At 40.6% G+C, this 121,896-nt stretch overlaps 5 protein-coding genes and 1 long non-coding RNA gene across 10 annotated transcripts; 4 read left to right on the forward strand and 2 right to left on the reverse strand.

The window, feature by feature from the left end:
* The first annotated feature begins 4,310 nt into the window (after positions 1-4,310).
* sp8b (sp8 transcription factor b) lies at positions 4,311-7,370 on the forward strand. The gene is made up of 2 exons (XM_040118097.1): positions 4,311-4,448; positions 4,951-7,370. The coding sequence occupies exons 1-2, from the start codon at positions 4,428-4,430 to the stop codon at positions 6,286-6,288; spliced, it is 1,359 nt and encodes a 452-aa protein (XP_039974031.1). The 5' UTR covers positions 4,311-4,427; the 3' UTR covers positions 6,289-7,370.
* Positions 7,371-8,613: 1,243 nt separating this feature from the next.
* Positions 8,614-14,539, reverse strand: LOC120784523. Its single transcript, XR_005706455.1, has 4 exons — positions 14,462-14,539; positions 10,497-10,589; positions 9,571-9,664; positions 8,614-9,453 (listed from the first exon to the last, which is right to left on the reverse strand). It is a non-coding gene; the product is annotated as an uncharacterized LOC120784523 (long non-coding RNA).
* A 210-nt stretch (positions 14,540-14,749) lies between these two features.
* macc1 (MET transcriptional regulator MACC1) lies at positions 14,750-20,813 on the forward strand. Its single transcript, XM_040116704.1, has 5 exons — positions 14,750-14,866; positions 16,066-16,188; positions 16,273-18,323; positions 18,574-18,762; positions 18,900-20,813. Exons 2-5 carry the CDS (start codon positions 16,074-16,076, stop codon positions 19,101-19,103), a joined length of 2,559 nt encoding a protein of 852 aa, XP_039972638.1. The 5' UTR covers positions 14,750-14,866; positions 16,066-16,073; the 3' UTR covers positions 19,104-20,813.
* A 14,524-nt stretch (positions 20,814-35,337) lies between these two features.
* Positions 35,338-36,809, forward strand: twist1b (twist family bHLH transcription factor 1b). Its single transcript, XM_040118096.1, has 2 exons — positions 35,338-36,000; positions 36,219-36,809. The coding sequence occupies exon 1, from the start codon at positions 35,468-35,470 to the stop codon at positions 35,972-35,974; it is 507 nt and encodes a 168-aa protein (XP_039974030.1). The 5' UTR covers positions 35,338-35,467; the 3' UTR covers positions 35,975-36,000; positions 36,219-36,809.
* A 23,453-nt stretch (positions 36,810-60,262) lies between these two features.
* hdac9b (histone deacetylase 9b) lies at positions 60,263-103,012 on the reverse strand. 5 transcript variants are annotated; one of them, XM_040118908.1, is made up of 13 exons: positions 102,997-103,012; positions 102,656-102,716; positions 99,717-99,773; positions 75,470-75,711; positions 74,935-75,103; positions 73,375-73,507; positions 73,133-73,254; positions 67,883-68,014; positions 67,433-67,548; positions 65,816-65,938; positions 65,056-65,233; positions 64,710-64,924; positions 60,263-62,151 (listed from the first exon to the last, which is right to left on the reverse strand). In XM_040118908.1, the coding sequence occupies exons 3-13, from the start codon at positions 99,757-99,759 to the stop codon at positions 61,819-61,821; spliced, it is 1,806 nt and encodes a 601-aa protein (XP_039974842.1). In that variant the 5' UTR covers positions 99,760-99,773; positions 102,656-102,716; positions 102,997-103,012; the 3' UTR covers positions 60,263-61,818. The 5 variants fall into 5 exon arrangements, with proteins under 5 accessions (XP_039974842.1, XP_039974839.1, XP_039974838.1 ...); XM_040118905.1 differs by lacking the exon at positions 102,997-103,012 and having other exon boundaries at positions 73,375-73,498; positions 102,656-102,863; XM_040118904.1 differs by lacking the exon at positions 102,997-103,012 and having other exon boundaries at positions 102,656-102,863.
* Positions 102,755-121,408, forward strand: ankrd28b (ankyrin repeat domain 28b). The gene is made up of 28 exons (XM_040118903.1): positions 102,755-103,354; positions 109,287-109,370; positions 109,917-109,995; positions 110,560-110,630; positions 110,740-110,940; positions 112,453-112,540; positions 112,990-113,132; positions 113,336-113,548; positions 113,886-113,964; positions 114,080-114,194; positions 114,402-114,484; positions 114,710-114,773; positions 114,909-114,977; positions 115,077-115,217; positions 115,390-115,501; positions 115,617-115,643; positions 115,763-115,837; positions 115,929-116,130; positions 116,237-116,324; positions 116,404-116,521; positions 117,043-117,262; positions 117,582-117,669; positions 117,761-117,844; positions 117,964-118,109; positions 118,260-118,342; positions 118,511-118,593; positions 118,763-118,854; positions 119,833-121,408. Exons 1-28 carry the CDS (start codon positions 103,328-103,330, stop codon positions 120,114-120,116), a joined length of 3,159 nt encoding a protein of 1,052 aa, XP_039974837.1. The 5' UTR covers positions 102,755-103,327; the 3' UTR covers positions 120,117-121,408.
* The last annotated feature ends 488 nt before the right edge of the window (positions 121,409-121,896 follow it).

Below are 121,896 nucleotides of genomic sequence, written 5' to 3' on the forward strand. Positions count from 1 at the left end.
GCCATGCAGCACACCTGTGCTTGGAACACTTTCAGGGCCTCCTCACCCACTTTTCATGACCTCATGGGCAAAGGAAAAAAATGACACCATTTCTCCGAGTTAGACGAAACACTAAGATAGCTAGATAGATAGGTAGATAGATAGATATTTTTCTGCTATATTGACTTCATAAAGATTCATGCTATCACATTTTACATCATTGTCAGCAGCCCATTTGAAACACAAAAGGGACCCTGAAAGTAGCTTTTAGGTTTTAGGTTAGGTTTTACAAAAAGCATTTATGTGTGTATGTTTTACAGTGAGTGCAATGTGCAGGTGTGAGTGTGCACTGGCGGCAGTGGAGGATGGGATGGGCCTGTATCTGAGCATTCCTGCATATGCATGTGTATTTATGTTTGTGTGAATATCAGTATGTTGGTGTACCATGCATCCCAGCCGTTAACACATGGCTCTGCTGCCGCCACTCTGGCTCGTGTTGTGAGTGTCCCTGCAGGCTGGCAGAGAGGGGAGACCCTCTCTGTGGCTCACCCAGGCGGAGAGGGGCTTCCTGCACATCTTTTGTCACACCATTTGGGCCCTTGTGTCTGTGGCTGCCCTGCTCCGGACCCACTTGGCAGCTCACCGTGCAGACGGACATCTGCTCTTTCCAACCTCCTGGTGAATAGAGAAAACAACAACCAACAGACCCTGCTGTCTTACTCTTTGCTCTGCATACGTTACTGCATACAGTTACACAGTGCCTGCTATGACAGTTACAATATGTTGATGATTGTAGCAACAATAGAAGTCACATCTATCTATCTATCCAATTCCTCTTTATAATATAATAACAGTGCACTAAATTTACTCGAGGATAATCTTTAATAATCTGTAATACAATAAATGAATAGGCTACCGGCGGTTTAATAATGTACTGTATATCTTTCTATTTTAAAAATAACTGTGCAGAAAAATAGAGTAATTATGACTATATGCTGTCTGAGCCACAGTGGTCTTCTAATTGCGGTGGAAAGCCACAAGTGATTACTTTCGGCTTTCCTCCAGGAAAATCTCTGATAGGAAGGTCTTCAGATTATCGAGTTGCTATGTAAATCTCCACATTAAAGTATAGTTCTGCATCTCCGGCTTGACTCCTTTCTCCTCGGTTCTCTAAGCGGAGTGATTCTGGAGCACGCAATATTGAACACACTTTGTTCGTGCTCAGCGGCCCAGAATAACTCGGTCATTATGGTGGCGAAAGGGACAGGTTTTGAGTTTGATTTCATGATGGTAATATAGCCCATGTGTGTAGGAGAAGAAAGCCTTCAATGGGGACATCTGTTCAACGCGGCTTACTGTTACAGCCGTGCCATAAGAACAACCTGTGCACACCATATGAACTGGGACCGACCCTCTAGCTGCTGAACGCAACAGGCAACAAAACAGTTTTTTTTTTTGCTTTTGGTTTTTTTTTTTTTTTTGGGGGGGGAGATGTAATGCGGTCTAAGAATAGGCTGGACAATCCGATTCCGAAGTACACATGGATGAATAAATATCTAATGCACCTCCGCGGCTTCGGCAGCAGGACGTTTCCTGTCGCGGAGCTATCACACTGACCCCTGACACCAGTCTTGCTGGCACGATCACTTGGTCGTTTGTCACCAGAGGCCAGCATGTCCCCCGTAGCTGCAAGCCCATACCTTGCTCTCCAAATGCGTAAAATCACTATCACTAAAACCATGAATGGCCATCCCCTCTGAGAGGTGAGGGGAAAAGCGGTGTCACCACCGATGTATGCCTGATTTATGCTGAAATATGAACTTCAATTGCCAATAATATGTGTATACGCGAGTGTGTGTGTGTGTGTGTGCGTGTGCGTGTAGAGGAAACAGGGCTCGGCGGAAATTTCCAAAGTTAATCCTAACTGAATCGCCAGTGTAAACATTTATCTGGCACCGTCCACCGTCGCACCGGCTGCAGGAGATGTCGTGTTCTACTCTGCCGGGAGCAGACGTCGCGGGTCAATCGCTGCACCGCGGAGCGGAGCAAGCACGGTATGTGGGTTTTATTCCCTCCATTACTTTGTCACATTTTATTCGCCTTTAAACGGGCTTACATAACGTCCGCAGGTTGTCGGGGTTCGCGATGGCCCGGGTGATTGGTTAGTTTGACGGAAATAAAATAATGAATGAGCGACGAACAGATCGATACAGTTTCTTTCTTATCTGCAACGCCAATAAGACAAGTGAATGTGTGTGTGTGTGTGTGTGTGTGTGTGTGTGTGTGTGTGTGTGTGTGTGTGTGTGTGTGTGTTAGTCGGGGTTTTTTTTTTCTCCCCCTCCCGGATTATCTAAAATCTGTCCTTGCTTTTATATAAATTTATGCCTTATCGTGATTTCTCATTTTTCCTAAAATAATTAAATCGACACTTGATGCGTCACCTTAAGAGCAAGCACGGAATAACTTAAAATAAGGAGAGGTATTGAATTAACCGTTTAGCACATGTCAGTAAAATTGTTTTAAAAAAATGTCTCTATGCTGGTAACTACTGGCAACTGATTAACACACGTATAAGGATAATAATGAGGATAACTGCATGTACAGTGTTGCTGCACCTGTTCCGGAGTTTGTGTTTTAACTCTGCAACATTTCGAATCATTTTGGCTGTTTTAGTTGTTTTTTTTGTTTGTTTTTTTTTGTACTCCTTCATTTTTTTTTTTTTTTTAACAGCTGAAGGTAAAGCGGTGTAAATTAATCCAAAAAGCTGTTGTCCAATCCTAGAAACACAAGAATTAATCAGATAGTCCATCGATCACGCTGTGTAATAAAGGAAGCGACATGGGTTAGGCAGATGATGTGATGAATAATCCCCGGTCGTTTTAATTAACTTTTCCCTGTCCTGTAATGACCAAGCTGGTCAACAGACCCGGTCAATAAGCATGTTAATATCAAACAAATAAAACTGCGGATGATTAAAAACCTCCTGCGTTATTAAATTTGAAATTCAAATGAAATTTATGCTTCCAGTGCACACTGCATGCTAATAGCGCCCACAGAGAGTCCCGGGGTTCAACACACGTTTTGCCTACAAGTTCTTATTATGTAACAGGAGCTTCCACTGTAGGTTTAACAGATGTCACCGGGCAAAGTGATGAACCTCTTCAGTATAACTAGCTTATCACCTTTATTTTCAGTCTGACGCAGAGCGCAGTCACTTACTTTAATAAACACCCTCAGTTACCGTGCGGCGCCGACATTATCTATATTGCCAATAACCCCTAAAAAAAAAAAAAAAAAAAAAATTAAAATTCTCCATTTTTGAGTTTTGTAATTCTGAAATTTTTCCAAGGTCAACTGCATCAGCCCCTCGTCCTCTTCATCATCTTCTGTTTTAGACGAACATGGCCCACGACAAAATGACCGGTCCTCCTCCGGAATGCACCGTCCACCAGTTTTAATCAAAACTGTCAGGATAATTGAACGCAATTACTGTAATGTGAAAGTTTGAGCCGGTGCAATATAGGCCCGCGACCAGAACAATGCAGCCTTTATATCTCGTGTAATAGTTTGTGTATATTAACTCTTAAGAGGTTAAAAACATACAAAGTCCCGCTGGGTAAATTATAGCAGAGCCAGGAGAAGTTTCTGATATGAGCAAGATGCAAAAAAAAAAAAAAAAAAAAAAAAAAAGAGAGCACGGAGAGATTCTTGTAAAATCAAACACCTGAGCGGATTAAAAAGGTCAAATGCTGCTCTGAAATCTGTCAACACACATGCAAAGGGACGAGGTGGCGCTTGAACCACTTAAACTTCACTCACGTCTATATTTTGTGGAAACGCTCTGGGTTGAGTGATTTGAAAATGGAAAAAGCAACTTTTGAGTTTGAGTTTAGTTTTCATTTATTTACGTTTTCCTCCTGGTGGTTGTTTTGCCTTTTTGGTGGTGGTGCAGTCATAGTTTAGCAGCCTTTTGTTGTCGTTGTTGTTGTTGTTGTTGTTTTTCTACCACCAACTACATCCCCGGACACAGGTCGTCGTCCCCCCCCCCCCTCCCTTTAATTTATGGTATGCGGTGTTCTGTAAAATCTCAATAAGTGGCCCCCTAATTCCTCCTTCCTAATTCACTCTCATTTAACTTTACCTTCCTTCCGCTGTCTTTTATCGCGGAGGGGGCGGCGGCGGCGGCGGCGGGGTCGGGGGTGGGGAAGGGCGGAGAGCCGTCCGAGGCGCTCTGCTGATGACCTCACGGCAGTGTGCGGCGGTGCGGCGGGGACAGAGCCCCCTGATTGGTCGCCCGTGTCACAGCGGCACTTCAAAGCCGGAGAGGAGCCTACAATTGTGGAAGAATGGGCGGAACGCATCATTGTATTGCACACCTCTAAAAAAAAAACAGTGCTCTGATTCATAAATATAAAAAGATCCTCTGAGGAGGGCAGTGTTTTTGTGTGATGGCAACTTCACTTCTAGGGGTGAGTCTAAAGGACTTTCTTACGGGTTTAATTAGTTCTTGTCATTGTCCGGTGGAGGGGGGATTAAACTTGCGGCGGCCGCGGAGTAACAGCCAGGCCAGCGCGTCGCTTACATTTTTCAGCGAGCGGCTCGTCTGAGAGAGCCGAGGCTGTGTAGACGCGCTCGGAGTTCCGCGCTGGTGCTCGAAACACGCATGCTTTCCTCGGTGCCTCGTCCGGCATGCGTTTGTAAGCCCCGTGTGTCGCATTTCGGTTGTCTGCTTTCTTGTTCGTCCAGGTAGGAAGCGGTAATAACCTACTGTAATGATTTCCAGACTTTAAAAGAAAAAAGAATCAAACCATCATCATCTCATTAGACATCTGCTCAAACTGGGCAAACGACAATTTCCTCCTCTAACCTTCTCTCTCTCTCGAGGTGAAATGCTGCATTAAAACGTCTGTAGTGAACCTGCTCAACTTGTTCGACTGACATGCCACTTACAGCTTTCCTTGTCCTTTTCAGGAGGAGCCGAGGTTAGGGTCGACTCCTTTAGCCATGTTAGCTGCGACATGTAACAAAATAGGGAGCCCGAGCCCTTCGCCGTCGACGATTTCGGATAATTCCTCGTCATTCGCAAAAGGCTTCCACCCGTGGAAAAGAGCCGCGGCGAGCAGCTGCAGCCTCGGATCCGGCCTTTCCGGCTTCGGGGTGTCCCGTAATGGATCCGGCATCTCGGACTCTTTCGGCACCAACAGCTCCACTGGATCCAGTGCCTTTTCCCTCACGTCTGGTACCTCATCTAGTTCGCACTTTGGAAACGACTATTCTGTTTTCCAAGCCTCCGTCTCGAGCAGCTCTCAAGAGTCCAGCCACCAGCCGGTTTTCATCTCGAAGGTGCACACCTCAGTGGACAGTCTGCAGGGCATCTATCCGAGGATGAGCGTTGCGCATCCCTACGAGTCCTGGTTCAAATCGTCTCACCCCGGCATCCCCACAGGAGAGGTCGGGACCACCGGAGCCTCTGCCTGGTGGGACGTGGGAGCGGGATGGATTGATGTTCAGAACCCTAATGGAGCAGCACTACAGACGTCCTTACATTCCGGTGGACTCCAGACCTCCTTGCACTCTCCCCTGGGCGGATATAATTCTGATTACTCGAGTTTAAGTCACTCTGCTTTCAGCACAAGTCCCTCTCCACACCTGTTGACAACCGGCCAGCACCTGATGGACGGTTTCAAGCCGGTGCTATCCTCTTACCCGGACACAAGCCCCTCTCCACTAGCCGGGGCAGGGGGGACTATGCTCTCCGGGGGGCCACCTGCATCTTTAGCGGGGTCTCCGAGGTCATCTGCCCGCCGGTACTCGGGCAGAGCCACCTGCGACTGTCCAAACTGCCAGGAGGCGGAGAGATTGGGACCGGCGGGCGCCAGCCTACGGAGAAAGGGTCTCCACAGCTGTCACATCCCCGGCTGTGGGAAGGTTTACGGGAAAACGTCGCACCTAAAGGCGCATTTGAGGTGGCACACCGGCGAGAGGCCGTTTGTGTGCAACTGGCTCTTCTGCGGGAAGAGGTTCACGCGCTCCGACGAGCTCCAGCGACACTTACGCACGCACACCGGGGAGAAAAGATTCGCCTGCCCGGTGTGCAACAAGAGATTTATGCGTAGCGACCACCTGAGTAAACATGTAAAAACTCACAGCGCCGGGGGATCCGCCGGCTCCGGCTCCGGGGGCAGCGGAGGGAAGAGGGGGAGCGATACCGACAGCGAGCACAGCGCGCCGGGGAGCCCTCCGTGCCATTCCCCCGACCTGTTGCACCCACCGGAGTCAACCCCGGGAGTGGGCATGAACGGCCTCTAAGACTCCCCCCCCCCCCCTCGGTCAAGCGAAAACTGTAAAGCAGCAAATTGTCGCGGTGGAATTGTCCGAGAGGGACATAAAAGGGGGACATACTTTGGTGTACGCGAAATGCTTCATCCTGAGTGTTGTCACTTAATGAGAAAAAATAGGCCTATACGTTCCTTTGACTTTTTCCAAGTGTTTAAGACTACTAATTGCATAAGTTCATAGCTGTACCATCAGAAACTTCTCATTAATACATCTGCGGTGTGAAAGTGTAATCGAGTTATTGTGGGCACACTGGGGCAGGGCACGGCTGAAACTTTTTCTTCGCAGCCCGATCCCGAGTACCCTCGATGTTTTATTTCCCAAGGGAGTGAGACGGAAAGGGTTCCAGAAAAACACTGCTGTGGGAAAAATTAAGGGGGCTGCAAATTTGTGTTACTGCTGTCCCTCATGTTGTTCAAAACCAAACTCTGGCACTTTATTATCGAGCAGGAGAAAGTGTTTGTTTTTGTTTTTTTTTTTGGTGAGATATGGGGATGGGATGGTTTTCACCAGCCTGTATCTGTCTGACCCTATCCACCGTTTGATAAGAAAGGAGCAGTTGTAGGTTTACATCATATCGTGCTATTTCGCTCCACAGCCTACACTCTGTGCTCCAGGTTGGTGAGTAGGCCCGTCGAGGCTACTCACACTTCACTTCGCTGCAAAATGTGTTGTATATAATGAGAAATGTAGGTTAGAATAATTACAGCCCAATGTAAAGGTGAGTAATGTATTTGTCCAGGAGACGATTTTGTATAGGTATTTCTAGTTGTATATGGACTCTAGTAAATATTTGAAAATATACGGAAATGTACTTGGATTTTTCTTTGACATGATATGAAATGTAATGTGGGGAGTTATATTTAACCACGACTTTTCTTGTATTTAGGGGTCTATCATTAGGCGCACTTTGAATTTATTTGTACGGTTTTGAAATCATTTACTGTTTACCCGCTCATTTAATTTAAGTAAGCATGTTGTAAAGTGATTTTAATTTTACAATGATATTTTTTTTTTCCCTCCGAGAATGGCTTTTTATGTAAGCCACTCAATAAAGTCAGTATGAATTCAGAAGCAGTTGATCGACTCAGTTTGTTTGATTGTTGAGTCGATAAAATCTATTTTTCACCGGCAGACGACAAAGTTTGAAATCATAATTTGCCTAGAATCGATTATTTTATATTATAAGACATGGCGTATTTTCTATTATTAATGTGGAATATTGTAGATACCGAGTTTCATGATCTTCGTGTACAGATGGTGGTTTTTCCGGGTTCTTCAGGCCAAGGTGGAAAAAGCGGCCTGCAGCAACATCAGGGCCTCGCCTAGAAATTAATTTAAATTTCATTAATACGACTGAGCAATTAAATGGAGCATCTGGTTAAAAAAAAAAAAAAAAGAAAAGAAAAGAAGGAAAAGAAAAAGTCCCTGTTTATGGGGATTTAAGTTCAGGTTGAATTCCGTTATTCTCGCTTTAGGTTTGTTTTTTCCATTGACCTCGAAAATGAATCCTCAAACTTGTCTGAGGCCAGAGTCAACACAGATCAAACCACAGGTCCAACTGTGTTAAGCCACTGCTTTACTCAACTTTAATTACTGTTTGGTAAATATCACCTAATTTACCGCATTTCCAGAGGAACATAAAATAATTTTTATTTTTGCTTTTATTTATTTATTTATTTGTTTTGTTTTTGTTGTTGTTGGGTTTTTGTTTTTTGTTTTTTTACAAAATTACGAAGCCACCAACTTTAGCACAAAGTTTTTTATCTTTGTAATCAAACTTTCGTGCGCTCAGCGGACATTCTTCTAAAACACACCTGGATTTTGGTTCAGTGGAAATCGTGCTGTTAATAAACGCACAGCGGGTTTAGCCTTAACTTTTATCTGCGTATATCACTGACAGCAGTCGGTACATATTCAAACCGTGTAATAAAGACAAGTTAAGAAACAGGGATTTCGTGGCGAGGAGCCCTGTTCCCCTTTAGGCTGGGTTTAATTTGACTTGATCTGTCGTTAGATTTAATCGCCTTCCCATTATTGAAATTCAAAATGATCCCTGGGCTGTATGCTTCAGAAACTACAAATTATACTACATGGATACATTTATTTAATAGCAATTTATTTACATTTGTTATTTATTTTAAGTTTTTTAAATACCTCGGTAGATGTCGAACACTTAAGCCATTTTTTCCCTTTTATGCAAGCAACTTGGACTTTGTGTTTTCTACCATTTATAACTTACAATTAAATTATTTCCCCCCTTGTTTCTGGGGTTTTAACACGTCAAATTTATGCATCCAGTCATACATGGTAGCGTGCGTATCGATGCGCCCGGATCCTTTTAACTGCGTTAGAAGAAAAAGATAAACATTGATAAGATAGTTTTTTCAATTTATTTTATCCGTGTCTAGAATGTCAAAGTGCTTCCTGTTTCATGAAATTACAGTGAGGAGTAAACTAAAGCCAGTATCTTTCAAACTTCCGTTAGTCTGCTTTTTATGCACAGCTTTGTAGCGCCATCTAGCGCTTTCCCCGTCAAATAACAGCAATTAAAGCCCAACCTTGAATCCACTCACCCTCAACAACTTGTGGTTTTTGGATCTATAATTATTTTTGGGTGGCTCGGAACGCTTATTCAGAATCATTTTAGCGAGCTTTCTTTCAGCGTTGCTGCGCCAAAGAATTCTTACGCTTTTGCCGGTTTGTTCAGTGCTCTGAGACTAAAAGCTGAGGCTTCGATATCGACAATTGCAACAGCAGAGATGAACACATGGGACTAACCCTGATATCTGTTTCCACGTGACAAGATATGTGAATTAATAAGGGCAACATAACTGATCACAAGTGCCCGGTCCCCCCTCCTGGCTGTCTTCAGTCACCGATGAATTTTGGATGATAAAGAGATGAAGTGCTACAGGTCTGACTTCGATGTGTGCCAGTCAGGGCTGATGGACAGTCTGGAGACAGAGGCTCATTAGAACTTCTGAATGTACTCTGCTGTGCCTGTGTTTCAAATTGCATTCACTCCCCCTCTTGCCCCGCAGTGCAGAGGATGGCTCATTTGGCAGTACGTTGGGACATCTCATCAGATTGATAGATATTCTCTGCGTCTATCACCCACCGTCTCTGACAGAATTTCTGAAAAACCCCCAATATGTTATAACCAACATTTAGTTGCCTTCATTTTCCTTTCTCTATTTCACCTTCTTACACAAACTAAAACATACTATTGCAGACACATGTGCACATACATACTCAGATGGATTAAGTTCCACCTTCGTAGGCTCCTCTCCCGCCTCTTCTCCTGTGTTCATACTTTGTCTGCGGTGGTGCAGTCAAGCAGGAAATGCTGCAGGGACAACAGTCAAATTTAAAAGCCAAGCCAAGCCAAGTTCAGGAGGAAAAAAAAAAAAAAAAAAAACACTGAAAGAGCAGAGCAGATGGACTTTGACTGAAGAAATTCTGCATTTGCTGGGTCACTGAAGCACTCTGGCATTCGGGATTGGGTTAAAGAGACATTTAAAACTTGCCGTGAACAGATTCCTAAGAGCTGAGTGAAAAAGGCCCTCGAATAACTTCAGCTTTAATATTCATAAAAAATATTAATTGATTACAGAGAGTAAGCTCAAGGGTTTTTTTAGCTGGATGCTCTGTGTGTTTACAGGCTTTATGTTGTCTTCGCTGTAAGATGGTTCAATTTTTTCTGTGTTGTTGCATTTACTGTTGGTAAGGTAAGGGACAAGACTGCTGGCCAGTCAAGAGAGCAAACGTACTCGCACACAAACGGACTGAGGGGAAAATACTTGGTAAAAAAGTCAAGTCTTCTCTTTAACATTAGTTTTTTTTTCTTTATTTCATACTGGTTTATTTAAGGTTTATTTAAGACATAAAGGAAAACATTTTCAAATTCACCAACAGAGTCAACTGGGGACTTACCATATTACCAGAAACTTAAAATGTGTAAATATCGTTTACTGACAGATTTAGGACTTAAACATTTGGGAGATTCTCTGTCAAAAAAAAGAAATACAGTCTTGAGCTTTTCAACCGTTTCAACAGATGGCTAAAGTATAAACAGGTAATCATTAAATATGGACAGAATCATTTTGGCCTAATGTCTCAGAGTGCATGGCCCTGTGTTGTGATGTTATTAACACCTTCCCAGACTGTTGCAGCATCACCTGGTCCTCAGAGGAATGTCCCGCCGCTGCCCTCATTTGAATTAAACAGGCCTCAGAGAGGAAGGGCATGGACGCCAGGATGAGGAGGACGAGCTGCCAACGGTGTGCAGGCAGCCAAATCCAGGTGTAATGCAGTCACAGAGAAAAATGGGAAAGCAAATTAATATTATCCTACACTGGATAATACAAATTTGGATGTATGGGTGAAGTTTGAGGTTGTATTCTGCGTAATAAAATTTAAACCGAACGAGAGTCTTGGCTGAGTCTGCATGGAAATACCAGCCACGACTGATATGAGGAGATATGGTGGGTTTTCTAGCTCTACCAGCAAATCATAGTGTTTCGGTAACACCTCTCACCGATGATGCATCTGTGGCCAATTTTGTGGTTAAAACCCCCCAACCACACTGTCATTGTCATCAAACCAACCAATCTCCTGGGAAAGGCAATTTGACAAGGTTCAGCGTTTAGTCAAAATAATTAACAGTAATTGCTGTTACACTGACAGGGATGCCCCTTATACAATGTTTTCAGCAATTTAAATTAATTTACGTCACAGGTGGTGTTTCACCTGTCTGACTGAGTGGAATACCCATAGATTCAATCTCAATGTGAGAAGCTCTGCAGGTTTGCTAGACTTGTAACTTCAGTTTAATGACTTCACTACGTCCGCGTTTATAAAATCAATACATAAAAGTCCACTACAAAATCTAAATGAACGACTTTTCTACCTGAAAAGAAGCCTCTGAGGGAACATCTTCAATGAAAGAGAGACAAAAACATGTAACCCCAAAGTCCTTGAGGCTGTTGGAACTCCCATAAACCAGAATGAGCATGACTTGAGGTTAAAAGACATGATCACATTTGATGCACCCAAGTTTTCCTCAAAGAAGACAGCAAGGAAGTGGCAGATCTCCACCCAGGATGAAGATTCAAGCCAGCAGGTAAGGCCCGAGCCTTCCTCCTGGTGAAGGTGGTACCAGCTTTCTCCGTTTCTTTGGCCTTTATAAAAAAAGTTCAGAGCTTAAGTTTTTTTTTTTTCCCAACCAAATGTAAACCTTCACAAATAGGTTTACCAAAGCTTCCCTATCAATATGACACAGACAGATAAGAAACGCTGTACAGCAATATATACTGGAAAATCTGTAACATCAAATATCACAATTAAATCTGCAATCATTAGTCGATTAATCAATTAGTCAATCGACAGACAGTTTTTCTATTTTGATAATTGATTAATCATTTAAGTATATTTTCAAGGATAGATGTCAAACATTTGATGGTTCGAGCTTTTCAAATGCTATCATTTGCTGCTTTTCCTTGTCTTACATGACGGTAAACTGAATATCTTTGGGCTCTGTACTGTTGCATCATTTGACGACATTCTTCCCCTTTTTTCTGATGTTTTAGACCCAATTATCGATTGATCAATCGTGACAATAATAAGCAGATTAACTGATAATAAAAATAATGTTTAGTTGCAGCCCCGATCAATGTGGCAGAATTAGACTGAAATGTGACTGTTGCATAGTAACAGAGAAGTCGATTCCCTGTTTGGCCATCAAAAAGCTTCATCGCTGCTGAATGCCAGCTCGTTTACCTTTTAGTACCTGTTGGGGTGTGTATTTCATCAGCTCATAGGTATAGAACATACAGTATACCAAGTTTTACACAGCTCTAGTTTGGTCTTTTAAAACAACCATGTGTCCGCCAGTTTTCTTCAATCACTACTTCTTCTTCTGCTTACTTGTTGGATTTGTGAAAATCTAAAACAGACAAACACAACCTCGACCCACCCTCTGACTGAAGATAAAAAAAAAACCTGACGTCTGCCCAATTGAACTGCAGAAAAATGGCTCCACCAAGTGGCACAAATGTGTAAGCTTCAGACACCAGCTCTGATTTCCAGCCTTAAATTCCATTTACTTGTTTAAATTTATGCAAAACACACAAACTTCTCAGAGAAACTGTTTTATTCTAACTGTAGCAGAGTGTTTCAATATTCAGGGGGTTTAAAGTGGGTTTGCATAACGGGTTATATTAGCCATTAAAAACTCTATTAAAAACTTGAAAATCACCCAAATTTGACTCTGTAAATGGAAGACTTGGTGGAAATCTTTTCCTGAATCGAAAATGAAAGATCTGGGGAGGAACGGACAGACTGATATAAGATAACATAATGATTCCTGCCCCAATTGTGCAGAAAAAGGCACAAATACACAAAAATGTGACTGATTCTAATTGTGTTAAAGTTGCCACAGAAAGAAAAGACATTTGTAAAGTTAAACACATAGTGTACCCAAACAAAGAGGATTTAGAGAAGAAGTAAAACTACATAAGAGGTAGGAAAACAGTATTTGCATGAAGGAAACTACTATTCTATTAAGACGAAATAAGGGACAATGAACAGTTAATGTGAATATTGAAGAGCAGATTGTTAAAGTATAAAGACAAATAGTAAGGGCCTCATTCCGAAGATCTGTGTAACACCATTGTTAATGTTATTAGGTTTTACTAATAACATCAACAAAGGCTCTTTTTTATTCAAGTGTCCCAGTAAGCCACGACAGTGTGGCAGTGACTCAGCGTGTGCACTTTCAAAAAAGGCTCAGGAACCTCCTAAAACAGCTAGGCAATGTAGTTTTAGGCAAGCGTTATTCAGACGGGAGTAATTTTGCAACACTAATGTGTTTTTCTGTGTTATGGCACAGAGGAATAAGCTATGTCAAGCTTTGGATGCACACACAACACCTGCTAGTACAATCACTTCATTGTTAGTTGTGGCTTTTTCATGGGATTTGTGGAAAATAAGAAAGCTAGTGAATGTTACCGGCCTCATGCCATCTACATTCTCAAAGCAGCCACAAGGGAGCAGAATATGCACACAGATGTACCGTAATCCTTTGTTTCAGATACTTGCTACAGAATTATCAGACTGTGCTGAGGATGAAACTATTGCAACTGTGTTCAGCTGGAATGTGAGGAGTATCCAGGTTTAGTCTATTTTATGCAAAGAAGTTAACACCAACCTCATGTATGCAGAGTAGAGGATAGTATGAAAGTGGGAGTACGAAATTCAGCTACAAAAAAAAACTAAATATAATTTAGATTTAATGGGTTTTTATGCTCAATCATATGGTATAGAAAGTACTTTGACCTCTGCAGTACGGGATGTTGATTGGCCATGCTAAAGTCCAGTCTGCTGCAGCCACTGACCATATTTGCTACATGAAAATTCATAATCTACTCAGGAGTGCTTAGTTGCATTCCTTGAGAACAACCGCCTCTGGATGCCAGGGCTTGCATCCAAAGACCACAACAGCTCTGAAGGGACATTTCAACCTTAGCAAAGATATTCATAGGCAAAAGATAACAGTAACACAAACAGTCAGCTTCTCCCAAAGGGATATTTGGAGTTAGAACTTCTCGTACTCTCCGGCATGCAACTGTTGCACTCCGGGTTTAAACTGTGAGCAGTCAAAAAGAGTGTTTTCCTGTCACACCCCCCCCCCCCCCTCCCTAAAGATCAAATATGATGTAACCGTCTCAGTTAGTGATCTATTCTGGCTCTCATCACAGCAAATGTGTACGACCTGCTGAGTGAGATAACACGACTTTGGTCTTTGATGGGATTAAGATCTGTTGATCTCTCAACTCATTCCGCCATTTGATCTCCACTCACTCAGCACAGCAGTGATAATGAGGCACAGTCGAATCAATGAAACCCCAGCAAACACCGTCACTGAGTATCGAATGAACGGCCGAGAAAGAAGAAGAGGAAGAAATACTGGTGTGACACTTGGCCTTCTTTTGTTATTTCCGGCTTATTAATGTCACATAACAATTCTAAGAGCTTCTGTTGCCAAATGCTGCCAGTGCCGCGTGGACCCTCAGAGGCTGTATCAGTGGGAGTGCGTTTAGCTAAAGAAACGCCTCCGGGCTAGCTGCTAACTGAGCGGAATAACCTTGCTATCCCGTGTGTCTCCTCGTCGAGCTGGTGGCCCCCGACGGCGTGTGGCGGTGGCCTTCCCTCCGGGGGGGGGCTGCCCTCCAGCGTGCTCACCACCAATCCCTGCCGGCCCCGGTCGAAACCACAGGTATCGCTCAGTTTCAGGTGTTGCGAGGTCTCACGCGTAAACGGAGTGTTGCACTGTGGGTGCTGTAGTTGTTGACCACGGGAGGCCACTCCTCCGAGAGGGCTTTCCTGCGTTGTTTTAAACTTCCAGTCCCGAAATGCCCCGTGCCTGAGAGCGAGCGGAGCAGAGCGAGGCGGCGAGCTTCACAGGCAGACAAAAAAAAGTGTCAATGAGGGATCGGCCTCTTCTCCTGACGAAGAGCCAGAGCAAAACTACAAACATCTCATGCCGACGGTGAGATCAAACTTTGTTTTCTTTGCTTCGTATTTAATTCCCTCTATTCCCGAATTTTATGAATAGGAATTCGCTGATAGGAGGCAAAGGTCTGCTTTATTATAATGTAACTACAGAGTATATACACACCTGTCGCGACGCTGACGTTGGCACTTGTCAGTGTGACTGTTGTGGCTGTGGTTGGTGAAGCTTGGAGCTCTCTTAGGTCCGAGTCTGTGCTGCTTGTCAGTTTTTCTTGTTCAGTCTGGACCACTGAGGAAATGGAATGTTTGTTTGAGAATATTTTCAGCTGATTGAATCAATACATGAAACATGCACATGATGATGATCAAAATAGTTTATTTAATACTGAGCACAGGAAGTACAGCAGGACGCGCACAGAGTAAGCCTGCCATGCAGCATTTCATCAGAATAGACGTTTTTGCTGTTAGTGGTACAGTGACAGTGGCACTCCACTTTGATCATAGCAAGAAGTGCTCAGAGAAGCGACTGCTGTGTCATAAGCTTGACAAGACCAACCTGTTTTTGTGCACTGGTGTAAGAAACCACATTATTAATGACTGACTCACTGTGACAAGTCATGAATGGGTAGTGTCTTTCCACGCAAACAAGTAATAGACTGAAGAGTTCGGGCTTGATTCCACGTTTGGGACAGTTTTCTGTAACAAGAGGAGAGCCCCGCAGAAACCCTGGGGCTCACTTTGCTGAAGGACACGTACCCGGGACAGAACAACTTTACTCACAACGACGAGGGACAACAAGTCTGTATTGCGTAGGGGCTTGTTGTTGTCATGTGTCGCAGCATTTAAAAATATATGTCCACAGATAAGTTTAGGTCTGCAGCTAACAATTAATGTGATCAATTATTCTTCTGATTATTTTCTTGATTAATCATTTGGAAGTGAAATATGCCTAGTCCAAGTTGACATATTCAGATTGCTTAATTTTCTCCGACCGACTGTCCAAAACCCATAGATATCCAGTTTACATTGATAGAGGACTAAAAATGCCACCCAATATTCAAATTTGAGAAGCTGGAGCCAGTGAATTGTAGACATTCTTCTATTTTATTCTACTTCAGGACACCTGGTTAGATTGTAATGTAAGGAGAAAAAGTAACCTTTTTTTAGACTAGTAAAAGCTGCTAGTAAAAGGAAAAAAACTGAGAAATTAAAACTATATTTTTTGTACGCTTACAGATGAAAATATGGCAGCTGGAAAAGCAAAGTCCCTCCGTCGTGTTGGCAGTCTAATGCGGAGTAAATCTGAGGGGACGCTGATTGACCTGGCTGACAGTACCTCAACAAGCGACAACCTGAATGGTAAAATTCTCATTTTGAAACATAAGCAGCTTGTGCTCTAAATTTGAAATTACAATACACTGATAATGTAATTTTTTTTCACAGGTGGGTATGTGACACAAATCACACAGAACTGCGAGTGGCCACTTTTACAGCCAGAAGTCGCTCATCCATCACAGACAAAAAATCCCTTTTGGAACAAACTATCGGGATCAAACCCTTTCTTAGATGACATTGTATACAGCAGCACAGACAAACACATTTCCAACACATCAAATGTAAAACGAGACAATGAAAAACATCCGGACACAAATAACGATGATGCCATCAGCACATCTTCAGATGAAGGCAACGTGGGGAACTTTTTGGAAAACAAAATCAAAGTCACCAACAGATCTGGGAGATGGAGGAGTGCATCAGACATTCTGGATGGTCTCGAGAGAAAAGTGCCAAAACGGGAGGACAGCTTCAAACCGCCCAGGCCAGTGCTCAACCCAGATTTTGAGTGGCTAAAGAACGACAGAGAGGCCTATAAGATGGCCTGGCTGAGCCACAGGCAGCTAACCCGCTCATGCCTGGACTTAAATCTGATGAGCCAGAGCCCTGGATGGGCTCAGACCCAGGCCACTGGCTTTCAGGTTATCTGCAGGATCGGCCACACTGGAGGCTCGGTACAGCTACCAGACTCAGAAGTTAGCATCCATATCCCGGAAGGCCATGTTCCTCCTGGAGGAGTCCAGGAAGTTACACTGAAAAGAATGCTAGATCCTCCTCCTGGACTCAATAACAACTACATCACCACCATGAGTCCGCTTCTAGAGGTGGTCCTCAGCAACATCAACACAAAGGAGTGTATCTCTCTGGAGATGAAACTGTCCGGAGAGGTGAAGAGTGACCCGTTAAGTCAGGTGATGACCACTGTGGTCGGGATGGTGTCCAGCAAAAGAGAGGGACCTTATCTAAAAGTGGACGACTGTTACATTTACAAGAACATAATGCAGATGAAGCTCCAGGACCTGAAGACACATTTTTATGTGATTGCAGTCGCGGAGGCCTCTGCAATCCAGCCCCCTGCAACATCAGTATGGGATTACCTTGACCGCCAAATCACTGTAGCAGTTTATGGTCCCAGGTACATCCATCCATCATTCAAGGTTGTAATAGTGGTTTGCTGTCATAGGGACGTTCCACCAAAGCTTCCGTTTTCGGATATATGTAGAGGCAGCAAAAACCTGCCTCCACTTGTGCTGCAGCTTTGGGGAAAACATCGGTTTAAACCAGACAAGCTGAATGACCTTCATGTTAGACTTAGCATCACAAGCTCAGTGTTTAAAGTCAAACCTGAGGACAAACTGAAAGAAGTGAGGCAAAGTCAGCTCAAAATAGGAACAGTTTTGCATCTGCCAGTTGCATTATATTGTGCTGGTAATACAGAAATGACTCCCTTTAAATTAGATCTACAAGTGAAGGAATCAAACACTACGACTGCTGCCCATTTCCAGGTGCCGTCCCCTCCTGCAGCACCCATTCGATCAGAAAAGCGAGCGCCAAGGCAGATAGAAAGGCGGACTGAAATGGCAAGAACCTCACCCATTCCTGAGGAAAGTGCTCAAGATTTCCCCAAATTTGAAGACAAACCCGTGAACCTACAGTGGTATGGTGTGGCGCTAAAGTCAGTTCTCCGTCAGCCCCGTGTAGACTACCTTCTGGAGTACTTCAAGGGAGACACAGTGGCTTTCCTCTCCAGAGAGACCGTTAGGTCAGTGGGCAATTCAAAGGTAAAGGAGTGGTATATCGGATTTCTGCGAGGTAGGACTGGTTTGGTTCACTGCAAAAACGTCAAGCTCATAACCAGAGACCAGGTGATTGATTTCACCGGCATTCAAATCACCACAGAGGTCCTCTTGGACAATATGACGCTGCCGTTCAAGAAGCTTACTTACATGTACTCTGCCATCCAGACGCTGGTCACTGAGCACGTAACCAACTGGAGAGGTTTTGCAGATGCTTTAGGGTACAGCAACCTGTCGCTGGACACCATTACACGGAGGCAGGCTGAAACTCAGGCTGATAAGGTGGCCTGTGTTTTGGAAAAGCTGAAAGAAGACTGTCACACTGAGAAGAGCAGGAAAAAGTTTCTGCATGAACTCATGGTGGTAAGTAGAGGGAAAACAATATATTTTAATTTCTGACAAATTCACATTGTTAATGGAAGAGGATATGTGTATTTAGCATTTAAAATTTCAAATAAGAAAAATAACAAATCTTCACAGCAAATTCCCAGAAAAAATTGGAATAATCACAACCCACCACTCATGCTATAGCAGTTTCACAGCCTGTACAGTCTGATTTCATACGCTTCCCATGGGTGTGTAGTAGCTTATCTCTGTGTTTTTTTTATCCTAGGGCCTGCTCAAGATGGACTCTGTGAATCTAGTGGCCCAGCTGATTCAGAACACGGTCATCCTGTCCACTGCTGTGGAGCTCGGGGTTCGATGGCGGGAGCTCGCTGAGAAGATGGGAAAACTCTCCAGTGCTCAGATAGCCGGCTATGACGCGCCACACCGTGGGAGGAGTGGAGAAGTCGGTCCCCAGGTCAGTTTAAAGCCATACATTGACACAGCAAGTAATGAATATACAGTAGATGGTACTGATCTCATGGAATTCGGACAGGCGTGAATAGGATGTAAGCTTTATTTTACAAATCAATCCTATTTCCTGTTCTGTTGCAGTCAATGTGGAAGCCTGCCTATGACTTCCTGTACTCCTGGAGTCTGCGTTATGGAGACAGTTACAGGGACATGATCCAAGATCTGCACCTGGTCCTGGACAAAATGAAAAACCCTGCCACCAGACAGTGGAGGCAGCTGACTGGTGCACTCATCACAGCAAACTGTCTGGATCTCTTTCGAGCCTCTGCATACCCAAAAAGCTAAACCTTTTTCAAATGCACTCTAGTGATGATGTCAACCTCCACGCACTTGGGAAAAACAGAGACAGAGAGCTTTTGTTACATTGCAATAAGGTTTTTGTTATAGATGTTACTTTACTCTTTCTATAATTTCATACTTTTTTTTTGTTTTTTTGACAAAGCAGTAGAAACGACTTTGTTGAAATTCAGTTAGGTACTTGCACTATATATCTACATCTCACTTGGTGAGTTTTCAGTATGTTCTCACAATTATTGAACTGTGAAACTGCAAACAGAAGAAAATGAAGTTTAGTTTCTCACTTTTATCTACATGTCTATGCCAATGTAATAGAAACTTAAAGTAAAATTTCATTTTGGTAGATCATTTTCAGTTTTGGAAAATGCTAACCTGCTTAAACTTAAATCTAAAGTAGTTAGGAAATGACACCCTGGGTATCAGTAATCTCAACCATTATGATGAAATGTGTTCAGTTTTTTATTTCTTTATTTCTTTACATTTAAAAAGTAGATCATTATTAATTCAGATACTTTTCCATTTTTTTAAATCATATACTCAGTACATTATGTGTTTCTGCAAATCCATGTTACCCAAATCCATATTACGTTGACTCTAATGTTCTTTTTCTATCGGATTATTTAAGTATCTAATTAGATTTGTTATACAAGAATGCTCTGACTTCTGCAGTGCCTATGAGCCTTTTCAAGTTTCTTTACATGATTTCACATACACATTTCTTCATCATTTAGCTACTCAGATGTAGACAACAGAATGTACATACAGACTATAGTCAGTTCCTTTTTATCAGGATCCACATCACCATTATAGAGCTTAATATGTTAGTATGAGCGGGAGCTGCAAGTTCTAGTTTTTCTGCGCCATTCTGTAAGCAGGGGAATGAGTCAGAAAACCAATAAATGTGAACACCGTTGCTGACTAACAACCTCAAGGGTTTCATTACATTAACTGATATTTACTGTAGATTTGTGGAAAATGAGAATGTTCTTCCAAAGTGAATGCCTTTTAAGTTTCCTGATGCCAGTAAACAAATCTATAAAGATGCTATTTTACAGTCCGTGTCATAAACTATTGTCTGTATTTTTAGTGTATTTGCTATTTTTACACAGTGTAATGTTTTAGATGTGTACAAAGCAGATAATTTCATGAGGTGTACAATGTAACCATCGTTTTGGCATCGTGGTTCTATTGCCAAATGGAAAGCTCAGTGTTTAGAGTGGTGCCATGTAGAGTACACTCTGCCTTCAGTCACTGAAATTCTAGACTAGACGATCAATGTTTTTGATACTGAAATGGAGATGTATTGCATGAGATATGAATAAATATTAACTACAGTAAGCTACCCGATCTGTTTGCCTTTTAATAAAGTTGTTATTCAGTAAAGAGGCTACTAAAAATAACAAACAGCTAATCCAACTGAGTGCTGTCTCTCAATAAAATCTGTGTGCAGGCCAATCACAAAAACTGCTATACATGTTATTTAAATCATATTTTAATACATAAGAACTTGTTTGACATTTGTAATTTTTCTGTTTTAGCAGTGTCGAATCACACCGTCGAAACAAATATCTTTTCCCTGAAGTGGTTCCATTGATTTTTTCTGACTGTTTACTTTTCCCTACACTGTTTGTTTAAGCTGGTTTCAGCCGAGAGCATTGTGTGCTGGTTCTCAATCAAACAGAGAGCACAGAATGCTGAACCGACTTTACTTTGGCTCACTGAAAGCACCTCGGAAAAAGTAAATCAAATAAAGAAAACGGTATCAGGCAACAGAGTCGACTGATTCAATCTCCAACATGAGTGATTGTATAAGGTTGTACTTGTAGCATGAAGGAGTTTAGCGGGAGTATCAAAGCCAAAATCAGTGATATGAAACATTAGATCTAATGTTTAGTGAGAAGCCGAACAAGAAATTATTTGCACATTACTCGTAAGGCTTTTTCCTCACTAAAATAACAATGGTTGTATGAACATCTGACTGATAAGACAAAGTAGTCATTGCCTTTTTTTCTTTTATCCTGTAATACCTCCTTAACTTCCCAGACAGGCAGAATTGTGCCATTTCTCAGGCAGTAAGTAAAGAAAAATCAGGGAACTGTACCTCATAATTTAGTGGTAGGCTTGGTGCTTGGAAAAGCATATTTTCCCAATCGTGGCAAACATTTTGAAATTAATTGGACATGACATTTTTCTTGAAATATAGAGCCATTCTAGTTATAGCACAGAGCTGCTGTGGTACTGAGCAAATCAAAACTTTTTACAAGGTGTAAAGAGCATACAAATATCTGAAACAAAAATGAATGTACCTAAGTTTTAAGCATTTATTAGCAAACTGTCTCTGGCATATGTACAGCCCTGGTCTGTGAGCATTGTACTCACCGCATCCTCTATTAGGGGACACAGAAGACAAAGGTTCACTGTTAGCTGAAGGATTCTCTGTCAGATTATCTAACTGATGCTTCGGCTCAAACATATGACTCATCATAGATAAACAGCTAACGGTGAGTTATGGAACCAAACATTAATGATTAAATATCAATACTAAACGCTGTTGCTGTGGCTGTCAACATCCAAGATTATGACCATAATGTAATTTACTCAGTTGCAGTATGAAACATTAAAAGTCACCAAAAGTCGCTGAAATTATATAGATTTATTTATCTGTACAATACAATACAAATTATCTACACAGATTTATTTTGCCAAAAGGACTAGTGTTGCTCTGTTTTTCAAATATTGAGGAACACTCATTAAAAATGATACAACTGTTCGGTTAATATTGCTGTAACAGCTCTGGGGAAAACTGAGACTCAGAAGCAGAGAAACTCGCAGGAGGCGGTGGAAGGTTCAAAACAGCATTGTTTTTACTCAAAAAGTTAGAGGTCATACAAGAGTAGTCTGTCCAGCTCAGGCAAACAATAGCAGGCAGGGAACGTATGGAAACCCATAAGAGCCACGGAAATAGTAATAAAGCATTTCATTAATTAATAACTAATTGTACAATAAAAATAGGCTTTAATACATTTGTATAAAAATTAATGGATTAATCTATAAATAGACTAAATAATAAAGTAATTCATTATTTAATATTTTAATGGGTAATGTAAGGAATCATAAAAAGAATTTACAAATGAAATATATGAATCCATCAATAAATAGTTAAAACTAAAAAGAGATTTACAAAAACAACACAAAACAGTCAATGAGTACATCATTTAAAAATACATTCATGAATTGATAAATAAATAATGGAATTTAAAAATCTATTTGAATTTGCAGTTTAAAAGGAGAAATGAATAGCTGTTTTCATAATTTGAATCACGAATACAGATTTTAATCAGGCACTGAAAAGGGCAATTTCCTTTCCCATTTGCATTCCACGCAGCTTTTCCTTTTAGCTATTTGATTTGCTTAGTCATTTAGCTTCTCCTTTTAGCCTCTCCGTTTAGCCTTTGCATGACACTTTGGGCCTTACACGGGTAAAATGGGGTATAACAATGCAAATTAGCCATGTAACAAGATCTCTGATTGGCTTTCACAAGGCATGTCATATGCAGACTAATGACATGGATGTGGGAAGGAGCCAATCAGGGTAGGTGCCGAAGTCGAGGGTGTCTCCGCTGGTGCAACGCTCTGTGGCCCAGTGCTCCATTTCACTGGCAATGTCCCTTAAAATTCTTGACATATCAGCGTTGGACATTGTAAGAGAGTGAAAGCCCTGGCGCAAGCACATGCACTTATGTTCCTAAAAGGGTCTTCTTGGCACCTAGACAGTGTTGGAAAAGATAGCCAAGGTATGAGGTGGTTGCAGTTCTTGGTTTTCTAACCAATTTTTTATAACTACTCTACTTATTGCCCATTAAAATATCAAATAATGAATTACTTTGTAATTTAGTGTATTTATTCATAGATTAATTCATTCATTTGTAAACAAATTTATTTATGCATGTTTTTATTGTACAATGAGTTATTAATTAATGAAATGCTTTATAACTATTTCCATGACATTGTGGTCCTCCATAGAAACAGGCCGAAATCCAAAATAAAAAAAAACAAGTAACAACAAAGTAACAAACCATCAGGGCAAACAGAAGGAAAATGCTGGAAAGCGATCCACACACGAGGAGATACAAAGACAATCTGGCAAGAGACAGAGGAAAGAGGATGCGTATATAAACGGGGTGGACTGACAGGGCACACCAGGGGCAGGTAAATTGATTGGGAACAGGTGTGGGTGATGAAGAGTGGGCGGGAGACACACGAGGGCAGGAACTGGAACGTCAAGAGAGCTGAGTATTTCACAATAACACGGGAAACAAGGCAAGAAACCGTTTTGACGGGATGTTAAAATGGCGTGTTAAAGGGTAATTATATATTGTGCAGGATGCTTCCACAACAAGATGCAGAATAAAGCACTGACAGTATCAAGTTGAAATGGGGGGAAAATGTCTGAGGCATCCAATTTAAAAATGGACACTGCCTTTTTAGGTCCCCATTTTTCAGATGCAGTGAGGCATTAAACTTTGTGACTAATGAAATGTGACCACTTTTGTTTTGGGAGCCTTTTATAGCACCAGATAGAGTGTGAGAGTTCGGCTAACATAATTATTCTGAATATTGCAGCCTGTCAGCGTCTTAGGAGATATTCTTTGTCCTGACATTTATGTTGTCCAACATTTTAAGCTTTAATGCTGTGCAGTGTGTTGACATCTTTCAAAATTCATTTAAGCGTGAAACTTGACTAAAATATGCAGGATAAACAACATTGTTCAAGATTGTTCATACCGAGGGAAAAATGATTTCCATGACTATTAGTGTTTAATTTAAATATTTATAACTCTGCAATAATTTTTAACAAATAATCCTAGCTGTGTTATGGATATTCATACTGTCCCGATTTTTCAGATCTCATTGTACCTGGTTGTAATAGCCTGACAGAGAAACCTCTCTATGCTGAAATGCTCAGCTCAAAGGTTTGGAGAGAGAAAGTCACGTGGCCCTCTGCTTTTTGAGTGCAAAATAGGTCCTCCAAATTAAAAGGAGGGCTGTTACATTACATAACTCTCTTCTAATTCTTCTAAAGCCGTTGTTATCTGTTTAGAAAAGAAACAAGACAACATCAGCATGCTGCATGTGAAAAACTATTCTTCCCATTAATCTCCATCAGGTGTTTTGATGTTGGTGGTATAAAATGCTTCAGAATCTTTTGCACTGTCAGTGTTCAGTTGTTCTGAAATCACAGTTTTCTTTTTTTTTCCTTTACTATTAAGTTAGCCTTTGTTCACCGTAATCATAGACACTGTCATTCGGAATAACTCAATTCCCATTAAGAGAGAACTATTTAACCTTTCTGTGGTTTGGAGGAAAAATTACTCCAAACCACAACAGAGCCAACACAACAATTTGCCTTAAAGAAGTCGTCTTTTTTTTTTTTTTTTTCTTATCCACTTGTTGATAGTAGAGTGAAGTATGACTCATCTTACCATCATGGTCAAAAATAAAAAATAGCACAGTCAAGCCTCTCCAGACTGCTGTTGTGTTAAATTAAATAATTAATAAAAATAGCCCTTGTCACTGATACTCCTGCCAAACTCGTATCGACACTACGTCCTGCCATTTAGTGTGTGAATGCTTAACTGTATTGAAGAAAATAGATGTTGCAGTGCCATCTGTTTCAATGTGGATTCTTTGCACAATAAAATGTGACACTGAAAATGTTCTCAGATTTGTACAAGCTCAAGTATATTCCGCTAAGCACAGAGATTGGCCATGTTTGCATAGCATACTTCATGTATATTTCCTCGTTTCTTGGCCTCTTCATTCAAGGTAAATACTCACTACAGATTGCATTTCAAGCACTGCCCCGGGCAGACCCTATTCTTCATCAGAACGACGGACAGGGTGAGACCTCAGCAACAAAAGATCGTCTCATCTGCTCAGTCTGCTGTGGTGATCCAGGTGGGGTTAAGGGGAGGTTGACAGGATTTTTATTTTTTTGTAAGAGAGAGAAAAATGTTCTGAAATTGCTGTTTCATTTGGCTCTTATCCCAGGTAACAGCCAAGAAAAACGTTGTCCATTTGTGCATTTTTTCTCACAGAAATTTGGATGATGCACTAAGTGAGTAGATGTTGACTATCCTGCATATTACAGTTATGTTTTTCTCTTTCTTCTAAAATGACCCAAATGTTTTCTCAGTAATACAACTGAAATGAACTGGCTCAGTAATTTTAATCCGTTGCTACAAATGGCTGCTGTGAAAAACTTAATTTCTAAAGTCTTAATGTCATCAGAGCTGCACAAATTAATTACATATTGATACTTTTTGTGTTTTCGCTTAGAAATTGGCATTTATAATGCAATATATTGTGTTTTCACTGCGTACCAAAACAGAAATAGTCTCAAAGCGTAACAGAACCTGATGCTTTTAATCCAGTGGGTGGCGCCATTGTATTGATGATGGGCTGGTTTCAGTGCCTGTCCATATTTGTTCATTTGTGTCAACTCTTCTGTGTTATTACCAAACAAAACCTATTGAATAAATGAATGAATAATAACATAATATAGTCTCGTCATGTCGTCCATCTGTTAATGAAATAATCTCACGAAACAACAACAGATACACAGTAAACCTGCCACAGAGAAATAAATAAACCGTGAACAATGCTTTATTTACCTGTTGTTTATAATTTCTGGAATTGTAACTGTCAAACGCATTTGGTAGATATTAAAAGTCTATTTGTCTAAAAGGTGAAGGACACATTACAATAGAAGTACAAGCATTTCTGATTATCTTGAGTATTTCTCCCTAAAAAAAAATTTCAACATGCTGATATATAGTACGTCTGACATGCATAACCATGCTGCTATAAGAAAGCAAGAGAGTCCACCCTGATTTCTGAAACCAGCAGCCCTGGGAGTCATCCACAAATCACTGTTATGAACAGAAGCATTCCTCTGTCCTCTAGGGTATATAAGGCTTCATTTGGTTTGCCTCCATGATATATGTTGAGGGCAAGAAGTCATTTAGCTTTCAATTTATTAGTACGGTGATTTATGCAAGCTGGGAAGGTAGCGGTGGTGTCTCCTAGCCCACCGTCCCCCACCATCCTCCACCCTCCACCCGCCAGCCTTTTCAGATTGGACACTAATAATTTGGTAATAGATGATGTGAAAGCAGAGAAAGTTCAGCAATTAGAAGAACATGGGTTTACTGTTTCGATGGCTTCACTTCATTTATCACTAATGTTTTAGTCACTCAGTAAAGGATTAAATCCTGAGACCAAAAAAACCTGCACTAAAGTTGGAGAGAAGGAAACTCAGTCACACAACCACAACAACACACCTACAGCAAAATTGTAGCTTGAACCCAGAAATGTATTGATTTGATTTAGGTTCAGAAGTTACAATGAATAAGCTGCCTTTCTTCACTGAAACAGCTTTTTTAAAATGGGAGCTATCATTTGCACACTTTAACACACATACTAATGCATAATATAGCTGATGTCGGTTTCTAAACATTAAAATCAGGGATCGAAATTGTTGTCAGGAATTCTGGAGGTCACGTTTTCTTCTCAGGTGCAAATCCATATCACAAAAATAGAGAGATTGTTGTAGTGTGTAAACCTGTAATGGTTTGTATGTTCCCAGTTTTAGCTGAAAATGTTTGTGGTGTATGTTACAAGGTGTCGATTTTTGCCCAGAGTTCAATGCCTTTCTTCTGACTAACAGCCTGCTTGGAGCCTCTTCCCATGACCACCACTGGGAAGGAGGAAGCTCTGTTACCAAATGAATCACAGGGAAAAAAAACAACCTGAAGTGTTTGGCAGCATTCAGAGCGGCTTTGTGAGTAATCACATCCACATCTTTGGACACCTCACTTTGCACTCACTCTCACTTTTTCCATCAACCAACCTTACAGAAACTGAATTTCCTCATGGCAGAACACCGTGATAAAGGAAAAATTAGAAGACACAAATAAACCCCGTATTTTTTGATAAACATCTGCATCTGCATCTCAGACCACAACAAAGCCCCATATTTACTGTGATTACTTAGCCTTCATTGGAATGATGACAAAGTCTTTCTCCAGTTCCCCTTGTGTAAGGGGAGGGGTTTATTTTTGTTGATGTGATCACATCCTATCTCGAAGCAAAAAGTTTTGTCAGGTGTACCAAGATGGTGTGGGGGAGGTGCAAAGAGTGTGTCTGCTGACAGGTCTGATGTACCAACCGTGACACTCCCAGTTCGACAACAATCTAAAAACCAGATGGAGGAGGACTGGGAATGAGACAGGGGAATGTTAAGGATTGCAGCACACCATTTTGATAATGACCACTTCACTACTGAGCCTCTAGTAATCATTTTCTTTTCTTTAAAAAGTTCGTTATTCTCAAAACAAAAAACTCTAATAACAGGATGGATTCCATCTTCGAATCCCAGGCCTTTTTACCATACGAGCAATCATTATAAACTATTGGCTTCTGTATCTAAAACTCTGAATACCCTTAGAATACCAGCAGTGGAATGCGTTTTCAGATCCTTCACTTAAGTACAAGTACTAATAGTACAACGTAAAAAGACACTACGAGTAGAAGGCGCGCATTCAAAATCCCCGAAGTATTACCAGCAAAATATACTGAAATGAATTCCAAGTAAAAGTACTCATTCTGCAGAAAAATGCCCCCTGTGAGTGATATATTATCATATATTACATTATTAGATTTTTAACACTGATGCATCAGCAGCATTTCACTATTGTAGCTGCTCTTATACATTACTTATATACAGTTAGGTAGTTTAGTGGTTCTCAAACTGGGTTTGGACCCCTTAAAAGGGTCACAAGATAAATCTGAGTGGTCATGACATGATAGCTTATATAGGAAAGAAGAAAAGCATAGTTCTGCTACACAAAACTGTATTGTTTTGGACATCTCTCCAATCTTTGTCTTTGTTGTAATATATTGGATAATTTTACCTTTTGGACCTCAAACAGATTTTTAAATGAAACCATCTGAGAAGTTCAGAGGGGGAAATCACTTTTGGCGGAACTGCTAACAACTCATTAATCAATCAATCAATCAAGCAAGCACCATTTGCATTGCGCCTTTAATACATATAGGTTATTGCAGTTCAGAGTTCATTGAGGTGATAATTCCCATTGTAATGTAATAGACTGACACTTGACAAAAGTTCCCAACTACACACTGCTTTTGCGTGAGGGGTCGTTTTTTTTTGGTGTGTGTGTGTGTGTGTGTGTGTGTGTGCGTGTGTGTTTGTAAAATCTTACTCTTTAACTAGTAACCAGTATTGATAGTTTTATAAAAATATAGTGGAATAAAAAGTAAATCTTCCCACTGAAATGAGGTGGATTAGAATTATAAACTAGCAAAATATAGAAAAGTACCTCAATATTGTACTTTTACTTTGCACCACTGTCAAGTACAAAATAATACAGCAGTTTTCACCCAAACCGCTGCTGCTCCTTCTTATGGTACAGACCTATTCCTATTCCTTTTACCAGCTATTACTTCAAGAATCTCCAGCAGATGGTGAGAACAGCCATAAGCTGCAGGTGTCTACACTTCACAACAGCAAGTAATGTCTTTGACAGACCTGAGTATCTGAATAAAGCTCAGGCAATCAAGCTTCGCTCTGTCTTGACAGCTCTGTAGATCATCCCCATGGAGAGGTTATTTGCTCTCATACTGATGTGAAGTTAACAGTATGTTTGTCCGAATAAAAGGAAAGACTTGAAATATACAGTAATTATAGTCTCTCCAAAAGCTATTGAAATGCCTGCGCTCTTCTAGCTGGAAACACAGAAGGTGATAATCAAGCTGAATGACTTCCCATCTTGAAAAGAGCTGGGTGGTCATGATCACACAACTGCCACATTGATGAATAAAAGTAAGTGAAATCTACAGTCAGCCGAGATCGGGGAGAGGAGATAAATCCGTCAAAGGAGAGTGTCTTCTTGGCTAATTTCTGTCAACCAAGAGGGAGAACAAGCAGGGCTGAAGGGTTCCCATTCCAAAAACAACATAGCTGGAGAGGTAGCCTATTGTGTCCTGACAGATTGGTCTGACTGCAGGAGGAGGAGGAGGTCGCCTCTAACTGACACACTGGGAGGAGCAGAGGTGAGCAGAAATCTGGGGGAGATGGGAACACAGCTGCGGTTCAGAGGACATTTAGTGTCGTTACTACCTCACATACTTCAGAAATGACTGCCTGAAAAGGTTGTTTGAGTGTCTTTGAATTTTATTACGCTGTATGTTGTGTTGAAAGCTACCTAAATAGACTGAAATGGGGGATGTGGAACGGCAAAATTCTAAATCATCACGTTTTTCTATGAATCTTTGTTTTTGTGCTATCTATCTATCTATCTATCTATCTATCTATCTATATATCTATCTATCTAAAGATAAGCAGCCGATGTGAGCCTCCACGCTCCTCTTTTGTTGTTTTTGGCGAAGGATGGGAGACCCTCCTCTATCCTGATTACTCCCCAGGTCCTCGCACCCCGCCTCCACACCTCTGCCCATCGTCCCCCTGTACGCTATTCATCCTCGTGCAGCTGGAGCACTCTGTTTGACCTCCCCTCTCCCTTATTAACAGGGACTGTGGTGGGACTCCTCGCAGCACTTGTGGTTAGACTACACTGGACTACTGACGTTATGCTCTTCACTTACATAAGTCGATGTTATGCTGCTTTCTAACTCTGCCGGGGTTGTTTTGCTGGGCTTTAAGCCATAGATAAAGATAAAAGACACTGTTGTTACATTTGCAACAGTTAGTTCTTCTTTTATTATTTCATATTATGAGAGCATAGCTGATGACATTCCAGCCAAAGGTGGTCTTTGCCAAGTCATCTTGTCTGTTATGTTCAATATATGAAACAATAAAAGAACTAGCTTGTGGGGAAATGAGAGGAGTGTATGAGAATCATCTTTTTTTTTCCTGTGTTTGTGATGTTACCCAGCATGCATCCGCAAAGCACTTTTAGATGTTGGTGTTCTCTTATGAAAATACTCCCTCCATTCCACAGATGCCATCATTTACAGTAAGAGTTTCGTAAGAAGAAATAGTTTTAGAGCAGCACCACAAGAGTTACCTGTGCTGCTCTATTTTGCATGGAACCTTGTTTCGCATCGTTTATTTGAATGCATGTAATTTAATATCATGACTTTTACACTATGATACTACAACACATATTCACATAAAGGGTCAATTTATCTTCAGTGCAGTAGGAAAGTGACACATTTTTTGCTATGTTGCCTCCCTTCTCCAGCACATTCGATCTGAAACTGAAAAGCAGTAACAATTAGGTGAAAGTGAATTTCAGCTTTTACTTGATGGCTTTCACATCCACGTCAGAAGAACCATATAGGATTTGTAGCCTGTGTTATTTTTTGATATACTTTTGACTGGGACAATTTCGTCAGCAGAAAATAATTCCAATAAAAAAAACTGTTGACAGCAAGATCCATGGGTTATCAAGAGCAACTGGGGCATTGTTTCTGGAAAAATGCGCTGCTGCTGAGTTTCATAAATGTTATTTTTCAGTGTTATGAACACCACAAACAAAATTCCATTGTGCTAAAGTGCCGATGGAAATCACAGTAACAGATTGTCCAGTTTTCAGCACGTAAAACCAAAACTATCGGCACAGATACCACTAGCTGTGAGTTGTTTTTTTGTGACTCGGGTCAAATGACCCTTTAATACGGTTTACTGAAGTACAATGTGTTATATGAAGAAATGGCTCCCATTGTTCACTGTTTCCTGTCTAAGCATAACTTTTAGTGTATGTAGACCTCTTTATTACACAAGTACATCTATGTGATATATTTGGTGTCTATTTCGTATGTACTGGAATTCAGTTTCATCTACGCTCATGGGTATAGATGGGGTGGACAAAGAAATAAAATGATACAAGCACAGCACCACAAACAACAAAATGACAATAAAGTTGAATAAACAAATTTCTAAAACAGATTCAATCAAAAAATCTTAATGAATGATGTATTTCTTTATGAGATATAAACAGACACAGTATTCTCTAAACTCACAGTACCATCTGGCAAGCTCCTATAGTCTGGCCAAAATATGGTAAAGCTACTGTAACTCTGTGAACAGATATTTTAGTTGAATGGGTCACTGCACCGGTCTCCATGCTGCAGCAGCCTGGGTGAACGTGTGTGTGGTCTGCAAGGTGGCAGCGCTTGCTTCATAGACAGCAGACGCCCTGGCTCAGTGATATTGAGGTTTAAGTTTCAGCCGTGGCAAGACCACAAAATGTACGGGTTAATGTTCATCTTATGGTCTCTATCGATGGAAATAAGGAAACCTACAAGGGTTAAACCCAGAAATCAGTGATTCTCCACACTTTTGTTTGTTCTTACTACATAGTATTTATTGTGTTGTTGTTTTGTGAGTAAAAGTAGACCAGTGAAACTCTTTCTCAACGCCTTGGAGGAAGCTGGTGTTTGTTTTGTGTGTGTGTGTGTGTGTGTGTGTGTGTGTGTGTGTGTGTGTGTGTGTGTGTGTGTGTGTGTGTGTGTGTGTGTGTGTGTGTGTGTGTCTGTGTGTGTGATCTAAACAGAGATTATACTGCTGGGATGCCAGTTCCTCCAAAGACCCCACGTCACCCTGAGCTTCCAAGCTGTGAAAACATACTGGAGGTTTGTTAGTTCTTAGTGGCTAATAAGGTGTCATTGTGCGGTAGAGCTGTCTGATATCCCGAGAGTGCCCCCAGAGTCATTAGGATGACATGGATAGATTTAACGGTGCATCTATTACACACAGACACGTGTAGATACTCATGTGGCCCTCTTCATGCACAAAATCTGCCTATCTTGCCAGAAAAATCAATACTTTTTACGAGATAAGACTCTAGGAATGGGCAGGCTTTGGCGCATTTTCACAGACAAAGTTATATTGTGCTTTGCAACAGGAATACCAACTTGAACCACGATTAGAACCTGCAACATCAAAGCACGTGGCTTTCAAAGGCTTTCTTTTACAGCTAACTTCAGGAGTCCTGGCTCCTATGCGTCCAGACAGCTTTTAAAGGGCTGATTTCATCCTCAGCCCCCAGTTCAACACCCCAAATCCTCTCTCGCCACCACTGGACTGCCGTTATCAGCAAAAAAAAAGACTGATACGATGTCTGGATTTCTCTACAGAAGGGGACATTTTGAGGCTTTTGCTGAGGAAAAATGCTGTCATCCAACTCTGCCGCTTGACCTTGTTAGTCCCAAGGGTTGATTAGAGGCTATCTGGGACTTCTCTTTGAAGAACGCACCCCTGTCTTTTCTCATCCTGTGCAGTTGATCCATCTTGGCAAGCTGGCATTGGACTCATTGCGGTTTAACTTTAATGGAGTGAACATGAATATCACTGTCAACTGTGGGAGCCTCGTACATGTGGAGGACTGTGGTTTGTTATTTCAATAGATATGAGTAGGCTGATAGAGAAACACTGCCTTCCAAGGCCGGAGCAGAGAAAATAGACAGGTCTCTGTGGATCTGGATCTGGCTCAGGACTTAGTGAGTGAGAGCCTGAGTAGTGTCCGCCTTGATGTGACCTCTGGGAGGGGTGGTTAATGATGCTCTGGGGTCACTCATGAGTGGTGTGTCAAGTTGCATGAGTCAGTAATATACACTTGACTTTATCATAACACCCACTCACTGCTCATTGATAAGGACAAAGGCTTTCTTCATCTGTTATTTGCCAATGCTCCCGGCCAAGTCGACAGCATCATACAGTAAATCACACTGAAAAACAACCAACGCTGTTTATCTCTTATTCGTGTTCTTGTAATTTTCAGGCCCTGACGCTCTGCAACTGACTGATGAAGGTTTTGTCTTTATTAAAGATCAACACTGGAGAGGTTGTCCTGTGATGACATCATATTTGAGAGAAGCAGCTGTGTTTTCTCAGAGTCACTTCAGCAGCAACGTGCTGAACTCCACAGAGCAATCTGCCAAGAAATGTAAATGTAGAGTGGGTGTAAATTCTAGCTTTTGCATTATTAGTTTTCAAATTGGGAATGATGGTGTGTCCTTGTGGACCAGGAGGTCTGAGACGCTGACAGTAAAATCGCAACATCCCTGGTTCAATTTTGGCTGGATTGGGAACAGTTCAATTTATATGTGCAGGAGAGAGAGAAAGCCAAAGGGCTTCTACAGATCCCTCCCGAATATGAAAAAAATGTGAGATTCAATCAAATGTAATCACAAATGTCAGACAGCAAGGGGAAAAACATGAAAAACACTAATTAACAAGAACAAGTAAAAGAAATGTTAAAAGAAATGGAAATTTACAGGAGACCTTTGTTGCACGTCTCGTTTATTCAAGTAAAAGTACTATTACAGTACAGCACTATCAAAATACTCAATTACAAAAGTCCTGCATCTAAAATGCTATTTTAGTACAAAAGTATTAGCAACCAAATGAACTTAAAGTATCAAAAGTAAAAATACTCACGATGCACAGTAACACCTGGTACTGTTATATTATTATTATTATTATTGCTGGATCATTATTATTGATGCATTGACATGTAAGCAGTATTTTACTGTTGTAGTTGGTTGAGATGGAGCTAACTTTAACTGCTTGACTGTTAGGTGTTTTAATCCGTAAAAACGTACCACAATCTATAAACTGATTATATGTTTTGTATGTAAAATCATAATCTGTAAAGTAACTAGTAACTACAAGGGGGGGGCTACCTACCTGCATACCTGCAGCACAGAGGTACAGCAGGTAGAGCGTGATGGATGCTGAGATCAGCACCATGGACAGGGCCACCAGACAGGTATACTCACCTTGAAGAGTCTCGAAGGTTTTTTTTCAGCCAGTATCATCATCTGCATATACAAATATGTGGAAGTTCCAAACTTTAGGTTATTAAAGTTCACGTTTACGTCACAGAAGAGCCAAACAAATGAATGAGCATGCATTTTTGAGCCGGAGAAAAACGTAATAAAACATGACCACCTCTTGAGTTAAAATGTGAAAAGTTTGATTAAAAAAGAAACAGCACAAGTCCCACTTAAACAAGCCTGTGTTTCCCCTGGAACAATACGTCACTCTCTGGCCTCCACGAAGATGTAAATGGATGTTCACTGGTGTTGTGACCTCTGACCCTGACTGCCCCCCTGTTTCCTGAACCAGATGCTGCTCCTGTGGACCACAGCCATCTCAACCTAAACAGAGTAATCCTCCACTAAACAAGATGGATATTGTATCACCAACCTAGTAAATACCAGAGGGCCTTATACACAGAGCTTCCCTCTTCTCATCCCTGACTGGAACTAACAGGGAATAATCACTTCTTGCATTGTTTTATGGATAAAAAAAGAAACACGAACTTTATTTTCCCACAATTTTACGTATATTCTGTGGTATATTATAGTATACAAAACACATGCCCTCTTGTGGGGAGTATAATTAGAGCATGCAGCGCTACTCCAAGGAAAAGTTTGAAACTTTGCAGTACTGGCTGCGTGTCAAAAATGTAAGATTGGGATCATATGTTGCCTATATGAAAGTCCTTTGATCTCACTTGGTTTGAATAAGACTGGATGGAAACATAAATCCAAAATCCATGTGGCTTAGGTCTACAGAGACGTGCCAAGGTTGCATAATACTAGCCTTAAAAAAGAAGTGTCAGCTCATACATTTGCTGGAAATTGTAGCAAACATAAAGCAGCAGGGATGTGACGAGACAATAGGCATTTTATCTGGGTGCCGATGAATGGATGAAGTGATCAAAAATATGTAACAGTTGCGCTCAGACCTGCAGGACGAGCAGGGTTGTTCAATATGCTGATTTAAATTATATTTGCCTGTTTTTTAGACACAATTTACTTTTCGATCACCCCTTGCTTATGTGAAATTAGTCAAAAGAAAATGACAAGATTATTAAGATATTTTTTAAAATCTTACCGCACTCATAATGATTCATGTTGAATGTAGGCTATATTTTGGTTGCTTTAGAAATAATAGTGTAATATTGTGAAATAGCAGTGTTGCCCAGTTACTTTTCCCAATTCTGACTTTGTATTAAGAGCCTTTCTGAGTGTTCCTTGGATGCTCCCACCCCTTGCCTCACGTAATTCATCTTCTTGGCCAATCCTGTCCCTCCCCAAAAAGTTTACGCCATGCAGCCTATAAGAACTGCCTAAGTTTCTCAAGTATCAGAAAAGACTTGTCCTCCCAGGAACCCATCTATGGATACTTTGGTGTCTTCAAAGCCACATAGACCTACAAGTGGACTAATTCTTTGACTTCATGAGAGGGAAATAAGTTTGTGGACACTTTCTGGCCGCCATCTACCCAAGTGGAGATGTCTGAGGAAAATATGGGGGAAGAGTCGAGCAGCTCCCCTGTCTCTCCTGTGGACAGCCTGAGCAACAGCGAGGGGGAGCTGGACAGACAACCGAAGAGATGTGGGAGGAAGAGGAGACCGAGCAGGAAGAACGGGGAGGACTCAGATAGCCCGACCCCTGGGAAAAGAGGGAAGAAGTCCAGCAGCAGCAGCCCCCAGTCTTTCGAGGAGCTCCAGTCGCAGCGGGTCATGGCCAACGTCCGGGAGCGACAGAGGACCCAGTCTCTCAACGAGGCGTTCGCGGCTTTGCGGAAAATTATCCCCACTTTGCCCTCGGACAAGCTCAGCAAAATACAGACCCTAAAACTTGCAGCCAGATACATCGACTTCCTCTGCCAGGTGCTGCAGAGCGACGAGCTGGACTCCAAAATGTCAAGCTGTAGTTATGTGGCTCACGAGAGGCTGAGCTACGCCTTCTCCGTGTGGAGGATGGAGGGCGCTTGGTCCATGTCAACATCTCACTAGCGTCTGGAGAAATCGTGCCCAAAATGGTACGCTTGGTTCGTCAAGAGAACTGCATGACCCCAGACTTACGCTGTGGAAAAAAAAGAACCCTATAGAAAATATGTTTACTGTGGCTGTCCTGTGGCCTAATGCAACCTACGAGGCCAGCAATCTGACACTGTGTTCTTCTGTACGATTGTTTTGTTTTTTTTTTGTTCTCTTTGCAGAGTTTGGTGATAATTTTAACGCCTTATCTGACCCACAGGTGACTGCTGAATCTACTTATCACATTCTGACGGGACAAACCTGGAGTCCAATGCTGGATACATGGGATCACTCTATTTAAACCAAAGACGACAGAGGGTCTGGGGATCTTTTTTTTTTGCAGAGGCCCGACAGGGACTTGCGACCGTGTGTTAGCGCCATACACCCCATTCCGATGTGTTTTCATGTTGTCGACGACGAATGTTGAAAATATCAAGTGTTTTTAAAGCGCAGATTTTTTTTTTTTTTTTTTTTTTTTTACTGCATGCCTTTGTACTTATTTCTGCGTGGGTCGAAGTGCATTATTGAAGCAGTTGTCTCAGTTTGGGTTTTTTTTCGTTTTCCTTTTTTATTTTTATTTTTTTTGTTTTTTTTGTTTTTTGGTGTGAGACTGTCAACTGGTGGTGTAGCTCACATTACATGACTGACTGTGTGGATCTAACCTGTGCAAAAAAAAAAAAAAAAAAATATCAGAATGCATTTATTTATTTATTGGTGAAACGTGTTACATTGAGGAATGCACCCTGTGTCCGAAATACAAATACATTCCTATTTTTTATTATCGTTTTTGTAAATGTTTGTATATTTTTTTGCATTAAAGAAAATGAGGATGAAATTGATGAATGTCTTTTTTTTTTTTTAATGTCACTGCTGATTAAAGTGTGAATCTAGTTTAATGACAGACGGATGAAGAGGCCAACATTTAAACAACATACACAGAAATTTGATGACTAATGTAAATTTTGCATTAAATGACAAAAAAAATTCTTCTGTACATATATGTACTGGAATATATTTCACATACACATTGATGACAAAAGTTTCCACAATACCGCCAGTCACTTGAGAAAACACGTCGGTTATTATTGGCTCGAGTAAAAGCTTTGGAGAAACGTGCAGCTATTTTTTTTTGTCATATTGTTACACATCCAAAAAGAAATTTCATCCCTTGTTTATAACTAAAACCATTTAAGGAAAGTCCAGTATTTACACAGAATTTAAACGTGAAAAAGTTGTACTGCCGCAAAAAAAAAAAAAAAAAAAAAAAAAGATCTGGTGTAGAAAGAAGAATTCATAAATCGAGCTAAAACTCCATTTTTAATTAAAGTTTAAAAGCCCTATGGAGTCTCCCACTCTCTCTTTTCCTGGCTGTGTTTAGAGTTGGATTAAGGTCCGGGCCTGAAACTCTCCATTATGAGTAAATAAATTGTACTGGGGTCATGTCAACCTGCTCTTAGGTCCACGCTGCAGTCTTTCCTGCGCCCGAAGCTTACAAAATAGTGGTGCGTGTTATTCGGGAATCTGCAGACATTGTGTCAATAAAGACGGTCGGGCACGACCTTCTTCAATCGTCCAGGCATTCTACTGCGGCACAGCGACGCCTGTCACGCTGACAACGATAAACAACATTTAGATCATTCGAGGGATTATCGGATCTGTTATACGGACGGTAACAGTGATTTTGCTGATCTGCAGCGCAACGTAACCACCGGTAGAGACTTCCCGCGTCCCTGCGCTCCGCCGTGTTGCCTTGGAAAGGTACCGCCGATCTTTTCGTGACTGAATATTTCTGTCATACTGGGATCGCGCTGATCCCAGTGATCCGGGGAAGTGTTTCTCACTGTCCAGATCAGAGTGTGTGCCCGTTTGAAGGTGTGTAATTGGCCTGCGAGGCATGTATGGAATTCCCAGATGTCGATGAAATTTAAGGAGGCCGTGAAGGTAGGCTGTGGGTCTGTACATAGAAAGCTATTCTAACTGAAGGTTTGGTGTGTGTGTGTGTGTGTGTGTGTGTGTGTGTGTGTGTGTGTGTGTGTGTGTGTGTGTGTGTGGTGGGGGGGGCTTCACAAACACAGTCTAGGCCTAAAGATCAATAAACAGCTTTTCTTGAAACGTTTACAGTTAAGGGGTTTCACCCAATACCATAGAAATAAACAGAGCCTACAATAACTATAAGCTGTAACCTATTCGTGACATGTATGAATAAAAAAAAGCTCAGGTTTTTCTTTTTAAAAACTATTTCCAATTCAGCCCTTATGCAATGCTATAGCCTTAAATAAGTTCCCTCTCCCTTTTTTTCAGAGGAGAGGAGTTGGCAATTGACACGATGCAGAGGCACAGAATGAAACCTATTTAGAACAGATGTTAGTATTTTTAAAAAAGTCACGTGAAATGAGCAGATGTTCAGACTGCGGAGAGACTCGCCGTGCAGTGCATTGCTCTGCAGAGAGAGCTCGGAGGAGCTTTGCTTTCACGCGGGCACGAACTGAGAGACTCGGGTCCTACATTCAGATCCTCCAGTGGGTTCGATTGAAATGGATTTATGAAAGGGCCACCTGCAGGGAATGACATGGATCTGACCGATGGCCGCGCTGAGACAAAGGTGGGCTATAAGAAAAGAGGGACGGTCTGCAGTTTGGATGATGGTGTAACATGTCGACTTGCTGATCATTTGGCTGTAAGATGATACGTGAAGATCAGGATGGGTTTTTTTTAATGCTTCCAACGCTAATGGGCCTACTGCCGTCAAAGTTTCAGACTTCTTTGAAGCGGAGTGTGTGTGTGTGTGTGAGAGAGAGAGAGAGAGAGAGAGAGAGAGAGAGAGAGAGAGAGAGCGTGTGTGTGTGTGTGTGTGGGGGGGGGGGGGGCTCTAAAGAGGGGAGTAACTGAAAAATGGACGAGAACTGATCATTCAGCTATTGGGGAAAAAAAGAAATGCACGGCAAATATAGAACGTACACAACTGTTGTATAAGACATAACGATAAGCTGAAAAAAGAAGTGTCTGCCAAGTAAAATTACATTTTACTTTATCCTCCATTTTTTACCGTCTGAAAAGTTCCTACATTTGCAAATGAATAATTTGCGCTGATATCATTGTGCGTCTGATTATAAAAGACAATAACTTATCTGTAACGTTAATTTATTAAATCTGTGATTTTAATGAAAAGTCTTGAACACGTATTACTATTATCATTAGTAGTAGTAATAATAGTATTGCTATTAGTATAGTTCAATTTCATTAACTGATGCACTTAAGATTGTATAAGGCTCAAGTCATGGGCAAAAATCGAGACAATAATTACAATCATTGTCTCGATTTGTTCATTCATAAGAGAATCGCCGTTGACTCACGTGCGCTTCTGCAGCTGACAGGTGATAAAGCCTATCGCATCAAACAGGTTATTCAGAAACTAGATTACAAGAGCAGACGTATCATTTTTCGCCTCCTAAATCTGCCCCTTTTTAAAAGAAATTTCAAGTTTCATCCTGTATCACGGCTGAAATAAAATAGTAAATATATTATATGATATTTTGCATTTGTAAAATCGTTCTTTGATACATTTTTTTTGTGTGTGTGTGTGGGGTGGGGGTGGTGGTGCAAGTGCAGTTTACTCAAATATGCTGTGACTGATAATTTATTATGTAGAAGCTCTTTAGAATAACTGGAACTATGCACTACCTCAGATAACTTCAGTTTGTTTCATTTTGTTGCTTAAATATGTTTATTTCTGAACCTACCAGGATAGAGCAGGTGCAGACTTTTTTTTTTGCAATTAATGAAAAGTCCTTCAGTTGATAATCCAACCTTTTTAGGCCCACACACACACACACACACACACACACACACACACACACAGTTCCATCCATAGCTTTGACAATGCCTCAGAAGGTGAACATTAAACTCAGGAGTAGTTGAGCTGCAGGGAGACAAGATCAGACAACAGGACTGCAACAGAAGAGAGGCTAAACAGGAACAGACAGCTACAGTGCATTCCTCCTGCTGCATCTGGAGTCAGATGATTACTGAATACATTTACATCGCTAATGCAGCTCTTTGTTGAGAGCGCATTTTATCTATTACACATGTGAAAAGTCAGATCAATCGCTGGCCACAAAAAAGACTTAAATCAAGTTGAAAGCAGCCATATTGTGCGGATCCACACATCTTTGCAAGAGCTTTCATTTTACATGTGACTGATAAAATGTGTCTTTAAAATGGAAAATCTTAATTTTTGGTGCAATATGAAAGCTCTGTCATTGGTGTGTGACTTCATTTATTATGGCAGCACTGACCTCTTAGCCTGTAATGTGGCTCAGAAAAAGTTACAGTAAACAAAATGCCAGAGGAAATGAATTGGAATAAATAATTAGTCAGAAATATTGTATGATGTTTAAAAAATGAATTATAATCCATGATCTTTGTACATCTGGGAGCAGATGGCAGTTGTAAGTGACCTTTACTGCTATTGAAAATGAGCAGCTACCTGCAGCTGTGTATACTTGACAGCACCATGAGATCAGACATCAAATTATGAATAACCACGTGTCAAAGGATAAAAGATGGAATTTCATAGCCCCCTTCTCATCTGTTCACTGAAGCCTGTGGAGGAATAGTGATGATAGTTTGAGCAACTAAATTTGACATTTAATCTTTTTCAGTTTTTAAAACTTTCAAAAGTGAAACAGAAAAAACTAAATAATTCTCTCTTAATTCAACCTGTTTGTTTTTTTCGTTGGCAATTATGAAAACGTGTCTCTTGACTACATCACACATTACACTCTGTTAACCAACTGTTGGTTTCAGAGAGTTGTCAACTGATAACAAACTGATCAAAATCACTGTGGAAAGACATGGGAACCTGGCTTTCAAGAGTTTTTCTCCTGATTGCAAAACATTGTCTTTCAGGCACTAATACTGCATCTCTAAGCTGGCATGGAGAAGTGAAGATATCTTCATGCCAAGAAAACATTTCGTGCAGTTTCAGCTGCCTTCGATGTGTAAATAACAGAGACACCTGTGGCGCACTGACATGATTTATGTAAACATATGAGAATAAAACAGTGAGAGGGATGGTTGGTTATTTGGCTTCAAAAGAATCTGGCAAAATTCTGACTGAAATGTCTTTTTTGTGAATTTACTGATTACTGCTCATGCTTTCTGACAAACGTAAACTGCATTAATATCTCTTATCTTCCAAAATTTTTAGAAAACTTGCTTTGATCACATATTTTTGCATTTAACAATTTAAATGGACAGACAGAGAACTGGCAGAAGGAAGACCAAATACTCTGGCATTGAATGAATTGTCTCCTTTTTTTTCCGAGAAACATTCATTTTTGAGATTTAAAGCTTTTTATCCAGAGGTCATATAAGTATGTAAAGCTTTTGTCTGAAAAGCTGCGTGACCCCTTGAGGTAAATGAACTATGTCAGAGTTACAACGTTGTAACATTATTTCTTGAGATATTCGGATGAAAGTGGCCACAACACAAGGAATTGCACACCTTTAGCTGTCTGAGAAAATGTTAAATGGGTGCTTGTTTAAATCTGCTTGAAGGCTTGTGGACATCATCATGTTGAAGTTAGCAAATTAAAGACTTCAACTGAAAATGTGTAGCCATAACAGGTCGGTGCTTCATCACAGTGAATGGCACACTTGCCATGAAGAATGACGCTGTGATTTAGGCATGCAATCTGATTGTATCCAGCACCAGAAATGTCCTTTGATACATGTCCAAAAGGCAAAGTCAAAACTTGTGCACCTTGACTTGAGCCTTTTTTGCATGTGACGCGTGCCACCCAGGCTGCAGACAAGACATGGATCAGTGTGTTTTAGAGGAATACACAATGATGTCACAGACAGGAAAAGGTTGGAAACGGGCTTGGCACCTTTTGGAATTGGCTGGATCCCCATTGGCTCAGTGGAAACGCTGTAATAATAAACAGGCAATCAGAAGGCAGCGTGAGCGTACACAAAGGCATTGCAAAACTTTACAGATAATAAAAGCAGATTTTTTACTCGAGGGGGATGATTATTTGTGTTCCTCACATGTCCATAAATAGAGGGCCTCTCACAGGAAGTATAAACATACAGATGAAGTGGAGGGCAGTCAAAGACCAGTGCAGTGATTTCAAACATTCTTGTTTATGTTCAATCAAGATGGAGACTACATATATATGTATATGTATATATATATATATATATATATATATATATATATATATATATATATATATATATATATATGTATGTATATGTATATATATATATACATATATGTACAACTGTACCCTCAGTTTGAGCATGGAATACAAAGGGTTATTTTCTGAGGGAAGAAGGAAAAAGAATTCCTCACTATAGAATGTAAACAGTTTGATGAGTGTTTCACTCATTTTGAACACTGGGCCACACATCTAGTAAAGCTTATAATGTGCATACATTCACTAAATAAAGGTCCAACTACACTGTGAAAATTTAAAACCTGGTTACATTATTATAAATTCAATATCATTATATTTTAATAGCATGAACATGTGCGTGGTGTGAACCTTGTTTCAACATAAAAATAATCAGAAACTTATTCAAAGTAACCTCTTCCTACATGTGAATAGAGTCAGAGCACAATTTGTCTCTTATTGAGGCATTGAGTGAAACAGGCAGTCCTCGTGTGTTGCCTGGGGGTTAACAGGGCTCTAATGATGCAGCGTCCCCGCTGCTGTCCCTGAGGGCACTCCACTCCCTGGGTATTAATCCCATTGCCTTCATTAACCTGCTGGCCCACCGGTCCCACCAACACTGAATACCGGGACTCTAAAGTCACGCTGATAATTGACATGTTGTTACATAGTGTTACAATGATCTCCTTATTCCTCCTGCACCATCTCGAACACTTTACTCTGACCAACTTTAGTAAATTCCTGGCATGTGGAGACATTTTGTGGAAGGAGAGAAAATCAAATTGACCGTCACTGCAAAACCTTGTTCTAATACAGACTGGTGGTTAGTAATTTTTGTGAAATAAAGTGTACATACTGTACACAGCAAACCAATTCTTAACTGTTTGCAGTGGATACTTTATTAAGCAATGCATACAAATCTCAAAATGCACAAAAATGTAGCAATTAAAACCTAAAGTGTATTTAAATGAAAATAGGTTGTCGAGGGTCTTGTCATTCATCAAGATGTCATGATGCCAAGTCAACAAGGAACCAAATTGTTCGACTTGCATGCTGTAAAGAACAGGTTTCATTATCTGTTGAAATACAGGATTTGTGCTAAAATCAAATCTATCACCATCTAGCTGATCTATAGAACTGCCAAATATTACAAGCACAAATTTGCAAGTGTAAAAAAACCAACCGTTGTGTGTATGGAATGCATTGATTTTAGTGAAATTTTCTTCCCTCATTGAAATACTTGTTAAATCAGCTTGTCCCCTGCAGAAGTTGCTGAGTAGTAAACAGGATCAATTTTAATTTGAATAGTTTTAGGCATGTTCTCACCTGGCTTTAATGTTCTATAAAAGTTGTGACTCACCGTGTATTCCCTCACACCCCAGCAGGCGCGTCGGTGCAGGACGCTGACACTTCACACATGGCGTCAGGATCCTTCAGTCCACCGACAGAGGAGCCACCTGCTCAGATGACCAGGACAATGAACAACAACAGTAACAGCATGTTGAACATGTTTGTGTTTTTGTATAATCATCTCTGATTAGTCTTACGGTTGTTTTGCTGATAAGAGTAAGAGTGTATGCTAATTACTAAAAAGCGGTTTGTATTTTTGTATTTACTTTATAAGTTGTAATGTCATTATTAAGCATTATCAGGTTGTGCAAAAAATCAATAATACAAAAAGCAAAAAAAAAATCAAAATAAAAGTTTGTTGTTGTGTTTTTTCCCCACTAATCTTCTAGTTTATAAGTAATATTATTGTGGATAACTAAATCTGAAATTGCTACACATTTTGAATGTTCATATATACTAAATGAGTCTGTGATCTTAAAAATGAAAAACTACAAGTTTTGCAGCACTGATTAACAGTCTGAGCTTTTTTTTATTAGCCATAAACTACTAACAATGGCATGTGCCTTTTTTTTACACTGGTTCCTGCAGCAGACCCCATTGGGAACCCTCTGATAATCTCAGTGTAAGACAACATAAACCTCATCTTATCTCCTCTGTCTCCATGTCATCAGGGTGCTGGCTTTGTCCTCCACAATAGAGGACCGGCTGTTTGTGACCTTAGTGCTAAATCAAGTTCAAAGAGGACCACTGGCGTTTGGCAGATAGTTTTACATGAGGGCAGAGGGAGAACAGCGTGTTTGGTCAACCTCTGGCTCCCCCTTTGATTCGCAGCTCTCTGTGACCCCTGGCAGAGCAACACCACTCGAGGCCATTCAGTCAGTCACACTGCACAGTCTGATAAGATCTGGGTGATGACTGACTTTACTCTCAGTCTGTCTGAAATTAACCAAATTATTTTTATTATTTAGCATTTTAGCACAAAGATTCCATCTTTTTTTTTTATGCACGGTTGCACATTTGGAAAATCTTTTGGCAATATCACATAGAACAGTCCCACTTGAGTAAAAGGGAGAAATTAGATTAGAGAAATGTTTTATGAAACAGTAACCATGAGTGGTTGGATTCCTGAGGAATGAGCCCACACTGTCACTGAAAGACTTTCACTCCAGCTTTTAGTAATTACAGCAGAGTTTAGGTTATATGAATACTAACAACTTTAAGTTATCATAGACAAAAGAATTGAATAGATTAATTTTATTTTGCTCTAAATGTTGAGAGTTTTTTGAGTTTCATTCCATTTTATACCTGCCACATCACTTACAGCCTGATTGTATAAAATCATCTTGCATGACTTCAGTGGCTGGCATATGCTTCTTTTGTATTTATCCCAAGGATATAAAGAGGAAATGAAGCTTAGATAACTAATGCAATGAATCAAATCTTTGTTTATCATTTGAAAGATCTACTGTGGTGCAGCTGATTGGCAGTCATTCACTTTTCCCTTTTTAAAAAAGATGAATTAGATGTCAGAACCACAGTATCTACCGTGTGAAAGCACCAGTTTAGTCTGGGCCATGTTCTGCTGATTTTAAACCAAATAGCCTGCTACCAGCGTACGTTATCCAAGGGCAAAGAAATACATGTCGAGCACTGACTTTCCATGGAGGACGTCTGAACACAACTGGAAACCCCTCAGGAAAAACAGAACTGTGTTTATTTTGTATTACAAGTGTATTATCACATTATAAGAACGAAAAATGTATTGTGATTAGGCTGCAGTTTTCTCAGGACATAATTCAAAGTATTAATAAAATAATACTCTGAAGCAGGAGGATGGATGATTATTTCACAATGCATGCACTTTCCTTCCCCTGCTTTTTACTAATGTTTGAAAGAAAAAAGTAAAGTGACAAACTATTAAAAATCGTGCAAAGTTAGCGAGACAAGTGAAAAAAAGAAACATTTGGTTATGAAGAGGCTCTTTAGTGGAACCAGAAAGTTGGAGTTTCAACCATCCTTGGGAACATATGTTTAAGTAAGTAATTCAAGAAGTGTTTAACAAAAGAAATCCTTGCCAAAGTATGAGATGTGTTGCAGTGAGTCACCTTTTCTCACACACACGCATGCGTTTGCTCCGTTGCATTCATATCATGTGTTATTTTGGTTCATTTCCCTGACCTTTAACACTTGCCCCAGAGAGATGCAAATGCCCAAAGAACATAATGGCTCCCTTCCTGTGTAAAAACTGGCCCGTAAAGGAAGATAATTAGGGTTGTCATGGCAACGGGGTCCAGCAGGCCAACGGTGCCGTGTTCACTTGCAGAACTTCAAACGGTATCAAAGCTCCACCAGGGCTGGTGCATGAGCTCTGGTTTGAATTAGCGACCGACTTCCACAGTCTCTCGTCAAATTCAAGATCAATATGGAGCACCCCCTTCAAAAAAGGAGAAAAGGGAGAAAAGGGCCAAGCTAGTCCTAGTCCAGACGGACCGTGAGACCTGGATTTCATTAGACACAATTATCTTATCTGTTTCATCTCAATGCTGCCCCAAGGGTTGGCAGGCAGACCAGTGGGCCCTTTGCAGTTTGAGAAAGCCTGCAGCCAGCCAGAGGCCTGTGGATCAGGTCATTAAAACACTCCTGCCCCTGCTGCTAGTGATAAAATATTTTCATGCTTTTGTAAATAGATTTTCTTCTTTCAACCCCACAGGACACAAAAAACACAACTTTTCTTCTCTGCATATTTCAGGATAAGGATGCCCTAAATTTTGAGAAGAGTCAGCCAAAACATTGTTAGTTTTGCTCTTAGGTGAAGCTGCGTGATCTCGTCTGTACTTCTGTAGCTGTACTTTATCATCAACATGGAGCCTGGTTGCTTCAGCGCCCGGTCGGCTTGTTAAGGGTAGGGTCATGGCATTTGGCAAGGGCACCTGTCAAAGCAGCTTATACTTTACAGTTACAGTCTTGACTGTGCTGCTCTTTGCTAAAAGATAGGAAAACTCTACTCTAGAAATAATATCAGACATTTGTGCTCTCCAGTAGGTACTATTAGAGGAATAGTTGGGAAATACGCTTATTGGTTTTCTGGACGAGAATTAGATGAGAAGATTGATAGTCCTCTCACATCCCTCCATTTGATATGAAGCTAAAGCCAGGGGATGATTAACGTAGCTTAGCACAAAGTCTGGAAACAGAGGAAAACTGCTAGCCTGGCTCTGTCCAAAGGTAACAAAACCCACTTGCTAGCACCTTTAAAGCTCACCCTGTCTCCCAGAAATTATATTTATATATAACTCCTTTGCAGCAGCAAATTTTGAACATTGTGTTACCTGATTATTTTGCATATATTTTTTTTAATCAGCACAATTAATAAAATGTTGTAAATTAATGTATCTGGAAAGTCACAAATTGTTGATGACAAATGCATCTGCCAATCACTCACTGACAATGCATTTGTAGCAACTAAAGCATTCCTTTAGTTTTGATGGTTATGTTCATGCACTCATTAACACTGAAAAAGTCTTTAGTGACTTAAATCATGAGACATGACATATTCACTTAATTGACATTTAATCGAAACATGAGTAAAAAGCACACCTTGTGGCTTTAAAAGAGGTTATGGCAGGGACTATATCTTGGCCAGGCACACTAACTTTATGGAGTCTCCGGTGGTGACCTGACAACTTTATGGTGGCAACAAGACTCTAAGGATGTTACTGCAGCCAGCAAAGAAAAACAATGTCATTTTTACTTTTCAGTTTTTGCAAGGATTAAACAAACCAGATTTGCTGGTAAGAGGATTTTGTTACCTTTAGAGAGAGGTGGGCTAGCTGTTTCCCTCTGTTTCCATTGTTTGGGCTAAGCAAATCTACCTTAAAGACACGAGAGTGGTATGGATCTTCTCGTCTAAAATTTCTTTAAACAATTTCTTTAAACAAAATGTCAAGAACGGCTCAGGCTTTGATGAGCAGCACTTGATCTTTTTGAGAGGGCAGAAGGGACAGTTTAGATAATCTGGTACAGTTCGGCTCAGACAATAGCTACAAATGCAAGGAAAGGATGCCCTTTGTATTTGTAAAAAACGGAGGAGGTGCGGGCTGGGGGGGGGGGGGGGGGGTATGAGGCCCATGCAAGACCTGGAGCTGAAATTGAGAACCCTCCTCATCAGGGGTTAGGGATCATGGGCAGAGACTTCCCTTCATCACAGCCAAGCTGGGAAATGCAGAGGACAGCATGGGTCAGCTCAGACAGCCCGCTGTGCGCTGTTACCATGGCAAACATCCCAAGGGCCAAAGAAAATAGATGACAAGTACAATAATATGAGGTGTAATCACGAGGGTCATTTGCCTGCAATGCTTTGCCTCCACTCTCAAGGCCCCATATTCTCCAAAAGTAGAAAAAAAAAAGTTGGTGTACTTCTAGGGAAAATTACTCAGTAATGTGGTCATTTTTCCTCCATGCCTCTAGAAATCAGGAAACCTTGAAGGACATGCTCTAGAGACTCTCCATGAGCAGTCATTGAGAGATTCCAGTCCACTTCCACTGTACTGGGTGCCCTGCAGATGGAATCTAGCATCCTCTTTAAGGGGAAATTTTATGACTTATTAACTGTCAACGGTTCATAACCTCCAAGGAGCTATTAAGCTTTCTCCCGTGGTCAAACCAGAAATGCCAGTGTTTGATTTGGACAGGAAAGATATTTGAATGTTTTTGCTCTTCTCCACCCTGAAATGGACCCTGCATGCGAGTGCAACAAAATACTCGAATCAGCTTCAACATCAGATCATTGTGTCAAGATAAGGATAATAATGTGCTCACTTTGTTGTGAAATTACAGAAGGCATGGTGTGGATTTATTGTCTAAGAACCCACTTAATCACAATAGAGAAAACACACAATGGTGACAAATCAAACAACAAAGAACGCTTACTAATGACCCAACCCAACAAACATTTAATCACCAATAAGCTATGCAGTCCAAACAGGGTAGTGATAAGATTTCCTTTCCATTATTTAATAGTTTTTTTCCACAGCTGCAGGTGAATAACTGCAACATTCTCCTCATATAAGGACCAAAATTGCTTTTCTTTTCTACTTTTTTTTATACATTGAGGTATTGAGAAATGGTGTCAGCAGTGTGACTAAATCATTTATCACCAGCCAAAAACAACCAGGATGAATAATTGAGTCCAGATGTAGCTGATTCAAGCTAGATACCAGGGTTCATTTCCTTTCTGTTCTTTGTAAGACAACCTATCACACCTCCCAGGCAGCTGCCGGGTATACTGGCCCAGCCTGGATATCAACACTCCTCAGGTGTCAGTGCAAGAATCACACAACACACATGTATGCTAGTCTCCTATTTTTAAGTCATATACAGTACTCCACAGTGTTGAATACAGAGGAGATTCTAATGCATTTTTGTGTAACCGTGTCACCTATTTTATTCTTTTTTAATTATACTGAGACCTCCGTCAATACATATTAACTATGACTAACCAGTGGTGGAACGGTGACGTAACTAAGACCTGTGCTTAAGTGCAATTTTCCCCTGTACTTTGAGTATGCCCATTTTTATGCTATTTTATACTTCTACTCTTCTACATTTCAGATGTAAATATTGTACATTTTATTCAACTACATGTATTTGTAACAGATATAATTTCTAGATTGTTTGAATATTAAGATTTTACATACAGAATGTATGATCAGATATGATGCATTAGTAATTAAACTATTCAGCTGTGTATAAAGCAGTTCAAATTAGCTCCACATCAGCCAGCTACAACATTAAAAAAAATATTAATTTTGTTAATGAATGTACAATTTACTGATAATACTTTTGTACTTTTACTTGTGTAAAAATATAAATGCAGGACGTTTACTTGTAATGTTTTTCCAGTGTGGTAGTGCTACTTTTACGTAAGTGAAAGATCTCAATACCTCTTCTTCTATTGCGGTAACTAACTTTTTGTAACAGCAAACCTTAAATTGCATTCTCCCAGAAAGCGTAGCATGGTTTTCAGAAATGCAACATATTCAGGTATGCAACACGGCATTCATAAAATGACAAATAAGATACAAAGGCTACAAACAGTGACACACGCTCATACACTTGCACGCAGTAGCAGTTCCCTTGTTTATTTTATATGCTAAAAGATCTGTGAGGCCATAACTCTCCATCTGCCTTAAAAGCGTTCTCTTCCGGCCCTTTGGGCCCATGTGGTAGTAATTAAGTTCTCTGCCTCGGCCATGCAGGTGACTGACACTGAGTGACCACTCCTCAGCACCCATGCCCGTGCTAATGAAGCAGAGTTTCCTGGTTGACTTTTTTTTTCTGAGATATTCAGTTTTGTGTTCAGTTGCCTCCCCTGAGTGTCGGACCACTTTGACAGACCCCAGTTATAAAATGTACTGTATCTGTTGAATGTTTTAGCGACTTGAACATTGGTATTTTTTCTTTCTTTTTCCTGGAAAACCTGGTTATGCTCAGATGTAGAGTGAATTGAAGTTGCATTTGCAGGTGGGACCAACTCTGCTGTCTTTCAAGCTGAGCTATGTTAATCATGTTCTCACTGAAATCTGTATCCATCCATTTCAGCATGAATTGCATGCCAGTTTCAAAACAAATAATCACCAGCAGACGAGGTTTCAGTTGACAAAACCAATCTGTGGAGGGATGTCAGGATTGTTTGGAAGAAAAGGTAAATAGTGAAGCAGAGTGGCCTACAGACTTTAATGTATTGTTTACTCTGTAATTAGTCTTTGCAGAATGAGACTCCTGACAGAGGGTCTGAAACGGCGTGGCATGGTAAAATAAACTCTAAACAGTGCTGTTTCAATACATCCTCCATGGACCATAAACCAAGACGGCCTCCACAGACTACAACAGCCCCTCTCTAATTTTCAAAATGGGTGGTCGGATTTTCTCGCTCATTCTTTGTCTTTCTTTTTCTCCTTTTCCATCCCCGGTTTATTTTCTCATTCTCTAACGTCTTTACATTCGCATTTTCCCTCCTTTTTTGTTTTGTTCCTCTCAGTGTTTGTCCCTCGACTTCCTGCTCCCTCCCATCCAGAGTGAACCCAGGTTTCAGCTTCAACTTCCAGCTCTCTGCAGGCCCCTCCGGACTCTGAGTTGATGACACAGTCTTACAGCCATGCGTGCAGAAGGGGGGACGACTGGGGCTCATTCAGAACTGTGTCACTGTCCACCTGAGCAAACAGAGTCTTGGGGAAGCAGAGAGAGGGAGAGAGGCGGGGGAGAAACTGGTAGGGAGACTAGGAACCAATTGGTGAGGGAGGGCTGGCAGAATGACAGCCAGTGTACAATAACATTAGTCTTCCGCTTTGGCCCAAGTGAGCGCTCCTTCTGGACACATCTCTGCCTTGACGTTTCTTCTTATTCTTTTTTTTTTTCTTCTCTTTTTCTTGCATGGAGCTCCCCCCAATGGAAACACATTCCTGTCATGCCTCACTGCGGTTCCCTGTTTAGATTTCTCATTACAAACAGCATTACACACATGGGCTGGAGCTGGCCGGAGCACAAGCCAAGGAGAGGCCTGGGACCTCAGTCCTTCAAAACCTCCAGGAGAGAGATGAAGGAGCTGGGTCTATTACATGAAGACACAAAACCCCAAATCATAGATATTAACTTTTCACATCCATTAGTTCTGAGGGAAAGAGAAAGCGCTTTGTAATATTAGTCCATCATTAGAAGAAAATGGTTTTTGCAAACCGAACTTGCACTGAACTCCAAACATTCTGTAGCTGCCTTCTCTTATTGCAAAACTTCAAATAAAATCGAACAGAAACCTGGGGAAATTTCAAAAATTTTCCTTTGATATTAAACTGTCATGAAAACTGCCAGTCCATCTTTTGATTTTGAAATCTCTCTGTTATGTTGGGATATGACGAACCCCCAATTTCCATCTAGACGATTTATGATTATGAAGCGGAGCATCCTCACGGGATACCAGAACTTTATGGAAAGCAGACCTCCGTCTTTCTCCCCGCGCTCTCTCATCTCAGTCCAAGTGCAGCACCAGAGGGCTGGAGCTGTCATGACTCCCCAGGCTGTCTGGGTATTGTTGACTGACACCTGACTGTGTCTATTAGTCTGAATAACTGTGGCTACAACACACACTACCTTTGCAAACATTATGCTGGATGGAGAGCAGTGTATGGCAATAACCACTCAAGAACTGCTTAGTTTCCCTAATCACAAATTATTTGTTTGTATTTCTGGTGTGATGAAGATTTTCCAAACATGGCAGCCAATCAAATAAGCTGTAACCTAAACATGTGACTCACAGTAGGTTCCACCCAATATAGAGCCAAAAAGTCATTTCCTGTTTTAATTAGGTTTTCACCTGAATCTTTTCCAAAATCCCACACACTGAGAATTGCTCATCTCAGAAAATAGATACGCTCTTTGATTTTTTTTTTTTTACCACTTTAAGGAGAAAACAGTTAAAGACAATCGTGGTGTGTTACTACCCATCTTCACGTGCCAGAGGGAGCCTCACAGACAATCTGCTATCAATTTCTTCAAATCCATGGAATCACACTCTGTGCTGCAGCCAAGATGTAAGCGATAACAGTGGACAAGGTCTTTTGAATATATTATGAAGACATTCTTTCAGAACAGACTGTGTATTGTCTTTCATGTATAGATGGAGTAATTTATGTACAGTAATATTTATGTTCTCTTTCTATCTCAGGTTTAAAAACAGATGTTTTATTTATGGAGCTGTCAAAGATGTGTTGAGATGATGAATTGTGTTTTGAAACATTTTTCTCACATAAAGAGTCGTATGAGTCAGCACAATAAACAGACGGAATTTTTTTTAACTTTGTCATATGTGGTTATCTGTGCTACAAAACATAACTCCACAAGCATTCTCTCATGAGATTTTAATGTTTTATTTATAAAGTACTGTATATCTTTCTGAATTCTACTGGAGAAGTGACTGATGGGAAACAAGATGCAGGAGATGACAATGTGTACCGGATTCAAATTATTACCAGGCTTAATTTTTTACCACACACAAATCCAAATAAATAAATAAATAATAATTAAAAAAAAATAATTTATTTACATTTATTTATTTAAATATAAAATTTAGATTTTAAATTTTATTTAAATTTTAAATATTGTTTAAATTTTATAAATATATATATACATACACTGCTGTCTTGTCCCCCGTACTTCTTTTTTTTTAATGGATGGCAACAATTTGAAGACATCTGATTTTCCTTGGGTAGGTACAGTAGCGAAGGTCAAAATACATTGTGTTGTGACTTGACTGTAGAAATGTTTACATTTTTTCTTTAAGGAATAGTTAGACAAGTGTTGGAAAATACGCTTATTCAAGGTCAAAGGTTCAAGATTCAATCTATAAACACATGGAAATGAGAGTGCAGTGCAGGAAATAAATACCATAATAATTCCATAGTAAAACGGTTATAAAAACTGCTTAAAAAATAACTGACCAATTCACCTTTTTGCGAGAGTTACATGAATACAATGATTGCACTCTCATTTCTGCAGGCTACGCTAAAAGTGAAGCTACCATCAGCAACCGGTTAACTTAGCTTGGCACAAAGACTAGAAAGCAGGAGACAGCTCTCCTGGCTCTGTCCAGAGGTGAAATCCAACTACCAGTACCTCTAACAGACTGAACAAACAAGCTATGACATGTTAATTGTTGAACTTTAGAGGTGCTGTTTCCGGTCCTTGTGCTAAGCTAAGCTAACACACTACTGCTAGTGTCACATTGAACATACAGATATGAGAGTGGTATTACATTTCTTATCTAACTCTGGATAAGAAAACAAAATAGGCATATTACCCAAAATGTCAAACTTTTCCTTTAAGCACATTCACTAAAACTGAAAATTTGTAAATAGTTGCGTAATGTTTGAGGTTTATTTTCACTTACTAATAAAGTGGCTTGGGAGGAAATTCCCCCAAAGAATGCAAGCTGTCCAACTTTTTGTCCAGAAGCCAGAGCTCGGACCAGGAATGAGAGAAAGTCGAGGCCACCTGTTTCCCACTCACTTCTACTACAGTCTTGGCATAATGCAGGCTTGTTCATGGCAGATTAACACCAGGCCATATGAGGTGGCAGTGCCAGCTGAACTTAAAAACATGAGGCGAACTGCCATTAACTTCAGTGTACCACAATTTGCGGCATCCGATGCATTTAAATCACATGATCCCCTCATGTAGATGGTGATTTCCCACTTTGTCAAAAGAAATGCTCTATCACGACTCCCAGCACCAGCGTGGGCACACATTCCCGTCTGGTCGGGTAACACATTCTTACATTACATTGGTTGTGTGTTATGTTCAGTCAACAACGTGCCTACACTGTGCTGTTCTGTTAAAACTGTGATCTAGCACCTTGGATCTGTCACATTGCTGTTTCACAGTCTGGCCTCTAACCAAAGCAGTCACACAACATGAAATTGTGTAGTTCATTCCTCATTATGAATTATGTGAATTATACAGTGACATGTCAAGACCTTACTGACTTTTAAAACTTTTTAGAGCTCATATATTGTGCAGAAATGTAACTTCAAACTGTTCGTGGACACTCAGGATACGACAGTGGTTTCACACAGCGAAGATAAACAGCTTTTGCCAAATTGAATAATAATTTAAAGGCAAGGATGCCTTAATTTGATTTTTCTCCTGAAAGATCAGACCAATAATGAATTCCATACCTCAGGCTATTTTTTTAGTTAACACTCTAAAAATGATAACATAATATAAAATAATAACATAATAAGAAATAACACATTAAAAATTAAATGAGGTTATAAAATGAGTTAATTAAGACTGAAAGAGTTGACAAAAGAAATCTCAACACAAGGTCCATGGAGAACAGGTAAGTTAATAATTTTTTGTCAACCTGCTGTTTCCTGAGTCACAAACGAATCTTCAAGCTCAATTGTTCAATTTCTTAAACACTTAATCTGCTTGAATCTGACCCTTTATGTCAGTTTGTTGTCATTCATAAACTTTAAAAGCGGAACTTTTCACATTAATTTTTATATCTTGATACTTAAATGTGATCAAGTGTAAGAATACCACTTTTACAGTGTGGTAAAAAAAATCTCAACATAATTTAATGGGGGAAAAAATGTGACCTGTCCGACGACGTTTTAGTTAATAATGTTAAAAACAGAGTCTTATTTAATAATGATGAATTTTGAATAACTTTTTTTTCCGAAATGCACATTAAATGAGCAGAATTCCAATAAACTACTCAGACAGATTATGCCTTAGAGTATGAATTTCACATAACAGAAGTAAATTTAACACAGGAAAGCCCAGAGCAGGCATCAGGCATGTCTTCTTTTCAGTGTATTTGAGTGATGACGCTATTTGGAAATTGCACAGATGAGCAAACATGGCAGCAGCAACATTAATGGAGCTTGGAGCCCTGCTTTTCCGACCTGCTACTCGGTCGCACCAACACGTGCCTCATGTATCCACACCCAGATGTTTCCCTCAGAGATTAGCCTGTGATATAGTGTGCAGTGTGAAGGACAATCAACTCCCTTCCATGCAGATGCCTCGGGGACTTTTTCAGGGGCCCTCATTTTACTCTCTCAGTATATAGTGATAATGAGAGAGCCCTTAAACCCTCCTTGAAAAATATATCCCTTGAGCAATGCTCCCTCTGGCTGCATTCCTCATACCATGCTATCTTGTGTCTTAAATCTTCTGCAACATCTTAAAATATAAAAATGAACCACAGCATAAGAGATTTGTTATGCCTCCCATAACATGGACAAAGTGTTGAATGACTATTCGTTGAATGATTATTTATTTGAATGATTATATACTTGTTATTTAGTGGTTAGAATTTGATGTAGACTGAATATTTTTTCAAGAACATTTTTCCTTTCAAGAGTGAGGTAATTATCTGGTGTTTCACTCAGGCCATTATTATTGGCTTTCTGTGTTTCCGTTATGATTATGTCCCTAGTTAATACATAGCATTTGCCATGCCATATAGATCACAAGAAAAACCCCAGTGGTCAATGGTCGCAAGCCACAAATGGCAACATTTTAGAAGAACTGAGCTGGAACTCAAACTAGCCTCTTGGCATGGGCTTGGAGAAGAAATCACAACTCTTACGAGCCCTTGGGGTGTCATTTCGCCTGGCGGTGCATTCAGGCAACACTTACAAACACGTCCTGTCCAACTAGCTGGAGAGTGGCAGACTTGCTTTATGGGCTCTGGAGTGGATGGTGTGAGGGGGGTAGGCACGTAAAAGTGCCTGGTCACAGGAATCAAAGGGAGGAGACGGCATCCCAGGGACGCTGGAGCCCCACTGATGGGATTCTCACAGACAGGAGAGGCCAAGTTTGCCAGTCCCCATCTCCTCAGTGGAGAGGCCACTTCCCTTGGCCACTGTGGTTCCTCAGTATCACCTATCAGCCAGGTCAATCAGTGGCTGAGATAAAGCAGTTCCTCGAGGCGGATGGTCTTTGAACACAGCAGGGGGAGTACTCCCCTGGGTCTCTTATCTCGTTAAACTTGAAAAGGTATATTAATTCTTGAAGGACTAAGATAACAATATGGATGATGTCAGTCAGGGTGACTGACAGCAATATAAACACTATCTATGTTGGGTCATCAATGTTTCATCTCAGGAGACAAGAAGAAAACATGTAGAATTCTTCCTCTGCTTTTGAAAGGATGTTTTTTTTGAAAATGATGTCTCCTGTGGGTCAGGTTGTTTTACACGAAGAAATTATATGTGTATTTCATGAAACAACACATATTCTGTTCATAAATATGCAATTCTTTAAAATGCTTACTGAACAAATCAGTCCTAATTTTTGAAATGCAGTTTTAGATGTATTACTCTCATTTAGTATATGATTTAATGTTAAATGACAGGCACACGGGCCATCAAAGAAGGAAATCTTGGCTTCACAGACAACATAGGCCGCAAAGAGCCCAACATCTGACATCAGTTCTTTTTTTTTCCCCCTTTTACTTTTTCGAGGTGCACCAAAACACAAAACAGTCTCCTCCATTTGCTGCCAGTGCTGCACTGTCCTACACCTCGAGCATGGTTAACAGCACATGGAAAGAAAAACACCACGTTGTACTGCTAGATGCCAGATTCATACAAATCCTGACATGCACACAAGAAAGCCGGAAAATTTCCTTTATGTGCTGTTTTAGCCTTTTGTCATCTTCAACTTTGGTGGGCAAGGCTAGAAATAGTAGAAGTTCATCTCACAAATGACTTCCTCATTTACCTCAGCTTACAAGGCCAACACAATTATATACTATTTCAAACTCTAACATAAGAAAAATTCAAGTGTTTCTTTATCTGCTAACACTAAAAAGGGACAATGGTACTAGAGCAATTGGCTGGAGAGAACAGAGAAACAGGTCGTCACAGTTTTGTTTTTCTTTTACTCTAGCTGAGCAAGGGCATCAGCAAAGGTGTGTGTGTGTGTGTGTGTGGTAAACTCAGCACCTGAAAGGCAGCCAAATCAAGAGGGGATCACCATTTATTTAGTGGCATGCATTGAGCTGGATGTATCATGAGCTGACATCTATTGATTAGAGGCCACAGAGAGTTGAGTTTCTCCAGCTGCTCTGCGTTAAATGGGAAACTTTGGCTTTGCTTGGTCAGGATGACCAGGTCTGCCAGGTGGACTTCATACCTCTACTTTAGCAATTAAACTCCATTATCGTGTATGATTTGATCTGCTGGTTTAGTCTGGGAGTTCCCCGCAGTTCTTCTGTTATTATTCTAAAAAAACATAAACCCTAAATTGTGTTCATATTACTACTAGTCCGGGGATGATTGACTCGTTATTAGATTGCATATCGAAGTTAGCCTCACATGATAACCCACACATTTATGACCTATACATCCTGTCATAACATTATATACACATCGGACGTATAGGAATCAAACTGGAGTCAGAAAGTGACTGTTGTAAGAACGTGTCCAGCTGGTAACATCATGGATTTCCAAAGTAAGCTTGAGGGTTAGTCTGGATCATTCATTGCTGGATCTAGAAATACTTACCTGGATCTGTATTGTTAAAGATGTGGACACTACTCACGCAGTCTGGAAGTGCAGGTCTGTACCATTGTAGGTAATTTCAGACTACAATGGTACTACAATGGTTAGTAAGAGGCTTGTTCTCTGTGGAAAGATGCACTTGAAATAAATGTTCAGGTAGACATGGATCGTCCCAATGTTGTGCCTTGTCCCAGAGCTTCAGTACAGGAACTTAATCCTGATTGTGAAAAGGGTGAAAATAAATCTATAGATGTGTGTTGCTCTCTGACTCGGGCTCTGGCGGAGGCTGGTGATTTATCACCTTTTTGCCCCGTTTCTGGACGTTATTGCAGGTTGTGGTCAGGTGAGTAGTAGCAGAGTCACACCAAATATCGACGGCAATGTATCCTCTCTGTATGTTCAGCAGAGTGCTAATAAACTGATCCGTCCATCCGTCACTCGTATGATGTGGCTGGTGCAGTAGACGGTGCAAACAAACTTCCCTTACCTAAGCTCCCTCACCAGGTCTGAATGCACAGTATCTGACGCTGTAGCACTTATGAATATCCACCTTAAAAGCCCACAAGACACAGCATGCATTTATATAATAACCCACAGTAAGTATCCTTAAGTGCCACTCCAGGGTGTTCAGAAAGTACAGAAACATTGTCATGGTACATAATATCAAAAATAGAGAGAAAATAGGTTTAAGTACAGAACATTTGGTTATTTTTCTGGATAAAGTGAGATTTTTCAAATTATTGTGATTGCTATCAAGTATGCAATTGCAGAAGAGAGAAACTCAAAGAGGCTGGATACTGGAAGCGGATGAACTAAGTGATAAAGCAGAAATGGAAATGATGCAGATTTGTCATTTGCCAGTGAGAGCCCTGTTGTCTTTTGATATTTACTCTCCTCGGTTCAGGTTGTCATGTGCACGGCAATACAAGCTATTCTTGTTTTTTTTTCAATCAGTAGAGAGCAGTTGTCGATGGCAGTTGATTGCATTCACTTTGGATTTCTGGTATAAGTCGGATGAGTAGGCTACAGTAGGATGAACACCAGAGGGGCTCCATGTTTGGTAATGCTAAAATAGTTGCAGTATGACTAATTTCCTGATTAAATTAAACTTAGAATTGGATGCATTTTTTTGCAAGGACCTACGTTCTTACATTCTCAACTATGAAATGTATTTTTGCACCATTAATAGAAAGTTGACAGAGCCATTGAATTCTGATGGATGTGTTTTGAGCTATTAGGTCAAGTTCCTGTGGTACAAATAAATATAAACCTTGGGTTTTAACTGTTGTAAGCAGTGCCGTGCTTAGAGTGCATTTTACTGTGACTGTGCTATTCTCACTCAGTGGCTTCAGAACACTGAGACATTATTTCATTGTTTGGCAGGTCCGCGTGCATTAGAAATAAAGCCATTTGAGTTGCCGCCTTGAGAATTTAGACTCTGCAAAGTTATCACCACCATCATCTATCCCTCTTCCTTGTATGTATGTGCACATACAGTGTTATATTTTTTATAAGACTGTAGGTGATAAAAACTCAGGCCTCCCTTAGGGTCTAATCCATTCAGGGGAAATAGGTGGGCTTATGTCTTCGTTACTTCCTTACACCTTTAAAAATACTTGTTTGCTTTTACAACTGGCTCTGTGCACAGCTGGGGAGGGGCAGTGCAGATGGATTTGGGCTTCGTTATTTTTTCTGCCTTTGTAACAGCTCATTTAAAATCACAACGGCCTGAAGCCCAATACAGATGGAATCTACTTACGAAAGAGTCAGTGTCTAATTTAACTCAAATACTTCCTAATATGAAGTAACTCTAGACCTTTATGAAAATACTTTAGAAGCTCTCATCAAAGTTTCATGAAAAAGCGTGCCTGTTTGGATAAAATGTATTGTTTTATATAATATACTATTGAAGGTCTTACTTGAACCATCACTTGTGTAGAACACAGGCATGGAGGCCTTCTAACTTGGTACAATAATAACTTGGTCGCTTTTGCCATTTAAAAAGAAGCTTTCAGAGTGGAGTTTTACGGAGAGCAACATTAGACTATGAGTGAACTTTTCCAGTCTCATCATTGCGTGTATAGCATATCAGGCCAGTCCCATGACCTAAGCTTGCTGTGAAATTGCTTAAGCTCAGTTTGAAAGTATCCACATAAGTCATATATCACTCACTCGCAGCTCACCTTATCTTGACTGCTCTAATACTGCCACAAGAAGCCTTGCTTGCTAACATCAAAGAACCGTTTTGAAAGCCTTTTAAGCTCCCTTTAAAGGGTTACATAGATTCCCTGGAAATAAAGAGCTGTGTTATAGGACCTAGTGTGGGAAAAGCAAGCTGAGCTAATGATTTAGGCAGCCCATTTGAGAGGCTAATTTCAAAATCATCAAGTGTCATTTGTGAATTTACAAGACAAAACGTTTTGAAAGGTTTTTTCCAAAGCCTTCATGGAGTAGGGTCTGTTTTGCTTTCTTTCCTCATAATGAAATGAAAATACATAAATGATCTGCAAAATGCAAGAGCATCAGAGGTAAATGAACTTTATTTTAAAAAAGAAAGGTTTATCACACAAGGCAAAATAGAGAAGAAAACTGCAAACTGCTATGAACAGACCACAGGACCCACAACCCCCCCCCCCAAACCCCCCCACCCCACCCCCCCACCGACAGCAAAGGGGTTCTCGTTACAACCAAAAGAAAGGAGCAAGAGAACAAGACTCACATTGTTCTGATTGTGTTTACTGACACTAAAAACATTAAAACCGGACAATCTGAATGTACAGCATAAGACAGACAGTTTTGATTTTCACATGAACCCAAACACAGAACCTCATACTAGCTTTTTTTTACATTTAATAGACGGTACAAATGAAACAGGAAGGTTTACAGCTATGCAATACATTTGATTGATCACTTTAAGACAGACTATACATGTCGCAGTGGGCACTTTCAGGGGAAAACAGACTTGAAAAACAAAAAGAAGCAAGGTCCCGTCCAGGGTTTTTTATTGTAGTAACATCAAACCTGCATATTGAGGTAACCATGCCACTAGGGAATACGAAGGAAGCGATTCCCTTTAAAAAGGACTCCCTTAACCATATCCCCACTCACTTTGTAATTCGCCTTGACAGTAAATCAATTCTCAAGCCTGGCCCCTTGGACTCCTCCAACCCTAGGTCCTCCTCTCTCAACATTCCTGCACACATGAATCACTCCAACTCCTGGCTTCTAGAAGGCATTTCCTGCCCGGCCCTCTCTCTCTCTCTTTCTCCCTTTCCCTCTGTCTGTATCCTCTGCTGAAAGCTGGGCAGGAACCCGGCCCGAGCTTTGATTTGGACCCAGAGGGAGAGAGGGAGGAGAGCTCAGCTTAACACAGGGCCCTGGCTCTGGGACTTCTCAGAGATAGAGAGAGACATGGAGACTCGGGATGTGTTGGGAGATGCCTGCACACCCAAGCGGGGATTTAGCGCTTTATCCTTCAAATTGCAATATGCGCAGCGGACCATATTCCAATGGCAATATCCCTCCCAGTGCAAAAGTCTGCCCTGAGGGAGCCTTCTCTGTAAGGGTTTAAGTATACATTCTCTCTAAGACAGATGTTCATTATTTAAGTTCTGAGACCACTTAACATGGAACATCTTCGCAGATTTCTGAGAACAACAGAGCATGTAGTGTTTCAAACTCTTTAACACACTTGTCAGGACTTTATGATAATTCTCAACACTGAAGTGGACAGAAGAGCATTCAAATATTTTATGGCAAAAATGTACACAATGGGAACATAAGTTGGCTCTTCAAAGCTGTACACCTGTTCAGCCTTCCCTCTAGAAATCATCTTTGATGCTAAATCCACAGTATGTACATACAACTTTTTGTCACTCGATGACCAAAGCAGCTCTTAAAAAGAACGGTCTAAATTGTCTTCATATTATATACACAAAAGTGAAACGTACATATTTTACAGAGATCACTGCACAAAGATCACAAACAGGGAGTCCTAGAGCATGGGATGAGCAAGGCTGCAGCTGAGTGAAAAGGGGTCATATGTCGTGACAGGGAGAGCTGGCCTACTGTGCAATGGCTGCTGTGTGCGTGTATATGTGTGTATTTGCGTGTGTGTGTGTGTGTGTGTGTGCGTGTGTGTGGTTAGGGATGTAGATGCACTTTTGTAGAGACTTGTTTATCTGCGAATGTTGCGAGTGTGTGATCTCATCCTCTTCCCTTCTCAGATCATGGCTCTTATCACCAGTCTCCCTTTGACCTGGTGAAGATAGGTGCTCTGCTCTGACTCCAAGCTCTGATTGGTCAGAGCCTCATCCTCGCTATCGGCCGGCTCCTCCTTGACCTTGATGACCCCACAGTGAGCGTCGGGGAGCTCGCCGCTCGAGCCACTGCTGCTGCTACTGCTGAACGTGTGCTTCCGGATGACTCCTCCAGGGGGCAGCCTGTCCTCCTGCATGCTCTCTGTCTGCTCTCCATGCTGCTCCTCCTGCTCTTCCTCTGATTCCTGCAGGTGTGCGCTGGGCTGACGTAACTGCTCAATGGACTTGGACAACAGCTGCAAAACACATAGACTCCACATAAGTGATGATATCATGCAGCCAATGAACTTTAGCAATGAAACTTTTATCAGTGCAAAGCAAAAAATATCAATTTTGAGGTGTCTACCACATAATCAACAATAAGCATGTAAATACATCCAAAGAGCAGCAGAAGTATTTGTTTCACTTTTTAAAAGCAAAGGTACAGTTCTCATCTGCCTATTCACAGCAATTTAATAATATTTTGCTATTTTCAAACTGGATATCTGGATGTCAAACAATGAAAAACAGACAAATAAACAAACAAGTCAAACTCAAACATATCCTTTTTGCCAAATCTTTGATTAAATAAATCAAATCAAACTCTTAACAGTCGCTCTAACAACATAAATAATGTATAAATGTGTGTATTAACTTAGCTCTTATTTTACAATTAGAATTGGAACAAAACACAAAAGACTCAGAGACTGGAAAAACAAACTGACATTTATACCACCAGGGACAACTGCAAGCAAATATCTGTATAAAACAAAGCTGCTATAACTTTAATAATATGACAAAGGGAAATGTCAAACTAATAAAGTGTCTGGTTAGTTTTTGACTGGCTACTTCCTTAAAAACTACATTTTAAGGAAGTTTAAAAGTGGAAACAGTTTAGCCATTGCTCCTGCCTTTTTATGTGAGTTCATACATTCAATAATGGTGGCTGCCCCGGGTAAGTGGATTAATGTCACTCACTGGCTATATTTCTATAAAATACATATCAAAATGTACAAGGTCTTGTCTTGAGTTGTTCCTGTGAACTGTGGTTATATTCTGCAAACACTGGAGCCGAGGTACCAGTGTAGGGAGCATGTTATTGTAAAGGCTTGCTAAAGTGGATATCAAGAGAGCACACGACACACTGCTGCATCAAACTCAGCCAAAGTCCTCTCTACAGGCAACAGTTTATGAGCACATCAAACTATACTCTGAAACTCAGCAATGCTCAGATTTTCATCACCTCTGCCTATACAAAAATCTTTTCACCACTCAAACAGACTATCAATTATCCTTTGTGATTTCCAGGTGCACATGGAACGAAGTGAGAGAGACCTGAAAATGTCAACGGCATGTTTGCATTCACAGAAACAGGTTAAAGAACAGTAACAGCTAGATTTTAAGGGAGTAATAGTGCAACATAATTGTTAAATATTTGTTGCCAGACACTGAGGCATGTGAGTTCAGATTCAGCCTGACAGAGAAAACTCCATGCAGAGGGGTGTTTCACTGTCCTTGCATCTTTGTTAAATCAGAACCACCGTAATGGTGCCATGATGCACTTACTCAACCACAAGAGGGCTCCATAAACAGGCTGAGAAGCGCCTACCCTCGACAGCTGGTAACTAAAAACGTTACTGTCTACAGAATGTAGGCCTTATATAAATATCCCTTCAGCTATAAGAATTAGCCTCCTTAGTTTGGCATTAGTAAATACTGTTCATACCTCTTCCTAAAATCCCTAAGCTCTTGTAAATTTCCATTAGTGCCCCCTACTGTTGCAGGCACTAAAGGACGTTTAAAAACAACCGCAGACAAGCCTCTGCTAGGAAATTAATTAGGGCAATGTTTCGGAGATCCCTCTCAATAAACACTGAGGGCTCATCCCTGATTAGTGGCCATTTATAACCTCCACTTAAAGAGGCTTTACTTGCGATCTCATTGGCCTGAGTGATCACAGCAGGGCCTGTTCACACGGTTCTAGACAAGATGTCGCAATTATTCCAAAGCTCTTTTCAAATCAAATGAACGTCACAGAGTACTTTTCAATAACTACAGCTGATATTATTAAAGTAATTTCAGCTGCCTGGCAGTGACACATGTTGGTTACTTTTAGTGTTACAGAGGAATTCAAACAGAAACTGTCGTACATCTGTACTGTACAACTCAGTATGTGCTTGTGGTGCTCTGTGTGTTTTATTACTTCCAGGTAAGAGCTGCTCTATGGTTCCCATGGCTCTTTCAGGGCCCGGTGTTGGGACACATCAGTATGTGAGCTCAAACAATGCTGCCTTTCACAGTGTCTGCCACCTCACACGCGTCCCTCACCAGAATAATTACACTCTGTGTATAGCGAGGTCATCTCGGCCAGCTAACAGAAACACAAATATTTTCACAGAGGAACAAAATGTATTCTGGGCACTTTTTCCTTCATTTGAACTTAGCTTGAATTGAATTTCACAGAGTTAGCATGTGAACAGCACTGATGCCTTAAGCTATGATAACAGAATTAGTGCAGGGGAAGCATTTCTTCCCCATTTGAAGTCAGGCAGAAGTTCTTTGCTTTGCAGAAATAACACCAGGATTCCAGGGAAGAACAGGCTAGGGCCCGTGTCTGTAAACTTGAGCTACCACAGATGCTTTTACAAAAGGCTAAAAATAGATCAGCATTTGTGTGCTTAAAATGATTAAATCAGACTCCCTGCAGAAAAATAAGATCTCACAAGACCTAAAAAGGAACACAGAATGCTGCGAAAAGCAATCTGACATTCAAAATCATCCCTTTTGTTGTGAATATTGATGAACAGCACAATACCTTATTTATATGGACCTGCTGCTGGTACTGTTTCTGTTTCTCCAGGAAGTGCTGGTGTTGCTGCTGGATGACAAGTTGGGCCAGTGTGTTCTGAGGCAGTGGAGCCGACTGGGTCCGGTTCAAGGGCCGGTGTTTTGGTAGTTTAGGCCGACTGCTGGAGGGGCGATCCTTCATGGCCAGAGGGGACTGAGGGTGGGACGACATGGAGCCTTGGCCTTGACGTGAAAGAAATCAAAACTTGTATTACGTTTCTCCTAAAATCATATTGTAGTTTTGTTGCATTTACAGTATAATAATAAGTAATGTAACACAGTGAAAGGTAACATGGTGCTTGAAGACAAGGTACCTGAGGAGAGGATCTTCTGCTGCCTCATCTGCTCCTTCTGGAGGAGGTGCTGGAGGAGAGCCTGGTGACTGGGGCTCACCTTAGACTCCAGGCCTGTCTGAAGGGGCACAGGGCCCAGGAGATGCCCAGGCAGCCCATGCTTGATTTCTGTTGATCTGTCTTTCAACCCCATGGCAGCCTGAGAGAAAGGAAAGATGATAAAGTAACGGTTATTCGTTAATTCACACTACACATGCTGTGCACTACGATTGGTAGTTTTTTATGATCATTTTTTAAGGATTATAACTAGTCGTTTTAAAAAGCCAAGTTCATAATATCAACTGTTTTTTGTGAATGAATATATGCTGAAATCAGAAGCTATCAATGGTTAAAAATTACTGTAGCTGATGAACAGGCCTCTCTGGAATGTGACAGAGAGCTAAAAGATGATATATCATCTGCTGCGTTATCAGGAGTTGCATTTGAGTGGCCTTGGACTTTTTAAAGCTGTGATAAATGAGGTAATAGGGGAAGATAAGAGCATACCCGACACAAGACACTGAAGAACAATATTTATCTAAAGGCGATAAAATCATTTGGGGCCACAGGTCAGAGACCTGCGGTCGTACAGAGAAACCAGACAGCCACTGATGGTAGGTTTTGCAACTTACAGACTGAGTTGAAAAGCTGACCATCACTGAATGACTAAACCAGTGTATTAAGCAAGAGTTCATGTAAAACATACGGGTTATCTAAGAATGTCTGGGAAATTTGTACTCACACTAATGGGTGAGGATGCGGTTGAAAGTCCCAAGGAGATGTTGGGTAAGGAGGGAGATGTGTATAAGCTCAGCATGGACACGGAGCCCTCAGGACGGAATAATCTCGGCTGTGAAGGCCATCTCTACATCAAACACACAGGACACGGCAAAAGACAGAGTGATTTAGGAGGAGGTGACAGATTTAGATATCCCACTATGGACAATTTCGAGAGGCAACATGGGCAGTGCCATAAACCATAATGCACTATGACGAACAACAACCCTCTTTGCTGCAAATGGAAAGGTATGAGTTTTTATGATGGATGATATAAAGGAGTGGCAGGCAGCAAAAGTTCCCTGGAGCTTCCCAGAATGGCACAGTGAGGATGACACGCTATTATAAAACATTGCAAACCTCTAAATCTACCTCTCCACCCTCGGTTCTTCAGTCCCAAATCAGCCTGCTGCCTTTTCTTATTCCCCAGTCCCCACCCTCAGGCTTCTCTCTCAGAGAACATCAGCACTGGGGCATACTTCCTGTACCCAGCAGAGCAGTGGACCAGCATGTGGTTTTGGAACAGCCATGTTTATCCTTCCAACCCCTACCAGTACTCAGTGACCTGTATGTGGATATCCGGCCCATATTTGACCCAAGGGACCCGTTCCCTCTGAAAAAGGATACCTAATGTAACGGTGCACAAACACGTCTTGCTTTTGCAACAGGCATGAGGTCTACGGGCAGCCCCACAGTCCACCAATGACTTTCATGAGAGCCTCAGCTTGGGCTGATACAATAGCAGCCCTGTGTGTTTATGTTGTTAGTATGTGGGTGTCTTTGGCTACCAGTGCCTGGGATATCAATTAAACTCCACAGTTCGTCTGTGTCCCTAAGCCCCAACCTTCAACCCGATGTCAGGGCGTCTCTCCGCTCTCTGTGTCACTGGAGGTCCCTGGGAGAGTAAACAGCGATGGTTAAGGAAAACACAGCTGTTCTGTTAAGATTGTTCGGAGATGTGTCATATCTGCCACCCTCCATAATGGTCTGCTTTGTGAGCTCGGCCCAAGGGGAACTCTGGTCAGTAACTCAGCCATGAATCTATTGGGAAACGCCTCAGAGCAACTCAGTACAGGCATGCAGCCAGGCAAATGACAGAAACACCATTACAAGCCAACAGCAATCTTACAGCCAAACTAAAGTTTTTTGGGGTTTTTTTGTTATTGTTTTTGCAAAACATTAAACTGATTTTACGGCACATCTGGAAAAAAAATGTTGGATAGAAAAATGTGCAGAATTTTAATTTTTACTTTTTGTTTTTGCACTGTCTGTGGTCAGAATTTTAACACTGATAGTCAGTTTATTTTCCTGCATAATGTGTCATCCTTACGCAAGTAATCAAACCTGTGGGTCAAGCTGTGCCTCTTTAATGACAGAGTGGGGAGCCATTTTCATTGGAGTGTAACAGACAGAGGACAACTGGCTGTTTTTATAGCTGCAGGCTGACAGGCTTTTAGTGCCTTGATATAAAATTATAGTTTTGATAGTCACATGATTACCGTGCAGAAACAGCATCTTAAGTAAGCCTTTCGCTTTATTTTTTTTGCAAATCATTCAGAGTGTTCATGATTAATAAACATACCTCAGTTTTTGTGGTAGTCGGCAGAGAGGAGGGTCCATTTTCAGCCCCCAAGGCACTGGATGCCCCTATGGGAGAGCTTGGGCCAGAGCCAGGGGCACTGTTAGTGGGTGTAGAGTCTAGGAAACATCAAAGAGTTAGACACAGTATGCACGCTCACTCTCTACACTAAACACACATACACAGGGGCTTGGCATAACAGCTGCAGCCTCACAACAGTTTAATGTGTATGGTCATGGCTGCCTGATTACAATGGTCTTTCTTAACATTGAAGTGCAATCACCAGTATATGTTACTGCATTGCAAAGCTGCTGATTATTGACCGGCACTGTAATAATAACACCGGGATATAGGGCTTGCATTGTTTTCAGAGAACATTTTGAACAACAGATAATTTTCCACACATGTTGTAGCATGAAAAAAATAAAAATTGAATCAATAGCCACTACACACCCATGAGCTCCAGGGCCCTCTTCTTATACGGAGTCATGATGTTTCCGTCTCTTCTCTTTAGCATTGGACTGCTCCTCCTCTCTGCTACCTTCTGCTTCAGTCTGGATCGTACCTTCAGGTTGGGCTCAGAGGCTAAAACATAGGGAACAGATATTTTCTCTGTAAGTCTCAATTCACAGTATCTGGCGATAAATCTCACCTGGAGATAAATTATATAACCATGTGAGTGTACTGTGGCTATTTTTATGGAGTCAAACAGTATGCCTTGTTGAAGCCTGAGTGAAATGAACATTATCAGAGAAAATAGTAACATCATAAAAAAGAGGAAACTAAAAGAGAAATAAAAGACTATAAATTTTTTTTAAAAATTAAAAAAAAATAAGCAATGTTGTCACGCTTTGACCCATAACAATTTCAGTTTAAGCAAAATTCAGAGCAGGTTTCAGATAAATTAAATGAGTCAGGATTGGGCCCATTTCCACCTCATCTGGACTAAATTAGGTTGAGCAACACACAGGCTCTAAGTGAAATAGTCCGCTACCTGCCGCCCTGGTGACCACAGTCTGATACAGTAGCAACAGTTAAACTAACACAAAAACATGGCAGATGTTTCAGGCTCTCCCCACGCCCCCTCCTCCTAATGCAAAACAGAGATACCCGAATACACAGTCCGAACACAGTACTCCTAAGTCACACACACTCACACACTGCCTGGCCTGAACTGATCCAGACGTACAAATCCAGTTCATCGGTGTTGACAGAAAAGCGGACGTGATATTCTTCGCAATAGACATATTGCTTTTACATTCTTCAACTGGTTTTAATGATGGATTTAAAGACAATTGTTAAATATTGGCACGTTATCTCACTCTCAATTTCAATTAATCATTTCGAAACCCTTTTTTAACCAGGGTAGATTTACCGAGTCCTTTTCCAGGAACGCCCAACTACACATTAAAACTATTATACACGACTAATAATTGCCATCCCTGAAGTACCAAAACAAAGCCAACTCTGAGGACACTGAATTTTCTTTTGCCTTGGCCATTGTTTCTAAAGGACCAACACAAGAGTGTAACTAAAAGACAGGGACATAACCAGGAACTTATGAAACCCTGATATCAAGGGACTCAGTATGGTTAAGGTAATCTGCAGCACAGAGATTATTATGTTCTTTATTTGCCTTTAATTTGGTGATAAAACTGAGAATGTACTTTAGGATGTAAATCCTGCACAATAACCTGTAGATTAGGCCTGAATCTAAGAAAATATTACAGACCACTGAGTCCCTTGCTAAATAATTAGTCACTTTAGAATGAAGAAAAAAAAAGAAATGACATTTTAGAAATCATCAAGGACATAACCTCTGAGTCCTTAAATGTAGTTACATGTACAGCCTTGCCAACATTGATAAAAAAGACAATTTGACTAATTAGTCCAAAAAAGTGTTTATGTGGCAGAGATGTGCCAATGGAAAAATTACATAATGAAAAGAACTTAACAAAGGAGGTTGGAGGTTGAATCAAGTCAAGGAATTAATTATGAATTATGTAAGCATCAGTTATATAAATGCAAGTAAATGCCTTTGTGTCTGACTGTTGAGTCCTGCTCCTGTCTAGTCGCAGTGGCGGTGACTCACTAGGTCAACGCATCTGATATGGACTTCCCATCGGCCCTTTGGACATGGAATCCCATAGTTAGCTTTACACACTCAAATAAACAAGCAGGATAGATAAGTTGGTCTTTTGACTGAAAGCCAGAGCATAAAGCTGTACTGAAGTTATGTAAACCTTTTGTTACGCAATAGCCAACCTTTTTCAATTATTTAGTACTGATCAATAATTAAATAGGTCTTTTGCAATGTGTACAACATACAGCAATACATACAGAAGTGGGGCTATGATGTGGGACCGCTGCAGGGAGGAGGAGAGGCAGCGGTGATGGGGGCACAGCTAGGAGAGTGGGCCAGATGTTGCTATTTCTGGCTTTTGTCAAAAGCAGCAAAACCCTTTTCCCTAATACGTGGCACAGACCTCTAATCCTGTGGGTGTGAGGTAGACTGAAAGAGAGCGAGGGAGGAAGAAGAGAGGCAGGAGAGATAAATGGAGAGAAAACGCTGTTGGGAGTCGTATGAATCTGCTTCACGCCCTGCTGCCTTGATTGCTTTCTATTTTTACACACTGCTGCCACCAAGCTACGCATCCCAATTGGTCGCCACGGGAACGACAGACAGCAGCACAGGAACAAACACTTTCTCACTGGTCTCCATGGAAAAAATGCCCTGGTGCAAAGTGCAACAGGAGGCAACGGTGGCAGCGGCAAAGCATATACACTATACACCTGGGTGACTTCTGCTCTGACTCCTCAGTTAATGAAAACATACTGTAATGCCTGCAATATACAGGCACGGTCATAAATCAATCACCTCATTACATTTAAAAGTATGCTATCTCCACTTAATCAGCACTTCAACTCTGCTGGAACTGTGAGTGTCTGTGTCCATTAGAGCCTGGACCTGGACGGATGGCTGTGTGGAAAGCTGAGGTGTGTGTTCGGTACATAAGGAGGCCTGCTATGCATTTTGCCTGATTGTCCTCTTGTGTAAACTGAGGCTGAAGTGGGTGAATTAATGCTCGCCGGTTGCTGCACCCTCAACATTACAATATAACATTTTTAACCAAAGCTAGGTTACAGTTCCTCAGGGTTTAGATATTCTATGTCATGAGATCAGCAAGTTCATTCATGTTTCTCACATACAAGATCCTATTATATGCTTAACATCCGGAGTTTCCACACAAACTTTACTTAGTTATGCTTTGGGGTTTACAGTTTTACCTTTGTAGGATTATTTTTGAAAATCTCTGCTGCACCTGCTGAATGCACACATTTGGTAACTGGGTCAAGACCAGAGAGGGTGTTGCACTTCTTACTGTTAAGCTGCAACTATTCTTGGCACAAACTACGGCGTGCCCTTCGTCCGGTCTATTCTAGCTGCTGGAAGTGAAACAAAGAGGATATATACCAAATAAACAAGTTAATCATGTGAAATTCTTCAAACGACTTTTTGGGTGAGGGAAACGAAACCAAGGGCATCACAGCTGTTGTATGTTTTTGAGGATGATTCCACTGTTAATAGGACACCTAATATTAGAGATCAAAGCACATGTTTGTTTCTTTAGTGGGGTATTTTCAGTACTGGTTCATAGTTGACAATGTCATCTCTACAGATTACAAATTTGTATTCGTTTGTTGTACCGTCTCCGGGGCTACTGTATTGTCCTCTACCTGAACATGCCAAATAGTGTGCTCAACATGGACTGAGGCTGAATTTAAGTTGTCACAAAGGTTTTTTCAAAAACACACCACAAAAAGTTTACTTTGAGTGGAACAAGAAAAGCGTGTACTCTTTCATTCCCATTACCAGGAAAAATAATTTAAATACATTACGCTTACTTGAATGAAATTCACATTTCATTAGCTGTCCACTGAAACCTAAATGGCATATTTAAGCTTTAGAACAGATTTACAGATCACCAAGTCACCAAAGTCTTACACAATATACTCAGTACAATATACACAGATGATTCCTTGCCCTCTGGCCAAATGAAGCAGCGGGAGTCGAACGTGGAGCATTCGAGTCATCTCCACTTTGTTTTGAGAGAGCTATCTTCACTTAAACAAACAGTCCTGTTGAGGTTCATCCTGCCTGTACCAGTCCTAACTCGGCAACACCTGCCAATCAGCTATCAGTGACAGCCAGTGGCTCGGGGAACAACACTACCTTTGTGTGTCCCCCTCGCGTGCCAAGCTCTCAGAGGACTTTAATGAAGACAGACAGGAAGTGGGGGAGGAAGGCCTGAGCAGGAAATGACCACATATAGATTTAGGAATCCAAAGAGCAAGAAATAGTTTTATCAGTGCAAAAGAATCAGGCCCAGACATGGGGAGATGATTTGACCATGAACGAAAGGATGAAAATGTCATGTTTAAGCAGCAGAGAGATTGAAATTTTATCCCTCCAGTTATTTGTTTAATCCTGCCCTTTTGTATTCTCAGTCAAAGACAAACAATGCTACCATAAACAGTCTCTCTGTTATTTTAGAAAACTGTCTTCAACTGCTTATTACACTTGTGATTGAACTCCTTACCTTGTGGGTCTAAAGGCATGTCTCAGAGATGTAAATATATATTTAGAGGAGGCATTTCTCTGTTCTGAAGATGGAATGATTCAAAGAGATTACAATAAATATATATCTCTCAAAGCTTTCATTTACCTTCTTTATATTTATTCTTGCCGTTCAGTTATTTTATTTTACAAGATATAATTCCTTTGCCTGAACTCTAAATTGTGTATACGCGTAACATGGCAGGCCTGTACTTAAAAAACTCAACAAGTATAATTGTTTTCCAGTGTAATTAAAAGAGACACAGAAGGGAAAAGAACATAATGTAATTTGGTGACCTCAATGCCATATTATGAAGTTTTTAGCTTGGCGAGCACTCGTGCAAACCATGAGAGGCAGGAATTATTCTTATTTACACAGCCATCCCCAAAGGGTTTCTCAAACTTTAAACCAACAAACCTGAGCTGCTTTTTGGTGGAAACCTGCGTCTTTTCAAAACAGTTTTTAAAGCCCATAACTCAGGAGAAATTAATCTGCTTTAATTCTCTCATTTACCACTAAACAGTTCAAAGTGGCCTCGGAACTTGGTTTATTATTGTAACATAGGGACAAATGTGGTTCCTTTTAAATAATGGCAAGGTAATTTCAGTACAAATAACAGTAATTAAAATTTAAACTTGTGAAGGGAAAACATGCAATTAAACTGTGTTGCTGTCTGTGCTCAGCTGGTATGTTTTTGAATAATCCACATAGGAATAAGTAAGGTTTACGCTTCTTTTCTGGCATGTGTCACCTCTTATGAAAGTTTTGTGTTGAGCCCTGGAGGAATGAGGAGGGGGCAGGGGTCATAATGAGCCTAACTGATGTCATTAGCAGGTCATCAGCAACCTCAGGAAATACTCACTGGGTACACCGACCTCTTGATTGACAAGGGTCAAAAAGACTCTCACTGTATTAATAACCCAGTGTAGTAAATTGAATATGAAAAACAAAAGGCAAAACAGGTAGGTAAAACCCTCACACTGATATCTTTTTACCTAGCCATGTGCCTGTGCTGATTTATGTATGTACGTATGTGGTTTTTCGTTTTTATGTCTGTGCTGCGTGCATGTGCAAATTAGCAAACCTGTCTTCCTCAGGGGGAAGTCGTCCTTGCTCTCTATGGGTGATGGCAGAGTATACTGGCAGGTGGGAGATGTACCACCCAGAGGTGGAGAGCTTTGGTCCAGTGATGTGTGATGAGAAGACCTGATCACACAAAATGACATCAAATGTTTGAGGGAACGATATTCTACGAACTATATTCTATGTGATTTAAATATAGTCTTTGTGTCTTTATCTCATTCTAAAACAACAAAAAGTACTTACGTGTACCAGAGTTTCGGGTGGTGGATGAAAGAATGACTGGCTCCATTACTGGCAGGGTCCTTGGCTGATTTGCTCAACAGAAACTCTTGGAGTTTCTGCTTCACCTCGGTACTGGCCACTGCACCTGTGAGACCAAAAGACAGAACCAAAGGGATTGGGGTCACCCTAGGGCTACGACTCGTGATATATTATTGCCCAGATAATATTTAAAATGTAACTTCAACCCTACCCTACCTTGCAGATTTCCTCATCTGTTTTCCTGAATTAGCAAAATTCATTATTTTTGTCTCTGCAATCTCTTCTGATTGAGTTTGCTATTTCTTCTCCAGCACCCACAACTTATGTAGGAAGATCTCCCCCTAGTGGTCTAGAGAGCATTATATTAGTTTCAAGCTGCTAAAGTCATACTGCCGAGGGATGTTCTTTTCCATTTGAGTGTTACGGTTGGAGGCACAGTTTCAAATTACCTGACCTGACAAAGTCATAAATCTAGTCTATTATTAGCTTTAAGGTAAAAACAGATATGAAACACTATATCTGAAGCTATTTTCAATGTGCTATTGAAAGATATGTTCTCCTAAATTCCTAGCTTAAATGTCACTGGCCAACCTTATGTCATCAGTCGAATGCACTGGTTAAGTACCATGTCATTGGCATCCTTACATCGCTGGATATTTCTTTTTATCTGATGAATAAAGTTCATTTAAAGTTTGCAATTTACCTTTTTCCCAGACATCCTCCAGGACAGTTAGATATAATATTGACAAGTCTTGTCTAGCAAGAGACATGAAATCAGATGAGTCTCACCTGCTTATGAATAGCAATTATATTGTCCCATGCAGTGAGAACTATTAACTATACATGAATTTTTAAACTTACAGCTATACTGCTGAATACAATCCAACTGAGAGTGCAATTAGTCCTGGTCATTGAGAAGAAGTGGTCTTAAAGGGCTACCAGATGGCAAATATAAAAGTAATTAAAAAACACCCTGTTTATCACAGTACAATAGAATTTCATGGCTAAATTATGGCTAATGTGCCTACAAAGCCTATAGTGGACCTCGACCGCAATCCTAACACATGACTTGAAGGCTATTATCCTTGCTAAATACTGGTATTACTGGTTGCTGCAGGAGAAGATAAAAAGTGCAAATAAAAACTTTGTCAAATGTTATATGAGTAGTTTTTGGGTGCTGGCAGCATGTCCATGCCATCAAGCTCAAAGAGCTTAAGCATGACATGCCATCGATCTTAATGGCAAAAGGGCGTCTGAATATTTGTAAATCGCAACAATGATGATACCAGAACATGTACATTACTCTGTATGAATATTTTCTCAGTCAGTGCAGCATTCAGCTACGGGAAACCATTCCTATCCAGCTGTTACATGCATATTTTGCTTAGTCCCCACTCTAAGGTAATGCATTAAAAAATGATTGAAAAGGGCGAGGGTTATGATTTCAGGGCCTCATGCTTGCTTTTGCCTGGGGCCCTCTAAATCTCTCATTCCGCCCCCAATGGTAAAAAGATGGTGATGATGGCGGTGTCGAGCTCTTACTCTCTCTGGAGCGCTCCTTGCCCCTGAGGCTCAGGCTGGAAACATGCTGCTCTCGCCGATGCCTCTCCTGCTCCTTTTCCTGCTGGTTCTGCTGCTGCTGCTGCTCCAAACGACGCTCCTTCTCTGCAAGTTCCTGCTGCTGTTTCATGGCCTGGAGCTCCTGCTGGAGCTGAGAAACACGCAGGCCTCAAGTCAGCACGAAGAGACCACACTGATAAATATATTTTTAAAACAAGATTGGCTTCTATGAACTTCTGCAGTTTCTATTTTGCTTTGATGGACTATTCTGCACTTGTCTGTAAAAACAAAACTCACGCTGTGCTATAATGTATTGCTCAACACCCCGCCTTGCTGTGCTGAGTTGTTTCTTCTTTTCTGCGCTCTGTTATGTCGTCCTGAGCTATAATATTTTCTACTCATCTGCATTATGCCATGCTGTGTTGTGCTCTGCTGTTCTGTACACTGAGGTGCTGTGTTGTGCCATTGAATACGCTGCCGAGCTGTCCTCCATACAACTCTTCAGTGCAAAGCTGACCTTGAGGTGCTCCTGGAGCTGAGCCTGGTGCTGACGGGTCAGCTTCTCATGCTGCTTCTGGAACTCGCTGATTAGTAGCTGCTTCTGGATCTGCTGCTGCTTCTGAATGAGGAGCAACTCCTGCTGCAGCTGCCTCTCCCACAGTCCTGGGTCCGAGCCTGGCCCCAGCATCCTCAGATCTGTGCGCAGGTCCAAAGGAGATAAGGGGTCCACGGCCAATGGCACGTCCGGCTTGATGTCCACTGAGGTCCACAGAGGGAGGAGCAGAGAAAAGAAAAGAGAAACAGAGATTTGTCAGTCCCTAATTTCACCTTTACCTTTATTAATTCCAATCAGGCATCCAAAGGTGGCTGTATGTAGTACATCTGTATATTGCTGCAGAACAAACCGTGTTAAGAGTTAGGAAGGACAGGAAAATTAGGTTTCTAAAAAAGAAACTGAGTTTTAAAAGTGAAAAAATAAAGAATGAAGGGGAGAGAAACAGAAGGCTCAGAAACAAGGAGCAGATCTTCCTCTCCCGTGATCTTCCAAAGCCTGAAATTGTAATAGTTTCTATAAACAAAAACAGGATCACATCCATCAGTGTAGAGTCCACTGGGAGCAGCTGCATAACAGACTCAATGGACATTTGGCACGAAATGTTGAAGTGGTCATTTAAGTATTTTCATAAATCCAATCTTTCTACTGTTTCATAAATAAATAAAGGGAGTCCTTCTCCCCGTTTCTACCAGAACATTAAGCAGATATTCCTTATTAACATAAATGATTTTAGGCAAAGTAGTTTGTGAACCTGCATGTGCTTGTGAATTCATGATACCGTGATGTTTCCATCTCTGTTCTTGAGTGCAGATGCTGCAATGTGTGCATTGCTAAGAGCTGCCTTTGTCTTTGACAAGTACCTCAATTGCAAGTAATTGCCAGATACAAAGTGAGAGGGCATCCCTTTGGTGTCCAAGCTCTATATATAGCCTGTTCCACAGAGAAAATCGATTTCCAGTTAAGAACATAGGAGGCAGGCTACTTCGTCTCCCTATTCCAGAGGGGATGATTAGTAATTGTACAATATTTTTCGTTATCCTCTTTATGTTTCAGTTCTAATCCACACTTCTGTATCCAGCTGAATTTATCAGCTGGCTTCAGTACGCCTTTTTTTACAGAATCAAATCTTTGAGCCAATTTTAGAAATTTAATAAGCAGTAGTATAAATACAGTGTATTTGGCCAGTGATTAAATAAAAATGTCCAAGTCTTGGAAAAAATGACATGTCAGTTATGCTGATGGTGGTGTGACATTCAAGGAAGGGTAAGCATTGTCCAGACTGTATAATGTCTCATCCATTTTGAGACCAGAGAAATATTCAAACCTACTTAAAATTCCAGTGGCTTGAAAGAGATTTATTGAGTGCATTCATTGCCTTAATGTTCTCAAGGGTAACATTTAAGAGAAAAAACACAGGCAATGTTACTACACCACCTGTTCCTTGGAAGCATGAGAGAAAAGTGACACTTTATATGTTCACATAAATGATTTTGTGATGGTCCTGACATGCATTTATCCACATTAACTATAATAAAATACCAATAAAAAGGAGTTTAAACCTGCCAAAAGAAGCAGCGTCAGCCTACAGTAGCCATCAATTAAGAAGCAGTGCCCTCCTGTTCACTGATGCTGTGAAGCTCACTGGCGCCCATTTGTTTTGTCATGTAGCCCTTTTTTCAGTGCCACCATTCCATGTGTATGCGGCGGTGATGATTATAAATAGAAACATAAAAGCAAGTGGCGCAATCCTGGTCTGTGACAACCCCCACACCCTAGTATCCACCACCCTAACTTGCCGCTGCCATGGCAACGCTGGCGACGTAATTACGTCTCCCCATCCTGCAGATATCGAGTCTCACTGCATGTCATCTCCTGCCTACAGTGGCAATGTGACATGTTGACTATTATATCAGCTTTTCAGCTGTTATATAAGAAAGGGGTCCCCAGCAGAGAGAGACAGAGAGAAAGCATTACAATGGCTAAGTGATAAGTTGTCTTAAAACACGTTCAAAGAGTGAAGACAGCTAGAGGGGAGTCCCGTGCTGTAATTTTTCTCTCTGTGTTCTAAAAACAGCTCCAATCAAATGACAGAGGAGGGCAACGGCTCGGCAGGCGCAGAGAACAGGCACCTGTGGAACAGACCCTTCTCTCCTGACAGGGAATATTAATCTTAGCTTGTAAGTACTTGACAAAGGACTCTTGTGTAGCGGGCACTGTTCCAGGGGCAGCCGTGAACCAGTGAACCATTGAAGGGCTCAGAGAGTCAGACAGCCTTAGTGCTACTTTTGCCTAATGGACCTAAATATAGCAACAAAAACACCTGCTGCCTGGGGGAATTCACCACTGTGATATCTAATTAATCTCATATTTCATTCTGTACCCTCACTGTGACTGGCATTAAGGATCTTCACTTTGATCATCACACCAAGCTGAGCCTTCATCCAAAAATCTCAGACAGTGGTTTAAAAGGATATGAAGTGAGAGGAGGAGGAGGAGGAGTGAGAAAGCTTAAGCCACCTTTGATAACCACGGCTGTATGAAATGGCCCTTGAGGAAACCACAACAGCCTCATGTGCCCGTTCTATTCTTGTCCACGCTCCGTCCACTGTGTCGGCAAGAATAACGCTGGATGGAATGACAATGTTGAGGGAACATAATAAGGTCCATAAGGTAGACAGGCATTGTTCGAGCTCTGTTGAAGCCACTATCTAATGTATAATTTACAACTTACATTCTTCAGGACTGACATTATTCTGCATGCTGATTGAAACACAGAGAAAGGGTCAAAATATGCCTCTGTCTATGTACACTGCCACAGATTATACAGTTTATATATTTAAGTCAAATGCACCCTGAAACGACCTAAAACTGAAATCTACTGTTTCTGTATTACAAAAACACTCGTTAGGTAGAGGAGAATACAGAACCACCAGTAACTAGGGCTAAATATAAATGCTTTTCTGAGTAGGGTCTTAATATAGACAATGTGCGAAAGACTGCCACAGTTGTGAGGCCGCCTGCTTAATTTAAACACAGGCAAAAATAAAAGCGAGTGTTTTATTTAAGTAACTTTCGGGTCACTTCTGAAATTATCACTCGCCACTTCTGGTTCCTATACTGCCACTGGTGATCATGACCCTTGATGTGAATACTTTATTCCGGGTGAAAGGGAGGTGTCTCCTGATTGGTGGAAAGTGCACAGAAGTGTCTCTAGGCACTGGTAAACAAGAGATTTATGAATGACAGGTCCCAAATTTGTTTTTAGCAAAAGGGTGCGACAAGCAGCCTGTTCCATGCCCAAATTCCTCCCTGTGGAGGGCCTGCCATGGGGGGATTCGGTGACTCATGGCCTGTGACCACACTCCCACTGCAGCATCGCTCCGCCAGTGTCCCCAAAGTGTTTATTTCCATCACCGATCTGCCTCTCATTGGCCTTGATGGTGGTTAGAGTGACAATCACAGCCTTAATTTGAGATGTTGGATGGTTGTCTTTTTTTTGCCTCAGGCCACATTAGCAATCTTCCCACCCTGAAGGGAGAATAGATGCACATCACCAGTGACGTTGTTACTCCATGTGAGGTGTGTGAAATAGAGAGATACATGTAGTAAAACATTATTAACATAAGTCATCACACTGACTCGCGTTGGACTTTGCCAGTTTTAAAGAATGCCTTGACATTTCAATATAACCTTTTTTCATCCCACTAGCAAATAAACTGACAACTAATGTGAGAAAGTAGATATTAATATTGTCAACATTAAACTGCTGAATATAAATGGTGCAGCTCTTCTTACACCTTAACAAGTTAGGTTGCACTTAAATGTATCTTTTGGTGTCACTGAATAATATTCAGATTTCATCATAAAAAAGAAAAAAACTTAAATGCTGGACAGGAAAGGTAGGTGTTGATAAACAAATAAATAACAATTTTATAATAATATGAATGATTTCACTTGTTATTAAACATTGTTACTGTTATTAAAAATTATTAACATGAATGTTAATTCAGGCATTTTGGCTTAGCAGACTTTTTTCAGTAATAGCACATTTGTACTGTGAGAACATAAGTTTACCTGGAAAATTCTGCATTAATTAATTACTTGATACTAATATTGTTGTTGCAATTTGGCAATAGTTACATTTGCATGTTAAGAATCATATACCTATGAGCTTTTTACCTTTTCATTAGGCTCAATCTCAAATCTTTTGCGGCCAATAAACAGTATAAAAATTTATGTAAGTACTATGTTACATATACTTACAGGATACGGCTAAGTTAAGTTACCTGCTTTTCGCACATTTTCCTCCAAGCTGCTTTTTAGCTTGAATGAATTAAGGTCAGAGCAACCCCCAAAACATCACCACAATTTAAAGAAAAGTTAATCTGGGGAACCCACTGTTCCATCAGTGTTCCAGTGAAACACATTAATGTGTGTAAAGGATAGGTAATCAGAGCATCTTAATCCAACGTCACACTGACCATGGATCATCAACTTTAGTGTATATTTTATTACTGATTAGACAGTTGGCAGTAAACATAATGGCACACTTTGTGTTTACACAGTAAACATGTATGTTGCAAGCATTTAGTGTGCAATAGAGATGGTTGCTGATCTGAATTCCCTGTCTGACCATATAAATAGAACCAGAGATACACAAGATATTTGAGGGCAAAAATAAGCTGATGCTTCAGACTGCAATGTGGTGCTGGATCTCTCATTAAGTGCCTTGTTATTTTGAGCAGCTGGCATGTCTAAAGCAGGAAACAGGTCTTTATTTTTAAGACTCAGGCTCGTCCTTGCAGCTGAGCCAGAGCTGAGGCTTGTAGGCTATCTGCTAACAAAGAGTGCTGAGCTGAACCACCGCGGGTCTTTCATTGAGGGGAGCCAGGGGTCCACTGATTACCTGTCCTGCCATCAAGCTAAACTGTCTTAAAAAACAACAACACACAGAACGACATATGCTAAATCTTTATCCAAGCAAAAAAAGACACAGAAAACTGTAGGTGTCCCCGTCAGGACTTTTTAATCATTATCCAATACTCTGTGGACAACACTGGCACCAGATCCTAAAGACAATAAAATTCCTGGTAAATCAATCAGCGAGAGTCCATTGCCTTAATGCCCTGAGCCACACCAAACCCTCCAACTGGAGGAAAAGCATCCCTTAGCATTACTGATAAAACACAAGATATTCTAAGCTGTGCTTTTCTACAACATGCCTATTGAGAAACACAGAAAAAAATTTGCAAAAAGTGCTATGTATTTTTGTTTGGGCTTTTTGTTCGACGTGCTCTTCACTTTACTATTACTAATGGTTTAAAATAATAAATTACTTCATCCTTATAATGAGCAATTATTGTTGTTTTGTTACTGATACAAAATCCCATATTCTTTTGTATAAATTTGCAAAGGCTCTTCAGCTATGAGCAATTTAGGCATGGACGGTGAATAGATACAGGATACAGACAAGAGGACTTGAGAGGTGCAGCATTGTTACTGTCTGAAAGGTCCCTATTGAAGGGAGCCTGCATGATATTTTACATGATATTTTGCACTCAGGGGGGAACTAATTAGTTTTCCATGGTTGGAGAGCCCATCTGAGAGCCGTTTTTGTCAGAACTTTGATATTACTGACACTAACCAAAACAAAAATGTGATTATGACCTTTATTTTCATGCTCCACTTGAAATGTAACAGCAGAGAAGCAGAGTGTCATATAAAATGTCAAGAAGTTTGCTTTAGAAAACAATTCACAAATAATGTATTTAGTTGACACAAGGGCCCCTCCACCAACGATATTCATCACAAAAGATTAATATTCTAAAACACTGATAATAATCAACCCATCCCCGGGGCTGTCTTAAAGGGAATGTGTCTGCTCTACCAACAACACATCCATGACACCCGGTAAAACTCATACAAAGGAATCCTGGAGTAGCATTTTAGACATAAAATGTTAGTCACTGTCAAGTGATTTACTACAAACTGGAAAAAACAAATTAAACAGGCAAATTCTCCATAAATATCTGTTCCAAACTGCTGTTATATCAGGGGCATGCCAAGATGGAATGATAAAGCACAGACGCCTAATCTTAGCAGGCTAATGCCATAAGCTGAAAATAACTCACCTAAGAATAGCTGACCCACAGAATAAGCAAGCAGCCCGATTTCAGGCGCTGTTGTTTGGCTCACAGGCCGCTAAGACAGTGTAGCCTGATAGTCAAATAATCTGCTCTATTGACAGAGATGGAATGTGTCATCTCCCTGTCATCCTCCCGTTTTATTTTTAAATCCCCTCACGTTTAGCTCGCTGCCTGTGGATGTTTTCAGTCGCCCATTTTGCTCGCCTGAAGTCAGACTTCAGGCTGTGTTTTTAGCTTTTTTTTGATGTGAGGGTTTTAACTCGTCTTTTACACCTAAAATACTGAGCTGACAGTCAGTGTAAAAAATCTCACATTTGCACATTTAACAATTAGTATAAATTATTCAACATCATGTTTTTCCCTCTTGCTGCTGGATAACTGTAGATAATGCAGTGGCAACTCATAGGTCATAAAATATTTCTCAGTAAATTTAGCGCTCACATGACTCGATCTGCACTTAGTCGTTACACATGCTTCTGAACAGCCCACATGACAATGTTTTCACAGAATACAATGCTTCAACTCTAAAGTTATTTGCAGAGACATTTTTCACATTTGATCAATAGCCACATTCTAACAAAATCAAAGCAAATACGGCGTGACTCATCTTGAGTCAGTACAGTGAGTACATGTTACACATACTGATGTCAGCCATGTACTCTTCAATTCAATTCTCAAGTCAAAAAAAGAACATTCAGTGTCTTGTGGTAAATATCCTGAGAGAAACCTTTCAGTTGTCCCCTCAGTATTTCTCTCACAGTTTTTCCTGTTCCCTGAAAAGTGCACGGTGACACGGAAGCTCGCAAAACACAACACCCCTTTCATGTTCACAGTGACTCATTTCAGGCAAGGAGAGCATGGGAATAGTGTTAACACATTTCCTCCTTTAAGCAGAAAAAACAACACTCTGTGCATGTTGAATATATTATGACTATATCAGCACTTCTTTAACTCACATCTTTTAACACAGATTAAAGTAACAATCTCTCTGAGAAACAATTCATAAGGCAGCGTATTTCGCCACAGGAGTAAATACCTTAATTCAGGAAGAAGTGCCTGATCCTACCACGTTGCTGTGCTGAGAAGCTTTGAGTTCTCTTTTCACACAGAATGAGAGACCAGCTGAGCGCAAAGAGTTGAGAGTACGTGAGAAGAGGAGAGAGGGACAGAGGGAATGTGTGCGAGAGAGGCACAGAGGATGTAAGATAGCAGAGAAGTAGGAAGAGATTCAGCAATAGAGGAAAAGACAGGGATTGGAATGCAAAGAAGGGGAAAAAGAGAAGGGTAGAAACTGAGATTCCTCGGGAGGAGTAGAAACACCGGGCTGTGTGATCACCTGAGTTGTTCACGTTGTGCATCTTGCTCTGGTTGGGGAGCTGCTGGTGTCCAACGCGCCGTTCTGTTGTGGAGAAACTTGACTCGCCCTCGTAAATCGTCTGCAGCATACTCCACTCAGCGCTCAGGTCTCATTGCAAGCCTTGCGTTTCCTGTCACCAAGAGCCACCCCTCAGCCACTCAGGGGAGAGGACCACGACAACAGGCTACTCTCTCCCTTCCTCTGCCTTCTCTGCTGAGAAACCACTCTCACTGTAGAGCAACAACACAAACTGCACACTCTCTCTGCAGGCTCCCCGTACCCAGCCTTAGTCTGCTCCAAACACTAACACAGTGTTAGGAGAAGAGTGCAGCTTTTCTTCTTATCTGCCTCGCTCCCTATTTCTCTCCAGTCTGTGGCTTTTTCTCTTCTCAGCAAAGTGTCTGAGCAGAGACTGAGAAAAATGTAAAGCTGAGTTGCTAGGAAAGCCGCGTACCACGTACTGAGCACCTCGCCGAGGCAGTAAAGCAAGCCAGGGAGGGAGCAGGCTTCATTTGCATGTGAATCAACAACTGCGTGGCCCACAGGTGACAGAAATAGAACAATGGCCAGCCCTGGCTAAAAATAGGTCAGGCGAGGCACAGGGATTGGAGCAGCATTGATGCGTTTAAAAATACCACACCAAACACAGCTGTCTTCTTCAGCTCCTGCCAGAAGGCATGTCTCCTGACTCCCTCTCTGCAGATGGAGGCTTGATTCCTCTGTCTCTCTCTTTTCTGATTTGTTGAACCAGTCTCTCTCACTCACTCTATTTATGTCTTCATTTTGTTCTCCCAGGTACATGGGTGGAATGATCCATTTTTACCTTGATGTACAAAAAGAGCCACATATGAACTTTACATATCTGCAGCATATGTTATGTCAAAGGTTTTATAAAATGGCTGTTGTCTTTCATGTGATTCACAAAACATGAAAATAGTGCATTTAGAAATGTTTGGCAAATGATCATATATGATGCTATATGATTTATGATGAAATATCGAAACAAAGACACCATAAAACAAATCCAATAGCATCTGTGTCCAAATGCAATAGTATTTGTGTAAAATCTGACAAGATGTGTTACATCAAATCAGACACCAAATTAACAATGTGTTCATTTAAGTGTAACCACACTGCATTAGCTCAGTGTATGTGTTTGGTTCAGTGTGTATCCAGGGCAGTGGTGCTACTCAGGAAGCATGCTTTCAGCTAAGCTAGCCAAGGAAGCCAACTGTAAGATGGCATAACAGCATGATAATATTTCTATAAACCTCTCAAACTGTGACCAGAACACCTCTCCGGGATTACACATCCCATTTCCTTGAGATACCCTTGATACTGTTTTATGGTGGATTTGAGAAATAACAAACAAAACACTACAGTACACATACACATACATCTGAAGAACCCGAATACAGAATTTTGAGCACCAAGTTGCTACATAGTGGGACTTTTTCAATTAATATTACACCCCATCCTGGCCAAGATCCATAGTTAATATAATCTGACTCCAGCCCATAAAAGTCAAGTCAAATGTTCTATCTGACCACTGACGTAGGGCTGGGTTTGTGGCCAAGCAGCCTGTGTCTTTAAATTTTTCATCTTCCTTCATAATTTGACCTGTCCCCCAGCCAGGGGCGTGGAGCCAGCTCGGCTATTTTTAGGTCCTGAGCTCTGACGACTGGGCTTCAGAGACACAGAGAAGGAGTTTTACTGTGTTGTTTCAGCTGGACAAACATTTAACCCCTCAATCCTTTTATCACAGCACAACCAAGAAGCCAAGAAGGAAATGCACAGCTTGGAGGCTCGCCCCAGACATAAAACAACTCGGAGGCTAATGTATGATATATGTTGTGTAACTTGATTACTTATAAACAGAGACAACAGGGGGCTATGCATACTTTCATTTTTATTCCATACTAACTTCTTTCTTATATAAAATCACAAATATATAATCAAAATAATTATTTCTTTCCATCTTTGTTTACTCTATGTAGCTGAAAGAATGATTATCAGAAAATTGTCATAGAATATTGTGAACAGACTATCAACAAATAATGACTAAAATCTCCCATTGGTGACACACTAAGGTTAAACAGATTTAGCAAACTCCTGGTCTTTGTGAATTAGTTTTGGCATTGAAGTTGGGTAAGATGGTGTGAGAGATAACAAGCTTTCAAGTCCAAGGTAAAGATGGTTAAAGACCCAGAGCTCCATCTGTCGAAGTATGTGTCAGATGAGGCAAGCGCTGACCCTGTAAACTGACCTCAACACAGGCTAAGGCATAATTGATCAAAACAGGAAGTAGGGCTGTCACATGAATGACAATTATCGTGACCATGGAATCTATATTTATATAAAATGACTAAGTGATTTTGTCTGAAACTTGACCAAATCCCAAAATTAAAAGCTCAAATCATATTTTGCAATGTTCCTTTTCCTGTGATAATAAAACTGTTATACTACTACTATGTTGCAAGCTGTGTTTGCTTGGATGTTTTTTTATGTACTGTCTTTTTTATTGTTGTTGTTTTTAATTGGTTGTTTACCGAAGGTCGTGCACAGTATACGTAGATTTGTGCTTAAATTTGTCTAACAAGAAATAACATAAGAAATCAAACTGGTTTCTCTGCACTTGTAAGTAAATCATTAGTTTTCCAGTATTGATTAAAAATCTTAGGTCAGTCTGCCCTACTGCGCCTCAAAAAAAAAAAAAAAAAAAAAAGAGACGTTTCACTAGGACATGTTAGCAGTGATTAACCTACACTTTTTATTTATAACTAGCTTCCTGAGGCTGATGAGGGATTGTGGGATTGGAAATAGGCAGGGTCCAGTAAACCTGCAATGTGGCAAGCCCATTATAGCTCGTACTGCGTCACTGGCGGCCTTTGTCTTCTTTAGTCCTATTAAAGCATTTAAGTGTGAACGTCAGCGTCCCTGCTGGAGAGCCACTCCGCTCTGCTCTCAGGGGCCGGGGCTCGACTGTCTGTCACCTCCCTCATATCAAACACAAACTCTGTGCGTCTGTGTCTGCGTGTGTGTGTGTGTGTGTGTGTGTGTGTGTGTGAGTGACTGTCTACGTGCATGTGTATATGTTTTGACATCAGAGCACCGACGTGAAGTGGGGGGATGTTAGAGATGAGGGAACAAGTGGGCCAAAGCGGTGAAGTGCCCCCAGCACTTTTCAAATTTAAATGAAAGGCCATTATAGCCTATTTAAAAGAGCAAGAGATACAAGTATACATACACATATACAAATGCAACCATGCACACATCATTGTTATGTTGTTTACTCCAACTTGGTCAATTCACGAGATCTATTGAGACTAGAAATATAACAAAGAAATACTTCCCTCTATGTTACTTCAGCTCTTTCCGTTCTATTTCAAGACACTGTGGTCATAACATAGAGACTCGTTTTTTTCTACCAAATAAGCCTACTCACTTTACCACAATTACTGTACCAGTTCCAAATCAACTCCCAAAGTTCTGTGGCTTAATCACCATAACACTGCTGCCTTGTGACACACTGTGCATGATGAAACCCAGCAGGGAGGCAGGCCGGAGAAGGAATGGAGCTGAACTTAAGTGTTGCAACAGATAGGAGGGGTGGACAAACAGCTCTCCTTACAACTAATTTGATCTGGCTATAAAATGTTTTGTTCTTCTTAATAGCGGATGATCCATGTGTGGGAGGGAATGAGTCAGCCATGTTTTGTTGTTCCGTGTTCTCTGAACTTCAAAGCCCCCATGTATAAACTGATCACAGAGTGAATCCCATAGCCCTCTGACACGATCTTAATCGAGACACATGTTTGTTAGAGTCTGTTTTAATGGATTGAATTTTATCCACCTCTCTGCCTTCCAACCTATTGCGTGTCCTCCTACCCGTGTGGATGCAGGGTTTCATCATGCCACCCTGGGAGGACTGTGGCGGATGTGATCATTGTCAAGTGCTTATTCCTCCAGTCAGAGGGGATGTTCCTCCCATGAGAGGGCACTGTATACTAACAGCATCTTCTGACATAACCCCCCCCCACACACAAACTTCTTCTCTCTAGTGGCCACCCCACAGCTCTGAGGACAGCCCTGGTACAGGAGGGAAATTACCTCTCCACACCAATTACCTCAATGCCTCACATCTTACTTATATCAGCCCCTGGCGAGTCACCATTGCTAGAGTTCCTAGATCAATTTAGAGATTGAAGCATTGCACATTGCTGCTCCAGTCTTTGTATGTGGGATATAGCATCCACTGTTAGCAACCAAACTCTGCCATTCTACCTGCATAAGCCACAGGTAAAGTTTTGTCACTTTAAACAGCCCTTTTTCCGTTTGCCTTGCAGTCATACTCATAAAAGCACAAAGGCACAACAACTGTTGATTTGGTGGTAAAATCCAATTAGCCTATACATCTGGATGTGTTATGTGAGCATGTTTCCCCACTAATGATTTGGGTGCTCTCGCTTTTATTGGGTTACTCTGTCTGGCATCCTGTGGTATTTCCTGTTGGACTTTCAGGGTGATATAGAATGCACTTAACAGGTTGGATCAAATAACATGGAAAAGCATATAAAGGCAGTCATGTTGGGTACTTAATCTTGAAACACTGCCAACAAAGTTTTGCAATGCACCTAATAATAACATGGTTAGATGGAGCCCACACAGCTTTATGTGCTCCTCTCTATCTCTTATGAGAAAGACCAAACATGAAAAAGACAGAGAGGATACTATTCAAAGGGAGAGATGAATCAACAAATATCTTTAAAAGTAAAACAAACAAACAAACAAACAAACAAACAAAAACACCTTTCAGAAAAATGTGTTTATTCATTTGCTGCACACCTTCTATCTGAGATGTGAGATGCAGGCTGAACTATAACAGAGTTCCAAAAAGGCAAATACACAACAATCTCGAAGCAATTTCAAAGCCTCCACTTATTGTGCACTGACCTTGAGGTCAGTTTACTTTCTAACTTTGAATAGGTTCCCTGATGCCGTGCCTTCTTCTGCTGCCATAGGGTTTCTAAAAATACACGTGGAGCACAAAAGCCCACTGGAAACAGAGGGCAGCTCTCAGTATTGTTACTGATCAATGTGCTCATCTCTGCTGGAAACCATTGATCCACTGTTCGTATCAAATTGACCATGTTGTTGCTGTACAACTTCCACCCTACATTCAATCATGACAAGCTTACTTTATGTTCCACTTTGTCCCCTTGTCCAGCACCTTCTCTGAAAGCAACAAAAACTATCAATCCTCTAATGATATTCTAACACCAAATGGCTTAGCATTGATTCCACTCTTTGAAAGATCATTCTTAATGTAAGCCGGCATTTTAGTGAGCTACTAACCAATGAACATGATGCAGGACTTTTCGACCTGAATCCACAGGGTGCAGAATCATCGGCGGATCTTAGGCCTACATCATTGAAATGCCTGCAGAAGTTAAATGCCTCATCCGTATCACAAAAACAAACTAGCCCAAACAGACACATGTGACTTTGATGGAATCCAGCCAAGCTTAGCTGACCTTAGAAAATCCCTGAGGGATTAATAAAAACAAAGGTTCTCTGTTCAGAGGCATCCTTCCAATCCACATCCTGCTAGTGGAGCCCATTTATGAGTGGATAATCATAGCACCAAACCTGCCATGTGACTTGGAGCTATTATCTTTATATGATAACAAAATATATATTTTTTTAATAACCACAAACCTTTTCAGAAAACTAATTTTATCAGTCTTGTTTGTCCTTTGGCAAAATACCAGAATTGTTATATCAATCAAAAGAGCAGGCAGTTTTCATACAACTTCCAGATTTTCTTTTAAGGGGACTAATCTGACTTCAGTGACCTGAATGCATTAAGCACACTTGCCAAGACCTGACAACATAACATGATGACAACTATGATTGTTTAATAAAAGGGTATGCTTACTGCTCGACTGCTATTCTGGATTTGTCAATGACCTTTAAAGACTCAAGTAAAATTCCATTCATGGATTTTAAAGGTCCACATAAAAAAGTGCAGCAGGAAATCAAATTTACTATGGGAAGGGTGGGCTGATGCTTATTGTCCAGGCCACTTCCACCTACGCCAATACTTCTTTACTTGACCACAGCACAGTCACAGTATTTTCCTCCTGTGGTGTCTCAAAGGTCTACGGCGCAACAATGCCTCTGAAAAATAGCTCTTCCTCTGATTATTAAGGTAGTGCTATGCATACCAGGAAATGTCCCACAGCGCACCCACAAACTCTGTTACAATGCTAATGTCTGGGCTGCTCCATATGCATAAACCTGGAAGGGCTCCAGATGTATTTTTAAACACTTTGCTTGGGTGACCTTGAGTTTCTGGATCTTATTACAGCATCACATTCATATACTTTTTTCCACCATAGTTACAAATTAACCCTGATGAGCTACCAAATTTTTATGCTGTGCAAGTTGGTGGCTTGTGTTACACAAACTCCCAAGTACATTGTAAAGACAATGTTTTACCTTTACAATTCCGAAGACACAGTTAAACAAGTCAAACACCTCCCTATTTCCTTTTTTCCCCCTGAGAGGCAAAGAAATAGTTCAGGGGTCATCTCACTTCTATAGTGGGAAAACAATAGTAGTGCAACAGCTGCTTCAATCATGGGTGAAATTCTTATGTGCAGTAAGTATTCAGTCTCATGCTGTTTTTTCACGGAATATGAATCTCCTTGTTTTCCTCTCTCTCTCTCTCTCTCTCTCCACACTGACCAGTTGTTATTGTATTGTGGTTTGTGTCATTGCATGGGTTGTAAAAACGAAGATATTACAAATTCTTCATCTCTCTTTTTGTTTCTACGATCGTTTTTTCTATTTGTGAGTTTCATCAGCGTGGTTGAGACTGGAAAACATAGCAGTAACTAAGGCGGCAGGACTTATAATTGCGGGACACTGTCCAATGGGGTAAAACCCCTGGTGGATCCTTCAGCAACAGTGCACCCTGCAGGTTGATTAAGAACAGGAAAACAAGAAATGTAGGAACCAAGAACTGCATGAAATGCTAGAAATATATCCGTGAACTTTCCATAGCAATTTCCCAGGACCAGGAAGAAAAAAATTTCACACACAACACTGTGCTAAAGCATGTGGACTCAAGAAGAGAAAATGTTGCAAGTGCACTGACAGCAAAGAGCACAGATACTGCAGAAATACAAATCAAGCGAATATACATGCACAGACAAACCAACACAATCATGCCTGCACATACACTCATACACATGCACACACAATCACATAGAAATGCCAATATGCTGCACTTGGGAGTGGCTGCAGCGTTCGTGACCTCTGCCTTTCATCTCGGATCCAGTAACCAAACTGATTTTTCAGCCCAGCCTCTTCAATAACACAGGGCCTAACAAGTTTTGTCTCTCTCTTTTATAAAACATGTAGAAATTACTAGCACAGAAACAAGAAAATGTTACAGCTTTGTGATCTCAAAGCTGTTTGGTTTTTTTTACTGATGCTATAAGCAAGCCCCTTGTGTGAAAAATCAAAAGATGAAATGAAGTTGACAACATAGATGTTTCCTTCTGTTGTTCCTTCTGAACAACAAAATATGGAGATTCCTCCATTTAAAAGAGCAAAGTAGACATTATAAGGAAGAGAGAGAAAAGAACTCCAGGTATCTATTGTGTCTTCAATTTTTTGGTCTGCTCTCCGGTACAAACTGCCATTCATTGATGTTATTCTGCACGTCTAAATACATCTAAAGGCCATGAGTAAAACTTCCTTTTCCAGATGACTGTAATTTTTTTGTTCTAAAGAGAACATGATGTACTGTAGCTTTCAAGCCTCTCTTTTTGGAAACCTTAAATGTTGACAGCAGCTTTGTTGAGATAATGCCACTCAAAGCTAAAAGGGGGAATTTAGAGTATGCTCTAAGGTTGTCACCTCAAAGAGGGTAAAATGTTCTGTTTGGGAAACAGATGGACGGGTAACCCTTTCACACCTATGTGGCCACGGAGACCTTTACGAGGGCTCTGCTCTTAGATATCCAGCCAGTATGTCCAATCTCTGTGTAATTCCTGGATGCGTTTGTTCTGCACATTTCACGCCAAGTGGGGAGGGGTTGCGGCCAAGACCTCACGTAGACCTATAACTCACAGGATGGACTGAGAGAGGTGGCAGGTACCCCCAGATGAAAGGTAACAACAAAGAGATGTTTAGCATGATGCATGGTCATGCAGTCTGGGCCCCAGATGATGATTGGATGGCATGGAGTGACAACTAATGCGTCTGTGAAGTCTGTGAAGTCTGAGGTTTGTCTGTTTCTGCCATCAGGGAAAACGGCCCCACCCTGTGACAGTTTAGTGACAATCTGCCCGTCAGGCTGGGCATACCTAGAACTCTGAAGCACAGCTCATTTATCACCCTCACTGATTTCACCGTTCAGATTTGACAGACCAGGGTCCAGTTAGGGCAGGGGCATTCTCTATGGCGCCTGTCAGCGGGCGTACTGACAGACAGACAAGCAGATGGGTATAAGTAGATAATGCAAGACAACTCACACATACTTCAGTTAAAAATAGACTGTGAAAAATAGCAAACCTTTTAAAAATTGAGTTGAAATGAAGAATGAAAAAAAACACAAATGGAAGTCATAAATATGTGACTCGAGCAAAAACCTAACAGAAGAAAAAACAGTACTCTGACAAAGAGCATATTAATCTAACTTAAATACTCAAGGCAGGAGCCTTAACTCTTCCCATTTTTCATCCACATACGAGGCCTCTCAAAGACATGAATGATTCATCTCTCCAACTCCATTTGGACAGGAAATGAAAACAAATGGAAGTAGGCCCCGTCAGAGAGCCGAGGGTCTACAGCGGTGCTGGATGAACAGCACTGAGGACACTAGGCTAAACCCACCAAGCTCTGTGTCTCAGCTCCAACAGGAGCCAGACTCCCCCCCTGGGGCACTGCCCTCCTCCTACAATCTATACAGAGAGAAATTAATTCCTCACACATACACCAACAGCCAAGGTTCTAACTCTGCACTGTGAGAACACCTCTGACTTTTTCAACCTGCAGGAGATGTTTCGAGCTGTGCTTGAAAATGAGTTATTATTAGGATTCAATGTATGAGATAACAGCATCAGTGTGGTTTAAGGATCGATTAAAATGTTTTCAGTGCCGCTGCACTGAGTAGAGTTGATGTTAATGACTTGCAGCTGCAAAAAACTAAAAACAAAAACAACAAACACTAAGAGTGTGAGTGAGGAAAAACTTATTTAAGTCAGAGAATAGTTTTGTGGCACCGGGGCTCCATTCAGATTGTCTGCACAATGTCTGCTATAGAGCCATACTCTTGCTTCCACTGGAGCTGCAGCAGCCAGGAACAGCAAAATAAATAAAGGTGTGAACATAACTTTCCATTTCTTTTTCATGACAACACACTGAGATAAAGCCCAGGATTGCACTCTTCTGTTTAACTTCAAAACACATACAGTAAATGCAGAGGAGCCTAATCACAAACAGAACTTTGGGGCATAAAGTATAGCGTTACAGTATATTACTTACATTATCTAGCAATGCTGCTCATCAGTGAGTTTAGAGGCTTGTGGACTAAGAAAACAGCGTCATAAGGTCCGCCCTTAGCAACTCAGCCATGATTGCCTGAGAGGTGAACTAATGTTTGCTGTCTGACCGATTCCTACATCACCTTTAACTTTTCAATTCAATTCATTTCAATTCAATTCATTATTCAATTCTACTTATATAGCGCCAAATCATAACAGAGGTTATCTCAGGACACTTTTCATGTAGAGCAGGTCTAGGCCGTACTCTTTATAGGCAAGGAAAAATTCCCTTTTAACAGGTAGAAACCTTGAACAGAACCCGGCTCATGGTGGGCAGCCGTCTGCCCCGACCGGCTGGGTTGAGAGAGGGGGGGGGTGCATAGCACACTAGACATATAACATAAAGATGTGTAACAATAATGAGACTAATAATAAAACTAATAATTATAATGATAGAGTGAAAATTAAATAATAATTAGAATAATAATAGATGATAATCAGAATATTTGAAGATTCACCCGTGAATATGTTGTGCCCCTGTCAGATCAACGAGGCCACTCCAGGGATGTTACCTATAGACTGACATCAAGCTACTGTCATGTCGAAATTTGTCAAAACCTGGTATTTCCAATATGTCACCTTCTCAACAGTCTTGTTTTTATGCTGCTGACAAAGAATTTTACTTTTGAAAAGACAAGTTTTACAAGTTTTATGCATGCTATATTTTGTCTTATTAGAAAACATAAAAAAATCACTAAACTTGCAGATGAATGTACAAAGTTTTAACCATTGACAGTTTGTCTTGTTCTTACAGGCAACTTGTGTGGATTACAGTAATGATTATCTGTTGGAAAAAAAAAAGTCCTGACAGCCTTTTATCTTGCAAAGACTGTGTTGCATTTCAGCACATATAATTGCTAGTTTTATCCTGTCATTTAAGCATCCTGTACTGTAAAGATGAAGAGAACATAACAATGAGCTGCTGCAGAACAGAGACCAGCACCTTCCCGTAAGCACTGACAGCACCCCACCCCACCCCCACCCCCCGCAAAAACTCACTGACCCAAACCCATTTTTTCCAGTCTAAGAGAAATGTCAAGTCTAGACCTAGAACTCGTCTCTTTGAAGGGAACATAGCAGCCAAATATAGCCTGCTAGCCTCTACGCCGTCTGACATACATCAGGCTCCACGGGTTCTGCTAACAGTGGTTAATTTTGGCCGACTGCCATGTAGTCACTTACTATTAAACATCATAACTATACAAAGAAAATTATAACCAAGCAGTGGAGTGTACACTGTTGCTTGGTAACCTAATGCCATGTTGGGGATTCATCTTGCTATGGAACAGAAAACACGTACAGCCGGAGCCAATAATAGATCAGAGACCACACAAAAAATGCTATAAGGGTGTCAACAAGCATGGTCAACATGAAGCTGAGAAACATATCATAAGATGTATGTTTAAGTATCAAATCTCACTTCTCTGTGTGCGTTCATAAGAATTTTGTGAGTGCTTCTGTAATTGCAACCACTCGTGAAATGATATAATTATTATTCATCTGCCATTTTACAAGCGAAATGATGGATAGAATGAGAGCTTGTTTCCAGGTGTGAAATCCAGCTAAAGAACCACATTATGCTGACTGGCAGTGCATGTTCGGTACTAATTACCAAGCTGTTTCAAGTCTTTTGGATCATAAAGAATTACACAAATCGCCCCCCTCCCTAGAAAAATGTGGATCTCTCAGAATCAAGAGATAACATACAGAATTTTATCTATCACAGCATCACCAGGACATACTACTTAAAGCTCTGCACTTTGCAAAGCTCCGTGCCCATGGTTGGTTTTAATATAGCTTTTATAGATCCAATAGGAAAACATTACAATTAGCCTAGACTTCTTAACTGTATAAGAAAATGTCACAATATGCTATAATTCATTCTAAGTTTGGTGTTATGTGTCTTTTGGGCATCATATATTTACCTATAATTGCTTTTTTCAAACCATATGTAGCCTATTATGAGTTTTGGGACTCTTATTAATGCCCCATAATGTCTTGCTGCATAACTATCTTGATTTCAATGAACTCATTAAATTATAAAACAACATCAGACAATCTGTTGTAAAAGAGTCATGACATCAAACAACATTTACTGTGAGGTTTAAAAGACTGGTTGGTACAACATACACAACCTATTCATATAATCATTGCATTATTTAACAAATTCCACTGCTTAATACTTCACTTATAACAGCCATGACCTGGTCACATCAAACACATAAATCAAGAAGTTTGTATCTCGGTTGTGTATTATAAACAAATAAATATAAAAGCCCCCTGTGTTAAAACATCCTGTCAATGTCAGATTCATTATGCACTATTAATGTATTATGACATTTTCTGTCATAAATGTCAAGTAAAATTGACAGATCCTCCATATCAGCTATGGAGGATCTTGGTTTCTTAATTACAACTTACCCCCTTTTGTCATCTAAAACTACTATTCAAATTCTGTTATGTACTGAAAACTTTGTCACTGAGACATAGCTCCTTCACAAAGCAAATATCCTCTATTCTACCAACTGTCCTCAACCATGTATTGCATGTTTTAAAGCATTGTAACCATGACATAACTGTACAGACACCCACATATTGTACACATCCACACACATATATACATGCAGGCTTACAATTGTGCTTTTCCTAAAATAGCTCACTTAAAGCAGAAGATTGGCCCAATCATTTTGTCATGTCATACTTTCCGCCACCAAGCACAAAACCCCAGTCCTTTTTTTCAACTGCGATTTTCTGCTACGTGACATGAGGGCAGCCTTCACACTGTCACAGTCAGTCAACGATGACACACAAACACAGGAAATAGATCCACAGGGACCAAGCGTAATTCATCACTTTTATTACTATAGTTGTGAAAAAAAAAGGAAAAAGGGCATTGTATTCTCTTCTCTTTGATAAACAAGCTTACTCTCACTTCTTGTTTCATCTCTGCTAGTAGCTGACTGATTATTCTGTGGTGTCTATAGAATATTTTTACTAATACAAATCTGCGAGACACCAACTTTAGGACAATAATAAGTCACCATAGTTAACATGCATTACACAACAGGGATGCGACATGCTGCTACTGTGAATACTGCTTGCCAACTGTATAGCCGAACACGCTATCTTATCAGGTCCAATGAATAATTCACAGATGCCCGCCAAGATTTGTTCTATCGAAAAACATTTTGTCTCATTAACACATTCATTGGTACTATGAAATTATGTGTTAGGCTAAGTGTAAGGTGCTGTTAAAATGACTTTCTCTCCCTGACACAGCTCAGATGGTACCTGCCCCCTCAAGCCATCTGAGCAGTGCAGACATCTGTGAGCATTAACCTGCCAAGAACAAGTCTAATGTAAAAATATCATAAATATTCTGAAATGGAAAGACAGCTGAAGGGTCATTTTGGAGTGGCTGTGAGAGGCTTTCATGTCAAGTATGAGCAGTGTTTTTCTTGTGTCACTGTCCAAGTGAAAATGTCATGTATACATTGGAGGGTTTGTGGCTCTCGTGTTTTCATATAACCTTGCTCAGAGAAAACTGCAATGCAGTCACCAAAGGATACCTGTGGAAAGAGCGCTGGTCACCAAAGCCATCATACAAAGGCCATTTTAAATGCAACACATCCACCAAACGTTTTTGTTAGAGTGACAGGGTGTTCAGCAAAACAACCGAGAACCAAACTAAAATTATAATAGAGCCCTCATTACAACAGCAGCAGCGTCAGTTAACTTTCATTCAGTTACTGGCATGTTAAAAAACAAGCTCCTTACTTCTGACTCTACTCCGACATGTTCATGTCTTCGTCTGTTTGTGGTGACAGTATTGGTTGTACAGTATCTGTAAAAACTAAATATGCAGGTAAGTAGCTGTAGATACGAAGATGTATTCGTCACATACATCATCATACACAATAGTGTCTTCAGTGAAATCCTTATCTCCATAGACTAGACCGTGGATATTGCAAGTATATTAAAATAGAGAATAAATATGCAGGTTTTTCTGAAAATGTAAACATTTTATAATGCAAATTTAGGCAAAATAAATTAATTAACATAAAGGAGCAAAAAGCAAAAGTATGTACAATGCAGGAAGCAGTAGAATGTAAAAAAGTAAGTTAGTAAGTAAGTAGTCTGTTTATAAAATTCAATGCACTACAGCAATCGAAGTTAAATGTTACAATGCAGCAGTTAAAATTACCTCCACTTTTGCATTATTCTGCATTATGAGCACATTTACTTTTGATACTTCAAGTACATTAATACTTCTGTGCTTTTATTTGACTAAAAAATTGAATGCAGGATGTTTACTTGTAGTAGAGTATTTGCAGTATACCGTGTGGTATACGCTGAATATGCCAGAGTAAATGGTCTGGATATTTCTCCCACCACCAGATATAATGTAGAGCAGCTCTGAGAATTATATAAGTTTGTGGGTAGTAGTGCAGATGTACATCACGCTGCTCACAATCCCCAGAGATTGTTGTATCCTATTCAGTTTCTTATTTAATAGCTATTTTTAACTAGTCATCAATTCAAGTCACGCGTAGTCTGTGACAAGGGGTGATGCAGACGGTTGGTTGACGAGCTTTCGACCAGGGACTGCGACACTTCACGTTTGACGAGATCATACATTCGTAAGCGAGTGTATTTATAGGCGGCAGTCTGCGCCGCACTACAATACCCTTCATCGCAGTCTGCATAGCAGTCTGCAAAAGCACTGATGGTGAGGTCAATCGGGACTTCGTCCATGAAAAACAAAGGAAAACAATGGAAAAACTCCACAGCTCTGTGGTTGTTTATGGCTTGTTATATACTGACAGTTTCCGGTCCAGTTTTTTTTTTTTTTTTCACATTAAAAATCGATTACAAAACGACCTCCTGTGACCGCAGAACCAACGTGACTTCAAATTTTAATCCGTTTTGCTTCCTAGCTGCTGTTCAAAGAACATAAGTTTAGCCTGGTTGGAAAAAAAACATAATTAGGCTAAATATTAATTATCCCCCTGCTTTCACTGTGTTTCCTGCAACTATCGTTTTATGTTTGGAACTTTGTGTACATATCGCTGAGAAGAATGGAGAGAGTAACACATACAACAGAAACCATACTTTAGCTTTGCGTACGTGTCACGTCCGATTTTGTTCTGCTCACACACCGAGACGTAAAGTGGGAACATTAATTGTCTACCGTGAGGGGGGGGGCTGAGGGTTTGAAGAGTGTGCTGCTGTGTTGGGACTGGAGGACGTGCGGGATGCGACTGGTGTCTGTGGGGGGGGATGACCCCTGGGTTACAAATAATCTTGCTCGGTCGAAAGAAGGGACGACATCCTATCCGGGCCGAGGTCCCGGCGGCCTGCGCGCCCCTCGTGCGCCGCCGTCCTCTGACCATCGTCCTCTGCGACGGAGAGATGGAGAGACGGGGGTCAGCTCCGACCACCGCCTGGACCCGGCAGGTGCCACTTCGTCGATCATCTCCCCCCTCGAGAGGGAGAAGAAGGGAATCCGACTAATCTGGTGACAATTGTCACAGGTGTCTAGACCTCTGAAAGTGCTCAGATAATAGGCAGGCTTGCATGTGACAGAATTTTATTTGTATTATTTTAAACTTTTCTAGTGTTAAGTTCTTCCTCACATAACAACAACAACAACAACAACAACAATAAATGAATGTACCTGGAAATATGATAATAGGGGTATATGGGACACTCAAGTAGCCCACTGCTTGTAAAGACTATTAATCGCGTGTTATTGTATAATATAACATTCCTAAATGTGAATGCCATGACGGCTGCCTCCACAGACAACAGTTCGCAGTGATGCACCTCCTAAAAATAGCACCTGTAGCGTCCACGAGTCCACAATAAAAGGAAAGAGTGCCATCTATTGATCGAACTACTCCTGATGACTACTACTATTGTCCCTGGCTTGGATTCCACTGCGAACTCTGGGACAAAGCGCAGCTGCGGTGCAGCACCAACAATCTATATGAACTGCGAAGTGATTTAATCATAGAGGTCCAGTGGTTTAGCCTATGCTCTGACAGGATTTGTAATGCAATTTATCAAAAAAAAAAAGGGGGGGAATAAAACAGCAACTGTCTGTCATTGCACTCTGTCTCTAATTTTAAAGCCAACCAGGAGCAGGGCCTGACTGACTGTGTGATTAGCAGAGATTATATGCAGATTTGTCATTGTCATAAATCTACAGACTTTCCATGGTCTCACATTTTTATTTGTCACTTCAAAGCATTCTTCAGTAGCTCTCCTAAGTTTACTGTTTGGCCTAGTAGACAAATGTCTTCCCTTTAAAAGAGGAACAAAGCAGCTCCCTCATCTCTTTTCACCTGTTTCCCACATCACTGCTTATCACATGCCACATTGTGTTTGGAGTTTTGGATACAGCTCCATGATTATTTTTCCGGGAAATATTTTGAGCCTGGACTTTTTCCTGGCTATGCCTTGATATACCCACCCTACTTTTAGACTTTTAGGAGACAGGAATATATAACAGGAATTTGGATTTATCTGCTGATCATGTGGTCTCTGGCTCTACATCTACACTCCAGGAGCAGTGGTGGTGGGAAACGGTGAAATTAAATTCTCTCTCTTCTCATCTTGCCACCGTCCTACAGCAGCTGGGACTGACCCAGTGGGTGACACCACTTTCATTCCAGGACCCCGACTGTCCAGCTGTTTGCTATCCCTCATCCTGACGGCAGGACAGACAGGGGCACAGTCAAACATCAGCGCATCCGAGGCATGACCCTGCATGCATGTCACTGTGGCTGTCTCATCGTTGTGCAGGAAGCCAGAGCTGGCACGTAGACACTAAGGACCATGTCATTTCTCAGCACCAGCTAAGAATGTCATGAGCTTTGCAGTCTACAAAAATATATAATCATCTTATTGTCAGCACAATCTATTGTAATTTTGTATTTGCTGAGGTAGAGTATACTTGAGCAACAGGAACTTCGTCAGTAGCAGTAAAATAAATGTCCCAAAAATTCCACAGGGGTTGAATAAAGTGTATTCATCAATGTCTCTTCCGTGACAGATGCAAGGTGAGGGTGGGTAATTATACTCACGTTTCTTTAAACCTCCATACTTGTGTGAGAACTGGAGGGACATCTTCCAATGGTGTTCTGTGGCAGAAAGATAGATGTTGATGAAGAATTGTACCTTTTTGGCTTTTCTGAAGTAACTTAGTTTTTGCTTTATGCAGCACAGTAAATATGGGTTTTTACTATGGTTATAGCAAAGAGTCATCTTACAGAGCAGGAAACTGCCTGAAATGTCTTCCTCTCGAACCAAAGTGGCTCCAATGATTATGATCACAAGTTCTGGGGGGCATTTCTGACCGGTTTGGATAAAAATATTACTTTCAACCCGAATACACTAATGACGTTCCAGCATGTGATTTTTTTCATGTAGAGCACATAAATAACATGGTCGCATATTTTAATATTTGGTCCTGTTATGTCTGGTGATTTCTTTTCCATTATTTCTATTAGTGTTACTACATTGTTCTGTTTTTGTGAAGGAATTGGTGCCGTGGATCTGTTGTCTAGCACAGTGTTTAAAATGTTGTTATTATATAAAATATCTGAATAAAGAAACAAAGAAAAGATTCAAATAGCTCCAGGAGAAAGAAGTTCAGGATAGTACATATTAATCTTTCTTCCTCTCCCTCTCTATCTCTCTTTCTCTGTGTCACTTTTTTCTCTCTCTCTCTCTCTCTCTCTCTCTCTCTCTCTCACACACACACACACACACACACACACACACACACACACACATACAAACGGTCCTGTAAACATGGACGGTGTAAACACAGGGTCAGGGTGCAGTTTTAAAGAGGGGTGGAGACTGGGGAGGTATGTGCATAAGCATCTGTTTTCTTCATTTGTGCATTTACCCCTTTGTCCGTAGCTTCTCCTCTTAATTTAATTTGTGGGAACCCCTCTCTTCCACAGCCTTCCCAGTGAGAAAGTATTCCTGCTGGGGTTACTGTGGCCTTTGGGGGGCTTACAGACAGATCCAGAGGGATTACCCCCAGCAAAGGCGACCAACCTACACCCAAAATCATCAGCATAGCTGCCACAACCTTTTCCCTCTCCCCTTTCTTTGTTTCAAGTGCCTTGAAATGCGAGACTACTCTGGAAAGTTGCCTAGTGAGCATAACATGCATTCTTTCACAAAAGCCCTTGCTACCTCCCTCACACTCAGAGTAACTGTACTATTTTTTTTTGCTCCCTTTTTTTTTTTTTTTTTTTAAATTTTGTAACAGAACTGGTTCAACTTGGTGGATAGTACTCACAGGGAGTAATGGCAACTTGAGATAGATAGCTTCCAGGATAGTGAATGAGTTACAGTGAGAGCTTACTGCTAACATGTTAATGTAGAGAAGTGGGATCAAGATTTATAATCAAATCCAAATGCAGTAATTAATTGTTAGACATCTTCTGCTCTGCATTAGATGTCTTTAGTATTTTTAATGCTGTAGCACTCGCAGTTACATATTATCATTATGCTTCATTAAAACTGTATAGGTTTTATATCTATACAGAACTGTAAAAGCTGAATAGGCTGTATCGCAAAAATCAAATAGCATGCCACAATATGAAGTGACTGTACAGTACTTTATTAAATATTCTTCCACTGGTAATTTATAGAACTTTTTATGTAAATGTACTAGGTCTTTGTCTGTGACAGAACCACCGAGTCACTGAGTGCACCACAAACAGACAGTTTTGTGTCCAAGCCTTTTGGCACTCTTCCATAACGTCATCCCCGCCAGTCCCATCTGTGCTGTTTTCACCGTACAGAGGAAATTACTGTCCCACATCATCAGCTGTTGTGGATGTAACAGTCCATGAGCGATTCAAATATTCAAGAGCAGACACCCTTATTTTCAACATTATTAATGCATGAACTTCCCATCAGTTTTTGGTGTAAAAGGGAATGAGTGTATAAACTTGTCTACATCTCAAATCGCCGGCACTTAGTGTAGATATTTTTTTTATCTAAGTTGTATACGTTAAATAATTGATGATGATAAGTTTTATCACACTTCGTAAAAGTTAATAATGCCCTCAAATTCACCCTGTGTCAATTAAATACGTCCATATAATAAATAATAAGTAGAGATATTGACACCTAGGCTCTAAGTTCACATGAGCTTACTGTATTTCTCATTTAAGTGTCTATTCAGTCTGGTGCACATCAGCTACCGTACTTTCAAAGCCTGCTTGCAGTTGAAGGGTAGGTCACTAGAGGGCCATATTTCACCACATTTAGGTGTTAGGTCACAGGACCTGAAACACATTCAGCATTTAAAACCCACCACCAACCTGTTAGTTACAGGACATTGGTGAAAGTTTTTCCTGAACACACTTTTCTTGAAAATGGGCATTCAATTCAATGATCCACATTAAATGGCTCTTTGCTGTCTAATTTTACAATACACCCAAGAGTCCAAGAGTTTGTTAGTCAGCAACAAGTGTGTTTAAAAGGTGTAGCAGGACTACATGGTTTACATTGTGCACGTACAATACTTTTCCAAACAGCTTGTGTAGCACAGGAAAATACCCTATTAGCTCCATTTTTAACATGGTAGGGAAATGAGGAAGATTGGTGAAAATGGTGATTATGACTGTTTGGGAATATAGAACAGCAGCTTTAAAAAAAAAAAAGTATCTGTAAGCACGAGGCCAGGAGGTAGAAACTCAGAGAGGCAAGTGATCTGTATGTGTGCACTGCATCTAGCCTGACTGTATATACTGTTTATTGAGTTTACAAGAAGCAGATGGCAGGCACCACCGATGTAGTTTGTTTTGTTATTGAAAAATATCATATTTTCCCACTAAATGAAGTCCCTTGGGAGGGTGTGACAGGTGTCAAAATTTGTCTCTTTAAGAGCACTACTTCATCAGCTTGTCATATCTGCACAAAATGTCTCAGCTGCTTAACCAGCTTCCATAGGGCCAATTAATAATGGAGCCTTTTTTTGTGTCAGCATGGCTACCTTCTTCAAGAGGAGTGAATCGGTGACCGGTCGGATGATCGTCTGACCGGAGAAACTCCTCCTGTCGAAAGAATATTGTTGATAACATATGATCCCAGTGGCTCCTCTTCTGCGTGCCATGGTAGCATGGCTCTCGGTTTTAGTGCAACTTGACGATGAGTCACAGTTTGCAAATAGAATAATAAGCAGCTGTTATTAAATAACCGACCGAACGGGCCCACATTGCTCAGTAAATTTATTAACAGAGCGCAGTGAGATTGTACTATAATAGTAATAAATTTCATGTCGGATAAATAGATTAAAACTCTTCGTTAAATACATTTATTTTGACGTGAACGTACACAGCGATGCAGTATCCAACACAGTGCGTCTGTCATAGAGCGCTTTTTGCAACAACCAACCACAAACTCCCTTACTAGCACGTCCAGCGCGCTTGGCCTGTGGAATTGCATCTTTTTGGGTGGTGAAGTATGGTGGCGGCAATGTTATGGAGTTTCCGCTACTCCTCTGCTTTCATGCCATAGGTTAGGGAGCTAGCAAGAGAGCTAAGTTAGCGTCACGCTAGGCCTCCAGCAGACCAGCGGGAGAGCTTCCGAGATCAAACACTGCTATTCGGAAGGAGACAAATATTCCTTTATGAATCTGCATGAGAACAGCTAAAATCTCAGAAATATGGTGGTCCTCAAAATTCGAGACCAGGTAAGTGATCGTTGTGTCAAAAGCTGACCCAAGTTGAAGCTAATTCTGGCTGGCTAACGTTAGCTAGCTGCCCCGATTTCAACACTCGCCAGCGGAATGTAATTTGAGTCTCTCCAGCTATTCTCCGAAACGGAAGCGTTTCCTAAAGCTTTTCATGGGTAGCTACACATTAAATAATCACTTATGAGGTGAAAGTGAGGTACAGTACTGTCGGGTGAATCCCATATGGAGTCATGTTTTTGGCGACAATACGAGGCATCACATTTACACTGAGACACATGCTCAAACGGTTACTGAGTTGTAACCAGCTAATAAGCCTGTGTTTATCTCCAGCAATTAGCCAGACCCGGCGCAAAATGCCACTAGCTACTCAGTTGGGAAGTGACTAGTTAGCATATTGTGACAAAACAATACAAAACTGGGCTTGCATTGTCACTTCCAGGTGATTAAATGAGTTAATAATAGCCACTGAATCTCTAAAATGTAATGCAGTATGAGATGATTTCCATAACCATCAAAGCGATCTGTTGATTGTGACATTACTGTGACAACTGGTCGTTTGTGTTATATATACCCCAACTAAATGTTTGAATACAACCACCGTTTTGTGGAAGTGCGGATCTGTCAGAAGATTTGTGCCTTGTTCAGTTCAATGATTGTCTTAATGTTTATTTTTTTAAAGTGGGTTTATAATAGATAAGTTATGTCCTTGATCACAAGCCTTTAGCATTTCGCCCCTTGTAAATACTGCAAACAATTAAACTATTTTGTATTAGCTGTTTAGGAAGTAGTTGTTTACCAAAATATATTTATTTCTACAATATAAATAGTATACATGCAGGCAAACTGCTGTGTAATGGTTATAATAAATTTATGAGGTGACTGGCAGTGTGACAGTATTAGACATGCGTCCTCTAACTATATTAAACACTTGCCACCTACTTGGGAAAACGAGAATAGCTTTCCACTATCATTTAAGGACTGTGTTTTGCACATTCCTGCTATTCTTGTAACATATGTACGTGCATGCGTCTTTCATTGTGTGTGTGCTTGAATGATCGTGTGCCTGGGCTCCTGTGAGCCAGTGGAGTTGCCAAAGAGCTGTCTCCATGGTGATGGTATTAACTAGGCTGGCTTGTATGAGGAGAGGAGGTGCACAGTCGTGCAGCTAGAGAAGCATAGAAAATCTCCTACACCAGTCGTGCAGGACTGAAGAACTGAAAACAACAAAATGCAGATTTGTCCTTCCTTGTCACTGCGGGGGATATTCAGAAATTTTCAAAATGAAACAGTGTAAGAGGCACAAGTGGCCGCTTGTTACTCTGAATTTATCCTCTAACCTCCATTGCACCCTGCAGATATTCATGGGTATTATAATAAGTGAATGAAGGGATTGTTTTGTGTTTTTAAAAAGGGACTGTAAGCTACTCGCTCCCTGGATGGTAATGGTAATCTTTGTCTTGCTTATTCTAAATACGTACTGAGCATCAATCCGACTGCTGAAATGCATCATATGGCTCAAATTCGTACGAGAGGAAAGCATACCTTGTCCTGTCGGTTTCATCGCACTTCAAAGGGAATAATCCATGTCACCATGTATACCTGGAATGGCTGTTTAAACCGCAGTATTATTTTCCACAACAGACTCTTCACAATATTTTCTTTTTTCTGTTTTTCTCAGAAACAGTAGTGCTTAAAATGTTTTACGATTGTTTCCCAAAGTCTCAGCAGAATAGTTGAATTTATTGTCTGCAGGGACACACAGTACAAATTATTTCTGTCAGCTAAAGGTGAAAATGTTTGGCTCCATGCTTGACTTCTGAGTATCATGTGAATGGCACTGGACAACAATCTGGTTGTTAGCCACTGAAACATTTTGGGAAGTGGTTCAGAAAGATGAGTCGGATCCAAACATAGCTAGTTCTATTTGATATAGTTTTTAAAGTATGTGGCTCACACTGTGCCATATAAACTAATATCATTTGCACATGAATTATTATAAGCTACATGGCTGCACATTAGCTAATTAGCTAGCTGGGAAGCCTGGTGGGTTAAATGTGGGATGAGATCTTAATGAAAAAATGTACTCTGCATGCTAGATCACTCTGAATGTATGCAGACAGAAATCCAGCTCATGGAAAGGATTGTATGCAGGGAGATGGACTGTTCAAATTAAAGACTTACCTCTTCAGCTCTTTCCACCAAAGATGTATTGATGGCAGATAAAGGCAATACTAGATAATACAGGTTTTCATTCCAGCCAAACTTTACAGCAGGTGATTTTAAACCCTGCTGACTCTTGGCCCATTCTGTAACAGGAACCTCCCGCTGCTTTATCTTATGTTTTGTTTTGGATACATGGGTGCACATTGCTCATTCAAAGGATATGATTGCTCACATGTATTGGAAGTGCTAGACAATAGCTGAACTGACACACAACATTTAGGTATCACCAGATTTCATAGCTGTTACTTGTGGAAACAACTTCTAAATGTGGTTCCAGGTGTAAGGCCACTGGGATTGCTTAATTTGTTTTTTGGAAACTTGACTAAAGTCAGGAAAGGGTTAAGTTTTTGTGGAAGCCAGGAATGTTCCATCTGGGTCTTTCATGGGTAACCAGTTGCAGCCTCTGGAAGGGATCCCCTGCCCTCACTGTTCTCCCCATCCATGCCAGCCTCCTCCCACAGGCAGTGGAAACTGCCTGATCAAACACTCTCTGCTGGTGTTATGGTGGATTAGATAGGGGAGCGCAGCTATGTTGAGCTGGCCAACATGATGCATGAATGTCCATTAGAACATATACAATGTGACTGTTGATAGGGGCATTGATTTTAGCGTTGTTTTCATATACATTTGATAAGTCATAGAGATGTAACACTGGTCAATGACAAAAAAAAAAAATCACAATGAAAAATGCTGATGGTTTGCTTTTTAGAATGGAACAAGCACATAAGTGGTGACAATCTGATCTGCAGCCAGCTTGGTATTTTGTGAAGGACCAGGCCGTCCAGCATGAAAGATGAAATAGTAATACTATTGACGCTCCTTGGGGCTCAGATTTGTTGTTTATGGTGTGGCAAAATTATGCTTTACCAACGAGTGAGTGATTTTTATTTTTTTATTATTTTTTTTAATTTTTTTAAATAAATAAATAATTAAAAATTTAAAACTAGCTGGTGGCCAAAAGTAGAAATATTTGTAGTGGCAGCTGCAGCTAATTATTTAAGTTATTGCTCGAGGTTGTCATTATTCTTACAGTGAGCACTGTTAAGATCACTGTTGAGTAGTTGTACGCAACTACATGGATTAGATGCTGTAGATACACTGTCAAGTTTTAAAGATGGAATACAGGACTGTTACATATAAATGAACATTCATTAGCAATGCTAACTGCTAAGATAAAGTAAGTAGCAGATCTTAATATCATGTAAACAACAGTGGGATTAGCGGGAAAGTCACTAAAAGAAGAAGAAAGCTAGCAGTGCTCGAGCAGAACTAGCGCATGTTTAAATGTACTTGCTCTTATGAAAAAAATGGCAAAATTAGCTGGGTTGAGATAAAGCAGCAAAAAATACTACAACTAACACAGAAACACTGGCAACCGGAAATGAGACAATGCGCTTAATGCAGCATGTCAGCACGTGAATGGTCACTCACTACTGGTACTTAAAATAAATTTTACTGAAGTAGAAGTAAAAGGATGAGTAATTGTTACTGTATTACATTTGTAAAAGGGGGAAGGGGAGGTAAAAATGTTATACGGTGATTATATTAATAATGATATATGATTAAAACTATTATGTTACAGAACATCTTCATGCTGCCAGGCATAATTGCATTGGTATTTTTCCCAGGTGAAAACTCCACCTAAGGCAACCAGCAAATTCCAGTCAGGCACTTGGCATCCTGTGGATACAACTGATAATTACAAATATACACTCAGTTGGCAGTTTGTTAGGCACACCTAGCTAAAACAAATCGAGTTTAATACAACAGTCCTGCATGAAATCCTCCATTCATAAGGTTTGTAATGTTAATTTTTATTAAAATTGTTTTAGAGAGTTGTTGTATCAACTATATGATCTTTTTGGAGGATGTACTGTGTGGTGCTGTTGAGGAGTATTGCATTATACAGAGATGTTTCTGTTATTTAGCCTATATTCATTGGTAAAAGCGGAGTAGACAAATAATGGAAACACATTGACACCACAGTGGGTCTCATTAGACTATATGTAGTAGTAATTTTGTGTTGGAGTTTTTGTTGTTCTTAATTTTGACACCAAGATTTTAATTTTTACTGCAAATACATATCAGTTGCAAATATGGGTTATAGATCTCCTTGATTACTAATAATTGTTATTGGAATCGGCCCTGAAAAAAACATATCGGGCAACCCCTACTTTGTGTGTGAACATATCAAAATTGGCATGTTTAGAAGAGGTCATATTTAGTCAATCTAGGGATAACGTGCATTTTTTTGTTTCGTTTTGCTTTCCCCCCCCCTGCGACAAATCGATTGGTTGAAGACTAGGTACAATTTCAGTTGACCAAGATTTTCTTTGATGAACTACAGACTTAATTACCTTGGTTGGGCTTTTCCTCATTGGAAAGCGCTGAAAGATGATAAGGGACTAAGGTCGGACACAGATGTTGCCTTACTGCTGCTGGACAGGTTGGCATTTTGTAAAATATTTGGAGTAGGCTATATAGCGATTAAATTTACTGTACCTAAATAATGAATTACTGTTTTGTCTTAAAACTGTGGAACTTTCTCAGTATTCAACAGTGTTTGTGTAATTACTCTCACTGCCAGAAGGGGGAGACAAAAGTTCCACACTGCCAGTTTAAGTCTGCTATATTGGGCTCACAGTTCCCACTCAGTCTTTAGGGACATTGCTGGTGTTTTGACAGAGGCTTGTCTTACAGGAAGTATTGGCAAAATGCTGCAACAGTGTCACATTGAATCACTTAAGCTACCCACACATCACACATGGGTAAATATTGCCTTAAATCTTTATGGTTTCAGTTACATGTCTTAAAACACAGTCACTCTAAGCGATCTTTAATTTTTTTTAAAAATTTGGCACACATATGAGTGTTTGTGCAAAATTTAAATAAGGGAAAATATAGTATATTTGTCTAAAATACGCAGCAGTATTTTCCCTGTGTATACTCCCCTAAGAAGGGTGGGGCCAGCTAAACTACTTTGTAAGAAGCCAGGGTGGGAATTGCATGATCCTTAAGAGTCAGACTTCACAAAGAGCTTCAACAACTTTCTCCTTTACTTAAGTTTTATTTTGGAAACCTTGTTTGGTTTTATCATCTTTGCCACCTGTTGTAATGGTGAACGAGATCAGCTGTGGATAGTTTTCTCTTTTTTCCTCCGTTTTTTTGTGGCTGTCTCCGTTGAAGATTCAGACAGTCACAGGAGTTTAATCATGTTAAAGTTTAAAATCCATCTGGAGAAAAAGAGACAGGACATCAGCCAGCTGGAGAGCATGGCTGGACTTGTATTCATTTAAATATTGTGGCATTTTTCTCTGTGGCGTGGTATGGATATGGTTTTCTGACCCACCAACAGACTAAACACAGAATAGAATTAGAAAGTGGCTATTCAGCATTTGTCAGTTTTGATCCTGACAGTCTGCCTCCATCATCCTCTGATTAGCGGAGTCATCAGTTTGTTAAAATGCTGCAGTCTCTGCCTTTTTAAAGAATTTTAAACAGGTTTAGTTAGGGGTTATATAGCAGCCTAAACATGATTGTGTAATCTCAAAGCAAATGAGTCGTGTGTGTATTGTTGTGCTTGATGACGAGGATCCAGAACACCCTGTAAGGTGTGATGTCTCCAAGGTCTGAATGGTTATTGTTTTCTCATATTTTACCTATACTGCTGGCGATTCAAGTTTGACTCAGTCTCTTTCTCTTACAGCCGGCTTTGCTGAAAGCTATTTTCAATGTGGACCCAGATGAAGTACGCTCACTCATATTCAAAAAAGAGGATGTGAATGCACAGGTAATTCCAACAGACTCTCACTAAATCTGAATCCATTTTCTCTTAATATTGTTATATTTTAAAAACATCCCAACAACACTGAATTTAAAACCATCTCATGTTTAATTGTTCTTGAAAGGCTTCATATAGTTCTGTCAATTAACAGTTGCAGAGTACAAAAAGTGCACACAGTTGGTTTTTACAGTTCCCACTGCAGGATCTGGCTGTACTTATTGCATTCCTCAGAATTACTGCTTAGGAGGTGTGTGTGTTTCAAAATATGGCTGGATGGTACTTGGTTGTGTTTCACCGGAAGGCTTTAAGGTACTGAATGTACGTTTAACCCCCTTTTTGCCATGTATGGCGTCTCTGTGGCTGTCAGCATTTAATGGCTGTTTCTCCTTTCTAGCGTTGTAATGTTATGAACAGCACAGAAAGAGTGCGGTTTTGACCAGGACCATATTTGCCCGTGTAAAGTAGAGAAAGTTTACAAGGTAAAGGTGTAAGTGCAAGCCGTTTGGTTTTCTTTTTAATCACAGTATTGGTTTTCTGTTCATGTTCTTACAGGACAATGAGAAGCGGACTCCACTGCATGCTGCTGCCTATCTCGGAGATGCAGAAATTATAGAGCTGCTGATTCTTTCAGGTGGGTTTTTTTTAAAGGAGGATGTATGTGAAGAGGCTATTTAAGTCAAATATAACCATATGTTTGAAATGATGTGATTTGTGTCACAATTTGAGCTTGTTTAAATAATAGTAAGATTCTTAATATGTGACAGATATGGCCAAATTCATCATACCAATTCAATAAATATGGTTCTTAATGATATTAGCAACCACTTAACCTTAGAGAATCACCTTGGGCTAAGTCATCATCACCTTTCTGGTTTCTCTTTTCTGGGTATTGTAGGGAGTGGTGAAAGATCAGCAATGTTAGCCTGTCTGAGAGCATTATGACTTATTTCAAATGTGATACTCAGTAGAATATTTTTATGCTTATGTGGCCAGATGGTGCATCTGTATTCAATATTGTGAAATAGCTCTACATGCACCCTTTGCAGTCTGCTCTTTTCTTTTGCTTATGCAGGTGGAGATGTTACAAAACAGGACTTTGTTACTGTCGAAAAGGCTTTTGTTGAAATGTTGCACTTGAGGTCATGTAACTGTTTGACCTTAAACAGTCCGACAGCCATTGTCTTCTTACTTGTAGGTGCCAGAGTAAATGCCAAAGATAACAAGTGGCTCACTCCTCTGCACCGAGCTGTGGCCTCCTGCAGTGAGGTATGCGAATGTTTCTCTTATTCTCTATCACACATTTTGTTGTTGTTGTTATTTCTCATTGTTTTACAAATCCAAATAGTACGCACCTACATGTGATGACTTCTTGCAGGAGGCTGTCCAGGTTTTGCTGAAACACTCTGCGGACGTGAACGCCAGAGACAAGAACTGGCAGACGCCGCTTCACATCGCTGCAGCCAATAAGGCTGTCCGCTGCGCTGAAGCCCTGGTCCCACTCCTCAGCAATGTGAATGTTTCAGATAGAGCAGGCCGGACTGCCCTGCACCATGCAGCCTTCAGCGGTCATCTGGAGGTAAAATTAAGCCCTAAAGTACTGTCTGATTCATCCCTAGGGCTGTACTCTCAAGAAGTGCTTTAATGCCTTTAGTATTGATTTAGTTGTACCTTATTGGGTAGAAATTTGAATATCAATTGCCTTAAGAAACAAAACTTGTACTAACTCAAAGGGTCAGTGCTGAGTAAGGATGTGCATTCAAATTCATTTGAACAAATTGCGTTATTTTAAATTCTTTGGACTTTAATTTTTGGGAAAAGGGACAGCCCTAATACTGACTGTTTGGCTGTATGGTCTCTCCTGTCTTTATTGTGTTTCAGAATGTTAACCACCTCAGTACTATTCATATTGACTGATACAGTATCATTCTCCTTTCAAGAGAGCATGTACCACATACACAAAGTTTTTATTGCCAAACCATGACACCAGGTTTGATGTTGTGTGTCTTACCTAGATGTTAGTACTGCTTGCTTCATAAATGTGCAAACACAGTGTGAGATGAAACAGCCAAAATCCCCATATGACTTTAACTGTCATAACCACAGCAATTAGTAAGAAGAACATGTAGTCAGTAGTTAGCTGTTTCTCTTTCTTTTAGCAATGATTATTTCCCTGTGATTATCTTTGGCAAATTCTTTTTTCAAAGTTCTTTGTGTTTTGGGTTTTTAGTGCAGCATGCAGTGAAAAATATTTTTAAAAGCAAATTAAGCTCTTTGTACTCGCAGCATTTGGCATGTGCTGTGGCATAGTCTCACTGGAAAACTGGAACAGTTGCAGCTCAACAAACAATAAAGCTGCTTTCCAATAAACCAGCCATAGCTTGTTTATAGAATAAAAAAATTTCAGATAACCTCCCCACATGGCTGCAGACGGACACTGTGGGCTATCAGTCATATATTGTGGTCACACAGTCAAGGACACTATGTGGTTCGACAGTGCTTGCCCAGTCACATGCTTGCACGCAAATTACTCATTGTAATCATATACTCGCATCCAAATTAGTTATATTAGAGGTGGAAAGTTTTTCTATACAAATCAAATGCATAAAAGCTGTTCAGAGAACCCTTTGGTAAGAAATACCAAGGTGAGGACATGCAGTTGTAGCCTATGTTCAGCGACATAAAATAACCTATGCATATGCTACATTACACTGTAGGTACACTGTAGAAATACTTAATGTCTTCTTGTTCTGTTTGTTTACCTGTATTGAGTGTATGCAAAAGATCAACATTTTTTTAACAAACATCACCCCAGCTATTTAAAAAAAAAAAAAAAAAAGGAATTTAAATCCTTGTGAAGGCTCCTCTAGTTCATGAGATTAGACTACATTGGAGGTAGCTGTACACATGTATGTGTTGTAAACCACAGGATCAGTCCATTTGCCCTCGTAGAAAGCCATTAAGCACCACATATGCAGTGGATATATGAGTTGCCACACTGACGGAAAGGCAGCAGAATTACTAGTGTTCAAGTTGCAACTTCCCTTACATCTTTCCCGATTGCTCTTTTTTTCTCTGTTGCTGCTCTCAGATGGTGAGGCTCTTGCTCTCCAGAGGAGCAAACATCAATGCCTTTGACAAAAAGGACCGCCGTGCAATCCACTGGGCAGCCTATATGGGTATTAAATCTACCGCATGGATTTTTTCATCACACTGTTCATTTTCTATGGAACTTTAGGAGTTCCTCTCATCTTGTGGTTAATAAAGTTCTCCAAGATTTTATTGGAAAAGGAATAGTGTATTTTTTTTCATTATTTGTAGAAGCATTAAAAGTGTTACTTTTTAATATCTTAATACTTTTGTTTACATAATTAATTTTTAGTTTAATGCTGTTTACAAAACATACGTGACAGTTGCAGATTGAGATATGATTTCATTCAACAAATTACACTAGAAAAGAATCTGAAAATCAACCTTGAAACTGTCATTGTGTTGTATTGTCTGTACGGTAAAATTACAGTCTGCTGCAAGATTATTGCCCAGTGCAGCCAAATATGACTATATAAGATATTTGATAATATCTTGATAACCTATTAATGCAATTAAATCCTTCCCTTTTTGTCTTCAGGGCACATAGAAGTGGTGAAGCTGCTGTCATCTCATGGAGCTGAGGTGGCCTGCAAAGATAAGAAATCGTACACTCCCCTACATGCAGCAGCCTCCAGTGGAATGATTAGTGTTGTGAAATACCTCCTGGACTTGGGGGTGGATGTAAGTTCCATCCACAAGCTTATTGTCAATACACTGTAGACACTGCTACAGCTTATTATCTGATCAGGAGAGAGATGTCTTGAATAACGACTCAAAGGATTTTTATATTGTGTGCTGTAAGAGTAACAGTCCTGTATTTGTACTGACTTGTCTTGATGGAAACAGTAGTGTCATTCCTACTTTCTGTTTATCTCGCTGTCTAGATCAATGAGCCCAATGCGTATGGCAACACACCCCTCCACGTGGCCTGCTACAATGGGCAGGACGTGGTGGTGAACGAGCTCATTGAATGTGGAGCTAACGTCAACCAGGTGAACGAGAAGGGCTTTGCACCTCTCCATTTTACAGCCGCTTCACGCCATGGGGCACTCTGTCTTGAGTTGCTAGTGTGCAATGGGGCTGATGTCAACATCAAGGTGAGTAAAAACCAGAATGTCTCCTCTTGCAAGGAAAACTGTTACTCAATAGCTGAAGTTTTTTTTATTATTTATTTATAATTAAAAGGCAGTGGTTAAACAGTCACACGTGTTTCTTGTGTATGAATCAAAGTGTTTATTTGTGTTGTAAAGTAGTAGTAATTGAAATAAAACATCACTGTGCCTTTTTTCTGCAGTTAATAAGTGTCAGAAATGAGGTTTTTTATGTAGTTTCTCATTGTTTTCTGGAGCCAGTTGTTAAAGCAATATACTTTATAGCTGAAAGCCATAGTAAAGACCAACGCTGTGATACGGCCATGTTTTTGTTTGACTCCAGAGTAAAGATGGTAAGACTCCCCTCCACATGACAGCCATCCATGGGAGGTTTTCTAGGTCTCAAGCAATCATTGAGAATGGTGAGCTCCTCTAAAGATTCCGCCTTACTGACTTTAATTCCTACACTGGACAGTAAAACTTAAACTGCTTCTTTGCGTAACGCCTGCTAAGTACTTGGTTTGTGTTCTTCTGAAGGTGCTGAGATTGACTGTGAAGATAAAAATGGAAATACACCACTGCACATTGCAGCCCGATACGGACACGAGCTCCTCATCAACACCCTCATCACCAACAGAGCTGACACAGCCAAGTAAGTGAGCCTGTTTGCCCTTTTTCAGCAACTGTTCCAACTTTACACATTGTGAAAGAGCTGCATGATTAAACCTTTCCAAAGCCGACTGTTATGTAACTGATACAGATAATTCTGTACTATAAATATAAAGTTCCTACCCTCAGTTTAGTGCCAGTGATATTTGGGTGATATTGGCTAAATCCAACATGATTGTGTCGCTTTCAGACGAGGGGTTCACGGTATGTTCCCACTGCATTTGGCTGCTCTCAGTGGATTCTCTGACTGCTGCCGAAAGCTCCTGTCCTCAGGTGAACAACTCTTTATTCGTGTTGTGTGGCTGCCCACAGTACAAAATTATACATGTCTTGTATTTGAATTGTTATATATTGTAGTTTAATAAGTCAAATTTCTTGACAAGGTTTTTCATTTTGCTAGCCATAATTTTAACACTGTAAAATACCTGTACTGTAAAATCTCATATAAGGTAAAGCAGTATATGTATGATCTTGTTCATAATCCTTCACTGTATGCAGGCTTTGATATTGATACTCCTGATGACTTCGGAAGGACCTGTTTACATGCTGCAGCTGCTGGAGGGTGAGTACAGGGCACCTGACTAGTGTATTTACTATTAACTGTGTAAGTGTTTAGATACAGTTCATGACCTATAACAAAAATAAAACCATTATAATTATCAGTTCATCTTCTTATAAATCTCTCTAACCCCCTCAGAAACCTGGAATGTCTCAATCTTCTCCTCAACACGGGTGCAGACTTTAATAGGAAGGATAGCTTTGGCAGGTTTGTAGCGTTTACTGGTGGCTTTGGATCAAGAGTTTGCACTCTGCTAGTTTCTTGGTCAAATTTGAACAGTGAACTGAGCCATGTTTGCTTTTCCAGGACCCCTCTGCACTACGCTGCTGCCAACTGTAACTACCAGTGCCTGTTTGCTCTGGTGGGCTCTGGGGCCAGCGTCAATGACCTAGACGAACGGGGCTGCACTCCTCTTCACTATGCCGCTGCCTCTGACACAGATGGAAAGTCAGTAATACGTAGAAAATTCAGGTTTTTAAAGGAGGTGGTGGCTGTGTGGGACGCGGGTTGTGTTTGAAGGTTTTATGGATGAAAGCTCACTTGCATTATCGGTTATGCTAAGTAACAGTTCAAAGAAGATCTTGTTTCCTAGACGACAGCCTCTTTGTTGTGTGTGCAGGTGCCTGGAATACTTACTGCGAAATGATGCAAATCCAGGGATCCGGGACAATCAGGGCTACAATGCTGTGCACTACGCCTCGGCGTACGGACATCGTCTCTGTCTGGAGCTGGTGAGAACTTCACTCCAGAGTACACAACATAAGACAGTCAGCGTCTCCATATTTGTGTATTGCTATATTGTCATCATTTTTAATGCCTCACTGCTTCCCCCACTCTCTGTTACAGATTGCAAGTGAAACACCTCTAGATGTGGTGAGTAGAATTTGTACTTTTCTTTGGGGATTTTTCATGTATAAAGTAGGCCACAAGTCATGTAGATCTGCGTGATTATATCTGAGGCAGGTTCTAACTTGTGTGATTGGTTTGTTCAGCTAATGGAAACCTCAGGGACAGACATCCTTAATGACTCTGATGTCAGAGCTCCTGTCAGCCCCTTGCACCTTGCTGTGAGTAGTGTGTATTATCCTTATAATGGCTTTATCCTCAATCTCAGTTTATTTATGTTAACTTAATCGTGGTTTAATTACTCTCTTTCAGGCATACCATGGTCACCACCATGCTATGGAGGTTCTGGTGCAGTCTCTGCTGGATCTTGATGTGAGAAACAGCCAAGGGCGCACACCCTTAGACCTGGCTGCCTTTAAGGGCCATGTAGAGTGTGTGGACGTCCTAATCAACCAAGGAGCCTCCATCCTTGTCACAGACTTTACCTTGAAGCGAACCCCCATCCATGCTGCAGGTATGGACCTGGAGTTAGTGGCTCATGAATTTGCCTACATTTGACTTTTCAGATCCAAATACAATAAGATGAGTAATGCTAATGGAGTTTCATCTTTTCCCTGCAGCTACCAATGGTCATTCAGAATGTTTGCGTCTGCTGATTGGAAATTCTGACCTTCAAAGTGCAGTAGATATTCAAGATGGAAATGGACAGTAAGTAAAATTGTTTAGCCCCCCCCCCCCAACTTATTTTCTAAAGTAATCACTGACATTGCTGTCTCCTATCTCTTAGAACACCTCTGATGCTGTCGGTCCTGAGTGGACACACAGATTGTGTGTATTCTCTCTTAAATAAGGGAGCCAGTGTAGAAGCCAAAGACAAGTGGGGCAGGACGGCCCTGCATAGAGGAGTAAGGACATGTCACTATTCTTATATACACTGTACTTGACACATGATATGGTGGTAAAGTTTTTATGTTAATACTCAGATATCATGCCAGTACCAAACTTCATACATACTGACATACTGTGTACTGTATATTTTTGAATGTTTTGACTTTCAAATAGTTTTTGTAGTTATCTTTAACATCTAAAAGAAATTTAAACTCAACCTTCTTTTAGTTTTTTGTCTTTTTTACTTTACCTTTTATCACCACAACTGTTCTTAGGTTTGAGGTGTTGCCAGTCATATTAAACTGTAAAAAAAAATGTATATTTTTTTCTGCTCGTGGCTAGTGGTAGTATTCACCTCAATCATATTTAGGTTTTGAATCTGGGTAGAGCAGCCCTACAAAGAAACCATAAGCACAAACTCCCTCTATTTTGTCTTTGGAAGGAACAAACTAAAAAACATTTATCAGCTCTCATCATTCAATGACATCATCATTTAGGGTATAATCAATTATTAGTAAAAAACTGTTTCTCTCCTCAGGCAGTGACTGGTCATGAGGAATGTGTGGAGGCCTTACTTCAGCACAGCGCCAACTTCCTGGTGCGAGACTGTAAAGGTCGCACACCGATCCACCTGGCAGCAGCGTGTGGACACACTGGGGTACTGGGAGGTCTGCTGCATGCTGCCCAATCAGTGGAAACACTCCCTGTCTTAACAGACAACCAAGGCTACACCCCACTGCACTGGGCCTGCTACAATGGTACATTGATCAGAGACCACTCAAAGAGCAATCAATATAATTATGGAAATGTTTAGTAATGTATGCTCTTAAATACAGACATGCTGCCAAGACAGTAAATTTGGAGTTCTTAAGCAGGTGTAGATTTAACATAGGCATACACATTTTATATTTCATGTTTCATGCTTGTTCTTTATATTATCCTTTTATGCAATGTCTTTATGCACGAAAGTTCAAATTTTGACATTTTGATAAGGAAAAATGTTTAAGAGAGCCCCGATTGTGAGCACTCAAAGATGAAGGCTGATACAGCTGATGCTTTCTGCATTCTTTCCTGTAGGTCACGATACGTGTGTGGAGGTTTTGCTGGAACAAGAGGTTTTTCACAAGGCCGAAGGCAATTCTTTCAGCCCCCTGCACTGTGCTGTGTAAGCTCCTCTGCTCTCCTCTGTTTCGGCCCATGTATGTGAGGACAGAACCTTTAACAGATGAAATTAATGGCTCTTTTCTCTTCGTTAGGATCCACGACAACGAAGGCGCAGCCGAGATGCTGATAGACACTCTGGGATCTGCCATTGTCAATACCAAAGACAGTAAAAACAGGTATACATGCTCATACACCTGATGCTGGGCACCTTGTCTGGTGAATTTAAAAAAAAATGTTCCCATGAATAGGAATGCTTGATTTTCAAATGAGCCTTGTTCTGATGTAATTTGTGCAGGACCCCCCTGCATGCAGCAGCCTTCACTGACCATGTGGAGTGTCTCCAGCTGCTGCTGAGCCACAATGCTCAGGTCAACAGTGTTGACACCGCAGGGAAGACCCCACTCATGATGGCTGCTGAGAATGGGCAGACCAACGCTGTCGGTACGAATGGTTCTCTACTTTAACCCCCAGACCAGGAAATATCACCGTGGGAAGTAATAATCAGTGCAGTATAGAATTAATAAACATTTCTGCATTGAATTAACTTTAATTTGCTTTTCCTGTGTTGTACCCTTTCGCCCTCACTGTTAGAACTGCTGGTGAGCAGTGCGAAAGCAGATCTCACTCTGCAGGATGCTGTAAAGAACACTGCACTTCATCTGGCCTGCAGTAAGGTGTGTATTACCATATGGTGGCACTGTTCTTACATTCTACAGCAGCAAATATACAGTATGTTCGAGAATGTGTTGAAATACTATAAACAGCATAGTATTTACCATAAATGTATAAGGTACTGTTTATTGTTGTCTTGATATTCATTGCACTATACCTGTTTTATACAGGGACATGAAACCAGTGCCTTGTTGATATTGGAGAAGATTACAGACAGGAACCTCATAAATGCCACTAACGCCGCCTTACAGACGTATGTATCATATGAATTATATTAGTGTCTTGTCTCCTGCTGCATCTGAATGATGGACTGGAGTGGTAGTGTTTGTAGATAACTCTGATGATTTGAATTATTAATGCAGCATCAATTGAAAAATATTGACTTGCCTATCGGCACATCCATGTTGTATCTTTCTTTTAAGGCCTCTACATGTGGCTGCAAGAAATGGTCTGACTGTGGTGGTGCAGGAACTACTTGCAAAGGGAGCCAGTGTACTTGCAGTTGATGAAAACGGTAAATTCACAATAACATTTTTCTTTTAGTATATAAATCACCTATATAAAAATGCCCTTACTAATGGCTGTTGGACTCCTTTTATTTTCCAGTTTAAAATAATTACACGCTTTAAACATTTAAGCTGTTTGTTAATCTTATACAACTTTTGCCTTGTGTTGTGGATAATGTTGATTTAGGAAACATGACAGCTGACATACTGGATAAGAATTTGATCAGGTGATAGCCAGTTAAATCAATTAAAACATACTCCGGTCACATCCAAGACTGAACTTTCAGATCAGCTTGATGAGAAATTCTCAGACTCGTATGTTTTAAAGAGGATGTGCTGTATGGTTAGATTTGGTATACAGTAAATTTTGAAAAAGTCCACATTGCTCCTGAGCCCCAGTAAATGAAGAAGTCCTCTGGATACCCTATGTTGTTTAGCGTATAACACTTCACTAGCTGTTATTTACTGTATATTCTTGCACTAAAAGTAACATCAGAAAAAAATTTTAGTTTAGTTTAGGCATCTATACTGTTAAGGCAGAAATTCAGTCATACAGCTGAAAAAAAAGCAATTGTTTTTTACAATAGATTTATTATTAAGATCATTTTTATCATTACCAAATATTTCAGGTTCTCAAAAGTGAGATTTTGCAGCTTTTCTTACACTTCATGATAGTGAACTCTATCTTTTGACTGTTGTACAAAACAAGCAATTCGAAGATGTCACCTTGGGCTTTAGGAAATTTTTAACGGTAATGTTCCACTATTTTCCAACATTTTATAGGCCAAACAATTAATCAAAAAATTGATTTAAATTAATTGGCAGATTAACTGATAATGAAAATAATTGTTAGTTGCAGCACTAATGCACTTTTAACCATGTATTTACTGCTGTATCATTTAAGAGATGTAGTACCAATGCTGGAAACTGAAGCTGTGAATTACTTTTAGTAAATGTGTAACACTGGTGCACTGTCATTGTTTCAGGTTACACACCTGCCTTGGCTTGTGCCCCAAACAAAGATGTGGCAGACTGCCTAGCCCTAATCCTGGCCACCATGATGCCTGTGTCCCCCTGCACCCCGGCAACCACCCTTCCTTTCAGTGCCATTAACCATTACACCGCCAGCCCCTCCAAGAGCGTCACCTTCGACAGCCTGCCAGTGCTGCGCAGCGAGCACAGCTCCTACTGCAGCTTCAACAACATCAGCCATCACGAGGGCTTCTACAAGGACGAGGAGCTCAACGACTCGGATTCAGAGACGTACTGAGGGACAGGAGGAAGTGATAAATGCATAAACACACACACTGTGTCTTAAAAATCACCCACCGCCAGCTTGGGAGGCCAGAAGAAGAGAAAAAGCCCCCCATAGGAGCCTTAAGAGAGCAAGAGAGGGAGGAGGTGCAGCAGGCTGGCCCACACTCATCCCGACCTCATCCAGCACCAGGTGTCCTTTCAGCTGATACTGGACCTCAGTAACCGCTGCTTTACCAACACTGACTTCTTGAGTGCTAAAAACTGTACTTGTTGGGCAGACTGCGACCTTTGTACAGCAATAACATGCTGAAGAGGGATGGTAGCACTTCGTAGAGAGCTAAACCGACAGGGACCAAAAGACATGGATGCATTTTAACCCAGTTTTAACTGTAAATGACATTGAAAATTTTTGAGTTTATCGGTTGGGGGGGGGGGGCAGTTTTCATTTTTGAAATTTTTGTGAGGAATTAAAGGAGGTTGATATCCACACACTACATTTGTCAGAATGCACTTGTTCTTCAAGTTTGTAAGTCATATAGGGGGAAAATCATTTATTTTTTGAGATCAAAATTTTAATATACCCATGTTCATGTCCTAAACTCCTTATTCTCTAAGGAAAAAAATCTGATTTTCTGACCTGACTAATTTAAAAACATTTGATATGTGCACCAGGTATTTTTAAGTTGATCAACCTCACCTTTGTATATTGATCTGTCCATTGCGGTTTAGTCTTTCAAGAATAAATTATTTGTGTACTTTCGGTTCCTATTTATGTGTTCATTTTGTGCCTTCATTAGTTACTGAGAAAAGATGGGTTTGTAGAGGAAGCTGTGAAAGTACAGTGATGCACACTAGGTAAGTAATGAAACAATTGTAAGAAGCACTGATCCAATACTGAGGTATCTGAGGCTCAGCTTTGTGAGGAGAAACACTGTAAACCAATGATAGGTCAACATTTGATTTTCTTCTGTTTGAATGATATTTTTTGCTCTTATATTAGTCAGTGTTTGTTGACAGGTTTTGCTTGCTTTAACTTCAAAAAAACAGAAACCACTTGATCCTACCATGATTCAAAACTCCCTTTTCTGTCTGTTGAAAAATCCTTTTAACTGGAAATATGTACAATACATTTGCTAGCTTCATTAGAAGGGACAAGATTTTTTTTCTATTCCTTGCTTTTTCTTGAAGAGGGATGAAACTAGCATGTATATAGAAATTATGACTGTGAATTCAAAGCTCCAATGAATTCTTTCAGTACTGAGATTGCTGTATATTTTATGAGTAATAAAGAAATGAGTTATTTAATATTGAACATGAGTCTTTATGGAGTATTGCCTTTAATTCTGTTATGTACATGGCACACGTGAAGCAGCTTTTTCACAGCAGGGCTTTTGTCTCAATAGGAAAATCACGGTTATAAATAATAAAAGGACTGATGGCTGAATTCCATTTAGCTTCTTCAGTTTCCGGGTCTTGGCATTGTGCATGTTGACTCACTGTTACATGGACAGAGCAGTAGCTTATTGTGTTAGTAACACCTGTGCTTTCCTATTACGACAAGGCAAAGTATCGGCTGTAAAAAAGGCCTCACGGTGTACAGCTCATTGCCAGGCATTAATATGAGTTAACTATCATGATTTTATTCCATTTTATATTTGTGGGGGGATTCTAAAATTTATTGCTTTTAAAACTTTTTCTATGGTATCTATATTGGTCAATAATAATGGTATATACAGTGATATTTATCAATTTTACATAATTGTCAGATGTTGTTTATATTGATCCTTGATCAT

This window comes from Xiphias gladius, chromosome 22 (assembly GCF_016859285.1).
Source record: "Xiphias gladius isolate SHS-SW01 ecotype Sanya breed wild chromosome 22, ASM1685928v1, whole genome shotgun sequence".
Taxonomy (NCBI): Eukaryota; Metazoa; Chordata; class Actinopteri; order Istiophoriformes; family Xiphiidae; genus Xiphias; species Xiphias gladius.

What these genes read in the sequence shown, in the direction of transcription:
- sp8b (XM_040118097.1), top strand. Translation starts at nt 4,428, where the DNA reads ATGGCAACTTCACTTCTAGGG. An exon ending in TGGCAACTTCACTTCTAGGG is followed by an intron (nt 4,449 to 4,950) that starts GTGAGTCTAAAG and finishes TGTCCTTTTCAG; the next exon opens with GAGGAGCCGAGGTTAGGGTC.
- twist1b (XM_040118096.1), top strand. Translation starts at nt 35,468, where the DNA reads ATGTCTGAGGAAAATATGGGGGAAGAGTCGAGCAGCTCCCCTGTCTCT.
- ankrd28b (XM_040118903.1), top strand. Translation starts at nt 103,328, where the DNA reads ATGGTGGTCCTCAAAATTCGAGACCAG. An exon ending in AGGAAGGATAGCTTTGGCAG is followed by an intron (nt 114,978 to 115,076) that starts GTTTGTAGCGTT and finishes TTGCTTTTCCAG; the next exon opens with GACCCCTCTGCACTACGCTG. An exon ending in ACCAAAGACAGTAAAAACAG is followed by an intron (nt 117,845 to 117,963) that starts GTATACATGCTC and finishes TAATTTGTGCAG; the next exon opens with GACCCCCCTGCATGCAGCAG.
- hdac9b (XM_040118904.1), bottom strand. Translation starts at nt 102,743, where the DNA reads ATGTTATCAACAATATTCTTTCGACAGGAGGAGTTTCTCCGGTCAGAC. An exon ending in ATTCACTCCTCTTGAAGAAG is followed by an intron (nt 99,774 to 102,655) that starts GTAGCCATGCTG and finishes TTTCTGCCACAG; the next exon opens with AACACCATTGGAAGATGTCC. An exon ending in GTATGGAGGTTTAAAGAAAC is followed by an intron (nt 75,712 to 99,716) that starts GTGAGTATAATT and finishes TGTGGACCTCAG; the next exon opens with TGGACATCAAGCCGGACGTG.
- macc1 (XM_040116704.1), top strand. Translation starts at nt 16,074, where the DNA reads ATGGCAGCTGGAAAAGCAAAGTCCCTCCGTCGTGTTGGCAGTCTAATG. An exon ending in AACAAGCGACAACCTGAATG is followed by an intron (nt 16,189 to 16,272) that starts GTAAAATTCTCA and finishes TTTTTTTCACAG; the next exon opens with GTGGGTATGTGACACAAATC. An exon ending in TTCTGCATGAACTCATGGTG is followed by an intron (nt 18,324 to 18,573) that starts GTAAGTAGAGGG and finishes TTTTTATCCTAG; the next exon opens with GGCCTGCTCAAGATGGACTC.